The sequence below is a fragment of the Micromys minutus genome (genome assembly GCF_963924665.1).
Source record: "Micromys minutus genome assembly, chromosome: 26".
Lineage (NCBI taxonomy): Eukaryota > Metazoa > Chordata > Mammalia > Rodentia > Muridae > Micromys > Micromys minutus.
Genome location: NC_137961.1, coordinates 23,025,694 through 23,152,668, shown reverse-complemented (window position 1 = coordinate 23,152,668; position 126,975 = coordinate 23,025,694). Strand labels below are relative to the sequence as shown.

Sequence of the window (126,975 nt, the reverse complement as noted above, 5' to 3'; positions counted from 1 at the left end):
GGCTTGTGGGAGGAGTATTGTCTCCTCTCTCTCTCTCTCTCTCTCTCTCTCTCTCTCTCTCTCTCTCTCTCTCTCTCTCTCTCTCTCTGTCTTTCTCCTCTCTCCCCCTCTCCCTCTGTCTTTACCTGTGTTTCTCTGTCTCTCTCTCTCTCTCACACACAGACACAGACACACAGAGACACACACACACACCAAATAAGATTATAAAATAGTAGATTTCCATAAAACTTAAAAAAAAAAAAAACATGTTATTCCTCCCCCATACCTTCCACCCTACCCACTCCATTCCCCTACCTATTAACCCCCCCCCCACATAATTCCCTTTCACTCCTTTGTTCTGCATATATTCTACTACCCCTCCCCCCATTAGGATTAAATCCTAGGACCCACATAGGAGAACAGAAAGCATTTGTCTTCCTGAATCTGGGTAGCCTCATTCAGAGTGACTTTTCCACTTCTAGCCATTGACCTGAAAATGTCATTTTCCTTCATAGCGGAATAAATTCCATTGTGCTTACATGCAACATTTTCATTATCTGTTCAACAGCTGATGGACTTCAAAGTTGTTTCCATTTTCTGGTTACTGTGAATACAGCAGCAATGAACATGGATTTTCATGTGTATAGTAGCAGATAAAGTCCTTCTGGAGTTGTGTCTCAGAATAGTACAGCTGGGTTAAATAACAGTTCTATCTGTAGCTTTTGAGAACCTTCTACAGTTTTCTTTGGTAGCTCACCAGTTTGCCATCTCACCAACAGTGAATAAAGACCCCCCCTTTCCCTACATCCTCATTAGCATTTGTCATCATTTGTGTTTGGCTGGGGTAAGCTGATGTTTTAATTTCATTTCCCAAATGGCTAAGGATATCTGAACACTTAAAAAATGGTAGTTACCCCCCTACAAAACCGAGGAGGGACAGAGAGGCTGGCAGTAGCCCTGGTATGGGTGGGCAGAAGTCTACACAATTCTCGTCCATTGACCAATGACTGACTAGAGCCAAGGTCCAGAGGAGTGAGTGTGGCAGTCATCAGAACACAGATCTCCTCTATCTGTCCTTGAGCACAGCTCCCACAAGCTGCCATGGGTGAGTGCCTCTGCCCCCAGGAAAAAGAAGAAGAAGTGACAACATGGAGATTACTATCTCCCCTCAGACCAACAGGAGCAGAAACCCTGTCTTTCAGGATTTGTGGGTATAGAGTCATTGAGAAGTGCTGGGAATCACAGGCAGCATCTCCTGGACAGGACCAGTAGACTCGAGACTGAGTGGTTCGGACCAGCTCATCCTTGGATCCTGGTTCAGTGCGCCCCAGTAATAGCCTGAGCTGTCAACACGATACCAAGTCTTTGCTTCACATCATACCATGAAGGCTGCCCATTCTCACAGCCTACAGAGCTGGCCTCTGATGGGCTGGGGTAGTTTGTCTTCTGTGAAAGGACAGCCCTGTGTAGATATTTCTATTTCTACTTCGGATTCCTTTTTAAATAGTGCACACAGGAAGATGGCTTTCTCTCTGTACTTGAATTAACAGGTGGATAGGCATTTGTGAGTTTGCTGCAATACTGCAATTTCAAGGGGCCTTGGGAGCAATTCTTTATAGGATTGTTTGGAGGGAGCAAATCAAATCCGTGTCAGGACATTGTATGAGAAGTCTCACATGTGCTGCATGCACAGTGTGTCTAATTTTGACTGATATCCAAATTTGCTATTTAGTCATTCTACTTTACATAAAGTAACATTTTAAAAATATAGGATTTTCACTTTTTAAGGATTCAGTATAGTAGTGAAAATAAATACAGCATTTCCCAGCCACTTATATTTCTCCTTCTGAGACATCCATTTAGTTTCAAAACATAAGTGGATAGGAAATGTATTTCTTTTCACTACTGTACTGAATTTTATGTGGGTTATGTTTTCTTGGTGTCTAGAGGTTTTAATTTTTGAATATTCTAGACACTCATCCTGTCAGCTCTATAGCTGACAGACTGTTCCCCTTTATAGTTTTTTTCTCCTTTTATTCTTTTTCTTTTTTTGTTTTTTGTTTGTTTGTGGGTTGACTCTTCTATCACTAGCTTTGTTTGCAATACATGTTTTTTTTTTTTTAATCTCATGGGGTCCCACTTGTTGACTATCACTTCTACTTCCTGCATGATCCTATTGAGAAAGTGCACACCCAAACCTATATTGTGGTTAGTCCCTAATTTTTCTTGTTTGTCCCTATTTTTCCTTTTAAAGTTTCAGGTTTAACACCAAGGAATTAGATATATTCAAAAACATTTTTTATGTGTTGAGTGGAACATACGGATCACATTTCATTCTGCTCCAAGCATGTATCCCATCTTGCAGGACCATTTGTTGAAGATGCTCTCTTCTCCACTGTGGATTTTGGCCCCTGTCAAATATTGTGTAGCAATAGTTCTATGGACGTGTATTTGAGACCTGAATTCTATTCTACTGACCACCATGCTTTGTGTGTGTGTGTGTGTGTGTGTGTGTGTGTGTGTGTGTGTGTGTGTGTGTGTGCGCACGCGCACACCATGGTGGTTTCTACTGTGCTCTGTAGGATAATTTGAAACCATGAATGGAGATATCTCCAGCACTGTTTTCATTGCTCAGGGTTGGGCTTTGTGCTTCTATATAAATTTTAAACTTTTTGATGTTTGCTTGTATTTTTTTTTTTTCAATTCTGTGAGGAATTGGAATTTTGATGGGGAGTACATCGAATCTTAAGATTGCTTTTCCAAGAATGGCCACTGTCACAGTATTAATCCTATCAATCCACACCCATGGGAAGTCTCTCTACCCTTTGATTTCTGATTCAATTTCTTTTTGTGTTTTAAATTTTCCATTTTGTACGAAATGGCCTTAATTCTCCTCCTAAGAGAAATTTCTCTGGGGGCGTATAGAACACAGTTCTAGTGTGCATTCTTGTTGCTGTGAGAAATCTAATGACCAGAATTCAGGCTTCAGCCACTGTCTTTACAAGTCTGATGCTCTCATGCCTTTGGAAATAGTGCCATGCGGGCACCCCTTCGCCATTTCCAGCTTCAGTTGCTAGCTTGAGATAAGGGCTGAGATTCGTTGGACCAAGCTCTTGTATGCTAACCCTGAACAAAGCACTTTCCCAGGCTCAGGTTTCACCTGTGATGCTGGTATTTTATTAATCACCGCTGAGTTTAACCTGCATCAAATAATAATTGAGATAGTTCCCCACAGACAGGGCCACAGGACAATCTGATGTAACAAATTCTCATTTGGTGTTCTCCTTTAAGATAATTCTAAGCTGTGTCCAATTGAAATTTCAAGCTAACTTTAGCAGGGATTTATAAGTGCTCTACTCTGCGCCAGGCTCCAGGCTGCTATACTTGTAAGTAAGTAATCTCTGTGCTTTTGGAAGTCACATAACCATCCTAACCATGGAACTTTGGCCTAGAGACAACGATAGGAAATTTCCCTACTCTGGGGTATGGCACAGGGAGATACTCAACATCCCCCGTGAAACATCTTGAGCCAGGCCTCAAATCCAATGCAGTGGGCCTAACGATTCCAGATGATTAGAAATGACTATAGAAATAGCTTCTTAAAAACACCCTCATCAGTGCATTTATGTAACTTTATATATGTGAGAGGAGGGGGAATGCAAGAGGAAGAGATACAGACAGCATCCTCAAAACAGCCTTCAGAGAGGCAATCAGCTATGTGCCAAGAGAACATTGCTTATGGCCTGCAGACAGACCCAGGCTCCCCGCTTCCTTTTTCCTTCCCCATGTTGCTTTCCACAGTCCACAAACACCCCCTCACTGTTGTTTTCATCTGTGTCTCAGGCCCCTCCACAGCAGTGCCACGCACAGCCCTGCCCCTCATGTTTCATGGCATGTTTCCTGCAGGCTACTAGGAGTAGGGTCCCATCTTCCAGCATCATGGTTCTGCAGTAGCGTCAAGCTCTTCGAACCAAAGTGCTGCCTCTTGTTCCCATGATGGAGGAACATCTGAACTCTTAAGACATCCTGCCCTTCACACACTCTGTCAAGGCCTTGCCTGCCCTTTTGTTTTGTAGTAAGAAAGGCAAGGGCCAGTCATTTTGAAGGAGATCCAATTTTTGGAATGAGTAGATTTTAATGTGAAGATTTAAACACACAGTTGAGAAGCTAGCAAATTGAACATGAACAGAAAAATGATCATTCAACTGTTCACACATTTTTTTAGTCACCATCAATAAGCCAGTTTTAGAGCAAACAAAAGCCAGCAGTCAGAGGCTATGTTAGATCCTTAAAACGAGGACCCCCACGCTCCGTCCTAAGAAAGGCGACACCCCAAATCACTCACGAGAAGCGGTCTTGATGCAAACTGCAAGAGGATTTTTATTCCAAGCATGTCGGGGCCCACAGTCATACACCACGCAGGGGTAGAGGACTGCGGAACCCCCAGTGCAGGATGAGGACCGCTTTTATAGGGATCACAAGGCCCTCGAAATCTAAACCAATCATGGCAAAGCCTGCGAATCACAAACCAATTATTTTAAATTATCTAAGCCTGTGCTTTCTAGGCCAATCATTGTAGACCATCTAAGCCCGAGCTCCGTGGACCAATCAGTTCCCTATAGTCTTGGAGGTCTGTATTGGCACGGCCTCCTGGGTGGGGGTGACGTCAGTCAGAAGTCACTAGGGTGGGGGCTTTCTACAGTGCAGTTTGCAGAAGCCAGGTAAGTGGTTAGTCAGCTTATCTCCTGTTAACTTCCTAGGCCCGGCTCAAGTATCCAAGGGCCTGTCCTACACCCTTTTACCCAGTTTCATACTGAAAGCAGGCTCCGGAACAGCAAGGAGTGTGACCTTATATCTGCTTACTGGCAGAGAGTAGGGTCTGAAATTTGAGTTATTTAGGGGTTCTTAGGCGCGGGGGTTAAGGTTCCTTTAGCTTGGGGTCCTTGGAGGGGTTAGGCTATATTTTTTATCCTTTCAGCTACCAGGGCTTTGCAAAGGCAAGCAGACCTGTAAAGTTCTAATCCACACTGCTGAAGAATACCCCAGTGCTGAGTCATAAATGTCTCTCCTCTAGTAGCAAGAGACATGAAATTGGCTGAGAATGAGATATTTAACATTCAGTAAAGAAAGCAATTTTAACACACAGCTACAAAAGCTCTGTCTTGGCCAATCGATACTGTAACCCCTTCTGATTTCTGCATTCTGTCCTGACTGCCCAGAGAGTATGGTTTCTCATAGTACATATTCGTACCTTTTTGCACATAAAATCATTCCATCTCATCTTCAGCAACAGTGGAGAAACAACTATAAGCACAATTTATCAGACTCAGATCAAATACTCTATTTCTGGGGGCTGAAGCAATACAGTGGCTGCTAAGAACGTGTACTGCTCTTTCAGACAGAGGGCCCAAGTTCAGTTTCAAGCACCTATGTCACCAGCTTCCAACAGTCTGTAACTTTAGCTCCAGAGAAACCAATACCTCTGGCTTCATAGGCACCTGCACTCACATATACATAACCACAGACCACAGAGACCCACAAAAATATGTGTTGGAATAACCATGTCAACCCCCCCCCCCAATCCGCTTAGAGTTAGCTACACTGCCCGCTTGCATGCCTCAACTCTGGGAGAGATACACGCCCCCTTTTGTTATGCTAATTGGCCCTGTTCCAAGCCACTCCACATCTGGCCTTCCTGTTCCCAGTTGCCCAAGGTTACAGACTTCACCCTAGGAGGTGACTTTTCCACTCAGCAGCTAGGGAATTTGCATACCTCCCATGTAATTACCTGAGTTTATATTACTGAGACTGACTGCAGTTCAAGATGGAGAAAACTTTCTGGTAACATGAATAATGGACTTCTGTCTTTCTTTCATTCTCTTAGGCCTTCGCCGGGTTCTGGGGAGCTGTTCGTGGTGCGGGCACAACAATGGAGGCCCCATGCGGCCTCCAAAAATATGTATAACTATATCTTAAAAACAACACTGAAAAAAAAACCTGGCTGAATACAGGTCCCCAAGGAACACCTCTGTGCCAGACTTTTGAGGAATTACATGGAATGGGAAGTGGCCAAAGGACGTAGAGCAAACAAAGAAATATTCTGGAATATACCAGAAATACGTATATAAATGCTTTTCAATTCATTTACATGGGGGACATGACAGTTTATTAGCAGCTACTGGGATTTCTTAAAAGTCTAGTTACATGTGACAGATAAAAGTGAAGTAAACAGACTTTGATTTCAGTATATTAACCATGAACAGAAACAAAGCACACGCATGCATGCACAAACACATACACACAGGCATACACACTTAACACCCAAATGAAGACGACATGATAGGTACCTGGATGTATAACTCAAAAGGAATTTTGCAAAAATAAGCTGGGTAGATTTGGGGATAGCTTTTTTTTCCTGGAGCCAATAATCACAGAAGACGTATATTTGCAAAAAAATTGTATTTTAGAATCTTCAGACATAAGTCATTTTCATGAGAAACTGATTTTTAAAAAATCTTTTTCATTGTCAGGTTATCAAACCTGATAAAAAATAATCATATATGAAGCCATGAATCAGAATCAGGCACACAGCAAAGGCATCTGTGTGGCTTTCTCATACTGCCCTGAGCAGAGCTAACAATCCAAATCACAGAATTCCTCCAAGTTGCTCTGTTACCATATTGAAGACTTTCAGTCAAACACATAAGATTGCTGAAATGAAGAAATATTTCCAGTGTAAACTGGAAAGAAATTGTAAATCAAGGATTTAGTCTCCTCAGCTTCGTTCTCAAAGTGGTGATTGTTTTTCCGAGCTGTAAGACAAAACAACGTTCATTTGTAAAGACTGGTGGACAAGCTCTCAAGAGACTATTTCTTCTTCCTGAGATTGGAATTACTCATTGGGGAAGCACGGGCAAGAAGAGAAACGGCTCAGAGAAATACCTCCCCATATAACAGTGCCAATGTGAGCACAGTCGCTATTGTCATAGTAGCTAATTCACCCCTAATTTAGGCTAACCGTGCACAAAACTTGTCACAGGCCTGGGATGAAAGTAGAGTCAGGACACGGACCCATCGGAGAAGAAGCACAGCCTAGCAGACGTGGAGAATTACATGGTGGACCATCTTCACAGTACATCTGCACTGAGGTGGTAGATGAGTTCAGGGGCAGAGAAACTAAAGGGGATGCCAGGGGAGGAAACAAGGCAGGAGTTTTCAACCTAGAAGGCCAATGAGAAGTCTGTCCATGGGTGAGAACTAATTTTTGAGACGCAAGTCAAAGTAAAGGCCTCTGCTCTTCTGATGAAGAAGGTTGGGGCATACAGACCCAACTATCACAAAATGAGCAAAAGCTCTTCTGCCTTCTGCCACTAACTCATTCCACCCATAGGGCAAATGTTGTTCAGGACCAACACTGCGTATGGGATGGCTTTGAGGTTTAAACCTCATTTTGATTTTTTTTTCAGGAATTCCTCCATTCAACTATTCATAATTTTAAACACAAATATAACAGGAGGAGGGTGGCTTCCTGATATGGGCAAGAAGGTAGACCAGAAACATAAGGCGAGGTGAAGCTAAGATATACTCTAGGCTCATCATGTCTTCAACTAGCCACAGCTCACCTAAATGATGCTCTGTCCCTTGCATACTGTTTCTTCCACTCACGCCCAGTTCCCTCAGCTACGAGTACCTACACTCAAACTCTCTACTCAACCACAGGAATAAACAGCATGGAGTTCTGTTGTCAGTAGCAGACAGGCAACAGTCAGTAACTTTTCCCCGGTATCTCAGTGCTACAGACCAATAATCATAAACACGCTGTGGTAGAACATAATTCAATTTATGTCATTGTCTTGAGAAATATAATGATCAGAGGTTGTTATAATTGCATCACTGTTCCTGAAAATCAAAACTGAAAGTACTCAAGGAGAAAGAAGAAAGACTTCCACATCCACATTTTTTTTTCAAGACAGGGTTTCTCTTTGAAATAGCCTTAGCTGTCCTGACTCTCTTCATAGACCAAGCTGGCCTGAAACTCATAGAGATCTGCCTGCCTCTGCTTTCTGAGTGTTAGGATTAAAAGCATGTGCCACCACACTTGACTAGGAACTACACATTCTTTATATCACTGTTCAAGAACTCAGCCCAGCGGCTCATGGATAACTCTGTTAAATACTTGTTCTGATTTTTCTTGAATATCTATCTCAATTTCAAGGTTTTACCACTGTCTAGTAATTTTCAGTTAAATCTAACGACCTTATAGAATATTTATAGAATAAAAAAAGTAGACAGGAGCCAAGGCAAGGATATACACTTTCCCACAAAAGTCGTAACGGAGTGATGAATTAATCATATGCCCATATATTACCTTCAGAAACAAAAAATTCTGCTAAGTAAAATGAAGTCTTCACAGCATTTGGTGCATGAGAAATGCCATCCAGTCTCTTCCACTCAAATGGTGGTTTCTCAGGATGCCACTGGACAGCATATATTGGATACTTATATCCTGGATGGAGAATATAGATTAGTAAACAAAAAGAATGTTTAATGACAACACGGTCCATTGTTTCATGCCATGCATGTGTTACATAAAACATGTTACAACTCATCAAAATTGAAAAACATAAAGGTTGTAAATATTCTCTCACACAAAGAACTGCTCATAGGTTTAAAATACCCAATAATGGATCTCATCCACATGACTCTTAAAATTTGAATTTGACCTACACTTCCCAGAAATCAGAGTAAAGTCTGTCCTGGGAATACATTCCAGAACAACAGCCAAGTGAGTAGTTTCTGTTGTGTGGATCAAACTAGGAACACACCCAGACCAACTTCTTCCACTGATCTATAGCTTCAGGCCTTAGGACATACTCAGTTGGTGACACACATTTCTGCCTCTTTTCATACACGCTTTCCTCCATAATGACTTCTGAACAATGAAAACTAATCATCCAGGCCCCAGCCTACTGAATGAATGATTTGTGATTTATTTGTTAAAATAAATGTTAATACTTTAAAAACATTTGTACTCTTTGTGATTATAATTTAGTTACTTTTAGAAATCAGTATATATACTGACTGGCTAGAACTTAGAAAGTTGAATATATTACTCCCTTATTTTTCTCACATCCTATAAAAGTTGTGCAATGATTTAGAGAAGTGGATATATACGCCTCTGAAAATGAACAAGTCTATTCTCATTCACATGTGTTTCTCCTCATCTTAATAGAAAGCACCCCACCCATCCATGTTTTAGAATGGAGACCACGAATGCTCCCAGAAAGTGCTGGGAGAACACAGGGAGAGAGTTCTCTTCACACCCCACTCAGTAGCTTTTCCACTTGCACACCAGCTTGCCAGAAGCAAACACTTCATCCTGGTCTTATTGGAGCCCACAGGATGCAAAGTCACCCAGCCAGCAGCTCCTCTCCTCCCTCTGCCTCCCTCTCCCTCCCATGCTACAGCATTGTCTTTCTGCAGCCTGGGATGGCCCACAGGCAAAAGCATGGCAGAGGATAAAAAGGCCGAAGTGAGGATTTATCTGACAATCACACACACACAGGCATACAGATGCTAATGTTCAGAAGCAAGTAAGGCTTACTCTTCAGAAAACTGTTCTTAAAAGACCAATGGCATTTCTTTACAGCTCAAGAAATTATAATCTGAATCACTGGTTTAGAACAAGATCACCAGGAGTGAAAAGAAAATATACAAGTAGCAGAGCATCAAGGGTTTCTAATGCACATAAATTATATGTGCCCCCAACATGTAAGTATTTTGTGTGTGTATATGTGTGTGTGTATATATATATGTGTGTGTGTGTGTGTGTGTGTGTACACATGTATAAAATTATCATGCTTTCAAATTTTTACATGATAACATAGTCAGAAAAACCAACAAAGAACCAAAATCTCCAGCTTCCACCCCATACAGTTGCTTGAGGAGTCATTCCTCCATCACCTCCAGTTTCCCCCAAGCCCTATAAAAAGGAGAGTGAGACAAAACTCCAGCTCTCAACAGGCTCCAGCCGAGAGAGACAGCTGGAGCTTGAACAAATTCAGGCAAAAAGCAACATCCCCAAGAAACATGAAGCAAACATACAAAGACAGATGAAGGCTTCTCAGAGATGACACATGTAGCTTGAGTCTTTCAATGCAGTTGAGAGCTCACCAGAACACATGAGGGACATGAGAGAAGAGAGAGGTGACAAGCACTGCTCTGTGGAGGTCAGCAATGAGCTGCACACATCTCAAAGGAACAGTCTGCAGGGGAAGCGGCAGAGAGCACAGATTATAATGATCAGGTAACTGTAGCCGTTCCCTCCACTGCTGAAGAGCTACTGAGTTTTGTTTGGGCAGCACAATCAGATTGGTTTCTATGTGAGAGTCTGTCTGGAGGGTGGCTGTATGGGCAGGTAGGAGGGAACTAGGTGGCGAGAAGAAAGCATGCACAAGTTAGACCTGGGACAAAAGAATTGGTATAAGGCTTTTAGAAGTAGATAATAAGGCAGGAAAGCCAACTAGATTGCAGGTTTCTACTGCAGGGTATTCTGGAGGTGGTGCCTAGCAACTTGGTACAAAGATAACTTTACTTCATCCTGGGTTGACCAGCATCTCTCAGAATTTCCTGCATAAATATTTCTTCCCACCTCACTAATTTGACCAGTGCACTGTGGTTTAGGAGTGTTTCCCAGATTCGATTGTTGGAAAGTTAATTCCAAAATCATGTTAGTGATACATCGAGGTGAGACCTCTAGAAATTCAGATTAGAAGAAGCTGGAGGGTGAGGTCATGACGATATCAGTACCTCTGTAAGAAGGAAAACTGACCAAGCATCCCTTTTCTGCTTTGTCATGTGACACTCAGTGATGCTATATATAGCCAGAAGGTACGCATAAGATGCTAACACCATGTTCAAGGACCCATCAACCCCCAGAACACTTAGATAGTTGAATCTTTATTTTTGAATGATCAAGCCTCAGAGACTCAGTTACAGCAACATAAAAAAAACTAGGTCACAGTCTCCAAATACCAATCACTATTCCCACTTTATGACGGTTTACTCCTCTCTAGGTCTGACCTCTCAGGTTGCTCTCTCCAGCTTCATCAAATCCAAGAGTCTAACTGACAAAGGAGCAGAGAAAGTATCTTCTGTCTCTGGGTCCCTTCCTGCATCCAGCTCCTCCTCCTCCATCACCCTTTACTCCTAGATGATCCCATCTAAGTTTACAGCCATCCAGTTATGGATGTTCTGAGAGACAGAACACAAAGTCTGTAAAAGGACCTCTCTTGGGGATCCTGAGGGAATCATTTATTTGAATAAATGTGAAAACAATATGTTTTCTTATCATCCATCACAAGCACTGAAACATCAAGTGGGGCTGATACTTGCAAATCCCCTCTTCTGTGCAGTAATTACTGTAATAACTTTTCCCCTCCTTAATGTTCCCTTCAAATTACCTGCAAGAGATAGAGAGCTGCCTTTGCATCATTCTGAGAGATCATAGAAATGAAAACTTCATGGAACTATGACATGAAGCACACTGACACACGCCTGTGATCAGAGACCAGCAAGCCCAAACAGGATGACTGCTACAGGCTATGGGAAATGAGTTTCTAGGCTTGTACTGCAGAAGGAAACTGTCTCAAAACACAAACAAAATGTGAGATATATTTCATTGTGCTTTTTTTGTTTGTTTTTTACCTCAAAATGGATTTGAAAGGCCACTCAGAATGAGGGGCCTAGGCGCATGCAGTGATTGGAATGACTGCATAGCATTCCGTTACGACTCCTTCCTTGGACTGTGAGGCACATGGCTTCATAGGAGCAATTATATGTACATTTCTGGGTTCACGGAAAGGTTTCCTTGAAGTGGTTTTACTGGTATTGTTTTCAGTTTTACTTTGCTTTGGGATTTTGAGACAGTCTTATTATGCAGTCCTGGCCTAATTTGTCTCAGCCTCCCAAGTGTTAAAATTAAGGGTGTGTGCCACCACATGCAGCTTTGCCATGGCAGTTTTAAATATTTGGACTGCGGGTTAGCTTTACTAAGAAAATGCAAAGTGCTACAAGGCGCTCTCACCGTGACTTGGCTGCATGAATGTGCCCAGTGCCATTTGTCCTCAGTCTTAACTCGGCCAGTCCTGATGTAAAGTGGGTCCCTTGTGTGTTTCCACTGCGTTCCACTAGTTAGTGATCACACTGACAACTCCCCCTTCCTGCCATAAATGGACAACACACAGGTGTCCGTTCTCCAGGGCATCGAGTCGGAGCTCCTAGCTATCTATAAAAAGTCACTATTTAAATCTTTACTAATATAAAGGCTATTATTTAAATCTTTATTAATTCTTCTGAGATAAACATGGACTGTTTGGCAACTATATGCATTATAAATATATATTTTCACACCCCCCTTCTTAATATAACTTACTAATTCGGCTGAATTCCTCATAACTTTTCAGCTATGAATTATGCTTTAATGTTTTGAAAACTTTCCTTACCCAAGATCACAGACTTTCTCCTTTATTTCTCTAAGGCCTTTCTTTACCTTCCCAGTTAGGTCTTTTATCCACTTGAGTGTCTCCTTTAAAATGGAAAAAGATAGTCTCTGCCCCTCCCCCTCCTCCCAGAGCTCACACTGAGGCTGGAATACCTGTCCCCTGGGCTGCCACATTGTCAGCCACCTAGGATTCGGAACGTTTCTTTTACCTCTCCCTTCTATGCCAGTCTATTCTTGCTGTGTGTTAGGATTAACCTCTCTTCTGAGATGCCATTTGAACTTCTTCCATTGGCACTAAGAAAATGTAGCTCCTTTGAAGCCTCTTTTATGCTTCCCCAGCCTCCAAAGACAGGGTTTCTTTGTGTAGCTCTGTCTGTCCTGGAACTCAGGAGAGTTCAGTCTGCCTGGTTCTACCTCCATCCTATCTAGCCATAAACATTTATTTTCAAATATTCCTTATTTTTTATAGCTTAAGATATTCTATTAAGTGTCATAACTCTCAGCAGCTAACTGCTGTTCCTCCACATTCGCAGTGGGGATACCTTGCTTCCTTATGTGTCACCTGAGACCTGAGCCACTCAAATCATCACGCGTCACCCAAAGAAATGCCCTGAAGCAGAGAAAGCGGGATGCCTGCCCTTTCCTCCACAGGCACTCTGATTTGCTACCGCCTTTTCATGTACGTAGCAAACACAGGTAAATGTTCAACCTGCCCTCTGTCTACACCCTCAGCTAGGAACATGTAGACACCAGGCCACTCTGTCACTATGAGGGCTTAAGGCTCGCTCACGCCACCATCCTCGCCCTATGTCCTTAGCATGCTCAGGCAAGCAATTCTTCTCCAAGTTCCACGGTCAGGATCCCACGTGGCTTTGAGCTTCGCCTTGCGTGGCAAGTCCAACCTGCAGACCCGTTCCATGGTGTCCTTCCCACATGTGGGCTTTCTCTCTCACAGGGAACCAACAATAACATAGAATACCTCAGAACTTCAGGCTTCAATGTGCTGACTTTTTTGTCTCCTAGCTAACCTACTTAGTTAGAAAGACATTTTCCTTCATCAACCCCACTTTCAGAATGTCTCACCAAAAAGTATTCAAGGCGCTTAGTCTGTGATAACTCTAGAAAGGGAGTGGTTTTATCACTTGTTCCTCAGATTTCTTATTCACTATCACACCAGTTCACACAACTACCCAAGTAAGCCTGCACTGATTTAGAATGTGAACAGAATGTCTTCTGTTTGCAAAAATAACCCTGCTTCTGTGAGCTCCAAAATGACATGACACCACTAACAAGAAAAGAGGTCTATAAGGTTAAAATGAGAAAAACCAAGTTTAGTTGCTCCATGGCTGCACGTACCTTCCATGGTTGAAATGAACGAAATATGGCCATCTGTATTGACTGTTAGTATCTTGAAAAAATTCTTCAACTTTTTGTTTTCTGTAAAGTTCTAAAAGATAAAGATAAAGCAGAGGGTTTGACTCTGTAGTTATGCTAATTGGATTGATCTCATTAGGAGATACTGTATGAGTAGTCTTGTGGTACCTTCACAGAGAGGCTCCATTTGTGAAAATTCGCCGTCAGATCTTCTGATGCTAATGCTTTTAATAACTCAGGAGGAAAATTTCGGAACATTCTGCTCTGACTTGCATCTAAAATAATTTAAGCACACACACAAAAAAAAAAAAATGACTTCAGCACACGAGAAAATGAATAAAAATTAAAGTCCACTAAGTCACTTACCTTTGGGCAAACAGCAGCCATTATTAAGATAAGCATTATGGGTAAATGGGGAGCAGAGCATGTTTCCACAGTTTCTACATGTTGCCTGTAGTCAGGCAAAGGCATGTCTGAGATGGAGGCAAATAAGATACTCTCCGGATGTAATTACCTCCTTTAGATTTTTTAATAGAATGATCAAACCTCATTCTAAATATGTGTTTATACCCAAACGCTAGCTCCTCCTAGTCAGAAAATTTGTTCTTTGCAATGAATGACAGTGACTGTCGACTCATGAGTTATGAAAGTGATAAGACAGACATTTGAATGCTCAGTCCTAAAGAGAACATTCATATCACTTTAACTGAAGCTCAAGGAACGCAGAGGAAAGAGGGAAAGGATGTAAAAATCGAAAAACAGGAAATGTGAAATGCTTTTCAAAACCCATGGTCACACAGAGAGACCCGGTTAAGATCACTGAGTCACAAATCACAAATAAAAAAGACATAGATGAAAAGAGGTACGTGTTGGGGGGATGTCAATGAGGAAGAGGGAGAAAATGGAGATAGGAGAGGGTGTGAGTGAGAACTAACGTTCGTTATATCCATGTATGAGACTGACAAAGAATACATTTAATCAAGTGAAGCAAGATTAACTATGCCAACAAAGAAGAAAGGAACATTAACTAAGTTAAAGGACGGATCTATGCTGCAACAGATGAAGGGAGCAGTGTCTCATGGATCACCTCAGAATGGGTTCTTATTACCATAAAGATTAGCCACGTGACCAGAGGGTTTGAAGCAGCTCAACCTCTGGGAATAGAAGTGGCCCAGGAGTACTGTAGTCAGGTACACAACCTGGAATATCAACAGAGGAAGGAAAACCCAATCCTGATGTTTCCAAGGCTCAGGTGCTAAGTCAGGCCTCTCAATCTCGCTAACAAGTGAGCACCTTGAATAACTGCCTTGTTGTAGAAACTGCAACCCCAAAAGCCTGACCTCAAATAAGTACTTCCCATAAGGTTCTCTCAGTGACTGGGAAAACAAGGCTTCTGAAGGTCTGGACTATCCTACCAATTCTATAATGATCACTATTCTTCCCTCCCAGAATCCTTAATGAGAGCATCAACACTTGGCAACACTTAATTATGATGATCCAGACTTTATACGGAACTTAGTTTAGATGTCTAAGACCTTCTTAAGCTATTGAAATTTCCTGAGTGAGAGAACTGTATTATGATAATGAGGTGATTCACTGTTAACCCTTACATTACCTCAGAACGAGCTGACTACCAGAAAGACTAATCATGTGATTAGAGGACTTTGAAGCAGCCCAGCCTCAGGAAGAGGAAGAGCCACAGAAGACGGAGTTCAGCCAAATGAGCAAAGACTCAATCGTGCGTTGCAAGAAAATGCCAATCAAAACTCTGAAACTCTAGGAACCCAACTTCATGGAATCTCGAAGATGGTGGGCAAACACAAGGTTTTGCTTGCTTGCTTGCTTGCTTGCTTGCTTTTGAGCTCTCAGAACTTTTCTAGTGAATTATAAAACATGACAGCCATGTCACGGGTATCCGAAAAGGTGCTACAGCTAGCAAAAAAGTTGGTGGGACCAGGTGACTTGCCTTCAGTTATACACAAATACAGTAGTCTCATTGAGCATCAAGCCCTTTAATTTGTGAAGCCTTATTAGTTCCAAGTGTTTAGTGCGAGAATAAAACTGTAATATAAAACACTCAAGAGAGAAACAACATGTGTAGACAGAGAAAATACTGGGTTGGTAGCAATAACACCTGATATTTACAAGATCTGTATTTAAAGTACTACGCATACAAACTGAAAATCATCTTGATTAATTCCCAGAAAGCATTCCCAGAGGTAAAAACTTTTATAATGAAAAACTAAGAGACAGAATGATTCTCCAAGACAAAAGTGAGAGAGCTAGAACTCAAAGCCTAAACTGGTTTCTGAATTCTTATCACATGATCCTGAGACCAGGATAACACAAATCAAACACAGATATTAACAAACACTAGATCAAACACAAATACTCTTATCCTCGCAAATGAATAACAAGTTCACTCGTAGTTTAGGTCTTCGAATAACTCTAAGACTAAGGCTGCTCCTGTCTTGATATGCAGTATTTACTAATGCTGTTGAGGAATATTTTGGAAAGAGTTGGTGCTTTTTCTTACGTGTAGTGAAGTTCAGGGGCAATTTCTTTGACTTTGTGTTTGTATTCGTTAGTAAGTATTCTTCGCTAACCAGGACAGAAAGTTCCTCCAGTCCAAGGCATGTTCCCCACACAGGAAAATAGTCTCCATTACTATAAGCCTTTGGGAGAATGAAAGAGAAAAGTATGTTGATTCAAACTTTAAATAACACACACACACACACACACACACACACACACACACACACACACACACAAAATATTTGCCATTTCTGCTACACAGTTTTCTCCAGAATTTTCTGGGATTCATTAGTAGGCTACCACTTAATCTGTATTCAGAAAAACTCCCAGGCAGGATGGGAAAAGGAGAGTTGTGGGTATACTATGTCTTGACCCAAAGACCTAGGAATTATTTAATTTAACTATTAAAAGTTATTAAGCAAGTGTATTCAAAATAAGTAGTTATTGAGGAAAAAAAAAATAAAAGGGAGACTGGCAAGATCTGAGTGCCAGCAACAATAAATGCAAACTGCTGGCAAGATTGCAGGGGTGAAACAGGGACCGAAAAAGCTATGGTGGGCCGAGGTAAAGCATGGCATAGTAGCTAGGCACTGGGCATGGTAAACAGACAAGACCTCATGTGAGCTTAAGTGTCCTGAAGAAGCCACACCTGTCTGAAAGCGTCTATGGCAGACTAGAACTTTGTACCCATGAAGTGACATCATGCTATACAGTCAGAGCCTGAATTATCTCGAAATATCTTTAGTCTGTTTAATAGCCCTTCACTACCGACCTCTGTGTCTGACCTGACATGTTTATCACGATTCGATACAACTTTCGAGATGTATTGCTGGGCTTAGCAAATTTCTGGCTTCCCTCAACCCCAAAACTCAGTATTTTGTACAGAAGCACTTGAAAGTCACATAAGAAATCTGTCCACAGTACTGTAGTGTGTCAGATGGTGTTCTCATCCACCTGTTAAAGTGGTTTTTGAGACTTCCTTTTGTTCTGTGACGCCTGTCTCTCACTTGGATTTGGCTCGGAATAAAAGCTCACTGGGAATACCTGTTGTCTGGTGTCGGTGGGCAGCTGGGAGGATGAGGCTAGACGGGGAACTGAAAAGAGGGGACTTAGTATCGTAGGAATGATGTCCACGCAGAACAGGCCAGAGGGAGGCACTAGCTTTTCTCAGCTATGAGGGTAAAATCCCCAAATCACACTGACACACAAAACCGCACTGGGTAAACATCTGACTCCCGGACAGCAGGGTTCTGGCTATTACTAAGGCTGGAGTAACTACAAAGAAATCAATACTGAACACTTGAAAAGAGAGAGCTGTCCCTGTGGAGACAGACAAACCCATCTGGACTGATGAGCAATAAGGAGACATTTACCTTTAGAGACTTGTTGAAAAATATTTTGGCCACACGGGCATAACCTGAATGTGTTAGGTTGGCACCTCCTCCAGGAAAGAGGACTCTGAAACAAGATCAGATAAGATGTACTTTCCCCCACTCACCAAGTAAATAACATTCCTCACTTAAAGAAATTTTTATTATATAACTGGTAGATATATATACACACACTCATGTATACATACATAATATTCTTAATTCCAGTCATTCAAAAACTACTGTGGTTAAGAATCTTGCACATATTCCCTCTTCAATAAAACATTTTTTTACAAGTTCATTGAAGGAAATATAACATAAACAAATCAAAGGCCAAAAGGGGGAGGGGGAGAAGGACCAAAGAGTATGAAGAGACAAAACTTGCAAGTGTAGCTGGCTTTTTAAGGTGATCAGTTTGGCCAATTGTAAATAAACACCCATTTTAACTCCAAAATAATGTATGAAATGAAAAAGCAGATAATAATCATAATTATTTCTATTAGAATTAAGTATCTACACAGTCCTGATATTTCTTAAGTAATAAACACAATATTAGAAATCCTGAAAAATCAACAGAATTATCATTCTAGAAAACTCTAGAAAATGTCACAAATCGTGTGTGTGTGTGTGTGTGTGTGTGTGTGTGTGTGTGTGTAGGCACACATGATCTCCCTTCCCTTTTCATAGGCACGTGACAAGCACATCTTAAGCTATCTTACCAGCCAGAGGCTATTTTTCATTAAGAAAATACACCATGATTCTTCTATGAATCAGGCTTTGTGCAAGCCTGAGACAAGGTTAGTTTCCATTAGCAGGAAATTCAGTCTAATGGAAAAGGTTTAAACGTCTGTCTGCTAGAACAGTTGTCACAGGCCACAGCAGAAAACCATGTGTGACTGAAGGAGACCAATTAACAGGTCTTTCGCCAATTAACTCAGTATTTTAAACGCTTGTTTCTTCTCCCCTATGAACAGAGCATTAGCAAGTGTCCTCACTTCTGCCAACTTGATTCTTGATTTCTATAGTTAATTGTATTTTAAGTTAAGAGCAATAAAGGGTGTTTTCTTTTTCATGTGATTTCCAGTCTTGTTCTGTGTTCTAACTACTCAAATATTTTACGGGAAAGCAGAGAAGAAATTATTTTCTAAGTTTGATTTGAATGGCCTCTGAAAGATAAGCAATCTGTAACTTCAGACCTAGGACTTGAAAATTTCAAAGTATTTAAACAAATATTAAATATTTAATTTCAAACTTTTTTAAACAAAGATTAGGTTAAAAATAGTGATCCTATCGTATAGCAATTACATATTTCCTATCTTGCTTCCTATTCCGTACCTGGACTGAACCAAAAAGAGCCTCACACAAATGAGGCTCTACCACTGCGCTACACTCTCGGCTCTCTTTCTTCTTGTCTTTCTCAGGCTGGTGAACTGTCTGCTCTCTTCCCTCCACCTCATAAGGACCTGGAATTGTAGTACATGCTTGAACACCCAGATTTTGCCTGGCCTCTCATTGTGGGGTTTTACATCTGCCCTCAAAACATTTCAACAAACACACTTGGAAAATGATCATCAGACAACTTTTAAGAAAACTCTATAGAAACACAGAATACTTATATGTAAATTTTGCAAAACTTTGTTATGAACACACAAACACATTGTATTAAGACTTGATGCAAGACGAAGCCTACTTACCCATTAATAGATTTAAAAATTGATTCATAGTTTTCATCATTAAGATCGGTTCTGAAAACAAGAAAAAAAATTTTTTACAAAAAAAATTATCTCTGAAGCTTAATGAAAAGGTTAACATTCAATAGAAGCAACCACAATATTTTTAAACATTAAATGAAAAATAAGTTGTTTGTGGTACTGCATATTGAACCCAAGACTTTGTATACACAGGGCAAATGGTACAACACTTCCGCCTAAATATCAGACAGTATTACATCTCTACCTTAGAGGTATTCTTGGTAAACTATGAAAATCACAAAACTCTACCATGTTTGGCTAATCAGAATTCCCCTCCCATAGATCACACCATTTCTACAGGGCCACATGATTCCAATTTCAAGCAGTAAGTGCCAAAATGAACGTTGAAGTCAAAGCTGGAGTTTAGCCTACAGGCTGTCAGTCAGGGTTTCAGCATCTTGTCATGGTTGCTAATATCCCACATGTCTTTTGGTTTCAAAACTCCCCAGGTTTCCAACTGCCCATCACTCCCACTCAGTGTGTCCTCAGCAACCCCGATGTGATGAGTGATTCTCTTCACTGATTTTTAAGGACAACTCACAACGGTGGCTCAGGGTCACTCTCTGTTTCACACCCAGAACTTTCCAGTAGCCTCTGATCTGGGCTGCCCACTGGTGGCTCTGCAGTGTCTCACCCCCATTCACACTACAAACTTAAAAAAGCTTGCATCATCATAACTCTGAGACACTGTGCGACATACTCTCACGATCTCTTCCTTGGGTCTAAAACTTGTGTATATGTTTTCACATGAGATTAGATTACTACTAACAAATTAAATACTAATTGTACAGGTGTACAGCATTCATCAAATGTGAAAGGTGAACGAAGGCAGTCCTTATGAATCTCAACATGAAGACAACCTTTCATCTCTAAATTGTATTTACATTTGATTATACATCTCATACAGAGTACAAGAAAGTCCGCAGTTATTTGCAGAATAGGTTATAATAGTTGTGTTTTGTTCTGAAATTTTCATAATTGATTATATGAGAGTTCTGGGAGATTCTTGTGCACTAATTTTAGCTGACAATGTAAGTGCTTAAATGATTCTTGTTTATTATCTCTTTTCAGGTGAAAACGTGTGGTGAAATCAATCCCTCCCAACTAAAAATATGAGACTAATCATATCATTGTTACTGAGCCATATAATTATAAAATAAATGAAGCACCTTTATAAAGGTTTTATTAAATTTAGTGTGTGTGTGTGTGTGTGTGTGTGTGTGTGTGTGTGTGTGTGTGTTGTGTCCCAAAGAGCTAAAATTACAAGTGGTTGTGAGCTGCTCTTCAGGGGTTGCAGGGAGTCAAACTTTGGTCCTGTCAAAGAACATCCAGTGCACCTAACCACTGAGCCATGTCTCTGACCCCAAATGTAACACATTTAAACCTGCAACAACCTATCATGTACACTGTAGCAACACACAGTCATTACTGACAAGCTTTTCCTAGATGTGAAATTACATTTACAGCAATCTTCTAAAATGTCTCTCTCATTCCTTGAAGGTTCCCCTATGCTAATAGTAGGTGAAAAGCTGGCGAAATTGGAGACTGTGTTAGGACTTGTATGGTATCCATGAGAAATGCCTTTTCTGGGGTAAAGGAAGCTATCGTATTTTTCTCAATAATAGACACATAGAATACTACCAATGACATTCCAGACACAGACAGCTTTATAAACAAGTTAGTGGGAGGCTGCAGGCTAACATCAGATGTAACAACACTCCTATTAATGATACAATCACAGGAAAGAAGAAGGCATTCATTTTAGAGACAAGAGACCAATTTTTACATCGCTGGTGCAAATCACTCAAGCATACCTTATAGGCATGACTCTTGCACCTGCAGACTCTATAAACTTCACATAGGATGCAGCAATGTAGTAGTTTCCCAACTCTGACAAGTTCCCCTTAGTGTCTTGCATTAAAACACCTAAATTTAAAACAACAAAAAAAGTGCTTTAGTTTGAAGCAAATTCTTTTATTTCTTACTCAGAAGTGAGTCACGGCACAGTACAAACGTCACTCTTTTGTCCATCCATGTATAGACAGACCTACAGTCCTGCATGTCTACACACAGAGGTTGGGAAAGAAGTGGCGAAGGATGACCTGAGTGACCTCCTACCATGCCATTAGTGTGGGATATACTCCATCTCAATCAGGGGCTTCTACCCCGCCTTTGATCAGTTCCAAGATAAAAGACATATTTGACCTTCCATTTATAATAAGCCTTTATCAGCACTAATGTTGGGAAAATATGTACCCTTTATGCTATTAGGATCCATTTTCCTATTGATTAACCCCAAGTTATAACTTACTATGTTTCATCTGGGTTGCTCTTAACTCTGTGGCTCTAATGAATTCTACCACCTGGAGTCTTCTCTCCACTTTCCTCTCCTCGTCCCCTCAAGTTTCTTCCCAGACCCCAAGTCCAGGAACCCCAAGCCTCATCCATTCCAATTCTGCCCAGGTATAGCCTATAGGCATCTTTATCAAGAATAACTTAGAGCGCAAGGCCACTTAGTGTCACTGAGGTCTACATGGGAGCTCTCTGTCTCTGGATGCAACCAGGCTTTAGGGGCCAGTATTTTAACATTACAATATCAGTATCAGACCAACCCACTATACACAATGAATATCTAAGAAGCTCCCACAGTAAGTTTATAATAGCCCCAATGTTTTTCATTCAACCTTAACCCTATTCATACACAACTCACTAAACGTATAAGGGTCAAATCCCTTTCCACACAAAGGCACAGTTGTATCCTCATCAGCAAAGCCACAGTATAAAACAAGTTTCATCCCCATCATTTTTATAACATCATAATATAAGCAACCAGTATTCTCCAAACCCATCCCAGACAATTAAAAAGGTCTCTTTCCTTGTTAAAGGAAGCCTGCTACTCCAGTGTTTCTGCAGAAATAAAGCTGACCCCACCATCATTCTCTCATTCAAAATTGTCTGCATTGCACACCAGACACTGAACTAGGTGTTGAGGACACGGTAATAAAGAAAGAGCTCTCCACCTGATAGGCTTTAATGCTAATGTATGGGAGAGGAAAGAGGTAAAGAGAAATAACAGAAATGTATTTTCAGGGATTATGATGGCTCATGCTGTGTTGAGACATCAAAGAAATACATGTTCCATACACAATGCCTGTCAAACAGGGTGGCGACTCTCTCTGGGAAAGCAGAACAAGACTTCAGAGAGGTGAGACAAGTTTTCCCTAGGAAGGTGAAGCGTGACAGGTAATCAAAGGTATCAGTGAGCTTAGGCAGTGAACCACACACCCGTATCTGAAAGCAGAGCAATTCAGAGCAAAGGGAACAGTACCAGCAAAGTTCGTGAACCAGCCTGTCACTCTGCAGGAAGTCTATCAGACTGAGAACGTGTAAGAGGAAACGGGAAGGCAACAGCTAATGAAACAAAGAATTACAGACACGCAGGGACCACCATGTCCCTTCCATACCTCAGTGTTTCTACCTTGTCTCTGTGACTTCGTGTCTCTGACCACTCATCTCTGATCTCCTCTTACCAGTGAAACCCAAATCTAGCACACTACTGACACATAACATTCATCAAAGCATGTCAGCATACACTTAGCATGTGCAAAGCCTGAGGTCCATCCCTAGCCTCCAAAAATAAAACAAGCAACAAACTTATCACGTCTGCTCATTGACTGTCTGCGCCTCTGCGAGTTAGGGTGTTACTTCAACTGTCTCAGTAGGACAGAACTCCTGTCATCCATATTAATCACATCTGTGTTCTGGGCTTCTTACAATAGTTGACATGAGTCACTACTGAGCATCAAGTGTCACAATGTATCTAGTAAGAATGTTTCTCTCCTATCAGATAAGATGATCTTCACAATGGAAAATGAAATTTGACCAAGAATAGAATACAAGCGTTATCATGGGGAAGAGTGATGAAAGTCAGGAGAAGAGGTGCCGCAAGGACGGCATGCAGAATCATGTGAACGTTCCACAACCACACCCCAGCCCATTCATCTTTCTTCTTGTTATTTTTTTTTTCTCATTCCTAGGCAAAGAGCTCAGATTGTATGCCCTGGTCTCAACATGTGTTCCCACCATATGGCGTTTACACTTTAGGGCATTTCACTTCTGTGGCTTCCTTGTCTTTGAATACTTTGTGTTTCTTACAATAATAACTTACCTATATTATGTGCTCAATTGACTATATTATATTAATTGATTGGGGAGGGGGTTTCGCTATGGCTTAGCAGAAGGTAAAGGCACTTGCTGCTGAGTCTGAGGACCTGAATTAGATCTCCAGGACCCATGTGGAGAAAGAGAACTGACTTCTGACGTTGTCTTTTGACCTCCATAGCTGTATGTGAAAAGCATGTACATGCATGTGTACACACACACACACACACACACACACACACACATACACACACACACACAAACTATAAATATAAAAGAAAAACATAACTGATCAGGTTAACCAAAAGCATACTTTTACTCTACTATCACATGAAATAACTTAGAGTTGCCTAAATTCTAAGAAACAAAATCTTGTAATCTTTTAATATTTTCCTATTCCCTAGATGGAAAAATGCAATTCACTACAAATGTTACACTGTTCAACTTGAAAACTCTAACCATCAATGGAAATAGCTTTGGAAGAAGGGTTCCAAATATTAATAAGCCAGCCATTTGAAAACCGGGCCACTCCTGATCACATAAAACAAGTTACTAGTTTCTGTTTAGTGTTCAACTTCAAGGAAGAAAAAAAAAAGACAAATGTCATATTTCTACATATGTCTAACCATAAATTTCTTTTGTCAAACCTTAACTACAGGCTGATCTCTCCTTGGTAGCTTTCAAATGTCTGACATGAATACAAACCAGTTTTAGCCTGGTTGAAAAATAAATATGACAGAAACAATCTCACGATTTGGTTGACATAAAATGGATATTTAAGTGTGTGTGTGTGTGTGTGTGTGTGTGTAGTATCTTCAAGTATGTCCTCGGGCAGGGAAACGTGCAGAATTTCTGACACTGCAAAGGCAGGGAAAACGGTAGTACCCATCACATTGAAGTCTGACTGACTCCTGTCACCAGTTAACACTCATTTTTCTCGGTTCTCTGCAATTTTCTTACTAACCCCCTTGAGCAACACTAGCAGTTCCTGGTTTTCATCGTATCCAAGGCACCTCTGCAGCCTCCCTATAATCTTAATTATCATTATGGAGTAAGAGAACAGGAATAGAGAGTGAGATCCTCTGGAAACTTCTTGAACTATGAAATTGACCGTTAGGTCAACCGAAGTGGAGTCTTCCCCGAGAAGCCCACAGCATGCTTTCTCCACTGCTTCATTTTTTAACTTGATCTCTTCTCTTCCTACTTTTGATAAATCCCAGCTCGGTTTCACACTCGCTGTCCTTAAAATTCTTTTCCACATGGAAACCTGAAATCCTAGGTTTGCCCCAACTGTGGTTCCTAAAAAATTACGGGACTGCCTCTAGCTGCTTCAAGTGCCAGGTAGTAGCGGGGAGCTGAGCCTTCATCCCGATCCCGATCCTGCAGACGCAGAGGTCTCAAGAAGGAAACCAGCACAAGGTCCCTCTGATGAGAAGCGCACGGACATTCTGGGTCTGCAAAAAGAGCGCCTTCCGGGCCACCGGTCCTCAACACCTGCCCCAAGCCTCCTTACCGATGATGGGCCTCTGGTTGGGTCTGGGCAGCTCGAGGTTTGCAAGCCCGCACAGCAGCAAACCCAACAGGCACAGCAGGCTGCCTAGGCTCGTCATCGCGATCGCCAGCGCGATCCGGCCTCAGGCGGCCACTTAAGAAGGTTGTGCCGCGCGGCGCGCGCACACGACGGGCCGGAGAGCGGCGCGGTCCCGCGGCCTGGGCAGTGCTCCGGGATCGAGGGCGCGCACAGCCGCGCCGCTCAGGCTTCTGGGAAGTGTAGGCCGGGCGCTCTCGCGGCGGCTCGGAGGCGAGGACCCGAGCGGAGATGGGCGGGGACGGGGCGGGGGGCGGGGCTGGCTGGGGGCGGGGCTCAAGGATCGTGGTGGTCGCAGCCTCATCGCCCTGCGCGCGACCCGCAACTCGCCGCCCCTTAAGTGGCACGCGCCCGAAAGCCGCTGGGGAGACTGGAGACACGGTTAGTTGATTCCCCGCAGCCCTTCGAACGCTCTCTGTGAACGCTTTTTTTACCTGGGGAGGTCACCTACACCGAGTTATAGACGACCAGCCCAGTACCTAATGGCGAGCTCTGGTCCCCACCTGGCCCTGTGTGGTAACCAAGCAGCAAGGCCTGCGAGGTTCTAGAAGTTACCAGAGAACTGTGCTGCATAAAAGCATAGGTTTTCTGATAATCCTGACCGCATTCGATGTTAGAACAGGGGGTGACTTCTGAAAAGCATACCACTGCCATGTATTTATTTGGGCACGTGAATGTCTGGAGGGAGTACAGGCACAGAGGACACCTTTAAAGTATTGTGTCCCTTTCCTTTAGAACCCTGTCAAGGGAAGGAGCTGATTCCTGTCACCTAGCCCAAAAAGGCAAGACCAGGTCACACTCAAACGATAGGAGGACCTTGATTAGCTTCGCTATAAACACCAACCACTCGTATCTCATAAAATGGTGACAAGAGCAATAGCTAAACAGTTAAAAACTCGGGTTGATTAACGTGTTTTGAATGTTCAATGCATGCTTTCATAGCCAGCAGCGCAAGGTAAGTTTCTTCCTACCAGGGACCAACTAAACTCCAGGTTAAAATAGAAATCTATTGAAGATAAAAGGGTATTTTGAATGGTGTTATTTATGTAAGAGGTATACAATTTAGGGAGAAAAAAAAAACTCAGACTGTGACTCTTGGCAAAACAATGACAAGCTTCTGGCATTCCTCAGGAAATGTAACATATTGCTTAGTTTAGTAACACTACAGTAGATGGGTGTGGTGAAAGGTATTGAGAAAATGCCAAGCAGGACTGAGCCTGAGTTGATAAGGATCTATCACAAATATGCATCTGTGTCACTGGAACAATTGGCTCTTCACAAAGGAGGAAGATGATTTGCTTTTATTCACAAAAATAAACTCCAGACTGAGAAAAGATGTAAATGGGCAAGGGGAAATGCTAGACATTGGTAGGAAAATACAAATGTATATATGTATTCCTAACTTTGATGATCAGATGTTTTCATAAGATACTGTGATTTATGAACATCATAAAACATTTTTAAAAATCAAGTATTAAAGAAAACAATGGATTGGGCTCTGTTAAATTGTAATAGTTCTGGTAGGTTGTCAATTCTTTTTAACTGTTTTAGGAAGCTGTTGGGTGATGTCTGCTAGAGGTGGAAAGACATATTCTGTAGTCTACCACTTCTCAGGGTGTAAATACGTGCCTATTGTGGTCTCCCCAAACTAGGTCATGAAGACTCCACCTTCATAAACAGATTGATGCTATCTCCCGGGTATGGCTCAGGTCTGACAGGAGTGCATTGTTTCCTTAGAAGGGGGTTGTGAACATGGAACAAAACTAGCCCCTGTTGGTTCTCTTGCTTCCTTTTGTACCATAGGAACCCCCGATTCTCCTACTTCCATGTGTGATGGCATTGGCTATGAGAGACCAGTAAATGCTAGCACCTGTTAGAACGGAATCCTAAGAAGCCTGATCCTACAGCCTAAAGAAACCATAGCATGCACCCTGGGACGGAAAGTCAAGCATCTATTCTATGCTGTGTACTACCAGTAATCACTAATCTGTGCTGCGGACCACTCGCTGGCTCTTCCATGCTCTTTGTCACTTAACCCAAACTAAATCAAGTGATGTAAAACTTCTTACCATTCATCAAAATTTATTCAAAACAAAACAAAAAAACCAACCAGGTATCTTGGTGTACACCTCTACTCTGGAACTGAAGAGGCAGAGTCAGGTGGATCTCTGTGAATTTAAGACTAACGGAAGTTACACAATCAAATGTGGGCACTTGCAAGTGTGTGTAAGTGTGTATATGTGTGTGTATATGTATGTATATGTATGTGTGTATGTGTATGTGTGTATATGTCTGTGTATGTGTGTATATGTATGTATGTGTGTATGTGTATGTGTGTATGTGTGTGTGTGTATATGTGTGTATATGTATGTGTGTGTATATGTATGTGTGTATGTGTGTATGTGTGTATATGTGTGTATATGTATGTGTGTGTATATGTATGTGTGTATGTATGTGTGTATGTGTGTGTACGAGTACACACATGTGCATTTCAGTATAAAGGGCACATACTTTCCTTTTCTCAGTGGATTTCTCTGAAAGGTCCTCTGGCCTCCCTATCATCATATCTTAACACCCCCACCCCACCTTTTAAGCTATCACTCCTGAATCACTTGCCCAGGAATTAAAGGGAATCTTCACTTGGTGGCCCTGTTATACTGTCACTTGGTGACTTGCTTGGAACTTGTAGAGTTCTATCTGCCTCCCAAGTGCCAGGTTTAAAAGCATGTGCCACCATTTCTGGCTCCGTGGTTGCTGGAGGCCAGGTCCAGCAGTGAGTTCAGGGTTCCAAGGAGATGTGGGCTCGACTACTAATGTAAAACAGGAACACCCCCACACGCTGGGTGGATGGAGCAAGGCTCTGCCAACTTTACTTTTCCTCCCATAGCTTGTGTCCTCCAGCAAAATCTTGCAAGCAGTATAAAAATTGCAAAGGTTGCACTGCATTTTTCTTTAAGTGGGTGATTACAGTGAATATAAGGAAGAAAACATCATGCTTCCCATTGCCCTTACACAATTAAACATTTTGCATATTACAAGTGAAAAAACAATTATTCCCAAGGACCCATATAGATTCACATCTAAGCAATTTGTTACAGATTAACAAAATGTAAGCAAGCAAGGTCTTTTTCTCAGCCAGTTTTCTTACTGGCAGGCTGCCTTTTGCAGTTACAAAGAAAGTATCAATCATTTTGTTATCTCAAAAGGTAGTCTTAAAAAAATCTTAAGAGTTACAAATCTAAGCTTTTCTATACACAAAAAAATTAACTGTTCCTACACTACACTCAGAGTGCACGCCTGCTTACTAACAATTCTCTATTAAATCATATTGGGAAGCCAAGGGCAAATTTGATACAAGATATTACTCATCATCTCTGATCATCAACCCATCTTAAGCAAGAAAGGCACGTCACCTAGTAACAATCTAGTCATAACCAGGCTGCCATTGTTTGTCATTGTCTCTGTCTTCAAGGAGTCCCTTGCTCAACTCTCGGGAATATGCTTTCACCCCGTCCTCCTTTTTTTTTTAATATACCTTCAGTCTTAAAGCTGATAGTCCTCTAACTCATACTCTTGATTTTCCCACTTCCAGACGTATATATTGTTACCTTAAAATCATTAACTGGACTGTATTTATTTATTCTTTTATAAAAGCTACTAGGAAGTTTCAAATTCAGGGGCCAAAGTCAGAAGTAAAAATAAGATTATCAAGGGTCCAGTTAGGGTACCTTCATAACGGGGCATATAAGACACACAGTACATATAGTTATCAGGAACAATAGACTCAGGACTGAGACTGAGTTAACTCTAACTTTAGGGTGTTGGTGTCCTTTTGAACCCTCTATTTTGGTACAGCTGGATCCAAGTAGTCTTCTCTGGTGGAGAAGCTGGTCTGGAATGAGTGTAGCTTACCCAGGTGGTGATTTCATCCACTTTGATGACAGGTGGCATGGTCAGCAGATTGATGAAATGTCCTTTTCACCTGGGTTTAGGCACACTTTGGTGAAATCTCTTTATATAGAACCAGTCTCCCTGACTTGTGTGGTTCTGGAACCGGGCCTGCTTCATAGAGGGCACATAATTTTGGCCAAACATATTTATGAGCCTTTTGGGTAGCTCTGACCCTAAATATTAAATTATATTTCAGTTCTGTGATAGCTGCCAACTGCAGACCGGGTACAGTGGGGGTTGGGGTACCATACATATTTAATATAGGGCAAAGGTAAGGAGCATCGTTCAGTTCCCACCAGTCTCCAAGGCTAATTTTATCAAGGTCTCTTTTAGAGTTCTATTCATCCTCTTTACCTGTCCTGGTCTCTGGGGACAGTACGCACAATAGAGTTTCCAATTAATCTTCAAGAACCTTAGCAAGTCCCTGACTTACCTTGGACACAAATATCTGTCCACTGTCTGACTCTATCATATGAGGAACTCTATACGTGGGTAAGATTCTGTCTAGTAATCTCTTGGCTGTTTCAGCCTTGGTTAGGTCTGTCCCATCTATCTGGACAAAATTCCCCAAATACCAGCAGATACTTAGAGCCATAATTTTCTTGCTGGATCTCTATAAAATCAATTTTTTCCAATAGACCCCCAGTCTCTTAACTCCAAGTCAGGAATTTGGATGTTTGGGGTTTCTGGGAGTGTTGGTCAGCTGACAAGCTTTAAGTTTGTCATTGCACCCTCAAGAATGTTCTGTATACCCTTAAAAGTCACCTTAGATTGTCTCACTGTGTCTGTCATTTATCTTACCCCCATGGGAGTGACTGTGGATCTTTCTGAGAACAGTTCTTGTTTAAAGCAGTGGGTGATATTAGCTCACCTTCAGTCCAGCTACAGCGGCCCATTTAATTTCTTCTTCGGCATACATTAGTTGCTCTAGGTGGTTCAGGTAGGATGGTGGCCAATCTAGAGATGGCTGTTTCCTTTAAGGCTATCTCCTTAGTAGCCTTGTCCACCAGGCTGTTATCTCTACCCATTGGTTCCTTTTTGGTGCCCTGTAGAATTTTATCTTCATTTTTGACAGCTCTTCCTTCTGCTGTTAGGAGCCCTTGTTCCTGATAAATGGCTCCATGCATATGAGCAGTTATACATGCATATCAGGCTGTCCCTGCAGCTGCTAACAGCCAGTCCTTTTCCCATGATGAGGGCCTGTGTTAATGTTATTAGCTTGGCCCTTTGAGTCTAAGTATCTATAAGAGACTGAGTCCAGATTACTTCCATTTCTGTTGTCATTACTGCTCCTGCTTTCCTCTGACCCTCATGGATGAAGCTGCTTCTGTCCAGAAACCAGATCTGCTCTGTCTCTGACAGAGGAGAGTCCCTCAAGTCAGGTCGGGTATTGTGTGCCTGGGCCCAAACCTCACTATATTGACGGAGTGGACAGTCTAAGTCAGGGTTCAGGCTTTGTTGCTAGAAGAGCTCTAATTAATTTTTCCTGTCTTAGTCTGCACTCTTCTTCACAGTTCCTGCAAATTTCATTAGATCTTTTAATGGTTTCTCTCTTAGTCTTTCTTGAATCTGTAATTTTTTTTTCTAATGTCTGGCACTAATTGATGAAAGGCAGGGCTACCATTCTAGAATTCTGTTTTCTCAGGGTCTATATATATAGCCTTACATATATAATCTTTATTACCTGTTCAAGAAATGCTGCTTTTATTAATTTCATATCAGATATTATATCTAAACCTTGGCCAAATTATTGTTGAGACCTGCTTAAAGAGTCTGGTGGTAAATCTGGCGATGTTCCCTACCTTCTACCTCATTGAAGCCCCAATCTGGGTGGGTTCTGTGCGGGGCCAGGAACCAGTTTCTTGGTCTCTGTCTGTGGTGAAGAGAACCTATAAGAGCTTTGTTGGGACGGGGTGGGGGGTTAGGTGTCATGCCCTTAATAAACTTTATTCTACATTATACTATCTTGTGGCTGGTCCCTCATGAGCCCACCAGTGGCACCACCTTTTTCAATATTTCATTGTTTTCTATAAAATAAATATATTTTATCTTAACAACTCAGAGACCATATTGTTCAGACAAGGAGCGATCACTTCTCTTGGCAAGAAGGATAGCCATTTACTGAACAAAAATGAGTAGCCAGGAGTCAGTTGCAAGTTCTGTTGAGGGACTTGGGGCCTCACCTGTCCTGTCTATCCAGGCATGGAGCCCTGCTCTCTGAGAACTTATCTCCTAACTAAGGGAAAGCCTTGTTAGGGCCACAGGAGACTCCAGCCTTAGATCTTCTAGGGACCCTGAATGCTAATGTGCACCATGCCTGAACAATGCCTGAACTCTGCAGAGGGGGAGGGAAAGAGGGGATAAGCCAGTGTGAGCTGTAAACCCCCCTCCCCAACCCCACCCTCCACCCCACCTGAGCTGCTCCACTGAGCCATATCTCCAGCCCTAAAGCTGATGCTGTCAACCAGGATGGAGCTGGCTGCTGAGTCAGCTTTTGTTGCTCTTGTTGACAAAGAACTGTTAGCAGCTAACACCCTGGGGAGATAAAGGTCTCCCTCCATCTAACATCAAAAGCGTGCTACTTCCAGTTTCATTAAGTGGTCCTTAGTCCTAACTTTTTAAAAAAAAAAATGAGTCAGAATAAGATTAAGGTGAGAAACGTCTGCCCCATGTCCAAAAATAACGTCAATCCAAGTTCAGTGACACAAAGAGACACAAGAACACAAAAAAGAACAACTACCACATAGACCAATTGCCCCTTCTGCAAGCTGCATACACAGGCTAATCAGCCCCTGCCACAGACAGAACAACTCAGACAATCTGTCCCTGCCAAGGATGGAATAACTTAGACCTGGTGACTCTGCCAGCTATGACTCCACTGGTTCATGCCAGAACCAGAGTCAGTGAGGCTGGAGCATCCTCCAAGACCCTCCCTGGTTACTGTGGCTCTCCGAGCCTTCCTGATGCTCGAAAGCAAAACACAACAGAAAAAGCATGATAGTACCTGCTGGAGCCATTCCTCTGATCCATCATCCTCCTGTAGGTCCCCCACAGGAGGTGAGCTTCCTGGCCAATGCATCAAAAGTGAGGTTTGATAGACCTTTTCTGGGACCTCTTGAATGAGACTCACAGAGGTGGTGACCAATGCAAAATCAAAAGGAGTTTTATTATTCCAACGAGTTGGGGTCACCTTGCTTCAGGTGGGAGACAACCCTGAGCAGATTCTAAATAGGATTATATATCTTGCAAACAATTGGGGGCAGATTTCAAACAATTGGGACAGAATTTGAACAGTACTAATGTATTGTTGGTAGAACAAAGCAGCCTTCAAACTGACTCACTGTACCAGTCAGGACTTCAAATCAGATGAGAGTCACAGGTGGCTTTGACAGTTTGGCTTGTAGGTGTTCCAGAACTAAACTGGCTCTATTCTTCCTGGAAGGGAGGGGCACTTGTGCTTGGAGGTTTCTGCTGGAATTTTCCCACTGACCTTAGATTGACCCCAACTCTTGCTCTTTCAGTTGAACCTGATAGCAGTACTTGAAAAACGTCACCACTATTATAACTGCTAGTAACAATCCCTAGAGAAGGGCTAGAAACCCCTTTAGAGTTTTCATACAACTTATGAGAGATTTGGTGACCCCAAGGTTGGTACTCTGTAACAGCATGAAGTCCTCAGCACACGTAGTCCTAGTCCTCAAGGCTCTGCCTCTCCCATGTCACACACATCATGGTTATGCCAGCAGGTGGACTGTCCTCCATGAGTTCTAAAGCTATTTGCTGTCCCTTTCATATGGCCTCTGACAAGTGATGATTTTAAATCCCATCAAATTGGCAATTCATATAAACCATTAGAAGACTTCATGAAAGTAAGAAACTTCTGAGAGACGAGAAACTGCTACTCAAGTGAAGAGATAGCCTACAGAGTGGGATAAAATCTCAACCAGCTATATCTGTCAAAGGTCTAATATCTAAAATATACTAAAACCCTCAAACAATATAAAAAGTCAAGTAACCTAATCAATAATGTGTAGTTCTCAAAAGATGAAACAGATAGCTAATAAATATATGAAAAAATTAAACACAACTAGCTATTAGAGAGATGTGAATTAAAACGCCATTGACATGCCATCTCACCCCAGTGTGAATGACAGTCTTTAAGAAATAAGTACTAGTGAGATATAGGAAAAAGGAACTCCCAGACAGTTGATTGGACTGTAAATGAGTCCATCTGCTACACAGATGACTATGAAAGTGTTTCCAAAAACCAAAACAAGGGTTAGTAAGACAACTCAGTAAGTAAAGGTGTCTGTTGGCAAGTGTGATGACCCGAGTTTTATTTCTAGTACCCACTTGATGACAGGAGAGAATCAACTCACACAACGTATCTTCTGACTACGTGTGCTCTGTAGCATAGGCATGCTCATTCGTCACACAGAGAATAAAGTATAATAAGAAATTAATGGGAAACTGGTCTAAAGATAGATCTGCCTTACAATCCAGCTGCAGCACCCCTGGGTGTTTACCCAAGAGACTCCAAGTCCAAATATCCAATGTACAACAGATTCTTGTACATGTTTTATTGCAACACTATTCATAGTAGGTACATGGTATAAACAACCTAGAGATGTGGTAATAATAGTTTGATTATGAAAAATGTGGTATATATCTACACAGTGGAACTTTTTCATCCATAAAGAACAAAATTATGTCATTTTCAGGAAAATGAATCAACGAAAAATAATCATATTAAGTGAATTGAGCCAGCCAGAAAAACAAATATTGTATAATTTCTCTTATGTATGATTGTTAATCTTTATAAAGATACACAAAATCATATCTGTATATATGACCTGAAGTAGAAGTGCAATTTTCTAGAGGAATAAAGAGAACTTAAAAGACATGGAGAGGGAATGGGAAAGGGTTGGGAGTAGGGAGGAGGATACATTCACTATGCACTGTGTAGTCATATGAAAATGTCCTCATGTAACCCAGAGCCATGAACAGCCACTGTCCAAGACAGAAAATACCCAAATGTAAATTTAGTAAATGTCACTGAAAAAAAGAAGGAAGACAATGGAATTAAAACAACACAAAGATGTAAAAACAAGCATGAGAAGTGTAGAATATGGTGAAAGGACAAGAAGGCATGGCATGTGGATTATTACAGTACAGGAAAAAATAAGAGAAAACTTGGAGCCAGAAGAGCTCCACGCTCCCATAACACCTGCAAGACAGAGCACTGGAAAAAAACTGACCTAGAATAACCAGTTCTGAACACCTACACAAGTTGCGAGACACTCAGGAAAAAAGACACTTAGTAGACACTCTTGTCTACTAAGCCACCAGACAAATTCCTCTTAATTATGAGGTACCCTTTTTAGATAACCTCAAACTTCATGAACAATATAAATATTCAAGGCAGGGTTGACAAGATACCTCAATGGGTAAAAGTAATTGTGGCAGAAGCCTTGTGGCTGGAGGTCAGTCTCTGGAACCCACAATTAAGAAAGAAAGAAAAGAAAGAAAGAAAGAAAGAAAGAAAGAAAGAAAGAAAGAAAGAAAGAAAGAAAGAAAAGAAAGAAGAAAGGAAAGAAAGAAAAGAAAGGAAGGAAGGAAGAAAGGAAGGAAGGAAGAAAAACAAAGAAAGAAACAAAGAAACAAAAAAAGAGAAAGAAAGCTAAATATAGCAGCATCTATCTGTAATCCCAGCACTCCCATGCTTAGATGAGAAGTAGGGACCTGCACAGGAAGTTCATGAGCTAGTTAGTTTCGGGTAAACAGCATAAAAGGAAAAGGAAAACAAAAACAAAACAAAATCAAAAAACAAAACAAAAATCAGAGAAACAAAGTCCCTGACACTCAGCAATGTAGAAGAGAAGCAAAGTTGTCTTCCTACATGTGTACTGTTACTTGCATGCATCTCATCACATACACCAACACTCACACACACACACACACACATGAAGAGCAGCAACTATTGATGTCTTTGACCATATATGCACTGTCTTGCACACAAACACACACACACACACACACACACACACAAGCATGAATGCATGCATTCACCTACTTAAGAAAATCAAGACAACAGAATTTTTTAAAACTCAAGTTCATTTGTAGTCCTAAGTATGGCTGAGCTTTCAAGTGACAGGGCTAGACTGTGAGTTCTCACCCTTTGCTACATACTAGCTGGATACTGGCTCTCAGAGTAAGGAACTGATCAATGTAACTTACAGCAGGGTCTTTATTCTATTTGGGCTAGCCCCTGTCTGTTTTGGGGGATCACTAACACTTCCCTGGCACTATAGTGGTGTTTTATAAGACACCCTAAGACAGCCTCCAACTTCCTCTAAGTTCTCATTGCTGCCTACAAAAGTTAATTTTCCTTTAAGCCTGCCTTTGATCATACTTCATTAAGAGTGCCTCAGTTACCTAAGGTGGACACTTTCTTTCTTTTATTTAAATCTCAAAGTTCTTTAGTGGAATTACTCAAATTTCTTTTATTATATAATGAACTGTTACCTGACAATTTTTGATATGCTATTTCCTTTCTCCTCGGTAGTATCTATGTAATGCTTGTAGTAGTTTGAATGAAAATGGTCCCCATAGTCATGTATCTTCCAGAAGTGAAACTATTTAGAAGATCAGAAGGATTAGGAGATGTGGATTTGTTAGAGGAAATGTACCACTGGGTGTGGACTTTGAGGCCTCTCTTCCTCGTCCTCTTCCCCCTCCTCCTCTTCTTCTTCCTCTGGCTCCTGCTTTTGCTCAGGCCCATGCTTTCTCTATATGCTACTTGTGGATCCAGATGTAGCTTTCAGCTATTTCTTCAGCATCAAGTCTGCCTACCTGCCACCATATCCCCAACCACAATGGTAACAGGCTTGTCTCTGAAACCTGCCCCCAATAGCCTGCTTTATAAGAGTTGTCTTGGTCATGAAGTCTCTTGACAGCAATTAAACAGTGACTAAGACAGGAGTTGGTCCCAGGGAGTGGCACATTGCTGTGAAAGGCCTGATCGTATTTGTTGACGAAATATGAAAGATTTGGTAACAGTGGACTAGAAAATCAGTTTAACACTTTAAGCAGGATGTCATGAGCCATATTAGTAAAAGCATGGGAAAAAGTGGTTGCTGTGGGCAATGTGAACTGTGGGGATCCAGCTCAAAAGGCTTCAGAGGAGGATAGTATCAGCTGGCATTGAAACCATTCTTGTGCTGTGTTGGCAAAGAATGTGGTTGCTTTCTGCCCTTGCCCTAAAAGTCTGTCTCAGGCTAAACTGAAGAACTTTGTATGACTGAGGAGATTTCAAGACAGCCTCGCATTGACTGTGTAATATCGTTATTAGTGATTATACTTATGCAGATCTACAATGTGTGATGGCTAAGAAAATTCCGTTCTGTACCAGGAACTCTTAGTAGCTGTTGATCTTTGCCCTGCATCCCCAAGGATGAGCTCCTAGCAGCCTGAACAATTCTCCAGAATGTTGTTAAGGCTGTGAAGTAACTAACCATGTACTCTAGCTTATCGCTATATAAAAGCCTGAGTAAACCTGTTTATCTCTGTGTAACTAGGCCTGAGACAGCTCTTATTTCACTGTGTAATAGGAAATGAGAGGAACAGCCCCTCACAGCTGAGGGAGGTGAAGCAGTTTCTCATGCACCAGCACATTTCACCTTTAAAAACCCTTCACCTTGCCCCTTCTAGATGGCATACTTTCAATTTGGCTTAAAGGCTGTCGCCCAACTAACAGAAATAATAAAATCACTTAAAGATTGGATTGAGTCTGTGTGTGGTCTTTTCCCAGTAGTCTCCAAAATTTGTAACAAATGGAAAAGAACAATCAGGCCAAAAAGAAACAAAATGTTCAATTTGAGGGGGGAAAAAGTGATAGCAAGAAATGTTTTGTTGGAGTCAAGTGCAATGCTCAAGCACATGAACTTTTACAGAAAAGCCTGATGCTAAATGAAATAAAGAGAGTAGTAACCTCAGGGCAAAACCCCATCCAGATTAAGCGTCCAACTTCTGAAAAGAAATTGAAGAAAAGTTTAAGCAGCAAAGAAATCATCAACAACAGAAAACTGATGCAAATGTAATTGCAGAAGAAGGCCAAGTTTCAGCCCCAGCAATCAGCAAAATATAGAAGCTCTGACCATACAATTCTGGCTTTAGAGTTAGGGATACAAGAAATGGGCTGTTGACTCTCCCTCTGCAGCTAAGGAAATCTACGGAGACCATGTGTGTCTCAGGAGTTTACCTGTATTATTGAAGGCTCGGAGGAACCATTTTGTGAAGCTGTTATGGTATAGCCTGGATTACATTGTAGACTCTAAGATGTTGCAGCGACATAGGATGCTTGCCAAAGAGAGCTGCAGGGGGTGGGTTTTGAGGGTTCAAGCCCATATGAAGCCCAAGGCAAGCCCAATCTTTTTCCCCTCTGCCAGATTTCTGTGGATCAGGATGTAGCTCTTAGCTACTTCTTCAGCACCATCCTATGATGATGATAATGGCGGTCTTCTGAAACTGTAAGCCAGTTCTAATTAAATGTTTTACACTGTAAGAGTTGACTCGGTCGTGGTGTCTCTTCACAGCAATAAATCGGTGACTAAGATAATGTTTTGTAACACAGAATTTAACCCATGGTGTTGTCAGAAACAGAAACTTGAGGCTGGAGAGATGGCTCATTGGTTAAGGGCACTTTCCAGAGACCTATTTAACTCCCAGCAGATGGTGAATTTCAATCATCTGTAATTCTAGTTTCAGGGGATTTGGCACCCTCTTCTGGCCTTCCCAGGCAGCAGGCACACGTGAGGTACACAAAAATACATGGAACTAAACCACCATACAAATAAAAGTAATAATTAAAAATTAAACTATCTTAATTGACTTGAATAGATAAAAGCGATTAGTCAAGTGTTAAGGATAGGGTGGACATAGGAGGATGTGCATCTTGGCTGATCAGAGTTCTCTGTCAGTCTTAATTTTATTGGCTTCATTTCTGGTTCCACCTTTGTGACTTTGAGTTCCTCCAGTTTTGCCATCTAACAAAAGTTATATTCAGCCTAAGCAGAGTGGAATGTTCCAGAAAGTACAGTGTCATTCATTGGCTTGGTTGACTTCTTTCTACAGCTTAGTTCTTGATCTGTAATTTTAATATAAGTTAGTGGTAATGACAATGTTTCAAAGTACCTTAATCCTATTTCCATAAGTAAAATCTGGTTTTACAAATAAAATCACAATCTAGGTTGGTAGAAAACTGTTCTAAAATTGGATTATCTACCTTTGACTTTGTTTTATGAAATGTTCTGAGTAGAAGCCCTGGATTGGGCAAGTACATATAAGGGGTCTCAAAGGTACGTGTATAAAGGTAACCCATGCACACTTAAGTTAAAAGTCTAGGCAAAATGAAAATAAAGTAAGATCACAATGTGCTACTTAATTAGATAATTTATTTTTCTTTTTTTTTTTCTTGAACTTCATGCAGTCTGTGAGTTGTTTCTGGGGTGTTCAGGGCTTTCTGGGGTTAGTATCCCACTATCAGTGACTGCATATTATGTCTGTTCTTTTGTGACTGGGTTATCTCACTCAGAATGATATTCTCTAGATGCATCCATTTGTTTTTCTTTGATAAAATTTAAATTTTGGGATGTTTTACTATCCATGTAAAACTGAACATGAGTTCCAAAGCTGGAACTAGAGGTATGGTGTCCTAACTTGATCTAGCCAAAAAAAAAAAAAAAAAATCACTGAAGGAAGAAAAGCAACAAAAGCTACCTGAACCCAAAACTTATAGACAAAAGAATCGACATTCAGATAATGGATAATACATTTTTGCTTCATCTTTTCTAAAAGAAAAAGCATTTTTCTTTTGTAAAAAGAATGCCTCCTTTACATTTTGGGAAAACATCAACACCACGGTTTATAAGAAAGATGTTTAGTTTTAACGACAGTCCAGTAAATGATTGTGAAGTTCAGCAGCACAATGAGCACCTATGGAGCCCACTTTCAGAATGTTTCCGGTGCAAGTGAGACCACCTGGAGGACTCCAGTTATTTGCTCCAGCGCCTTCCGGTTTACTCCCATCGCTCATCGATGTTCTTTCTAGAATCCCTTCACTGTATAAACATTTTTAAAACCCCACCACAGAAAGTACTTACATTGATTAACATTTTAAAATCCAGCTTATTGTTAATTACTTCATACTGTACACATTTAAAACATTAGCTTTTATTGTAATGTATTGTTCCTTCATGGCAAGAATCATGGCAAGTGACTTAATACCCATATGTAAATAAAGTGACACTAGAGTTTCCTTCGGTGATTAAAACTTTGATAAGCCAGAGGTGTCTTGTTATTGTTTATTTCTTTAACTTATTTTCTGTCATTCTTATTTATACAATTTTAATTTTATAATTTAGTAAAGAATACTATTTTTTTAAGAAAAAGGCAAGATTTTTTAGTAAAATCAAATAGTAAACTTAGTGTTTAGTTGCTAAATCAAAATTAAACACGTTCTCTAAAGAACATCTTCACCTCTTTTCAGTTTTGTCAGAGGTATATGTACAGAGAATCATAAGTATCAGCTTATCTGATTAGACTTATTTTCTTATAAAGAAAAACACCCTTGTGCAATGAAAAATATCCTTGTACAAAGATACTCTTATGTAATTAATGTAGAAGTCTAACTACTTGAACATAAATTCATTGAGTTCTCTACCTTCTGTTCTTTCCAGTTCAAAATAAAATTAATTAGAAACATTGGGTATAAACATTATGTCTGAAATTGAAGGCTGTGATGGATAAGATTACATCTTTCTCAATGAATGAAAGTCATAGAAATGAACTGCACTCTGATAGAAACAACATATCCCAGCTACTGACTGTTTAGACTAAACATGAACCTTGGTACTCAGACTATTTGAGATAGTAGTAAATTATCTCAGAATAAAATCAAATTATTTTATGAATAATCTGAAAAATACTGGTTATACTGCTGATGGTCTGAAATGTAAACACCTCCTTTCATTTAAGTAGTTCTGTTAAATTTTCAAGTATAAGCAGTCTATGTAAAATATATATACCTCTACTTCCCCGAATATAAACAAAGCCATAATTATATTCTTTACTTATTTGAAAATACAAGACAGTATGAAAAACCAACTGTGCCCAGAATTTTTTCTTAAGTTTTAAATCATTTTTGTCAGTGATTTCATTGACTACAATATTATACTGCGTAGACTTACATTCAAAGGCTTCTATTGTGCATATTCTAAAGTAGGATTTACCTGAGATGAACTATTCTAATTTAACTATATTCAGATTCCAATCTGATGACACCAATCTCACCTGAGCCCTTTTCTTTCACCATCAGTTGACACACACAGTACTTCTTTCCAGTAGATATCCATCAGTCTAGTATTAAACAATGTGATCATAAAGTTTTGTTTAAGAAAATATTTCTTGGACCATACAAAGATACACAGGAACAACTAATTTAGATGAAGCTATGTTTGCTCTTCAAGGGCAAACAGGAGTATCTTCTTTCCTAACATTTAATTTAAAAGGAACAAAGCATTGTATAAATTAAAACATTCCCCCAGATATTCATGTTGCATGTTTAAAAATTAGATAAGCATCAATTCATTTATAAGGTTTGGTCTTGAGTTTAGTAACCAGATAGAATCCCATCCTTGAATTTTAAATGAAGAAGTCATTCACAGGAAATAACTTCTCATTGGATGGTCTCAGAAATGCTGCTGAGATAATCTTCAGACTTCATTATAAAATTTGTCCACTCCTGACAAATATCCTCCATGGAGAACTCGCTACCACCATATTCCAGAGGAAGAATGTCCGGGAAGTGCTGAAGTAGACTTGACTTATAATTGTTCCCGTGCAGATGAATCTGAAATAGACACAGTGCTAGATGCATTTCTAGTGAAAAAAAAATAACCTCAAAAATCAAGATTCACAGGGACAAGCAGGTAATATAAATACTGCACTCTTTATTTTTTCTGCCCTAGAATTCAAAAATGTTACTTACTTTTAGATTATGCTTCTGTGAATCATAATTTTATTGCTTCATTAGATTCATGTTCTTGTAATTGTATATTTATAAAATCATGAAAATTGTACTATATGATATTAACTCATAGTAAATGAAAGCATATAGGTTGTACCCACAATTAGGCTCATGAGGAGTAATTTCTATTTGCTTGGTTTCAGACCCTGCAACAAGGGGCTGAGGAGCTTATTGTACATATGAAAGCAGACCTGGCCTCCAGGTTCTCCCAGCATCCTTCACTTCCTACCTGGCATGTCCAGCCCCAAACCCTGAACTTTCCAACCCAGGGCTGGGCTGCCCTTACCCCGAATGCTATTTCCTATAGAATCCAAACACGTTTGTCTCCCCTTTCTCTTTCTCTCTCTTTCCTTTTCTCCTCTCTGCTTGCATGTTCTTTCTCTCTCTTCCCCTTCTCCTCTTTCTCCCTCCTCATAGCAATAAACCAGCGTTTATATGTTTTAATCTGGCTTGAATTGGCTCATGTCATGGGCAGAGAAGGATCAGAGGACAGAAGCAGTCCTCATGTGGCCAGGAAAAACCTGGGCTGACACTCTCCCCCTACCTATTCAACATAGCACGGGAAGTTCTGGCCAGAGCAATTAGACAGCAAAAGGACATCAAAGGGATACAAATTGGAAAGAAATAAAAATATTACTGTTTGCAGATGACATGATAGTGTACTTAAGTGACCCCAAAAATTCCACCAGAGAACTCCTACAGCTGATAAACAACTTCAGCAAAGTGGCTGGATATAAAATAAACTCAAACAAATCAGTAGCCTTCCTATATTCAAAAGACAAACATGTGGAGAAAGAAATTAGGGAAAAGATACCCTTCAAAATAGTTGCAAACAGTATAAAATACGTTGGTGTGATTCTAACTAAGCAAGTGAAGGACCTATATGACAGGAACTTCAAAACTCTGAGGAAGGAAATTGAGGAAGATCTCAGAAAATGGAAAGATCTCCCATGCTCATGGATTGGAAGGATCAACATTGTAAAAATGGCCATCCTACCAAAAGCAATACACAGATTCAATGCAATCCCCATCAAAATTACAACCCAATTCTTCATAGAGTTGGGAAGAGCAATGTGCACGTTCATCTGGAATAACAAAAAACCTAGAACCTCGAAATCCATCCTCAATAAAAAGAAAACATCTGCGGGAATCACTATCCCTGACCTCAAGCAATACTACAAGGCAATTGTGTTAAAAAATGCATGGTGCTGGTACAGAAATAGGCACGTGGATCAATGGAATAGAATAGAAGATCCAGAAATGAGCCCTCACATATATGGTCACTTGATTTTTGACAAAGGAGCTGTAAACACTCAGTGGAAAAAGGACAGCCTCGTCAACAAATGGTGTTGGTTCAACTGGCACTCAGCATGCAGAAGAATGAAAATAGACTCTTTTTAATATTCTTGTACAAAGCTCAAGTGCAAGTGGATCAAAGATCTCCACATTAAACCAGGTACACTGAAACTTTTAGAAGAGAAAGTAGGAAAAACCTTAGAATACCTAGGCACAGTAGAAAATTTCATGAACAGAACACCAATGGCTTGAGCTCTAAGGTCAAAGATCAACAAATGGGACTTAATGAGATTGCAAAGTTTCTGTAAGGCTAAGGACACTGTCAAGAAAACAAAACAGCAGCCAACAGATTGGGAAAAGATCTTTACCAACCTCACATCTGATACAGGCGTAATATCCAAAGTATACAAAGAACTCAAGAAGTTAGACAGCAGAGAATCAAACAACCCTATTAAAAATGGGGTACAGAGCTAAACAAAAAGTTGTCAATTGAGGAATATTGAATCGCTGAGAAGCATTTAAGGAAGTGCTCAACATCCTTAGCCATCAGGGAAATGCAAATCAAAACAACCCTGAGATTCCACCTCACACCAGTCAGATTGGCCAAGATCAAAAATTCAGATGACAGCAGATGCTGGCGAGGATTTGGAGAAAGAGGAACACTTCTCCACTGTTGTTGGGGTTACAAACTGGTACAACCACTCTGGAAATCAGTCTTGCGGTTCCTCAGAAAATTGGACATAGTCCTACCTGAAGACCCAGTTATTCCACTTCTGGGCATTTACCCCAGAGAAGCTCCAGCATACAACAAAGACACATGCACCACAATGTTCATAGCACCCCTATTTATAATAGCCAGAAGCTGAAAAGAACCCAGATGTCTTTCAGTAGATGAATGGATACAAAAATTGTGGTACATTTACACAATGGAGTACTACTCAGCTATCAGAAACAATGACTTTATAAAATTCCTTAGAAAACGGATGCATCTAGAGAATATAATCCTGAGTGAGGTAATCCAGCCACAAAATAACAGACATAATATGCAGTCACTGATAATTGGATACTAACCCCAGAAAGCTCTGAACACCCCAGAAACAACTCACAGACTATATGACGCTCAAGAAAAACAAAGGCCAAAAAAAAAAAAAAAAAAAAAAGTAGAAGAAGAAGAAAGAAAAAAGAAAGCCCCAGTCCTTCTTGGGGGAAAAAATGTATAGCACCCTCTCAGAGTGTGGTACACCTGGACCTTAAATCATTAATAATCCAAGAGCTAAAACAATACCCTTATGACAATTTTGGTATTCACAGATCATTATGCTTAATCTATTCCCAATAAGAAATCTGTTTCCATGTTATGTTCTGTTCTACATGTACTTCATGCTTATCATAACTAGTGGGGTTTCTATGCGTGCTATCAAACCTCTAAAAGAATTAAGTACTGACAAAATTATTCATATTATGGTATGCCAAAATGCCTTTAAAAATCTGTAAATGTATCCCTCTTTTTTAAAATAATAAAGCGGTAAGGAATAATTTTAGAAAAAAAGAAAAATAAAAAAGAAAAACCTGGGCTGAACTCCTCCTGAACCTATAGAGCTCATATCTAGAGGTTAGGCTAGAACCCCCTTTGAGGGATGGGATCACCCACTCATCTCCAAATTCTTAACCAAGAAAGTCTCCTGTCTAAAGGAAATACAGTGACAGAGTGGAGCAGAGACTGAAGGAAAGGCCATCCAGAGACCACCACTCATTGCGATCTCTCCCATGTACAAACACCAAACCCTGACACTGCTGAGGATGCCAAGAAGTGCATGCTGAGAGGAGCCTGTTATAACTGTCTCCTGAGAGGCTCTGCCAGAGCCTGAAAAATACAGATTTGGAGGCTCACAGCCGACCGTTGGACTGAGCACAGGGACCCCAATGGAGAAGTTAGAGAAATGACTGAAGGATCTGAACAGGTTTACAACCCCATAGGAAGAACAACAATATCAACCAACCAGACTCCCCAGAGATCCCAGGGACTAAAACCACCAACCAAAGAGTACACATGGAAGAACCCTTGGCTCCAGCCACATATGTAGCAGATAATGGCATTGTCTGGCATCAATAGGAGGAGAAGCCCTTGGTCTTGTGAAAGCTTGATTTTCTAGTGTGCCAGGGCAGTGAGGTGGGAGTGGGTGGGTGGGAGGGGGAGCACCCTCATAGATGTAGGTAGAGGGGGGTTAGGAGGAAAGCTCAAAAGGGGAAACCAGAAAAGGATATGACATTTGAAATGTAAATACATAAAGTTTTCAATAAAAAGTCCTGATAAATTATAAAGTATTTAAAAATTAAAAGACTAAATCTAACAACACAGACTTTTACAAACTCCACCCTGCCCTACCACCACTGTATCGTTTTTCAATCATCCAGGTCTGTGTCTATCCTGACAAAATACATTATTGTACAATATAATTTTGTGCTCTGATTCTCCCCTTTTACAGAAACAAAAGTAGCTTACCATCAACATTGATCTATATTGGCATGCATTTCTCCTTTAAAACTAACCCTGCGGTCCTGTGTGGACCTATCATAGTTTTTCCTCCACCCCTTATGGTGAATGTTTGATGGTTTTAGTGATTTTCTGTATGTGTGCCTTTGTTGGTACACAATGACCTCTATTATGAATTTCTAGAAAATGCTGACAGTTTGTCATAACTGGTACCATACTGCCCTCTAGAGGGGATATATTTTACACTTCAGTGATACCTGAGAGTCGGTTTCCCAAGAGTCTCACAGTAATGCTAGATTTTTCAAAAGTAAAAGTAAATTTTAATTTATAAGAGTAGTATTAGCCTTGTGGCAATTTTTGGTATTCACAGATCATTGTGCTTAATCTATACTCAACAAGAAATCTGTTTCCATGTTACGTTCCATCCTGCATGTACTTCATGCTTATGGTATCTAGTGGGATTTCAATGCATGCTATCAAACCTCTAAAAGAATTAAGTACTGACAAAAATATTCATATAATCTTATGCCAAAATGCCTTTAAAATCTGTATATGTATCCCTCTTTTTAAAAAAAAATAAAGTTGTAAGAAAAAAAGAGTAGTATTTGCAATATTAGTCTAATGGTTAAGGGTCAAGGAATATGGAAATAGAGTAATAATGTCGTTAAGCAGAAAGAGGTATGGTGTAATCACTTGAATATAGTTTACTCACCCGGCCCTTTATCTTTTCAGTCAGAAATGGTTTTATCATGGAAAAGACAGCCTGGAAAATGACTGGTTCCTTTATAAGATGGATCCCACGAACTTTCAATGGAAAGGAATCCTTTTGGAAGGAAAGAAAAAAAAAAGACCTAAATAATGCAACATAAACACCGCAGTTCCATTCCTAAGGACAAGTCTCTTCCAGGAACACATTATACATTTTTGGCAAGGGTCTTGAGGATGGTTCCTTGGGCAAAGTACTTGATCCAGAAGCATGGAGAGCCGAGTTCAGACCACAAGCGCCCATACATGGCCACCATGGCTGTGCCTGTCCCCAGTGAGAAGAAGCAGAGGAGCAAAGGCAGACTAGCAGAAAGGATGAGCGGGAGGTTTGAGTTCAAGGCCCTATTTCAAAATATAAGATGGAGAACCATAAAAGACACCACACATTAACCTCTGTCCTCCAATGCATATATGGGTGAGCACGCATGTGTGCACATGCACACACACAGCAGAATGTAAAGTGTGACTTAATTTTCAAAACGATGTATTCCATCAACACAAAAACCTTGTTTATATATTATGCCAGTGCACTCAGAAAGGATCTACAGAAAGGCTGGGTTTTTTCTTAGATTAGGCTAAGTATTTTAACAGCCATACTCCACTTTCAGCAGAAAATCCACTCCCCAGTCACACAGAAAGTGGATTCCAAGAAAACAATGACAATGTGGGATATTTTGATTTAGTGTTTTTTTTTTTACAAAAATATACCTTTAAAGAAAAAAAATTAAACAGCCAAGAAATTTGAAAGAATATACCAACTGAAAAAATATATAACAATAGACACACTTTTTAAACTGTTGACATTGGTACATATCTTTATATCTTTAGTATCAAAGTCCTGTGGACTTCATAAAAGGTTAAGACCCGGAAGACAAAAAAATTTATCGATAGTTTTCTAATCCAAAAGTTCAATCAACACTGTTTGTGAAGACTCTTTCTTCCTCTTTTATGAGGAATTTCCCATCTTGTCATTAGAGATTATTAATTTTTACAGAGTCTGTGTGTGATTTTATTTCAATGTAATCTCCAACACACTCTGCAGTCACTTGTTTCCTATTCTGTCCTATTGGCAAGACGATTTATGGAGAGCATTATGAGTTTTAACATTGTGGAGATGGTCCATCAAATGGATATGTTATCATTTAAGTGATCACATTCCTGTTTGTGGGCAACTAAGCTGTATCTAATCTTCTTTTATTAAAAGTTATGCTGCAGGCACTGTGTATAGAGAGGTTACTGCAGAACAGCATTTACGTTCAGCCAACCTAAACTAGGATCCTTCAGTCATTGCTGTTTGAAAGTCATTGTATGCCATCACCGAGGAGAGCCATTAGATACAAATACATTTGAAAGACTTAGGAAGGAGCTAGCACATAGTAAGTGATCATTATCACCACCCACAAAGTCCTTACAATATTTATGTTTATCTTGTATTTAGCTCCCAGAAGTAGAATTACTACATTAAAGATAGTGGCTATTTTTAAAGACTTTGGGACCTAGAAAGATGGTTGAGTTAGTCATTTGCTTGCTATGCAAACACTAGTACTTGGGATTGGTCCTCAGATTCATAAGATGGGGCGAGCTAAACATCATGGCATATGCTTATAATCCTAGCACTAGTACGGTAAAGGCAGACTCGTAGGGTTGACTGGCCACTCAGCATAGCTTAATCAGTGAAAGCCAATGACAGACTGAGCCTCAAAATAGAGTAAATGCTACCTGAGCAATGACCCATAAGGTCATTACTGGTTTCCTTACATATACTTACACGTGTGCAGCTATATACACAAGAACAAAGTCATGTACACAAAGACTTGATTTTTGAAGAAGGGAATATCAATTTATAGCTGGCAGAAATGTGATATCATGTTGTATTATTATATACAAAAATATAAATATTTTTGAGTCAGTTTTCTTGCTTTCTGTTATTATAACATTAGGTCTCACGTAGCCCAGGCTAGCCTCCTGATCTCCCTGCTTGCAGCAGCCAAATACTGGGATTACAGATGTGTTCTACCATGCCTGGCTTGACAAAAAGAAAATAAAGTCAGTTTATTATTAAAATGTATAAATTCTATGTTTTTTTATTTTGAACATACTTATTTTTGAAGTTTGTTACATTTTATATAGTAGTTCTATTTACAGTTAATATTGTTCAAATATTTATTCACCATTTCTAATGTTAAAGTTTCTAAAATGGATGGAACTAGAAAATATCATCCTGAGTGAAGTAACCCAGACACAAAAGAACACATATGGTATGCACTCACTGATAAGTGGATATTAGCCCAAAAGCTCGAAACACCCAAGATATCATTCACACACCATAGGAAGCTCAAGAAGAAGGATGACCAAAATGTAGATGCTTCATTCCTTCTTAGAACAAGGAACAAAATATTCATGGGAAGAAATACAGGGACAAAGAGTGGAGCGGAGACTGAAGGAAAGGCCATCCAGTGACTGCCCCACACCTGGGGAATCTATCCCATATGCAGCCACCAAACTCAGTCACTATTGCTGATACCAAGAAGTGCTTGCTGACAGGAGCCTTATATGGATGTCTCCTAAGAAGCTCTGCCAGAGCCTTACTAATACAAATTAAGATGCTTGCAGCTAACCATCAGACTGATCATGGGGACCCCAATGAAGGAGCCAGAGAATGGGCTGAAAGAACTGAAGGGGTTTGCAACCTGATAGGAAGAACAGTATCAACTAACCAGACCCACCAGAGCTCCCAATGACTAAACCATCAACCAAAGAACCATGGGAGGACCCATGGCTCTAGCCCCATATGTAGCCGAGGATGGCAGTGTCTGGCATCAGTAGGAGAAGAAGCCCTTGGTCCTGTGAAGGCTCGTTTCCCCAGTGTAGGAAAATTTCAGGGTGTTGAGGAGGGAGTGGATGGGTGGGAGGGGAGCATCCTCATAGAAGCAGGGGGAGGGGGATGGGAGAGAGGGGAACCAGGAAAGGGGATAACGTTAAATGTAAATACATAAAGTATCCAATAAAATAAATAAATAATAAAATGACAGACACTATAAAATATAGTTCAAACACAGACACTATAAAATATAGCTATCCCTTACCAATTGAGATATATACTCACAGTAACAACAGCAGCAATCTTCTTGGCTACAGATGGGGTAATTTGGAAAGCATGAGAAATCTGCCAGCCTTCCAGGTCAAATATAGCCTTGACTCCATTCCGCTGAGTTTCTGCCTCCTGTACAATGAGCTCCGATGTGATGAGACTTACACGAAATACATCATAGACCGTAAAGACTTTTGGGTCCCAATAGGCTACAACACATAAATAAAAAGACATCACATCTTAGTATGAAGAATCTTTCACATCCTTGGGTGAAGAATCATAAATATTCTTTAAGGGAACCGATTATTTAAAGCCTAAAGAAAGCTTAGAAATAAAATCATGAACCAAGGATCATAAATTAAGCAACAGATCGAATTGAGCTCTAAATATCTGCCTGATTCTCCCTCCTCTCTTAAATTTTTGGAAGTTAATAGATTTTTTAAGAGGATGGGATGGGGATGAATGCAGATCAAACTTGATTGATAAGTGAAGTCACATCATCACTTCAAGAGAAGGTTGTGCCTAGAAATGGAAATGTTTAGCACCATGGGCTGTGCTTCAGGCTCAGAAATAGAAAAGTATGAGTCTGGGCTGCAATCAGCAGCGCATATCATAGTAACCTGTGGTTTGGATCTGACACGCATCAGTGTTCAGCAGTGCTTTCTGCAGGGAACCAGCTCAGGAGAGCACTAAGCTCCTCAGTGGGTTAAGGTATCTATGGGCTCATGACATAGTGGATTGTATAGTACTGAGAACTTTGGAGGCAGAGCCCAGTTGGAGGACAAGGGTCATTAGAGGTGTGTACTTGAAGAGAATACTTTTTTCTCTTATTCTTACTTGTTGCCTTCTGAACACCATAATCTTGTGAGCGTTCCTCCATCCTGATCTCCCTGTTATGGTCTGTTGTGTCAACACACGCCTACAGTAAGGAAGTCAAACAAGGATGGGCTCGGACCTCTAGAACAAATCTTTCCTCCTTTTGTATTGGTTTCCTCAGGAACCCTGCCCCAATGATAGACATAGACCAACATAGCAACTGAAGAGGTTTCCAAGGGAAAGGCCTGTTGAGCAGATAGAGAACCTGGTCATGTGGCAGATATCAGGGACCAATAGTACAGAGCAGACATGTCCCTACAGATTTGAGCAGGAAGCCGGTCCTGGGAATGCAGCTATATGTGCCCAGAGAAAGCAGAGTTCCTGTGGTGAGAAAAGATAGATATTCTTGTCCATACAACCTGACACTCCCCACTATTCAAAAGACAAGACTGTGACAGGCAGAAATGATAATAGTGGTAAACAGGCAAGCAAGTAGTCTTTAGAAAGAATCCAGATTTATTAAAAATTGTCATATAATACACACCCAGAGAAGACAGGAACCAAACTGCATAGACAAAGCAAGAAAAATAAAGGAAACAGTTAAGAGAGAAAACTGAATTAAAAGAAGCAATTATTTCCAACAGATGTAAGGAGACTGAAAGCTATTTTTAAGAAGCCTGACCCCATGAGCTCAATATGAAGACCCAGCATGGTAGAAGCACTTGTAAGGTAGAAGCCGGAGAATGAGGAGTTCAAGGTCATCTTCAGCTATACAGTGAGTTCAAAGTCAGCCTGTGCTCTATGAGCTCCTGTCAAAAGAAAGGAGGAAGGGAAGAATGGAGGAAAGGAGAAAAGAACAAAATGATTAATAACTAAGAAGTCATAAAAGCTTACTCAATGATCCTTCCAAGTAAGTAGGAGGTGTTATTTATTGAGATAGTCTTTGGGGGTATAAAGAGCATTTATACACAATTTACAGTATTGACCAAGTGATTACCAAGTGGATGCAGGTAGAAAAAAAAACCAGTTGTATTGATCTGAATCTCCAAAGCATAAAACATGGTAAAGACGCAGTTCTGGTAGTTATTCGTGTTTATATGGCCCCTAGGATAGGGACTGTCTAGAATAGATCTGCTTTTCTCTGTTATAGGAGAGATATAATGATCCATAGGAGAAGCTGATAGGCTGGACACTTGGCTCAGCCATCAAGACTATTCTGTTCTTGCAGAGGAGCTGCATTTCATTCCCAGCACCCAAGTCGCTCACAAACAGTTCACAGCATTCGTTAGCTCAGCTCTAAGGGAAATTATACTGTCTCTGGCTTCTGTGGACATCTTCACTCGTGTACATATACCCCTTTGCTAATGCACTTTTTAAAAAAGGTTTTACAAACAAGATACAAATAAAATGAAGGCTGAGGCCAGTGTCCCGTCCAATTTCAGAACTTAAAGGCAGATGGAAACAGGTCATTTCTGTGGTAGAAAAAAAAAAAAAAAAAAAAAAAAAAACCTCTATAAAAAAGATTCTCTTTGAAGTATTCTTCACACAGTTTAGTTGAAGGAAAAACTCTTGGAGTACCTGGCAAGGAAGACACCGAACAAGAGAGTTCATAAGAGAAGTGCTGGCTCCCTACTGAAGCCAAAGAAATCTTGGCTGCTTTATCGGATTTGCTGCAGAATTGCTCACCACCATTGCCTAAGATTCATTCAGGAGAGCTGGAGTGAAACCAGAGCCCTACACAGATTAGAGTCTCAGAATGCTGCAGAGCTGCAGGAACTTGAGAAGTCAGCTGAGAACAGAAAGGGAGGGACCGGAAGTGGCCAGGTGGAGGCAGGGGTGGAGCTGAGGAGGAGTTTTTGTTTTCAGAGGCTGAAACTTAACCGTTCTAAATGTTATTATCCAGCCTCAAGGAAAAAGATAAAGATCTAGAAAGGGAAAAGATGGCCTTGGGGTTTATAGGAAGTCACGGTGGGATTTCTCTTTGCTTTACCGAAACTCAGATTCTTGGTAAGAATATTGGAAATATGAATTCAGTCCAAAAATGTGACACTACTCCCGATGAATGAATGAAATGATGATGAAATATGAGCTCAGCAAAGAACCTTCCAGATCATAAAATAGTTTCTGAGTACTGAGCCAACTCACTTGTCTGACCTGTTTGGCCCTCTTTTCACTTTCTGTGAGTATAAGTTAGAAGTTCAGTTTCTCATTCCAGTAGCTACAGATCAAACTCTCAATAGTTCTGTGTAGGCTAGTGGCTACTGTAGAACAGGATCATTACAGAAGGTTCATTGCGCTGTACTGTCTGTCTATGAAAGCCTGATAAAGACATGAGAAATTAGAATTCTCATTTCTTCCCTACCATCTACCTAGAATTTGTTATTCCTTGTGTGCCAGATAATTTATTATAATATAATCTTGTTATATTATATGTGTGTTACGTACTATATAAAACAAATGTAACTCTCACAGCAACTCTGTGTTAGCTGCAGTGGGCTTCTGTGGAAACAGTCTATCACAGATACATCTGCGTCATTAAAAGTTTACTCTGTGTTTTTGTTTTATCCATAAAATTCTGTTTCCTCTTTGTATTCTAGAATAAAATACACATAGGAGACTTGCAACCTACCTTTCAGTTCTGACCTTCCTTAAAGTGTACATATCTTTGATGTTAGTTAAATATCTTTGAGTAAAAGAACCCATCCCTCCCTCCCCCTCCCCCTCTCTGTTTGTGTGTGTGTAACATATACACTCAACTATACTTAGAAGTCAGAGATCAATGATGGGTGTCTTTATCATTTATACCTTGTTTTTTGAGCCTGGAGCTCACTGACTTAGCTAGACTAAGAGGCCAGCAAGCCCTGGGGATCTACCATTCCCTATCATTAGAATTACAGACAAGCTCTGGAGCATGCATTATTAGTTTTTTACCTGAGTTCTGGGATCTGAGCTCAGGTCTTCATACGTACATAGCTGCTTTTTGCCAGCTGAGCTCCCAAATAACAAATGTTTAGATAACTATATTTCCAGAAGCCCAAACCATAAACTGGACCTGTTAGTTTGCTGCCAAGGTATTTATGATTAAAAAACCACATTGGCTTTGCTACAATAAAAGTGTTGTTTCATTGGCTTTCTCACTATAAAAATGTCATTTTCACTTATTTTGTCTTAGTTTCTATATTAAAAACACAAAGCAGGCAGTAACCAGCCAGGTACTCCAAGCCCAGATACATAAAAAAGCTGAGGGAGATGAGCAGAAAGAAATAAAACGAAACATCTATATGTTTCAATGTTATGCTCTTGGAACATAAGCGCGGTTTTCATGAACAAAATAAGCACCACTTAAGGGTGAATTCCAGATAAACTAATGTAAGATTTAGCATAAGTATGTCCCAAGGTTACTAGAAACTTATTTGTCATTTATCTGAAATTTAAATTCAACTGGTAAACCAAGTTTTTATACTATGTTGGTTTCTTTGCTGATTTAAACATATATTCTGGCTAGCCCATTCCGAAGGAGTTTCCTTTGACATGGGTGAAGCAGCTGAAAAGAAAAGCCACACTCAGTGCTCTGTGTCTGAGGGCTTCATGATTAGTTCTTTTTTATTTGATATATAATCGAGGGGCAAGAAATAGACTCCAATCATAAGTACTCATTTGATACTTTTAACATAGTATCTCTGACCTGGGGCACAGGCCTGGTGAGGCTGTGCTGTGAGTGTCCAGAGCACAGACAGTGCTTGACAGCAGTGCTTGTAGCAAAAGTTCCTTTCCGGCCCACATTAAGAGCGTATGGGATCTGCCCTGAAAAGCTGTGTTTGCGGACCAGACCCCCAGGCATCTTCCATGTGGACCAGAAGATAACCTGGGGCACAGGCCTGGGGAGGCTGCACAGTGAGTACCCAGAGCACAGAAAGTGCTTTGCAGTGGTGCCCAGGCCTGTGTCAGAGAGAATCCTGATCTGCCTGGGAAAGGCTGTGCCAGAAGATCAGCCTCACAGGTGCTTTCACACCTGGACCAGAGGTGAGCCTGACACGCCAGGGAGGGCACACTGTGAGTTCTCAGCCGGCAGAGAGTACTGTGCTTGCTAGAAAAGGGTCCTTTTGGCCTAGAGAAAGAGCCAGCTCGCCACCAATAGTACTCAGAACCAGTGGGCAAAGGACTGAGCTCCCAAAACAGCCCCACAAGAGCTCCCACACCTGAGCCCACAAAGACAACTGAGTCACTGCCACCCACTGCTTGCCCACAAAAAGCCGAACACTCAGAAGTAATTTTCTTCTAGAACCCACAAGCCCTGGGATCCATGGAAGACACAGGTGCCAGTCACTGAAAACAAGACCACATATAACCACAGGTGACAAGGTTGCAAGAGGAAAGCAAAAGAACTTAAGCAAAGGAAACCAAGATAACCTGGCAACATCAGAACCTAGCTCTCCCACCACAGCAAATAGCGAGCTGCCAAACACTCCAGAAATACAAGACTAAGACTTGAAATCATACTTCAAGGTGATGATGGAGAGCTTGGAGAAGACCATGAATAACTCTCTTAAATAATTACAGGAGAACACACATAAAAAATAGAGGCTCTTAAAGAGGAAACAAAAATCACTCAAAGAACTACAGGAAAACACAACTAAAATAGGGAAGGAAATGAAAGTATAAATAGAAACAATAAAGAAAACACAAAAAGAGACAACTCTGGAGATTAAAAAGCCTAAAAAGGAAATCAGGAGTCACAGATGCAAGCATCACCAACAGACCACAAGAGATGGAAGAGAGAATCTCAGGGGTTAAAGACAACATTGAAAACATAGACAAAACAATCAGAGAAGATGCAAAAACCAGAAAGCTCCTAATCCAAAATGTCTAGGAGATCCAGGACACAATGAGAAGACCAAACCTAAGCCTAATAGGAATAGAATATGGCACAGTATATAAACTAAGAGGTACAGTAAATATCTTAAACAAAATTGTAGAAGAAAACTTCCCTTAAAAATGAGGTGGCCATGAGCATAAAAGAAGCCTACAGAATTCCAAATAGATTAGACCAAAAAAGAAATTCTTCCCATTACATAATAGTCAAAACACCAAGTGTTCAAAACAAAGAAAGAATACTAAAAGCAATAAGGGAAAAAGAACATGTAGCATATAAAGGCAGACCAATCAGAATTACACCCAAGTTCACAACAGGGATTATGAAACCTAGAAGAACCTGGACAGACATCATGCAGACCCTATGAGACCACAAGTGTCAGCCCAAGCTGTTATACCCAGCAAAACTATCAATCACCGTAGATGGAGAGACGAAGATATTCCAGGACAAAACTAAATGTACACAATATCTGAACATATATATCCAGCCCTACAAAGAATAATAGATGGACAACCCAACACAAGGAGAGAAACTACACCCTAGAAAAAGCAAGAAACTAACTAAGCAAGAAAACCAAAAAAAAGAAAGACACACAGACATAATTCTACCTCTAACAGCAAAAATAGCAGGAAACAACAATCACTATTCCTTAGTATCTGTTAACATCAATGGACATAATTCCCCAATAAAGAGACATATACTGTCAGACTGGATACATAAACAGAATCCAGCATTTTTCTGCATTCAGAAAACTCATCTCAGAGACAAAGACAGACACTACCTCAGAGTTAAAGGCTGGGAAAAAACATTCCAAGCAAATGACTCCAAGAAACAAGCTGGAGTTGCCGTTCTAATATTGAATAAAATAGACTTTCAACCAAAAGTTATCAAAAAAGATAAGGAAGGACACTTTTTACTCATTATAGGTAAAATTTATCAGGACGAATTCTCAATCCTACACATATATGCTTCAAATTTAAGATCACCCATATTCATAAAAGAAACCCTACAAAAACTCAAAACATACATTGCAACACACAATAATAGTGGGAGACTTCAACACTCCACTCTCATCAGTGGACAGATTATGAAAGCAGAAACTGAAGAGAGATGCAGTGAAAGTAGCGGAGGTCTTGAAACAATTGGAATTAATAGACATCTATAGAACACTTCATCCTAAAACAAAAGAATACTCCTTCTTCTTAGCACCTCATAGCACCTTTTCAAAAATTGACCATATAGTCAGTCAAAAAACAAGCCTCAATAGATATAAGAAGATTGAAATACTCCCATGCATCCTATCAGATCACCATGAACACTGGTCTTTAATAACAACAAAGACAAATAAAAAGCCCACGTACACATGGAAGGTGAACAATTTTCTACTCAACGATAACATTGTCAAAGAAGAAATAAAAAAAAAAAAAGGATTTTCTAGAATTTAATGAAAATGAAAGTACAACATACCCAAACATATGGGATGCAATGAAAGCAGTACTGAGAGGAAAACTCATAGCTCTGAGTGCCTCCAAAATGAAACTGGAGAGAGCATACACTAGCAACTTGGCAGCATAGTTGAAAACTCTAGAGCAAAAGGAAGCAGATACAGCCAAGAGGAGTAGATGGCAAGAAATAATCAAACTCAGAGCAGAACTTGACCGAATAGAAACAAAAAGAAACAATCAAAGAATCAACAAAATCGAGAGCAGGTTCTTTGAGAAAATTACCAAGATTGATAAACCCTTAGCCAGACTAACTAGAGGGCAAAGAGAGAGTATCCAAATTAACAAAATAAAAGGAAAGTGGGGACATTCAAGAAACCAACAGATCCTACTACAAAATCCTATACTCAACAAAACTGGAAAATCTGGAGGAAATGGATAAATTTCTATACAGATACCAGATACCAAAGTCAAATCAGGACCAAATAAACCATATGAACAGTCCCAAAAGACCTAAAGAAATAGAAGCAGTCATCAGAAACCTCCCAACAAAAAGCCCAGGACCAGATGGATAAGTGCAGAATTCTACCAGACATTTATTGACAACCTAAGACCAATACTCTATAAACTATTCCACAAAATAGAGTCATATGGAACACTATCCAACTCATTCTTTGAAGCCACAATGACTCTCATTCCTAAACCACACAAAGGCCCTACAAGGAAAGAGAACTTCAGACCAATCTCCTTTATGAACACTGATGCAAAAATACTCAATAAAATCCTTGCAAACCCAATCTAAGAACCCAATCAAAACGATCATTCACCATCAAGTAGGCTTCATCCTAGGGATGCAAGGATAGTTCAATATACAGAAATCCATTAAAGTAATTCACCATATAAACAAACTCAAAGGAAAAAAAAAAAACCACATGATAATCTCACTAGATGCTGAGAAAGCATTTGACAAAATTCAACACCCCTTCATGTTAAAAGTTTTAGAAAGCACAGGAATCCAAGGCCCATACTTAAACATAGTAAAAGCAATATACAGCAATCCAATAGCCAACATCAAACTAAACAGTGAGAAACTTGAAGCAATGCCACTAAAGTCAGAGACTAGACAAGGCTGCCCACTCTCCCCCTACCTATTATTCAACATAGTACTGGATGTCCTGGCCAGAGAAATTAGAAAGCAAAAGGAAATCAAAGGAATTCAAATTGGAAAGGAAGAAGTAAAAATATCACTGTTGCAGATGACATGATAGTATACTTAAGTGACCCCAAAAATTCTACCAGAGAACTTTTACAGCTGATAAACAACTTCAGCAAACTGGTTGGTTATAAAATTAACTGAAACAAATCAGTAGCCTTCCTCTACTCAAAGGACAAGCATGCTGAGAAAGAAATTAAGGAAAAGATACCCTTCACAATAGTCACAAATAACATGAAATATCTTGGTGTGACCCTAACTAAGCAAGTGAAGGACATGTATGACAAGAACTTCAAATCTCTGAAGAAGGAAACTGAAGAAGATCTCAAAAGATGGAAAGATCTCTCATGCACATAAATTCAGAGGATCAACATTGTAAAAATGGTCATCTTTCCAAAAGCAATCTACAGATTCATTGCAATCCCCATCAAAATTTCAACACAATTCTTTATAGAGTTTGAAAGAGCATTATGCAAATTCATCTGGAATAACAAAAAAAACCTAGAATAGAGAAATCTATTCCTAACAACAAGTAATCTTCTTCGGGAATTACCATTCCTTACATGAAACTATACTACAAAGCAGTTGTGTTAAAAATGCATGGTACTGGTACAGAGATAGGCAGGTCGATCAATGGAATAGAATAGAAGATCCAGAAACGAACTGTCACACATATGGTCACATGATTTTTGACAACAGAGCTGAAAACATTCAATGGAAAAAGGCTCAACTGGCAATCAGCATGCAGAAGAATGCAAATCAATTCTTTCTTATCTCCTTAACCATATGATGCTCAAAAAAAAAAAAAAAAGAAAGAGAGAGAGAGAGAGAGAGAGGGAGGGAGGGAGGGAGGGAGGGAAGAAGGAAGGAAGGAAGGAAGGAAGGAAGGAAGGAAGGAAGGAAGGAAAGAAGGTCAAAAAGTGGAAACCTTAGTCCTTCTTAGAGAAAAAAAATAACAATAATAAGTGTATAGCACCCTCTCAGAATGGGGTATACCTAGACCTTAAATCATTAATAACTCAAGAGCTAAGAAGATAGCCTTGTGGCAATTTTTGGTAGTTAAAAAACATTATGTTTAATCTTTACACACCAAGAAAACTTTGACTATTTCCATGTTACGTTTTGTTTTACATATACTTTATGATCTTTGTAAATAGTAAGATTTCAATGCATCCTATCAAACCTTAAAAAAATCAAGTACTGACAAAAATATACTCATATATATTTACGCTAAAATGCTTTTAATAATCTGTACATGTATCTGTTTTTTAAAAATAAAGCAAGAAAAAAAAACAGAAATAAGGAAAAAGACACTCTCTCCTTAGGAAAACACAAAGCAGGTGAGGTAAAGGCACAGATCTTATACAGAGGTAAGCAGTGAACATTAATAAACAAACATTTTATGTCCTTAAATAAGAAGAAATGAGCTGCGCATGGTGGCACATGCCTATGATTGCACTGATCAGGAGCTGAGGCAGGTGGAGCCCTTGAGCTCAGAAGTTCGAAGCCACTAGAGCTGGAAGTTAAAAGTCCTCATGAGCATTATTTTGGGTCTCCATTGAGAGAGACAGAGACAGGCAGATAACGGTAAATATAATTCGAAGAAAATCTGTTCCTGATATAATGATTAACTGTGTTACTCTTTTGGACTGAGATGGTGCTGGGAAAATGACATTCTCTTCTGTCACATGGAAGGTTTTATTTTATGATTGTGTTGGTTTTGTTACTGTTGTTTGTTTTATCCAATGCAACACCTTTACTGATTGGGAATTTTATATCATGCGCCCTGTTCACATTCACCTTACAGTCCTCCTTAGTAACCTCTCACCCCTGTGGCAGCCCTTCCAAAGAAAAAGGAGGAAGAGGAAGAGGAGGAAGAGAAAGAGAAAGAGGGAGGGAAAGGAGAAGAGGGAGGAGAAGAAGATGAGGAAGAGGAAGAACAAAAAGCAACAACAACAGCTGCCACAATCTTAAACAATGTCCGTGGCCCATGTTACAGCAGAAGGCCATAAAATGCCTATGGTCTGCCCCGTCATCTGAAAGTTTTAACCACACAATACTAAACATGTAGCAGAAATTATGGTTCGCCAGTCATCTATCTGAATGTCTATATCTCTCCCAAGTTCACATGCTAGAATTTTACCTACAAGTTTATGGTCTTACTCTGTATGTGCCTATGCCCAACACAGAAGTTCATGCTGTGGCACACATGTAGGAATCTGAGGATAATTTCTGGGAGTTGTGTCTTCCCTTTTACTATCGGTTCCAAAGTTTGAACTCAGACCGTTAGGCTTTTTAGCAACTACTTCTATACACTGAGCCTAGTTCATGGTTCTAGGAAGTACATTTGGGAAGGTTATTAGGTTATAAGGGTAGAATTCTCATGAGTGAGATTAGTGCCATTTTAAGATGTCCCAAGGGGTACGATACTGCTTATATTATGTGAGGTCAGGGTGAGAAGACCTCTTTGAACCAAAACACAGGCCCTCATCAGAACAAAATCACTGGTGCTTCGATGTTGGACTTCACAGCCTTCAGCACTAAGAACTGAATTTCAGGTTTTCTATGCAAGCAGTGTAGGGGCTGCGCTAGAGCAGCCAGATCAGGTAAGACACTGATCAAAGGAAACACCAGAACTCCTAATAAAGAATGTGGACGCCACGGGAGAATGAGTTTGAGGAGACCCGCTGTCTACCACTCACCAATCCGGTAAATGAGAACTCTGCTGCCCGTAGGATCCCTGGATCTCAGCGCTCCATGGTAGCCAGCCTTCAGAAGTCCAAGGATACTTCTAGGGTGTAGATCTGCACTTAATTCTGGACACTCTGCTCGCCATTTGTAATAGTTTTTCATTAACTGAAAAATAAAAGGTGAGTGTCTCCATAAAAGGTGTGCACAGTAAGCATCTTGTAAAACAGTTCAAAAGACTTGACCCTGTGCCTAAACTTGGCCATCTATCCGGTCAGAATCTGCCAGGGCTTTTTAGGTGTAAAAGCCGAAGCTCCTTTCATCACGAAGCTGAGATCTTTATCTGACTTGAAATAGGAGTTGGTCCTGAATTCCAGACTCTGTCATTTTTAATTGCCATCCATTATAGTCTCTTAAAATAGTTGCAAACAAGTCCAGACCTTCTGATATGCGCCCTCCAGAAAGCGGTGGGATTGGCTTTGGATGTAAGCCTTACATCTTACTTTGACAAACTGTGAAGATGTGGGAATGACACTACACTGGACTGAAAAAGCCTGGTGCCTTCTGAGTTTGCTTTCTGAGATCCAGACACGTGTAAGATTACTGGAAGGTAATAGCCCATATGGAGAGAAGCCCAGGAGATAAAGAGGTCATCCTAAATAGACTAACTCTAGCCAAGTTACCCCGGATACCATGAGGAGTTTCCTCCTCATGCTTCCTATTGCCGAACCTCAGCTAAGCCAGAGAGCACAGGCAAACAGAGAGCTATGCTGTATGTAGATCAAAAAGCTTATATGATATTTCCTCCTTAACAGTAGGAATCCTACCCCTAGCACTTTTTAAGCAAGTCAATCAAATAAATTAGAAGCAAAGAAATCATATAGATAAACAATAGATCTTGGCAAAATGTGGTTTAGAGGAAACCCATTGTCCCCAGCTCCATAGAAGTTCCACCATAAAAGGACAATAGGACAGCCAACAAAAAGTTATTAGCATTTAATTGTCTTTGTGATTTTTTTATCTGATTTTTTTTAAGCCAGGGTGATCCTCAGTCAGGTGAAAGGCAAAGCTTCACCTTTGGTAATGGTAAGCATTTTGTGGAAACACTAGAAAGACAGGGTGAGTGGAATTCATTCTTCATTGACATAGGGTCTTAATATGGTGAAGGTTCGTCAAAGCAACCTCATATTCGAAATCCATTATGATAAACATGGTAACTGTAGCCACAAAACAGTAAGAATCCAGAGGAGACCCTACAAATAGCTTATGCAGAGAATGAATGCTGAGCTGTGCAGGAAGTTCCTGGCTAGGACTGGTTAGGAGAAGAGCCAGTTGGACTGTGAGAGACATGTCACCATGGAGTCCTCTAGGACACAGGCTCTGTGGTCCTCCCTTCTCTCTCCCTCCTCCTCTGCCTATTCTCATGCTGTCATCTTTCAGTCAGTCTCTCTCATTCCTGCATCTAATAAAGTCTCCCTAGCTAAAAAGAGTTACAAGAGCAGCAAAGTAAAAAGGAAGAGAGTCAGTCGGTTTGCCAGCAAAAGATAATTGGTGACCTAAATAGACATTTCCAAAGGCAGCAAGAACAAGAGGCTCATTGTAGTTCTGATACACTTATTCTGTCCCATACTATGAATTTCCCTTCTTCCACGTGCCCTAGATGTCCTAGTGTCAATGACATTTTGTGAGACTCACTTACTTTTCTGACAGTTCCTGCAGATTAAAGCAAGCCTTTAAATCCTGATTCAGTGTAAATGTGGAAAGCAGATTCCTGCTGACTATATAGAATATTGGTTTTATTGTCCTGAGGATGTCAAAGTGTATTACAGAATAGAGGATCATGGCACTAAAGGAATCAATGCATGAATCCATGGGTTGTGCCCACACTTGCACCGAATCACTTCTGTAAATATGAACAGTTGCTGTCATGAATCTTGGCACTTCCATCGCCCAAAGGTTCAAAATCCAAATCTTTGTTCATTTATTCTACACTGATAAACAAATTTACAAATCCAATGACGTAAATGTTAATGGTCAAAATAAATTGCTCCTAAGCAATTCTCAAGCCAAACTCCAAGTGCAGAACAGTAACTGGAAAACTGGCTACAAATGAATAGGTGTTACTGACAGCTCCCTATTTCAGTCAAAAATTAGAAGTTCCTACTAAAATGTCCTATTTAGGGTTGGTTCCTTCTTGCATTTTCTGATGTGTTTTCAAACCACCACCACCACAAGCCTTATTTGTGCTACTTTTATAAAGTACAATAGCACCATCTCAGTTCCACCTGACAATGACCCTGAGGGGTAACTACTGTCATCCCGTGGGTAAATAACAAAGCTTCGAGAAATTATGTTTATTCACTAGGCAGTGTGAACGTTGAAATTCATACATGTTATGAAAAATTTTACAAATATAAGATATCGATTGATGTTAATTGTCAGGAAGGAGCCATAGAATTTCAAAAGCTTTGAAATTCTGATAGAAATCATAAAGTACTGAAACACTATATATGTGTTGGATTTTGTATATGTGTTGCTAATTGTATAGTAATGCAAATGACACAAATCTTAAAGAGATGAAGTCTATTTAACCCAAGGTCTAGTAAACCAATTATGTTATTGGCCTTCTTGCTAGTAAAGTCCTCAGAAAACACCAGGCATTATATGATGTGTGGTGTGTGTGTGTGTGTGTGTGTGTGTGTGTGTGTGTGTGTGTGTTCTCTTATAAAAACTATCAGTATTTCATTATGAATAGTTCACACTAATTCTTCCAAAAAAGCTCAGTTCACACAGTAGTTGGATTACATTTCTGTTCTCTTTCTGGTGATGGTGGGGTAGTTCAAAACAGTATTTTAATGTGTAGACCTGGCTATCCTGGAACTTACTCTGTATACCAGGCTGGCCTTGAACACAGAGGGATCTGTCTGTCTGGGCCTCCCTAGCACTGGGATTAAATGTGTGTGTCACCACCTGGCCTTTTATTTCTGCCCCGTTAATACTTTACTGTATGAACCAAACTTCAATATAAGTCTTGAGGGAACAAACCACATGCAAACCATCACAGCTTATATACAGAAATGTAAGAAACTAGAAGTCTGCTTGTTGAGCAAATGGTAGCTATTTTTCATGCTTGGTGTTCTGACCTGAAGGAGCCAGTAGACTCTTCCAGAGGCACAGGTTCTCTCCTAAGCTCCAAGTTCAAAGCCCTATACTACAGCTTAACAGCCATGTGAGTGCTGAAGACACTATATCTCAATTCCTTGAAGAAAAAAAGACAGTCTGTACAAATACTTCAACAAAGTGCCTGTTATTAATAAGCATATTGGGTATTAATACTAGAAAATATTAATTGATCACATGCTCAAAAAGCAGGATAATGACAAATTTTTTTTATAACCGGGGGACTTGTCAGAGTTTTTTCCTACAAGACTTTAAAGTTTATATACCATGATCAAGAGAGTTTGTACTAAGTACCACTGCAGAAGAAACTAGAAAGAAGGTTGCACAGTTTTGCCCTTTCCCCTTCCCTTTCCAGTTGGCAGACAAGTCAGAGAGGTCATAAACAGAAACTTGGGTTCTATCCAATGGACACAGTCCTACTAGGCAATCCATCAAGGGTCTGTGCAAAGAAAACTATTCAGCCATAGAAAGAAAACAGGAAATGCAAACATTCTCACAGTGGCCATAGTTTCTGCATCTTCATCTGCTTGCTCGTGTCTGTTTTAAAAAGCAGTTAAGAGCAACAACTTACAGATTTTATCACCGGGCATTTCTATGGATTTTTTAAGGACTCGTTTTCATAGCCTGTAGCTGGAAAATGCACACTAGTGCACACATGGCTTACAGTGTTCAGATACTTCATACCCAGCATACATAGAGAAAGAAGTGGTGCTGTACTGTTATTTGTTTTCTTATATCAAAATAATATCAAAAAATTAAGATCTACATTTAAAAAGATAAGCAACCCATTTGTAAAGAAAATGTTGTATGGAAGCATTTCTAAAAGGGCCGAGGATGTAGCTAGGACACAGAGTACTGGTCTACCTGGCTCTGTGTTCAGTCTCTAGCTCAGAAAAAGAAAGAAAGGAAGGAAGAAGAGAGAGAGAGAGAAAGAGAGAGAGAGAGAGAGAGAGAGAGAGAGAGAGAGAGAGAGAGGGAGAGAGAATTCTATAGTACCCCAAAACAAAGGATTCTCAGTAGTATAGTGAATGTTTATCCTGCAAAACTTGGGTTCAAAATTCCAGAAAAGAAAACTGCTGGTCCTATGAAAGGCAAATCACCTGAGGAGTTGCAGCATCTGTCCGAGATCATGAGGCTCTACAGAAATAGAAATAAGAAACAGTGAACGGATGGGAAAAGCTCACTTGGCCAGCCTTATGGCTGTGGTACACATGGCAAGAGTTGGTCTTGACAAAGACACAGTTACCCTACGAGCCTCCTGAGGCAGTGCTGTCACTAGCAACCAACATTCTGATTCTTTCAGAAAGGAAATGATTTAGATATCTGATAGGCTATAATGTAGAACAAAGACCTCATTTCTTTGATGGAAATAGGTGGTGTTTGTTTGTTTGTTTGTTTGTTTGTTTGAAGAAAAAACGAGTGGCAAACACAAAAACAATAGCTGGAAAATTAGTTTTAGATATCTAAAATATGGTTAATCTCACTTTTAACGAGATTCATGTATATAATAATAAAAAACACAAAACAATTCCTCATCTAGCAGGCATAAATCTTATTTGATAAGGCGGTGTACATAATGATAGGAAAAAGCTCTTCATTGCGCAGTGTGCCTGCCTTTCATCAGAGCAGTGACCACCGAGAAAACTCCCCGCAAAGGTTCCTCATTCCTCAACAATAAAACTTCAGCAACGGATGAATCGACTCAATAGGGTACATAAGGGTGTGCTTCCATTTCTGTGTAGAGATAAAGTATAAAGACAAACTAAGACGCAGTCAGCGAGAGAAGAAAATACCCACCTGCTGATGGCGGTTTTTTTTTTTTTTTTTTTTTTTAATACTGCTAGGCAGAATGCGGATGTACAAAGAAGAAAAAGAAAGAGAAACACTAAATGAAGAGATGAACAGTGAGTGTGGCAGCGCCGGGGTCCCCGTCGCTGAATGTGGAGATAACGGTGACCACAGAGCCCAACAGCCCCTGGTAACAATCTCTACAGCCATGAACAGGGAACTGGTTAGATACCCTTCCATGTACTATCTAGTCTTAATGGGATAACAGCGATCCCAAAAAGAAGATGTGTGCGCACATGTTCACAAGACCTGATTCAGTACAGCAAGCAATGGAGAAAAGGCAAATAAAAAATAAAACCGCAAGCGTTTGTATGAGCAAAGAACACAGGCTGAAAGCAGCGGGTAATGCCACACTTCTGGGTACTCACGGTCTAGCTAAAGATTGTGTTGGGAATTTCTTTTCTTTGAGGATATACCTTTGAACATCTTGACTGTTTTGTATTGTTTGTGTTGTTTTTGCCATACGTGGTGCTTAGCCAATAAAATTCGTTTCCTAAAAGCCAGGCATGTTGGAATTCTCCAGCCTAAGTAAGTATTCTCCCTTGAAGAAAGGTCTAGGTCAGTCCCTCCCGCTGACCACTGACTAGTTATTTCGTGCCAAGCACAGGGCTTGGCACATCTTGTTCTAACCTTCCAGGGTAATGTGCAATTCTCGAAACCACTGTCATGTCCTCACAGGCACTGAACGGATAAGGGTGATGACCCCAAGAGGGACAAAGTCAAGGTCGCCTCTCTCTGACCCCAAGGCTTCTTCTGAGTGTGCTGTGAATAGCTGAAACACAAAAGAATCGCCTGTCCTGTCCTGGGTTTCGAACATGCCAAACTGACTGTGCTGGCATTTAGCTCTATTAACATAGTCTTTCTTCAAGATGCCTTCAGATATCCACATCGTCCTCCTTTTTCCTGGAGGAGTTATTTTCTCAGATGTGTGACACAGTTGAGCACCCCGTGGGACCCTAATAGTCCACGGGAGGTCCTCCGCGGCAGCGCGGACTAGAGCATCGGCTGGGCGGAATCATCGGGGGTCTGGACACGCCTGCAGCCACGCTCGGCGCGCGTGGATCCCGCCCTCGCCGAGGTCTGCCCACCCCCCTGTGCACACTCACGCGCCAGGCCAGGTCCAGGTCGAAATCCCGGGCGCGCAGGAAGCGCAGCAAGAAAGCGTCTGTGAGCGGCTGCGGGGTCTCCGGGACGCCCGCCTCCTGCGCCCGGCGCCTCAGCTCGGCCAGGCCGGGCTGGACCAGCGGCGAGTGGTCGGGCAGCTCGTTGAGCTGTTTCCCAACCGCCGGCCCCGGCCGCATCTCTGCCATGCCCGCCGCTGTCCCGGCGGCAGGGGGAAAAAGTGTGGGCCCAGAGCCATCCTCCGCCCCCCGCCGGGGCCGCCGCCCCGCGCACACTCACCCGAGCTGCCCGGATCTCCCGTGCCCCGCCGGTGCAAACGTCCTCTTAAAGGAACCCACGTGGTGCCCTCTGGTGCCAGTCCCAGTGAAGGTGGGCCTCTAGAGTTGAGCCTAAGGAATGTGAAGTCCCAAAGTTACTTGGAATGTTTATAATCAGGCTGCCAGAGAACTTTTCTCACTCTTTCCTCCTTGCCCTTCCCCCTCTGTTCTTTTTGGAGCCAGGAAGACCATAAAGCGCTTTAAAGGGCTCTTTAATTAGCCTGGGTGACAGACACTCAAGAGCTCTCCTCTGAACTCTGTCCTTTAAGACTGAGCTCAACCATCTCCGGTATTCTAACTAGTTTCAAAAAAAAACAAAAAACAAAAAACAAAACAATTCGAGGAAGCCACCTTCAGCTCCTCCCCCTCCTTGCTTCTATTCAGAAAAATGCTTTCCAGATCTTGGCATCTGGCTCTACTAGAGTCATATACAAACAAAAGGACAGGGGGTGGAAGGAGGGCACTTTTTTAAACACCAATGATGTATGCCTTTAGATGTCACCGGTCTCTCAGCCAAAACGTTTAAGTGATGGAATCTAAAGGACATCTGGTGAAGAAGAAACAGATGACCCAGAAATCTGAACACGTGGAAATACTTTTTCCTTCCCTTCCATCCATTAAAATTACCCTACACTTGAACTGCCACCTAGACCGAAAAGAGTCCATAAAACCAATTGCCGTTAAATATCCAGTTCGTGTTCACAAAACGCTGATCTTCCGAGTGAAACCAGCATTAAAGAAACTCAGCACGAATGTCTGATGGAGTGGTTCCTGGGTAGAGACCCTTTTCCGATTGTTGCGGAGAACAAAACTCTTGCCTTGGAGAGGTTTTCATTTTTACGTGGTCTGGTGGTAAAAACAGCAGAGACAAGTGTCCCACAAGGAGTAGGAGAACATTGTGCTAACAACAGGAAACAAAGCAAAGCAGGCAGAGAATCTGCGGTACTTGGGGTTAAGGGCCTGTGAGCTTCCACTTCTGTACTGAGGGAGGAGAGGAAACTATTAAATGACCAGAATCCAATCACAAAACTGTTAAGTCTCAAACCCTTGGACAAATGCCTAAGGTACCTTTTAACATACCCAAGGGGAACTGTCCCCTAGATTGTCCCAGCATCTCTCAGTCCCTACTTGTTACAGGGTGTGGCAGGCATTCTCCATACCACCCCCCACCCCATCTCTCCAGGTCTGGGCTACCCTTCCTGAGAAGCTCACACACACACACACACACACACACACACACACACACACTCAGTTTTATGACCACTTTAGACTCTTCCAAATGTGTCTACCTCTGTCTATTTTCTCTCTGTTTAGAACATCTGAATTTTTAAATCCTTCTTTACAAGTTACCTAGACCACTTTTGATTAAGAAAACTGTAGAAAGTTAGGAACTGCCACAAGCAGACACCAGTTGGTGGCATGTGTCAATCTGCACAGAGCCCTGCTCTGCCGCATGTCTGAATGCACTGCCTGGGGGGGGGGGAGGGGTCTCTGCTCAAATTTGCTGAAACCACTCAGGGCAGATCGTAATCCACAGGTCGTTTTCCCCTTTATTTCTTTGTAAACTCTTCAGCATTCTTACAGAACTTTTTACAGTCCCTAGAGTATTCTTCAGCTAGGTGAGCCCGGAGTGGGTGCTCAGGCTGGGGGTCCTTCACCAGTGCTATGAGGGGATGGATTACTTGGTCAGTCTTGCTGGCTGGCTTCCAGTTTTCAGCACTAATTACTGGCAGACAGACCCGCCCCTTCTCATCGTTGTTAGGGTGGTAGATCTTTGTTTTAAATGTGACCTTGGGTGGTTTGAATGGATACTCTACTGGAAAGTTGATTTTAATTCTGAAGGCTCCTTTACCATATGGACGGTTGTCAGGAACAATAAGCCCTTGCCAAGTCAATAGATTAGCTTCATCAGCCTGGAGGTTACAGAAGTCTTTCAGTCCACATTTGCGGATCCCTTCACTCTCCTTCATCAGCCTCCTGCTGGCCGCCATCTTGGATCGGCTGCTCCTCTTTTCCCCTATCTTCTCCCCTTTTATCTACAAGAAACTTGCTCTTCCACCATACCTAGGAACAGTCGTATCATTTCCGTTTTATTTCTTTTATTTTAATTTTTCATTTCAATTCCTTTCATTCAGAGACCAGAATAACTGAGGACTGGAGAGTGTAAACTTTACCTGCTACTTGTAGTGAAATGGAAAAGTCCTGGAATAAAAGTGACACATCAGCATGACAAGAGTGTGACAGAAGCCAGGGAGACAGGCCACTGGCCACCAAGCCTGGGAAGGCCTGACAGAGTAGCACATTGTGGCTGCATAGGGAGTACTTCCCAGGCAAGGGAGAAAAGGGTGGGGCAGGAAGAACGGAACCCATCAGTAGAATAAATTGAAAGTCTTCAAGCTCTGAGATTAAAAGACAAAGGAAACTGGTCTTCTGTGGCAGTGCTAGATATTTGAAACTATATTCACTAGGGCACTGGCTAGTTTCTCTGTCAACAGGACACACACTAAGGTTTAGACCTGGGCAATTGAGAAATTGCCTTCATCACTCTTGTGGGAAATATCTATGAGACATTTTCTCGGTGGATGATGTATGAAACAGGGCCCAGTGTTTTGTGGTATGTGCCATCCTGGGCACGATGCATACCAACAAACAGCTGGCCTCGGTGGCTTCCTGCTTTAGCTCCTGCCTTGAGTTTCTGCCCTGACTCCTCCCAGGAACAGACTCTTACCTGGCAGTGTAAGATGAAGGAAACTCTTTCCCAAACCAATTTTCTTCTGGTCATTATTTTCCCACAGCAACATAAAAAGCACATTAGAAAAAGATAGTCACCCTCAGGGACTAGGCTAGAGTCATATAGATCAGATGAACATGTCTGCAGCTAACCATCAGTCTGAACTCGGGGACCCCAATGAGGTTGCTAAAGAAAGGACCTAAAGAGCTGAAAGGTTTGGCAGCCTCATGGGAAGATAACATTATCAACCAAACAAACCCTCCAAAACTCCCACGGAGTAAAACACCAACCTTTGTGCACACTTTGAGAGACCTATTGTTCCAGTTGTGTATGTAGCTGAAGATAGCAGTGTCTGGTATCAACATGAGAAGAGGCTTTTGTTCCAGAAAGCGCATGTTGTCCCAATGTAGGGTAATGACAAGGCAATGGGGTGGAGAGGGGGATTAGGAGGGAGTGCACCTTTGTGAAGGCAACTGGAGGGGGAGAGGGGATGGGAGCAGGGTGGGGTAAAGGAATAACATCTCAAATGTAAATACAGAGTATCTAATAAAAAAGAAAAAGATAGTCTTCACAGGGCATGTTTCCTTCTCTTTCAAAAAATATGAGGGGGGGGGCTGGAGAGATGATTCTGAGATAAGAGCAGCCAGGACCCACGTTCGATTCCCAGCACCCACACCATAGTTCATGGCTGCTTGTAACTCCTGATCCAGGGGATCTGATGCCCTCCTCTTATGACTCTCCCTGCTAATATTGTTATAGTTAATGGTGCTTAGATTGCCAGTTAATATTGGTCCATGAGGGCACCGGGAGCAGAGAGGACAGATTGGGGGCAGTGATGGTTCGAAAGCTCTGTGAGGACACACGGAGACCAGCTGCAGGGAGGCAGATCAACTTCCCTCTGGGCTGATTCAAGGCTCCCATAATTAGGAGGAGGGAGGTAGAAACATTCAGGATGGGCAAAGGTACCTGAATGCCTCATTAGCATGAGCAAGCATTTCAAGAGACTGTCACTGGCTGAACTGGTTCTTATCTGGAGAAAGAAAGTTGAACCTGTAATTTGACATTCTTTAGGAAGAAGGAATTGTGGACTCTCTAAACAAGATCTGGGAAGGAAAAGCCCTGCCAATGAAGATCCTGCATATTGCACTGAGCCCCAGAAGGCTCTCCAGGCAGTGGTAGACTTTAACCTTAATTAGCAGAGTTTTCCTACACTTCTGACCTCCACAAGGACCAGGGACAACCACATTGAACAGACAGACCTGGGGGTAAAACCGTTTATATGATAAAAATGAAGATGGAAAATCATTTTAAACTTAACAAAGTATTTATTTCAAAACTACCCTCTAAATAGTTCCTAGTAAGAGCATTAGCTTCTTGGAATTGGGTAGAAAGATCAGTAAGGAGTTGTTGACTATTAAAGCCTTTTTGGAAAGCTCAGTATATGTTTGTTGTTCCTGCATCTGTGAAACTCATAAGCACAAAATTATTTCTATTTCTCTCATCAAATTCATTAGCAGAAATAACCTGCAGCCCGTGGCCACAAAGGGACCAGGATGAACAAGTAGCCTGAGGAGTGTTGTTAAGGGAAAGAGAGGAGTCAGAGAAATAGCAGAGTAGATAGACAAGGAAGGACTCCTCCAGTAAAAACTGATTACTTTGGGGGAAAATGCAGGCTTACTGTATTTTTCAATGTATCTTAAATTTTTATAAATAAAAAGCTTCAGCATTCTCATCTGTTTTTCAGGATGTTTTGGTGTGGTAGTGGTAGTTCCTGTGGTTCTTTCTTATTGGATAGTTTATGCATTTACATTTCAAATGTTTTTTTCTTTCCTAGTTCTCCCTCTCCCCCTGCTTCTATGATGATGCTCCCCCTCCCACCCACACACTCCCACCTCACCACCCTGACATTTCCCGACACTGGACCAAAGGCTTCTCAGGACCAAAGGCTTCTACTGATGCCAGAAAATGCCATCCTCTGCTACATATGTGGCTAGAGCCATGGGTTCCCCCATGTGTACCCTTTGGTTGGTGGTTTAGTCCCTGGGAGCTCTGGTGGGTCTGGTTGGTTGATATTGCTGTTCTTCCTATAAGGTTGTGAACCCCTTTAGCTCCTTTATTCCTTTCTCTAACTCCTTCATTCGGGACCCCATTTTGTACTCCAGACTGGCCTGAAACGTGACATTCTTCTGCCTCAGCATCCCTTCCTTCCAACTTCTGGCATTATAGATATGAGATACCAGGCCCAGCTCAAAACACAGAATTTCCTGGCATATGCTTTTCAATAACATTCTTCAATTTTTGTTTGAATTATTTCTAAATGTGCTGTACTCATCGTTCTTAAACCACTAAAAGGTTTTCAATATTACTGGAATGCATTCAGGCCTCTGCCATAAATATTCCAAAGAAGTTTCTGGAGCCAGTGGTATATTACATGGCTTCTGTAAGGGAATAGAACCAATCAAATGCTCCTATCACTGTGAGGGCACTATCAGATTGGCTCAAATTGTCAAAAGTTGCATGGGCCCACAATGGCTGTCTATAATTTAGAGACTGAGAGAAATTAGTACCTCTTTTGTGAAAACAACTGAGAACTGCCAAACAACAATACTGTCCTTGACCCAAATCTGAAAGTCTGGAAGCTCCCTACAGAGTGGCTGGTGAGTCTGCTTTTCAAAAACGGAGAACCTACAGTGACAATGTATGTGACAGCAACCCTCACACCTGGTGAAGATATGCTGTGCTTCTACACATGTGTAAACCTGCCCTTTTTCTAGTCTGTCACCATTTAGACCTCTAGTGTACCAAATAGCACCACCCACAATCAGGGCTAGTCTTTTCTTCTCAGTTCCTGAATGCACATGCCAATCATCTCTGGAAAAATCCTCATAGGTTTCCCAATTTTCTAGCAAGTCTCTCAATCCAAGTTAAACAACCAAGAAAGAGTGTTAAAAACTGTATGATGAAATAAAAAGGGTAAAGGAAAAAATTAATACCTATATAACTAATATTGTATTATTAAAATTATTTCCTAGTTAGGGGTTGGCAAGGTGGCTCAACAGATAAGAACACTTGCTGCACTTTCCCAGAAGACCTAAGTTCAATTCACTCCTATTTTTATTTTATTATCAATAGTTATCTGTAGGGCCAGGGCTAAGAGCAGAGAGAAATAGATCTTAGGGACCTGCAGGCCAGCCTGTCTAGCTAAAACAGGCATTTCCCAGGTTCAGTGATGTGATGGTTTGTAAATGCTTGGCCCAGGGAGTGGCACTATTAGAAGGTGTGGCCCTGTTGGAGTGGGTATGTCACTATGGATGTGGGCTTTAAGACCCTTATCCTGGCTGCCTGGTATTGAGTATTCCACTAGTAGCCTTCAGATGAAGATGTAGAACTCTCAGTTCTACCTGCACCAAGCCTACCTGGATGCTGCCCTGTTCCCACCTTGATGATGATGGGATTGAATCTCTGAACCTATAAGCCAGCCCCAATTAAATGTTGTCCTTTACAAGACTTGCCTTGGTCATGGAGTCTCTTCACAACAATAAAACCCTAACTAAGACAGAAGTGATATACCATCTCAAGAAAAATAAAAACAAAGATTTAGTTGTTTGAGAAAAAGAGATAGACAAAGACTTATCCAAACTTACTAAAAAGACACAAAGAAAATATCAGATTAAAAAAAATAAAAAATAAATCAGGGCATCACAATAGACTTGTAGGAGATTCAGTAAATCATTTGGTCATCGTTAAAAACATGTTCTTCAAGAATTGGACAATCTAAAAGAAGTAGATAATTTTCTTTATAGATACCATTTACCAAAGTTAAAATGAGATCACATAAACTATTTAAACAGCCCTATAACCACTAAGAAAACAGAAGTAGTCATTAAAAATCTGTCAAACAAAAAAGCCTAGGGCCAGATGGCTTTAGTGCAGAATTCTACTAGACTTTCAAAGAAGACATTACATCAATATTCCTCAAATTATTCTACAAAATAGAAGTGGAACATTGCCAAATTCACATTAAGAGGCAATAGTCACCCTGACACCCTAATCACACAAAGATTCAACCAACAGAGAGAATTACAGACCAATTTCTTTTATGAACCCAGAAGCAATTATACTCAACAAAGTACTTGCAAACTGAATCCAAGAGCACATCAAAAAGATCATCCACTTTGAAAAATTAGGCTTAGTCCCAGACATGCAGAGATGGTACAATATATGAAAATCTACCAAATAAACAAACTGAAAGAAAAAAAATCACATGATCCTCTAATATGCTGAGAAAGGCTTTGACAAAGTCTAAAGCCCCTTCATAATAAAAGTTTGAGAGAGACCAGGGATACAAAGAGCATACTTAGACATAATAAAGGGTTATTCTAAAAAGCTTATAGCCAACATCAAATGAAATGGAGAAAAACTGAAATAAATTCCACTAAAAACCAGAACAAGACAAGGCTGTTCACTCTCTCCATATCTATTCAATATAGTACTTTAAGTTCTAGCTAAATCAATAAAGGACAACTAAAGGACAGCAAGGAAATACAAGTTGGAAAGGAAAAAAAAAATCAAAGTGTTATTTGGAGATAATATAATAGAATGCATAATCTATTCCAAAAATTCTACCAGGGATCTCCTACAGTTGGTAAAAATGTGTCTGGGTACAAGATTAACTCAAAAAATTAAAATTCAGTAGTCCTCCTATATACAAATTTCAAATGGGCTGCGACTGACATCACAGAAATGACAGCCTTTCCAGTAGCCACAAATAATATAAAATATCTTGTCATAACTCTAACCAAGATAATGAAAGACTTGTTTGATTAAAAACTTCAAATCATTGAAAAAAAGTTGAAGAAAATATTAGAACATGGAAATATCTTTCATGCTCATGGATCAGGGGGATTAACATAGTAAAAATGGGCATCCTACCTAAAACAATCTAGATATTAACTGTAATACCCTTCAAAATTCCAACACAATTCTTTACAGAACTTGAAAAAACAATACTCAACTTCATATGTAAAACCAAAACCCCCAGGATATATAAAATAATCCTAAACAATAAAAGAACTTCTGGAGGTATCACCATCTCTGTACTACAGAGCTATAGTAATAAAAGCTGTATGGTATTAGCATAAAAACAGACAGGTTAATCAGTGAAATAAAATCAAAGACCCAGATGGAAATCCATACATGTATAGATACCCAATTGTTGATAAAGAATCGAGAAATAGACAATGGAAAAAAAAGTATCTTTAGCTGGTAACTGGTAACTGGTAACTTTCCAGCTTGTATTTCCTTCTCGTCCTTTAGTTGTCCTTTATTGATTTAGCTAGAACTTAAAGTACTATATTGAATAGATATGGAGAGAGTGAACAGCCGTGTCTTGTTCTTGTTTTTAGTAAAATTTATTTCAGTTTCTCTCCATTTCATTTTATGTTGGCTATAAGCTTATAACCCTGCACAAAACTCAAGACCAAGTAGGTAAAAGCCATCAACATAAAACCAGATACAATGAACCCGACAGAAGAGAAGGTGGGACAATAGCCTTTAACCCACAGGCAGGAGACAACCTCAACAGGGCACCAATAGTTCAGGTGCTAAGATTAACATCAATACATGTAACCTCATGAAACTGAAAAGCTTTTGTCAGGCAAAGGACACTGCCAACAGGACAAAACAGCAGCCTACAAATGAAAAGAGATTTTCACCAACTCTACATCTGACAGAGGACCAATATCCAAAATACATAAAGAACTCAAGAAACTAGACATAACTAAACCAAAGAATTCAATTAAAATTAAGGCACATATATAAACATATAAGGCATCTATAAATTTAAATCCAGTTATAAATGGCTTTTCTCTATGAGTTTATTGAGCCAATAAGATGCACATGTTTATTCATGTTTGATAAGTTTGTATAGATTACATCTCCATTGGGGGGATTAATTTTAGCTTCGGCTATATAAAAAAAACAAAAAACAAACAAACAAAAAAACCCCCACAAGAATGGAAAGACAGGGATGGTGGTACATACTATCAGCCCTAGTAGTCAAGAGGCAGAAGCAAGACCAGTCTGGTCTTTATAGCCAGTTCCAGGGACTCATAGTGAGACTTTGTTTAAAAAAAAAAAAAAAATGAATAAAGATTATGTTCAGAAAGGAGTTGCTTTATTTTTTGCTTTGATTTGTTTTTCTTTTTAATTTTTTTGGTTTTAGTGAAAAGTTTTATAATTTCTATTGAAAAGATTAGTTTTTTACATACTACATTCTGTTTAAGGATTATCTTCCCTCTGCTCCTCCATGGTCCTCCCCATAACCACTTCAGTATGGACCTACCCTTTCTATTACTTGTCGCGCGCCCCACGTCCCGCCGGCAGGAATAGGCGTGCAACAACAGGATTCTTCTGCGAACAACCTTTATTGTACAATACTCTGAGCAGGGGATCTCCCTGAGCAGGGGACTACTCCTTTGAGCAGGGGACTTCTCCACGTGGGAGAGAAAAGCATTGCTTATATATGCCCAGGAGACTCGTGTCACTACCTGATTGGTGCGCCCTCCAGTAGTAACTCAATAGTATGCCCCGAGAGCGGGCTATGACATATGTGGCGCATGCACATTAAGTCTCTTGGCTGGGCAACAGCTCTGTTTGCTGAGTTCTCGGTGGGAAGCCGGCATCATGTTTGGGTGCGGCACAAACGGCTCCCTACATCTCCCCCTACTTTCTTAAATAAAAACATGGCCGATCAACCATCAGGCTCTTGTTGGACCTTTAGGGTTCAAGACCATGATCAGCAATAAATTTTGTGTAAGGCACCTTCCTGCGTGCAATGGGAACAAGCCCTGCAGGGTGCAAAGGCTGCCTACATGTAGGACACCCGTTCCTGGTGCAATGCCTTGTAAAGCTCAGGGTGCAGGGGCTATCCAGACACAGACCCATCACTTTTCCTAAGCATACTAAGCCAAACAGAGGGAGAGGTGCCCATTTCGAGTGCAGCAAGAGCTTGTGCTATGACCACTTTGTCACGTTATTGTTGAGTATGGAGTTTGCACACCATCTAGAGCAGAAACACAGTCTCTCTGCACAAAAGCATGTCAAAAATTACTTGATAAGGCAAGAGTTCTATAATCCCCAAACCCTGCTATCTCCGTGTCTAAGGGCAAGTACGGTACATCAAAGGTTTTAATGGTGTCAAACAAACATGAAAATAGTTTTGCATTAAGGCAAAAAGGCATCGGTTTTGGAAACACCGACAGAATCGCCCATCTCGCCTCTCCTCTGACTCTCTGGTTCCAAAGCATCAGGAGCAGGGCTGTCATCACCCCAAACTATGTAGCCCATCCCCTTATATAGGAATCTGTCCTCGCCTTGGACGTGGAGCCCCCTGATTGGTTGAAACTCATCAGGCCCTATGACCACGGGAGAGGCAGAGCTCAAGGAGTGGAAAGTTTCCCAGCACGTGCGCACATGACTTGTTTACTGCTAACTCCAGCCGGATGTCAGTGCCATCTTGTAATGGAGAATGTACAGGCAGCGCCCCACATCTCCCCCTATCTTTTATTCTTTAAGCAAAGTAGGACACCCAAATTAGGAGGGCGGAGATAGAAGTCAAATCCTCATTAAGGTGTATAAAGACCATGTACAGAAGTAACCGCTAGGCTTTTTGTAGCCCGTAGTACTCTTGACCTGTCACTCTGCCATTTTTCTGAGGGAGGGACACTGGGGCAGGCAACCCTCATGCAAAATGACATACCTCCCAGAGATACCCCGCGACAAGGGGCTCTCAGTGCAATGCTTTGCTCGGCATCCCTCATGGGCTGCTCAAACCAGACACTCTAATCCTGTGCAATGAACCGAAGTTCTAGGAGTGCAAGAGCTGTCTGGCCGGCGACCTACTGCTTAAGCATAGACAACCAGATATCGGCTGATGCTCTATGTTCTAGAGCAACAAGCGCTTGGGCAATAACCACCTTGTCTCTTTTTGTTTGGGCCTTGAGCTTACAAACCAGCCAGAGAAGCAACGCAAGTCCGCAGCAAAGGATTGCTCCAAAGAGTCCCACCCCCACCCAAGTTGATATCAGTGGTGAAAAACTTAGGGAAGACTGTAGCATCATGTTCCACTGGAATTGGTTTTGGAAACACCAGGTAGCACTCGACGTGTTAGACGTTCTGGGATCTAAATCGGGCTTTTTTCTTCCTGTGGAAAAACACAAATAGCTCCCCTGGATCGTATTAAGATAGGATCCGGGCCTTTCCAATTATCAGTGAGGACATCTTTTCATTTTACTAACTCTGTAGGTGGCACAGGCCATTGTCTATGGCGCTCGGCAGCTGAATGGCCATGAGCATCCAAATTTAAAAAATTTAAGGTAAGAAGTATAGTAGAAATTTTGAGTGTGGGGGGAACCTCTTCAATTCCCCCTTTGTTTGTTTAAATAAACAGCAAGAAATAATCAAACTCAAAGCAAAACTTGACCAAATAGAAACAAAAAAAACCATTTAAAGAATCAACAAAACCAAAATCTGGTTCTTTGAGAAAATTAACAAGATTGATAAACCCCTAGCTAGACTAACTAGAGGGCAAAGAGAGAGTATCCAAATTAACAAAATCAGAAAGGAAAGTGGAGACATAACAACTGAAACTGAGGAAATTCAAGAAATCATCAGATCCTACTATAGAGGCCTATACTCAACAAAGCTGGAAAATCTGGAGGAAATGAATGAATTTCTATAAAAATACCAAATATTAAAGTTAAACTAGGACCAGTTAAACCATCTAATTAATCCCATAACACCTAAAAAAATAGAAGCAGTCATCAAAAGCCTCACACAAAAAAAAAAAAAAAAAAAAAAAAAAAAAAAAACAGAAAACAAAAAACAAAAAACATAAAAACAAAAACACCAGGTCTAGATGGGTTCAGTGCAGAATTCTATCCGACATTTATTGACGACCTAATACCAATACTCTCCAAACTACTTCACAAAATAGAGTCAGATGGAACACTACCTAACTCACTTTTCGAGGTCACAATAACCTTCTTTTCTAAACCACACAAAGACTCTACAAGGAAAGAGAACTTCAGACCAATCTCACTTATGAACATTGATGCAAAAATACTCAACAAAATCCTTGCAAACCGAATCCAAGAGCACATCAAAACAATCATACACCATGATCAAGTAGGCTTCATCCCTGGGATGCTGGAATGGTTTAATGTACAGAAATCCATCAACATAATCCACCATAAAAACAAACTCAAAGAAAAAATATCACATGATCATCTCAATAGATGTTAAGAAAGCATTTGAGAAAATTCAACACCTCTTCATGTTAAAAGTCTTGGAAAAAATAGGAATCCAAGGCCCATACATAAATATAATAAAAGCAATATACAGCAAACCAACAGCCAACATCAAACTAAACGGTGAGAAACTTGAAACAATCCCACTAAAATCAGGGACTAGACTAGGCTGCCCAATCTCCCCCTACCTATTCAACATAGTACTGGAAATCCTAGCCAGAGCAATTATACAGCAAAAGGATATCAATGGGATACAAATTGGAAAGGAAGAAGTAAAAACATCACTGTTGGCAGATGACATGATAGTGTACTTAAGTGACCCCACAAATTCCACCAGAGAACTCCTACAGCTGATAAACAAGTTCACCAAAGTGGCTGGATACAAAATTAACTCAAACAAATCAGTAGCCTTCCTTTATTCAAAGAACAACCATGCAGAGAAAGAAATTAGGGAATAGATACCCTTCACAATAGTCACAAACAATATGAAATACTTTGTTGTGACTCTAACTAAGCAAGTGAAGGACCTGTATGACAAGAACTTCAAATCTCTGGAGAAGGAAATCGAGGAAGAACTCAGAAAATGGAAAGATATCCCATGCTCATGGATTGGAAGGATCAACATTGGAAAAATGGTCATCTTACCAAAAGCAATCTACAGATTCAATGCAATCCCCATCAAAATTCCAACCCAATTCTTCATCAAGTTGGAAAGAGCAATGTGCAATTTCATCTGGAATAACAAAAGATATAGAATAGCTAAATCCATCTTCAAGAAAACATCTGTGGTAATTACCATCCCTGACTTCAAGCTATATTAAAATGCAATTGTGTTAAAAACTGCATGGTACTGGTACGGAGATAGGCACATGGATCAATGGAATAGAATAGAAATCCAGAAATGAGCCCTCACATATATGGTCACCTGATTTTTGATAAAGGAGCTATAAACATTCAATGGAAAAAGGACAGCCTCTTCAACAAATGGTGATGGTCCTACTGGTACTCAGCATGCAGAAGAATGAAAATAGAGCCTTTCTTATCTCCTTGTACAAAGCTCAAGTGCAAGTGGATCAAAGATCTTCACATTAAACCAGGTATACTGAAAGTATTAGAAGCAAAAGTAGGGAAAACCTTAGAACACATAGGCACAGGGGAATATTTCCTTAACCGAACAACAATGGCTTGTGCTCTAAGGCCAAATATCGACAATTGGGACTTAATGAGATTGCAGTTTCTGTAACACTAAGGACACTGTCCAGAAAACAAATCTCTGTCCAACAGATTTGGAAAAGATCTTTACCATCCCCGCATCAGACAGAGGCCTAATATCCAAGGTATACATAGAACTCAAGAAGTTAGACAGCAGAGAATTAAACAACCCTATTAAAAATTGGGTACAGAGCTAAACAAAAAGTTCTTAATTGAGGAATATCAAATGGCTGAGAAGCATCTAAGGAAGTGCTTGACATCCTTAGTCATCAGCAAAATGCAAATCAAAACAACCCTGAGATTCCACCTTCATACCAGTCAGAATGGCTAAGATCAAAAACTCAGATGACAGCAGATGCTGACGAGGATGTGGAGAAATGGGAATACCTCACTGTTGGTGAAGTTGTAAACTAGTACAACCACTCTGGAAATCAGTCTGGCAGTTCCTCCGAAAATTGGACATAGTACTACCTGAAACTCAGTTATTCCACTTCTGGGCATATACCCCAGAGAAGCTCCAACATACAACAAAGATACATACTCCACAATGTTCATAGCAGCCCTATTTATAATAGCCAGAAGCTGGAAAGAACCCAGATGTCCTTCAGTAGATGAATGGATACAAAACTTGTGGTACATTTACACAATGGAGTACTACTCAGCTATCAGAAACAATGACTTTATAAAATTCTTAAGAAAATGGATGCATCTAGAGAATATCATCCTGAGTGAGGTATCCCAGTCACAAAAGAACAGACATAATCTGCAGTTACTGATAATTGGATACTAACCCCAGAAAGCTCTGAACACCCCAGAAACAACTCACAGACTATATGAAGTTGAAGAAAAACAAAGGCCAAAAAAAAAAAGTTGAAAAATCATTATGCTTAATCTTTACACACCAAAAAATCTTTGACTATTTCCAGGTTACATCTTATTTTACATGTACTTTAAGCTCGTTGTAACTAGTAAGATTTTAAGGCATACTATCCAGCCTTTAAAAAAAATCAAGTACTGACAAAAATGTATTCATATACTTTTATGCGAAAATGCTTTTAAAATCTGTACATTTATTTTTGTTTTTTAAAATAAAGTTGTCCAATAAAAAAAGAGCAAAAAAAAAAAAAAAGACATGAATGATATACAGTTCTTAAAAGGTCTCTGTAGTACATCAAGGGTAGCTGGAATTATAGTGTACATCCAGAAAAAAATACAAAATAAAAAAAAGAAGGAAAGGGGACAAGAAACAGAGACCCACTCATCCACACACTCACGAATCCTATACAAATGCTACACTTGAAGCCATAATATATTCACAAAGGACCTATAGGATGAAAGAGAGAAGAAAAAATGTCAACAAAATAAGTAAGATAATTGTTTGTAAAAAGGGAAATGCCCAGATGTGATGTGACAGGAAACCTCCAAAGATGCTTTTGAGTTCATCAACTGCTGGCCATCTTCTGCTGGGCACACGCCTACCCTTAAGAGTAGTAGTTTATTTCTCCAGTGAGACTCCCTTTGGGAAAACTTAATCTTCCTTTTCAGGTGTTTATAATTTGGAGATAGATTTTTGCTCTAGGGATGCGGGTTATGTGTCCTCTTCTTTCCTCTCTAGGACTCCAGGGCTCCAACTGATGTAGACATTCGAAAGCCCTAGGCACTGCCTTAGTCTCTGTGAGTTTGCATGCTCATTGATACTGTTGGCTTAGTTTTCTTGGTGTCCTTTATCCCTCTGGCTCTTGCACTTTTTCTGCCTCCTCTTATATAGGATTATCTTATCTCTGAAGGGATGGATTTGATGGAGACTTCCCATTTAGAGCTAAAGGTTCCAATCTCTCACTCACTACATTATATCTGACTGTGAGTTTCTTTATTTGCCATCCTTTGCTTTGGGAGGAAGCTTCCGAGAAGGGATTTTTCTCATAGATGCTACATTCACATTGTTCTTTCCTGTGTTTTGTTTTTGTTTTGTTGTTGTCATTGTTTTTAGAATCAGTTAATAGTTTTATCTTTTCTTTTGTAGAATAAAAGCAATTACAGTCCGAACTTGCAAAGCATAGATTTAAACTATATGGTTTCCTAGGTTGGCAACAATTCATTAAATAAAAAAAATTCAAAATAAACCACATAGCCTAGATTCATAGACAAAACTAAAGGAAACAGTAAGGGACATGAGCAGCCGCTGCAAGCCAGATGGAAGCATTGCTTTTGGGGCCCTCCTTGTACACTGTCAAGACCACCGATTTTCTGGACAATGATGGAGACAGACTCTTTGTCAAGTAGTATGACAACACCCAGTGTCAAGGCTTTTGAGAGGACCATTTTCAACAAGACCCATTGGACTGATGGTGAAATTGTCCTGTTGGAAGGGATACCAGTGGCCTATAAAAGTAGCATCACATCGATCTCCATTTCTATGAGATTGTCAGTTCCTATGAAAGTGAGTTAATTGATACTTATGGCTGTTCTCACTGCCTCTTCATCTCTCTGAGCCAGATGCTGAATACAGATGTAGAAAAGCTAGCTCTGCTGGAGAACATGAAGGAGCTCTTTTGGGTTGTGGATGAAACTATAGATGGAGGTGTGACCCTGGAGAGTCGCCATCCTGCTAACCATCTCTCTACGTCCAATATGGATGCTTCTAACATCTTACTCTTATTTGACAGTTTTAAAGATAGTGCATCAATTAGGATCCTACCAGAAAGTAGACCACACATCCAAAGGGACCAGTTGACCAGAGTTTTCAGGTTATTTAGCAAATATTTAGACAGAGAGCCTTGGAAAGGTGAGATACAATAGAGTCAACTACAACAGAAATTACTACTGCCCTTCACTCAACAAGAAAGGAATGATGGTGCAACCCAATGAAACCCAAAGCATTCAAAGAGCACCACTTGCAGCCCATACTGTCCATCTCATTCTGAGCCTATCCCTTTCATTATATTGGCTCTCCTTTTTCATCTCTGAAGTCATTATGAGAATGTCCCCATGTAGCCCATTGCAGGGTGGCATCTGCAGCAAAGCTGCATTTCCTGCCTGATGCAATTCCAGTTGAGTCGGGTGGTTGTTAGTCATGTGAATGAGCCAGACCAAATTGGCAGAGCCATTTAGCCAAACCCAGATGAGCAAGCAGCAAACCTATTGAAGTTGCCTGTTTTGCAACATCATGTCAGTAATAGGTAATGATTAATTTCATCTAAGTTAATATGGATAAGCACCTTCCTCTGTTATCTATCCCACGGTCTCTATTCCCTTTCAGTGGCACAAAATTCTTTATCTGATGAGACACTTTAAACTTTTGTTTCTATGGGGTCCAGGCCTGGGGTAGTCCTGATGTTCCTGGGTGAAGCTGCAGCTGACTGCTACCTCAAATCACAGGACTCCTGAGTGAACATCTAGGTCACAAACATAGCCTCTTGACCTTATTGTGAAACAGAAAGTCCTTTTCTTTGGTAATTTCAAACAATCACTCCCCTCTTCTGATGGTAGATTTAGTAACTTGAACTGGGTACTGCAAGTTTTGGGTTATTTACTGGAATATAACATTCCTTAGTGAAATCCGCCCCCCTCCAGGGAGTTAAGATCTCTGTGTCTGCCTTTGAGGGCTTATTAAACTAGGTTAGCTCCCAAGCATGTCTTCTCAATTGCATTCATTGAGGTTAGAAATTCCTCTGTGACTGCTGGACCAAAGAAAAAGGAGAGACAAGCTGAGCTGCCACGGTCATCATTCTCTGTTTTTTGACAGCCACTTCAAGCTCCCACTACCTGACTTCTTCACTATGATGGACCACATCCTTGAACCGAGAGACTCAATAAGCTTTTCCTTCCTCAAGTTTCTTTGGTTGGCTGTCAAGAGTCAAGGAAAAGCTAAAAACTAGCAGGTGGTCTTCCTGAGATGGTCTGCCTTGGATTAAAAATCCACGACAGCGTCAATAGGCAAGGCCCAGGAAGAATCCATCTTAGGAAAGATGCCTGTTATTAATATGCTTTTCCTGTTATTATTAACTATCACTAGGTATTAGATTAGTTTTTTGAGCAGATCTCTGCTCCCGGCAGCTGGCTATTTTGTCACAGTGGTGAGAAAGAAACGAAGACACTAGTAGAGACTGAGAAAGATCAACTTAAGGCTCAGGTAGAGGTCAACCTGAACGGACATACTGCTGATTGGTCAATAGTCCAAGAGGGCTAAACATGGTCAATGCACACTGCCTCCGCAAATACCATTTACCCAGGAGGCTGCAGTGACCACATCCCTCTCACTGTGACATCTATCAACCTACTGAAGAAATGTTTTCACATACTAAACTCAAAAGTGTTGTGTTAGAAAGCTTGGAGATCTTAACTCCCTGGAGGGGGGGCGAATTTCACTAAGGAATGTTATATCCCAGTAAATAACCCAAAACTTGCATCTAGAACCTGTCAAGCTGACTCACTATTACGCATAGCACTTGCTTTCTAGGTCAGCAGCTATTGTGACGACGGGGATAGAAATAGGGCTGCAGAGAGATTCTGTGGGCATGAACCATTGTTATACTTTCTGTGCCATAGGACAAATCTTGTAGTCAGAGGTAATGTATATGGGAAACAACTCTGGGGTCAAAGCATCTGTGGGCTCATAGTGGTTTCTCTGAAGCTACTCTAGTAAGAATAGGAGACACATATTAAAAATGTTTCAGTAAAGATCTATCACTGGTCTTCCTCCATGGAAGCTACTCAGAGCAACCAAAGGGCCAGGGTTCAGTTCTAGGAAACAGTGTCATATTAGGGCTGAAAGCTGCTTTATACTAAGGGCAAGTTGGAAAAGAGAAATATGAGAGTTGGAATAAGAAGGCCATGGTTTTGAGTTGTGAGTCCATGTGTTATGGTAACATAATTCACAATTATGTCACCTACCATAATTCACACCTTGTAATTGGATGCATTAAGTAGGTCCAGATAAAGAGGAATAATCACTTTTAGAACGGAATGTTTCACTCTCTTGAAAACAACAGCATTTTCTGAGTGAAGACCCTGATGGACTTTTAACTTCACCTATCCACTACAAATATATACACAATTTATGCTCCATCTCTGCCCATTTAAGAGCTACAGCTGGGTGTGTTTTCACACATTGGCCTGATTGTCAAACCTCCAGGACTGTTACTTCCAAATACCTTATTTGACCATTTCCTAAATGTCTGAGTAAATACGTCTTTCAGGCCTGATGTTCTCCAGCATGAAACGGACACATAGCTAAGATCTGCCTTCTGAACATCTGCCCAGTGGAAGAACTTCCCTCACTCTGTCAGGACTAACCTGAAGCAGAACAGTCATTCAACCATTGTGCACACCCAAATGGTCTCATTGTAATATATCTATACTCCGAAACTCAGCCACGGGATTCCTTCCTCCATTTGATTAGTTAAAGGGAATCTCCATGATGCTGCAGATATGAGTTATGGGAGGGATAGCAAAGCAGCAGGAGCAAATGCTTTGGGAATTTAGGCTCCATTCATGCAAAGTGCTTGTGTTTTGCAACATGCTAGAACAGTGGTTCTCATCCTTCCTAATACTGTGACCCATAAACACAGTTTCTCGTGTTGTGGTGCCTTCAACCGTGAAATTGTTTTGGTTGCTACTTCATAGCTGTAATTTTGCTACTGTTATAAATTATAATGTAAATATCTGTGTTTTCCCATAGTCTTAGGGAACCCCTAGCAAAGGGTTGCTTGACTCCCCAAAGGAGTTACAACACACAGATTGAGAAGTACTGCTCTAGAGTCTAACATTTGGCTACTATAGCAAACAGTATATGTTGATGGGTCAGAGAAGCTGATAATAGTCCACACAATACTACATTTTCTTCTTGTTCTGTGGCCAAAAATTCAGACTCTAACAAAGCCCAATGACAAAGGAGGAGGATGTGTGTGTGTGTGTGTGTGTGTGTGTCTGTGTGTGTGTATGTGGGTGTGTGTGTGTGTGTGTGTGTGTGTGTGTGTGTGTGTGTCTTGGTTTTGTTATTGTTGTTTGGGGTTTATTAGGGGTGGCCTCAAACTTGAGACAATCTTCCTGTTCTGTCTCCCATACTTATATTATAAGCATGTACCACTATGTCCAGCTTTTTTGATTGTTTAGTTTTGCTTGTTTTGAGATGGGTCTTACTGTGCTACCTAGGCTAGTCTCACATTCATGAACTCAAGTTATAATCTTGCCTTAGTTTCCCACATAGCTGGTGTTACAGGTGTCCATCTGGCATGCCTCACTTCTTTTTCTTATTTGTTTTTCTTATTGGTTATTTTATTTATTTACATTTTAAATGTTATACCCCTGCCAGGTTTCCCTTCTGCAAACCCCCTCTGCTATCCCCCATCCCCTGCCTCTGTGAGGATGCTCCCCTACCTACTCCTGCTTCACTACCTTAGCATTCCCCTATCCTGGGTCATCGAGCATCACAGGACCAAGGACCTCCCCTCCTATCAATGCCAATAAGGCCATCCTCTGCTACATGTGCAGCTGGAGACATGAGTCTTTCCATGTGTACTCTTTGGTTGGGAGTTTAGTCCCTGGGACCCATGGGAGAGTCTGGTTGGTTGATATTGTTCTTCGTATGGGGTTGCAAACTTCTTCAGCTCCTCCAGTTCTTCCCCCAACTCTTCCAGTGGGGCCCCTGTGCTCAGTCTGATGGTTGGAGGTGGGCATCTGCATCTGTAATGGTCAGGCTCAAGTAGAGCCTCTCAGGAGACAGCTATATCAGGATCCTGTCAGCAAGCAGTTTTTGGCATCAGAAATAGTATCTGGGTTTGGTGTCTGCAAATGGGATGGGTCCCTAGGTGGGGCATTTTCTTCTGGATGGCCTTTCCTTCAGTCTCTTCTCTACTCTTGTATTTTCTTTAGACAGGAGAAATTCTGGGTTAATTTTTTTTGAGATGAGTGTGTGGCCCCATCCCTCAACCAGGGGCCTTGCCTAACCTCTGGTCATGGTCTCTACAGGTTCTCTCTCCCCTTTGTTGGGTATTTCAGCTGATGTCATCCCTATTGGATTCTGAGAGCCTCTTGCTTTCCTGGCATCTAAAGCAACATTTATAAATGAAATGTCATAAATTGGATGGGATTTATCTAACTTTAGATGTATGGGGAGTCGTCGGGGAGGGGGAGGCCTAGAAGGGGATAAAGTCTGGACTCTAAAAAAGAATTAAAAAAAACTTTTTTAAAATACTGATTACTTAACTCAGTTTTGGAGTACTAAAGTGTAAGTATAGGCAATCCCCTAACCACTGACACTTACTGGGCTTCAGCAGGGGACAGTGGATGATACCAGCAAGAGAAGGAATTTACACACAAACCAGGCTTTGTGATTTAGATAGGAACAGAAAGGAAGAAGAGCTGCTTAGGGCAGACTTGATCATTCCCTAGTACTACTCTCCTGAGAACCCAATGGATTGCCAAAGAGTTGCCCCTCATCCCTGGTAACCCAAAGATCTCTTTTGAAACTCTTCCACCTTCCACAGTGCCAGCCTACCACAGAGTCCCTGGCAGAGAAAGGGCATTCCTAAAACACTCAAACATCTGAGATATTTTATGGATGAAATCCAAATGTAAACATGAAATTCATGTCCCTTTTTTCCTGTGCCCGTGGAGGCCAGAGGCACTCGATCCCCTAGAACTGGGGTTACTACATTTAGTTATCAGCTGCTCGGTGTGGCTCCTGGTACCTAAATGTGGACCCTCTGTGAGAGCAACATCTACTCTAACTTCCCGTGAAACTAACATTTTTTATACAACTGGCAATGCAAATCAGTAATATCTCACCAGGTGACAGAATGGGGTTGTCACTAGTATGGCAAGCATCTGAGCTAACTGAAATTGACCTATATTCTGCTGTGTTGTGTTTCCGTGTAGACTTGCTTATATGTGCACATATGAAGCCCAGAGGCAAACATCCCATATCTCCATCTCCCTCTGCTTCTCCTACCTCTCCTTGTCCCTCTCTTTTCTCCTGCCCCCTCCCTCTCCCTCTACCCCTCCCTCTCCCTCTACCCCCTCCCTCTCCCTCTACCCCTTCCTCTCCTTCTACCCCTTCCTCTCCCTCTACCCCTCCCTCTCTCTCTTTATGGCAAGGTATTTCACCACCTGCAGCTCATGATTTGCTGGTGATGAGACCTTTTGGATCTCTCTCCTTACCTCCTACCACTGTGGTTACAGGTATGTGCCTGACATTTTATATGAGTGCAGCATCTAAATTCAGGTTTGCATAGTAAATATTCTACCCACTAGCCAACTCATCAAGGCATAGAGATGACCTTTATTGATCGTTTCAGTGTGTTCTCCTGCTCCCTGTCTCCTACCTATGTTTGGTTGAACAGAAGGTACTGGCTAGATAATTTAAGATCAGTCATTCATTTGGCTTTCTACCAAAGGAACACAGATTGGATATACTCCACTGCTGATTGCTGTAATAATTCTCAGCCATGGTCATATTCTCTAGGTGTTCATAACTACCTACTTGTTATCTCTTCAAGTCTCTATTAGTTTATGTGAAGTGCATTTAAAATATGCCACCATTATGTGGTTAAATGTCAGAGATTCACCCATGCAATTCTGGAGAGAGAGTCTCAAATCCAAGGGTTTCGGGGCCTTGCCCCTTCTTCTTTTGGCTCTGGGTCAGATATGTTACATGCTCCTTCGTGGCTTCTGCTCTTTGATCTACAGCTAGCTATTACCACACCAGTTTTTGTGAGCACTGTGATACGGTGTTTTCTATGTATGTTTCTACCTGCCTGCTCTTGTAAGTACACCAGCCATGTTGAATTAAGGCCTATCTAACAAAGTATGATTTCAGCTTAATTTGCTCATATTTACAAAGGAACTATTTCCAAAGAAGGTCACATTTTCAGGTTCTAGGAAAGAAAAATACCTTAGAAGGACATTATTTGACTTAGCACAAAGTTTCCAGCTACTCATGATGTTGGATTCCACATTCTTTTTAGTGCTATATACCATTCTTTTATTAAACCACCTTAATTATCTAACTTGATCACCATCTGTTTCTGTCCAGAACTAATATAGAGCTATTACGCTTATCAAGGTCACAAGCTTCTAAGGGAAGGAAGCAATTCTACCCATCTATAATACTAAGAACCATGACAATTACCAGCATGACTAGACATGTATGAAGGTGTAAAAAGTGTCACTCACATGTCCCTGGCAAGCAACAGCTGTCTAATTAGACTTAGATCCCACCCAAAAGGAGAAAAATCATGCCTGGTACTGGAAACATAGCCAGCTCCCTGGGGCTAGTACAGTCAGAGACTAGAAAAAAATCTATTATTGATAAATCACTATAATTCCTAACTACATTCTGTATTTTATCTTACCACCTAAATGTAGCTACCATAGCTAATCAAAGAATCCTCTTTTTACAGCAGATAAAAGCCATCAGAGAAAACTACAAATATTAACAGACCGTGAAAAGCCAAGCCCCAAGGGATATATATACATCACAGTTTCTTCATCTGTGGCTCATGGGACATTGCAGAAGAGTGGACTGGAAAGATTATAAAAGCCAGAGTATCGCAAGGCTTGTCCAAGAGTCTTTTCTAGAAATGACTACAGAAACAAGACTGGAACAATGCCAATGGTAATGAACAAGTTCACATAGAAGGGAGATTTCCCAGGGTTTCACCTCCAAACAAGGAACTCCAGGCAACTAATGACAGCTAGGAGAAGAATTTAGCTTCTATCATGCATTAGCCCTCTGATTGGTTGTCTAACGCAGAAAGATGATCCACAAAACCATGTAATCACCAACAACAAAAATGGACTCAGCAGACTTTATTTATATATGTGTGCTCATATAAACATGTATTATGTAACCATGCTAAAGAAGAGGCTATCAACAAAAGGTTTGGGTATGTGACATGAGGGATTGGAAAGAGGATGGGAGTTGTGAGAAAGAGATGTAATTCTGTGTCAATTTAAAACATTAGAAATGATATAAAACATATTTGGACATTAAAAAAGATTATCAAGGTCTCAGAGCTGAAGGAATAGCTCAGAAAAATGTTTGCTCCACAGGTGTGAGGACATGAGTTTAAAACTGGGCACAGCAATACAAACATGTAGTTTCAGATCTGGGTCGACAGAGAGAAGAGAGTTACTGGGGCTTGCTGACCAATGGAACAGAATGAGTAAGGTCCAGGTTTAGTAAGAGACTGAGGGAGGGAGGAAAGAGCAAGAGAGAGAGAGGAAGGGGGGAAGGGAGGGAGAGAGGGAGGGGGAAGAGAGGGAGAGAGGGAGGGAGGGAGGGAGAGAGAGAGGGAGGGGAAGGGAGGGAGAGAGAGAGGGAGGGAGAGAGAGAGAGAGAAAGAGAGAGGAGGGGAGGAGGGAGAGGGAGAAGGAGAGGTAGAGGGAGAGGGAGAGGGAGAGAGAGAGAGAGAAAGAGAGAGGGGGGAGGGAAAGGGAGAGGGAGAGGGAGAGAGAGAAGGAGAGGGAGAGAGGGAAAGAGAGGGGATTTGCATGCATATGAGAGAAAGCCTGTGCTGGCCAGTTCACAGGATGGTTAAAGCAGGCTCCTGGTACTGAATACCTGCATGGGTGAGCCACTCTTACTTGACAACATTTCAGTGGTCTGAGCACTGCCTCTCTGTGGTAAACATTTGACCCTGATTACATCAAACTGTGGAGCCAAAATTGCATCCTAGAATGCCTCTACTTGGCTCATTCTTGGCTCATCTGACACAGAACCCAAACTCCAATGGCCTCATATATGTTAGAAAAACAGGCAATGCTAATTTTCCTGTGGTGAAGTGCAAAAGGTCTTTGTTTAGAATCTAAAGACCCTGGCCAGAGCCAGTGACAGCTTCTCATAGATGAGAGACTGAAGAAGCACTGTGGAGTCTTGCTGTCTGCTCTGCATGGGATTCTGCTTGTTCTCTCATGACGATGCATTAGTCAAATAAATAAAATAATAATCTAGATTTATTTGAAGGCAAATACAAATTTACTGCATGACGACAGTTGTCTGTTCAAGAAGTTTTTCTTGTTAAATGTATGCGTACTATATTTTACTTCAACACACCAGAATGTTCATTCACTCTCAACCTGTGACTCATGATGGCTTGACTATTAATTTAAATTTTCTATTTCACGTCTTCTGCTTTGTTATGAATGTCTGTATATGAAATTTGCTCATTATTTATCTGGGAAATCTACCTTTATTTCTGTTTTTGCTTATAAGAACATCCACGTCTATCCCAGGTCCTTGGACTTCATTGCTTCTGAGAAACACGGTGCCCACATTTTACATCTTTCCAATCCAGATATCAGTGGATACCATAAACAGCAACATAAAAAGGAAAACAAAGAAAGGAAGGAACAAAGGAAGAAAATAGGCAAGTGGACAAAAAAGTTGATGGAGGAAATATAATATGAACGGTGTAGAAGCAAAGCCAGAGATAAAGTCGCTGAATAAGCTTTCATATATTTATGTTTGGTAGTAAAATATACACAACATAATATTTATCATTTTAATTGCTCATAAATATATAAAGAAAATTAAAAGCCATTATGCTTAATCTTTACACAGCAAAAAAAACTTTGACTCTTTCCAGGTTACATATTGTTTTACATGTACTTTATGCTCATTGTAACTAGTATTATTTTAAAGCATATCATCAAGCCTTTAAAATAATCAAGTACTGACAAAAATGTACTCATATACTTTAATTCAAAAGTGCTTAAAATCAATACATTTATCTTTATTTTTTTTAAATAACGTTGTTCAATTAAAAAAAAAAGAAAATCGAAAAATAGCTGAATGCAAGCCAGAAAGCAAGCTAATTAACAGCATTATTTTGTGGTTCCTTAACTTTAAGTTCCTGCCTTGGGTTTTCATCTTGATTTCTCTCAATGATGGGCTAAAATAAAACTCCCAGTTTCTTTTTGTTAGTGTTTTATGACAGTAACAAAGACACTAACTAGGGAGGTTGCTAAGCTTTTTATTATTTGCACATACAATATTTTATAATCCACATTTTATCTATCTGTTCATCTCTCTGTGGACAATTGTTTCTTCCTCTTAGCTAATGTTGGCAATGTTATTATAAGCATAGGTGTATAAATCATTAATAATCCAAGAGCTAAGAGCTAAATTGCCTTGTGGCAATTTTGGTGTTCAAAGATAATTATGCTTAATCTATACTCACCAAGAAAACTGACTGCTTCCATGTTACATTCTGTCCTACATGTACTTCTTGCTAATGGTAACTAGTGGGATTTCAATGTATGCTATCAAACCTCTAAGAGAATTAAGTACTGACAAAAATATATTCATGTAGTGTCATGCCAAAATGCCTTTCAAAATATGTATAAGTATCCCTCTTTTTTAAAAATAAAGTTGTAGGAGAGAAAAAAATAAGCATTGGTATACAAATACCTATTTGATAACAAGACTACTGACTTGTTAACCTTTACCTAAGTGTGGACTTCACAAGGTCTTAAGACCTATTCGTGTAACCTTTTGAGTAGATGACAGACTGCAGTCCCACGGAGTCTTCATACCAGGGCAATCACCAAACCCAAGCAAACTGAAAGGTTGAACGTATAACCCCCAAGGTCATGGGAAAGAAGGATGAGAGTAAATGATATCCATCAGTTGATCAACAAACCAAATTTCAAAATAAGGTAAATTTACTAGTTGCAAAGACAGCTTGGAGTCCGGGACTGATGAAGTTTAATCGCTTTGTGGACTACTTTAACAAATGGTTCACCTTTATGCTCCATAGAACGATAGTTACATGGAAGGTATGCGTAGGGGTGCAGAATTGAAGGGTGACCCAAAAGAAATGGCATCTGGGTATGAAAACATTAGAAAGGGGTTGAGTGAAACAATAACTATCACTTGCCACACATTGGAAGAATAGTTTATGTGTGTCATGAAAATAAAATCTTGACCCACTGAGCTATGATGTCATACTTTGACAATGCTCACTACATAAAACATCATGCTTTCACTATGAATTAAAAGAAATGTATGCTAGAATTCAAAAAGCAGTCTTGCTTTGTGTTTTTGAGAGTTACTGAGTTGTGCATGATAAAAATCCAAATATAATTAAGGTTATTTTTTTAAAAAAAACTCTTTGTATGCGGATAAAAATTCAAGACATGTGAAAGAACAGTGTCTTCCCTTTTTTCTGTCTGGAACATAAAAGGATGATATAGTTTTCTGTGGATAACGTCTCAGTTTTGTTGAAACCAGCTTCACCTGTACTGGGAATTCTGTCCACTTCCAAGTGTGCTCTTAAATTATATTATTAAGCCTGTTTCTTTGTACCCTATTGTTCTTCTGTTGAGGAGTCGAGGCATCAAGTTCTGACTGGTGAAACTAACTCCTGTTTTAATTTATTTATTTTTTTAATTTTAGGTGTAGGAATGTTTGCTCACAACTACATGTGCCGTCTCTGTGTATAGCACCTTTGCAGGACAGAAGATGGCATCAGTCCTGTAAAGCTGAAATTACGGATAATTGTGCACCCCCAAGTGGGTGCTGAGGAGTACACCTACATCATCTGCAAGAGCAGTAAACACTTTTAACTGCTAAGCATCTCTCTGATCCTGGAACTAAGCCTTTTTTTTTTTCAACGTTGTTGGGATGTGTAGCAATGGAAGTTCTGTGCTTTGCTTTTGAGTTTCAGATATGAGCTAGATTTTTCAAGTCCAGATGATTTCTAATCAGTTCAAGAGAATTTGTCCAGCTTTTATTTTAACTTAGAGAATAATGTTAATAATAATATATCCCAGTCATTGCCGAATAGCAAACTAATTTACCTGGTGTTTTATTAAAGACAGAGATTTTCAGCTCCATTCAGATCTCTGTGGAACAAATCTAGACATGGATTTTTAAAACATATCTGTCATGTGTCTTACAGATGAGCATTCTAATTTAGGGGAAGTCAAACTTCTCAATTATTGATCATACAACAAATGAAACACTACATGTCTGTTGTGATCATTAATTTATTTCACATCAAATTGTTAAAATCAACTAAATGTGAGAACTTTCAACTGGATAAAATCTAGTTTAGTTCCCTCAGGTGCAAACTTGGAGCCGATAGGATTGGAATGTTATGGGGGGATGAATGCTGACCAAAGAGATACTATGGCACTTTGAAAACAGTGTATTTTATCCATATATTTCCCCAAATATTATATATTTAATAAAAATAAATGTTAGGCTGGGCAGTGGTGTTGCATGCTTTCCCTCCTGGCACTCAAGAGGCAGAGATAGGTTGATCTGAGTTTGAGGCCAGCCTGGTCTACAAAGTGAGTTCCATGACAGCTTGGGCTACAGAAAGAAATCCTGTTTTGAAAAAAATTAAAAGCAAAAATTTTTAAAATATATGTTTTCTGAAATCCACTTAGCTGAGATCTGGAAATTCCTATGCTCAGTGAGGAGTTAAAGAAATGATTAAAGATATGTCATGGCCATATCTCTTAATGGACTGTCTGGTGGCCTCAACGTGGTTCACACGGGCACGTATATTTGTTTTATAAGATTTTATATATATACAAGTTGCACTAAAACTTCATCAAAGATATCAACAAGCAAGTATTTCTTTAATCACAACAGATTGAAGAAAATAGCAAAATTTCTTGGGAATAGTTATTCATAACATGGGCCCATTATTTAAGTTACTATATTACAGTCATTATAAATCATATGCATTATGAGTTACTAACCTTCAGAGCCTACATTCAATCAGTGCAAGGTTTTGGGAAATCATTTTCAGTACAGCTCAATACCACTGCATGACAGAACAGAGGAGAGCCATGCAGCTCAAGGACCAGTGAAATTTCAACCAGAGTTTTACACTTACACTACATGTGTAGACCTATTATGTGCCAAGAAGGGTACTGAGAACTTTACCATCAGACAAGTTGGCAGTCTAATTTAGGGAAAGTCAAACATCTCAATTATTGATCACACAACAAATGAAGCATTAAATGTCGGTAGTGATCATTAATGTATTTTACAAATATTTGTGAAGTACAATTTCTTTGCTAGGCACTGTGCAGGACTTCCTGGAACTTTATTTTGTAATATTAAACCAAAACAGGTGTTCTCAGGACTTAAATGACTATTTTCAGGTACAGTGGCACTCAGCATGCCAAGAAAGGAGGATTCTAAGTTTAAAGGCATTTGGGTAATATCCTCAGAACCTGTGTGAAAAGCAAGCAAACCACAGTAAAATAATGCATAGCTTTTCCCCTCCTACATGGACGTCATTTACTGTCATATTTCAGAAATAGCAAAAGTGCCTTGCACAGTTTTGGGGACAAACATGACAGCTGCAGTCTGTTGATTCAGCAGTGGCCTTTCATACACATCCTGGTGTTGTAAATATCCAAAGACCAACTCCGGTATGTGTTTACTCAGCCTTGCCCTTTCAGTTACTGCTGGAGAGCAGTTATGAAAATTAACTTCTGTCCTCTCAGCCAAGTTTAAATAACCCTTCAAAAAAAGCCGTTATGTGCATTTATACCACATAAAATCGGATTGAGTCTTTTAAATGTTTCAAAAAAGTCACTGTATGCCATTTCATATTTGTGTGCCTTTAAGAAGGTCGCAGACCCTCTAACAGAAGAAACACAATGACATGCCATTTGTAGAACATCGAATTACAGTTGGTCAAAAGAGATACATCAACAGGTTTGCCGGCAAAAGCATTACCAAACCAACACTTTCACGGAATTAAGTCAGCAGAGCCAGTCTAACTTGTTTGGTAATATGAATCCAAGTGCTCCAAGAAGGATATGCGGTGCTCCCAGAGGCTTAAGCAGAGGAAGTGATCATACCTGAACAGAGAGGTCTGCATTCATGGAAGCTCACTGCTCAACTCATTAAGTATTTGAAGGCCAAATAAAGCCTGTGGGAACCCCCTAAGAGAGTATGTCAAGAGCTGCCTAAGCTGTATCAACATGAGTCAGATAGGACTGTGGTTGCGGAGAAAACCCAGTGTGGAACACCTCTTCAGGGGTCTCCCAAGCAGGATAGCTGCTGAGTCCAGCAGTTGGCATCTCTGCTGAAGTAACCACAGCAACAAGTACAATCTGCCGTGATTGGCGGAATGGGGGGAGGGGGGGTGATACACAGCGGCCACTCCAGGGACTGTATCAGGGTGGGAGGCTCTTTTCCAGGATTTAAAGTTTTAAGTAGTGTACGGTGCAATGTGGATTTCCAAACAAGGAAATCTAGAGACATGGGACATTAATATAAACATGAATTGACATGAATGTGACAAGCTTTGTACCATGTGGCTGTCAATCTATCATGGTTAAAATAGTTTTGTTTTGTTTTTTTTAATTCAACTATTTCATTCATCAAACATAATGAGTTTCTTTGTAAGGTGTCAGAAACTGAGCTAGAATATAGTATCGCACATATTAGTTTCTATTAGTTTATTGTGGCACATAAGTCTTAACAATCATTTTAAGTTGAAATAATTTTTAAGAAGTATTTAAACTAACAGAAATCTCAGAAATTTCTAGTTTTGAAAAATATGTAAATAGAATATTATATAATCAAGTTTATCAAAGTTTATTGGCACACACCAAAACCTTTAAACTTTAGAGAATTGAAGAATGCAAATTTATTGTCTAAACTATTAAAGCTTTTATAAACTGATTTTGAAAAGAGAAGTCTATGAACATGTGATCAGTTTCAAGTTACTATTTGTATGACTCTGATCATTGCCAAATGATGATCAATATGACACATAATGCTTGAGTTTAATTGTGGTTTTCTTGTTTTGTTTTTTTTGTTTTTGTTTTTTTTTTTTTTTTTTTTTTTTTTTTGCTGTTGTTTTGGTTTTGGTTTTGTTTTGTTTTGATTTGATTTGATTTGATTTCCGGGTTTTGTTGTTGGTTTGATTTGGTTTGGTTTGGTTTGATTTGGTTTGGTTTGATTTTGAGGACTGGGCAGCCCATCAGGATTAGTAACTTCAGAAAGCACATAACACTTACATTGACTGAGAGAAAAATGCAAAGGAGTAATCAGACACCGGAACTGTAGACCAAGTGTCCCTAGGCTGTTGCTATGATACTGAATCTACTGAAAGACCAAGAAGTTCTCACAAAGTGCCTCAGGGATTCTGGGAAAGAGACAGCAGGTGCTAGCACTCTCCATATACTGTGAGTTCTGTTGTTAGCACTGAAAATTGATGAAGCCCAGTGGTAACCCGATTTTATTTTTTTTTATTTATTTATTTTTTCAATAGGCTAGAAGAGTGTTTTTATTTCCAGAAATCAAGAAGCCTGCTTTCAGGTGAACACCACGGTAACCCGGTTTTAAAAACACTCCTCTGGGTTAGTGTCGTCAGTCACATGTGCCTGTCATCTCAGTACAGAGGCACAAGGGTCAGAAATCGGTGAGTTTTGGCAATGCAGTATGTTGAGTAGCAGTTTGAGCCTCATAGAAGCCGCTGCCTCAAAAATTCCTAAGGGCTGCAGATGCAGCTCAGGGGTAGAGTCCTTTCCTAACAGGCAACACCCGAGGTCTGACCTCAACGTGTAAAACAAAAGAAGCATTCTTCCTTCGGGAATAGTGTTGCAGAAGAAATACCCAGGGTAGAGAGACTAAGTGCATCTTTCTCCTTTCTTAATCCCTGACTTGAAATCAGCTGGTAAGGAATTGTGGGAAATGAAGTTTACAAGGTTCCCACTCCAGGGACACATATGGAAAATACAGAGGGATATGAGGGAGAGGGCATGTGACAGTGGGCAAAGAGGGAGGCAACTTGTAGAAGGCTGACCGATAGGAGGTGGAGACACCCTGATGAAAGGTTTGGACTTCAACCATGAAACACAGAGAATCCTTCTAAAGAAAAAATAGCTAAAAATTCCTGGCAGTCTACTGAACTTAGGTTTTTAAAAGAAACATGGGAATATGACCACAGTTCATTGTATTTTCATGTATTTCCATTTTATGTTCTATTTGCAACTTACACATATGCTATGTAATGTAGAGAAAACACTTTTTTAAGATAAGTGTCACACCTTCAGTTATTTATTGGGTGTGCCAGTCTATGCATGGCCCTCAAACTGTAGGACGTCAGAGGAAAGCAGGTGAGGCTTATTCTGTTGTAGCATAATGTTAGTCCCAAGAACAGACTCAGGACCTTGGGGTTTTCCTTGTTAAGGCATCACACCAACCTAGGAAATCTTTTCTTCTTTGTTTGATTGGTTGGTTTCAGGAACAAACCCAGGGATTCATAGGCTCTACCACCGAACTTCTCCCTAGCTCCCAAACACAAAATTATGAAAAGGAAAATAATTCCAGGTCGGGGAGCTAGCTGAGTGGGTAAAAGTGCTTACCACACACATGGAAAAACAGAAACCAAGACAAAAAGCTCATCATAATTCAGAACATACACCAAACAGGACTCAGTGGTGGGTGCCTGTAATCCCCAAACTCCCACAGGGAGCTGGGAGAGAGATAACCCAAAATCTAGACTAGCTAGTCTGACAGAAACAGTAGTAATGAACAAGAAGAGACCTATGTCAATGTAGAAGTCAAGGAATGAGCACCCAGAGTTTCCCTCTAACCTCCACACACAGACCAGGCTACTTGCAAGTTCACAGGCACTCAAACATGCAAATATGCATACAAACATATACAGATATTTAGAAACAAAGAACAAGTTCTATCTATGAATTGTCACAAATATTATCTAAATATATCTTCCTTTGGTCTTTTGTATAGAAATGTCTATTTTAAAATTTTCCTCCCCCTTTTGTGGGTGGCGAGGGGGACATCTTACTGTTTATCCCCAGCTAGGCTAGAACTCACCATCTAGACAAAGATGGACTTGAATTCACAGATAGTCACCTGGTTCTGCCACCCAAGATTTTAGATTAAAGGTATGTATCAAACATGCCTGGGCGTAAAAACATATTCTTAACATTAAAATTTCCAAGAAAATGTTGTGCCTTATTCATCCACCAGCATATTCTGGTAACATTTCTGTATAGACTAGTGTTTAATGGTTGCATAGTAGCAAATGATTTTCACTATAAATAACTGAACCCTTTGAAGGGCTGAGAGTTAAGAAAGCTCCCTGCCAGTTAGACAGACAGGTAGAGGGACCGTGACCAAATTTACAGATAGCTGGTCTTCCTCACCCTTCTGATCTCCAACAAATGCCTGGCAGCTTCATATAAAGGCCTTATGAGGTTTTTCTTCCATAAGAAGGGCCATCTGTTGGTGGATGAGCCCAAGTTCAAGGCCAGACCAGAATGTGTTTACCACAAACTTGTGGACTTAGCAGCCTCCTTTGTTCAAATTCACCAACCATAAATTGGGGGAGGAAGACCATTTCAAAGGCCTTCAAAACCTTCATCTCTCATGGAGGGACTAGAGTTTGGGGTTCCCCAATTTCCTCTCTGTTTTGCAGAAGTTCCCATTCTGTGTGCTTTTTCTATGTGCTTTTTTTCATCCCTAATAAAATACTTTCTTTGCTGGTGGATTCTGTCTGCTATGTCAAAAGTTTTCCCTAATGTATTTGAGAGCTTTCTTGCCTTTTAATTCTTAAATTGATGAAGGTAAATAAACCTATCAAGACCTACAGGATAATAAAAATGGAATACTCTGAAGTATTTAAATATCAGACTATCAAAGTAAACTATAAGAAAATTATCCTTAGAGATATCAGTGATTTTCTGACAACTTATTTCTGAATAGCATCTATGATATAGTCAGTTCAAAACACATAGCTCTCATATTAAAGGAAATATGAGATAGTTTATTCTGGAACATTTTGAGTGGCTATGGCCCAGAAACAAAAATCTAGGTTACTACAAATTCCATGTTCCAACATGAGAGTAGTTTCATAGTTTTATAGAACAGCAACCGTAACAACAGTAACAAAACCATAAGGCAAGTATAAAATACATTGATGAGTATGTCAGAGAGGTGGTAACGACAGGAGGATAGGAGCTCATCTAGAGGCCTCATGCTATCTAGTGTTCTTCTAAACTAATCACAGGATGTTAATAATGTGATGAGCCTCTGACCCTGTAATGTTCCCACTTCTCCACATCACTACAGTTTTAATCAGCCAATCAATCTCTGCAAAAAAACAGTTTCTTTTCATAAAATATCACTCGCAGTATATTTTAGAAGTATAAAATAGAAGACCAAAAGTTAAGAAGAAGGGAAGGCTATATAATGAGGAGGCTTTTGAAAAATTCAAACAGAGTCTCAGTGGGACTCAGGAAAAGCTTCCCTTGTTGGCCAATGAAGGGGTCACTAAAGAATTGATTAAATAATATGAGTCCTCTGTCATAAAGCAGATCTAGCAGACTGGTATCTGATTTTTGGTTAGAAAATAGCAGTAAAGTGCCCTGAACATAGATCCTGTAGAGGCAGGAGCCAGCTGCCAGGACTTGTTGTCCTCACAGCTTGTGAAGGCAAAGAACCAGCTTGCTTCCTGGGATGGTTCAAATCTGTCCATGAGGTATTCTAGGACAGACCAAGTTCCAAAGAAGTTGGCCATGTTTCAGGCTGAAGAGCATCTAATATTTGACTATGTTATGTGTTGAGTGGGGTCTAATACATACCAGAGAAAGCAAGAGTGAAAATAGTGGGCTGAAGACATGGCTCTAGGATTAAGAGCACTAAGTGCTCTTCAAAAGGTCCTGAGTTCGATTCCCAGAAACCACATGGTGGCTCACAACCATCTTTAATGGGATCTGATGCCCTCTTCTGGTGTGTCTGAGGAAATCAACAGTATACTTGTATACATAAAATAAGTAATTCTTTTTTAAAAATGAGTGAAAGAAGTAGAGGCAGAGCTGGAAATTAATCCTTCTCAGAGCTTTCCCCACATGGGATGATTTCACACTTCTGAGGACATTTCTAGATGTGTTCAGATATTCTTTGTTTTCATTCATTGCTCAAGTGCTGCTGGTATAGTAAGGCCAGGTATGAGTCAAACATCCTTCAATGAATGGACACACAAAAAAATTACCACCTGTCTAGAAATACAAAGGAAGATGATTAAAAGATAATGATCCACATCATGAAGAAACGGAATGAATCATTATTAAATTCGGCCAGAGAACAGACTAGGGATTGTACAGTTGGGCAAAAACATGGCAATACTAAATCAACATAACCCTGCAATATAAATGGGTGATTAGAATATATGTAAATTATCCCTCAATAGGCTTCTCCAAATCATTGCAATATATAACAAGAAATTTATCACAAAAACGTCATATATGTAACCCACACATTGAGTAAAAGGACTTAGAAGTTAATCAATCAGAATCAAACTTAATTTTATGTTCCACCAAGACTTCAAACTGACCAATAAAATATGCTTTCCATAAGTTTCTGTAACACAAAGGACACCAATTCTAGGACAAAACAACAGCCTATAGGATGGGAAAAGATCTTTACCACCTACATCAAACAGAGGGCTGATATCCAAAAATAATAGAGAACATAAGAAAATAAGCATTAGCAAACCAAAAACCACAATTAAAAATGGGGTACAGAGCTAAACAGATAATTCTCAACAAAGAATTCTCTAATGGCTGTTAAGCACATAAAGAATATCTCTTAACATCAATGAACTCAATTCCCCAATAAAAAGACTTAGACTAACAGACTGAGTACAAAAACCGGACCCAGCATTTGGCTGCATACAGGAAATGCACCTCAGTGAAAAAGACAGACACTACCTCAGAGTAAAAGACTGGAAAATAATTTTCCAAGCAAATAGTCCCGAGAAACAAGCTAGAGTAGCCAGTCTAATATCCAATAAAATAGATTTTTAACCAAAAGTTATCAAAAAAAGTAAGGAAGAATACTTCATATCCGTCAAAGGAAAAATTTTACCAAGATAAACTCTCGGTTCTGAACATCTATACTCCAAATGTAAGGATACCCACATTTGCAAAAGAAATGTTACTAAAGCTCAAAGCACACATTGAACCTCACAAAATAATAGGGGAGACTTCAACACCCTACTCTTAACAATGGATAGATCGTAGAAACACAAACTAAACAGAGACACATTGAAACTAACAGAAGATATGAGCTAAATGGATTTAACAAATATCTATAAAACATCTTACCCTAAAACAAAAGAATAGGCCTTCTTCTCAGTGCCTCATGGTACCTTCTCCAAAAGTGACCATACAATTCATCACAAAACAGGCCTCGACAGATACAAAAAGACTGAAATAATCCCATTCATCCTCAGATCACCATGAACTAAGGCTGGTTTTCAATAAGAACAAAGACAACAGAAAGCCCACACACACATGGAAGCTGAACAATGCTCTACCCCGTGATAACTGGATCATGAAAAAAAATGAAGAAAGAAATCAAAGACTTTTTAGAATTTAATAAAAATAATAAAAGCACAACATACCAAAATGTATGAGACACAGTGAAAGCAGTGCTAAGAAGAAAACTCCTAGCTCTGAGTACCTCCACAAAGAAACTGAAGACCTCAGAAAGTTGTCTCCTGTACCAACAAGTTCAAGGTTATTCCATGCTTTTTGGTCTATTAGAATAAGTGGTTCTGGTTTTATGTTGAGGTCTTTGATCCCCTTAGACTTGAGTTTTGTCCAGGGTGATAAATATAGGTTTATTTGCATTCTTCCTCATGTAGATATCCAGTTAGACCAACACCATTTGTTGAAGATGTTCCCTATTTTCCATTGTAAGGTTTTGGCTTCTTTGTCAAAAATCAAGTGTCTGTACATTTCTGGGTTTATTTCTAGGTCTTCAATTAGATTTTAGTGAACCACCTGTCTGTTTCAATACCAATGCTATTGCTCTGTAGTACAGCTTGAAGTCAGGGATAGTGATATCTCCAGAAGTTCTGTTATTGTTCAGGATCATTATAGCTATCCCGGGTCTTTTGTTTTTCCATATGAAGTTTAGAGGGTTTGTTTTCAAGATCTGTGAAGACTCATGTTGTAATTTTGATGAGGATTGTATTGAATTCACAGATTGTTTATGGAACAAAAGGAACATTCCTCCACTGCTGCTGGGAGTGCAAACTTAAACAACCATTCTGGAAATCAATTTGGCAGTTTCTCAAAAGATTGGGAATAGTTTTACCTCAGGACCTAGCTATACCATTTTTGTGCATATACCCAAAAGATATTCTATCACACCACAAGGACATTTGCTCAACTATGTTCATAGCAGCTTTAGCCAGAATCTAGGAACAACCTAGATGCTTCTCAACTAAAGAATAGATACAGAAAATCTGCTATATCTACACAATGGAATACTACTCAGCAATTAAAAACAAGGACATTATGAATTTCACAGGCTAATGGATGGAACTAAAAAATACCATCCTGAGTGAAGTAAGCCAGATCCAAAAGGCATGCATAGCATGTACTCACTCATAAGTAGATATTAGCCATAAAGTGCAGGTTAACCATACTATCTATAATCAATAGACCCAGAAAAGCCAAATGACATGGAGGGCACAAGGGGGACTGGTTGAATTTGTCTCAGAAGGGGAAACATAATAGACACTGGAGGTTGAAGGGAGGAGGGTACTAGGTGGAAACAGGAATGGTGAGCATTGTCAAGTGTGAGGATCATATGTAGAGAAAGTGGGGGAGAAAGTAGGGAGATCAGCAGGGTTGGGGATACAATCTCTCAGACATGCCAGAGACCTGGGATGGGAAAAGACTCTAGAGGACTGAAAAGAGTGAGTCTAGCTGGGATTTTTAGCAAGTAAGGATATAGATCCTGAAATGGCCACTTTCTGTAACCAGGCAGAACTATCAGAGGAAGGATAAGGACAGCATCCCACCCACAATGCCTTCAACCCGAAATATGTCCTGACTACAAGATGTACAGGGACAAAGATAGAAGAGTGAGAGAAATGAATGACCAACCAATGACTTTCCCAAACTGAGACCCATCTCATAGGCAAGAACCAATACCTGACACTGTTAATGATACTTCGTTATGCTTGCAGACAGAAACCTAGTATAACTGTCCTCTGAGAAGCTCCATGTAACAGGCAATGAAAAGAGATACAAAAACTCACATCCAAACATTAGATGGAGTTTAGGGACACATACGGAAAAGTTGAGAGAAGAATTGAGGGACCTGAAGATAACAGGAACTCCACAGGAAGACCATAAGAGTGAGTGAACTAACCTAGACCCTTGGGCACTCACAGAGACTAAAATCAAAAAGTGAGCACTGTCTAGACATAAGCCCCAATGCATGTATGGAACAGATGAGCAGTTTAGTCTTCATGTGATGCCCTCAAACAACTGGAGCAGGGACTGTCCCTGAGCCTGTTGGCCCCTGCCTGCCTGTGAATCCTGCACCCTTAAATGGACAGCTATGTCTGGCCTCAATGAGAGAGGATGTTCCAGTCTTAACGTGACTTGATTTTGGAGGAGGTGATACCCAGAGGGGGACTTCTCCTTCTAAAGAGAACTCAGGGAGGACTTGCATGAAGAAGTACTGAGAGGAGAGGAAGGGAAGGTATTGGGTTGTAAAGTGAATAAATAAATTTAATAAATAAAACAAATTACAAAGCTAATGATGTAATGTAAATCCAGCCATTTGATTCCTGCATTAATTCGGATGAAAAATGGATCATTAATTAAGAGTATGTCTGGTAGAATTGTAAACAGAGGAAGGAATTCACAGTTAACTTATTGTGTTACTTATGTCTAATATTTTGAAGGATGTTCAGGCTGTTTCCTAAGGTGGAGGACCATTGTATATTCCCACAGGAAATATAGGGGAGATTTCATGTAGCCTCAACAATTTTGATCATGTTTTTATTAATTCTTTGAGAATTTCATGCAATGTGTTTTAATCATTTTTGTCCTCCTCCAAATCCTCATAGATCATCCCATGCCTTCCTTCCTGCCCAAATCATGTTCTCTCTTGTTGTAACCTGCCATTGGAGCCGGACTTTATTTTTCCTTCCCCCGATTGTTTTGCTAAGAACCCCTTCCTTAGTATCTGCTGTGGTTCTTAACCACACCCCAGAACATTCTGTCAGAGCTATCTCTACCCTGAAAATATCTTGTTTTGCACACTCTTAACTGCACCTGGCCTCCCCAGGCTTCCTTGTTTATCCCTTATAAAAACAATCCCTATTAAAGCCTTGGTGGCATTCACCCATTACTGAATGACCCGTGTGTGTGTGTGTGTGTGTGTGTGTGTGTGTGTTTGTGTGTGTGTGTGTGTGTGTGTGTGTGTGTGTGTGTGTGTGTGTGTTTCATTTTCAATCTCCTTGGTGACAGTGGCTGTGGAGGCGTCATCACTCTCTCTCTTTCCCTCACTCCCCATGAGTCCAGTTCATGTTGCCCAATGATTCCTGGGCATGAAACCTACACTGGCATGTGGTCAATATGCCAAGTGCATTAAATGCCATTATAGAAAAGTGACTTTTCTTTCTTCCAGCAGCAGTGAAGTATCAACAGCTCCTCAGCTTGGTGGGAACGTTGTGACTCTCTTCTTTCTTACATGATAAAATTTTGTCTGGCTTGATCTTGTACAGTCCTTGTCATGTTGTCACAATGACTTCGAGTCCGTGTGTATATCTGCCCTGGTGTTATCACTGTTTCCTTGGAGTCATCTAGCATCTCTGGCTATTATATTTCCACCACTTCTTCTGCATAGATCCCTAAGCTTTGAGAGGGGAAGCAGAGATAGACATTCGCTTTAGGGATGAGCACTATGATGTCTCTTACTTGCTATACATTGACCTGTTGAGTTTCTGTGCTCATTGCCATCTACTGCAAGAAGCTTCTTTGGTGGGGTCTGAGTGACACGCTGACTTATTATGTGTATAGCAAAAGTCATTAGACTTCATTTTACCACTCTGTTGGTTTTTTAGAAGAACATCTGTTCCTCTGGAACCTATGGCCTATTTAAACACAGATCTTGGCCCCATTGGAAATGTCTGGCATGGGTTCCATCTCATGTAGAAGCCCTAAAATCGATCTAAAGCAGCAATTAACTTACTGTATTTTTCAGATTGGTTCATTAGTTTAGCAAAGTTCATACTCCTCTAAAAGTATTACAGTTTTCCCTCTAGTCTTAATAAGTCAACTTTGTAAAATCTATGCACTCAAGCAAGATATATGCACATTGCTTTTCTGATGCAAGCAACTTCAGACTTTTAGGAGTAAAATTGACCACGTTGTTATAATCAAAAGAGAGTTTCATTGCAGAAGTACACTGGTTTTGAAGATTTACCACCTTGTGATGTTTTAGTCAAGTGTGTGAGTGGATGAGTGTGTGTGTGTGTGTGTGTGTGTGTGTGTGTGTATGTGTGTGTGTGTATGTGTGTGTGTGTGTGTGTGTGTGTGTGTGTGTTCTAAAGATCAACTGTGTGCTGATCATGTTACAGGTACTCTAGCATTTCATTCTTATGTAAAGCTAAACCCTAACCAAGTCCTCCTACAATCAGTGCTACAATAAAAGAATTCACTTTCCCTACTTTCTTGTAACCAATCATAAATTCCCTTAAGTAATTTCAGTTCAGTGAATTGGTTCAGCAGAGTACTTGTCATTGTAATAGTAGTTCGTTCTTCAATGAATTCTTAAGCAACCCGATTTACTGAGTGAGGAATGTGCCCACTGCTCTTCTGACCCAACTTCAGAGATTGTGGAACAAGGCTGACCATGTAATTTTAATCAGGACTTAAGTTTTTACTACAGTCATAGTGCACTGGGTTTTGCAACTATTCTATTGTGTAATGTTTTGCTCACTTGGGCATACGTTTTCCAGGGATGATATTCTATATTGTCAACATTCCAGACACCCCTATTCTGTTCTTCCATTCTTTTCTTGTTCTATTGTCTATCATAACTAACTCAGATGTCCTCGTGAGCTGCTACAATAATAAACTCATGTGCCCTGCTCTCTTACTCTAAAGCACCACCCCCTTTACTGTGTTTTCACAGTGCTGCATAGATCTAACATTGTTTTTGCTCTTGTAACAGTCCTACAGTTTGCCCTCTATTCTTAACAAACTCCCATAACTTAGGAATGTATTCTGCTCTTCCGATTAAGCAATGCACAGTTTTAAGAGGAATACCCCACACCTTGTTGAAAGGGAATTGAGTTTTTGCCTTAGTGGTACACTGATTTTATGCAAATGCACTACCTTCTAGGTGTTTTAGTCGATTTGCTTGTAGTTCTTAAAGATATTGCTCTGTTGTTAAAATTATATATGCTTATATGCTTCCTTGATATGACTTTCTACTCTTAACTATCACACTCACTCTAACCCCAATATTGTGTAACCCCTATACTCCTGTATAGGCCTAGATTTTTCAAAGTTATCTCTATTGAGTGTTCTTGAACGCTTCATCCTCCCTCATAGTCCATCGACCAAAGGTAGGGGAGAAAGATGGTTAATAGGAAAAGGGGGTTGTGGACCTGTTTAGAAGTAGTTCTTCAGGGCAATTCTAATCTTCATTGTCAGGATACCAGCAGTCCAGTAGGAAGCAGCAAACATAAATAAGTAGCAGTGGCTCAATCCAGCAGAAACTGTGAGAATCCATTGGCACCAAATCATCAGGAGTCAGTGGAAACAGTAAGAAGTAGCTGGAATACCAGGAGACAACCCTAGGCACATTTCTCTATGAAGTCACAACAAGCAAAGATCAGTGAGGACCAGCAAAGCATTGCAAGGCATAGCAAACATCACACATACTCTCAGCAAACATCACACATACTCTCATGTATTGGCTTCAGAAAAACACCCCCTAAAAGACAGCTTTTGAAAACATCACATGACACAACTGAGCTTCCAAAAAACCCAGAAATTCTTTCATTCCTTTTCTGTGCTTTCTTGTAAATAATCACCAATACCTTTATAGTGCTTTTCTGTTAGGTGCATTGCTACCACAGATTTCTTTCTCTGTGGTAAAAGCAATACCATTTTCCGTCTGTTTTTTTTTTTTTTTTAATTCTCTTTACTTAGCAATAGATGCTCTACGCTTCTGATGACCAAAACACCAGAGATGTATGAGAATAAACTTTTGTAAATGGGGCTTAGTTTTTGTGACACAGGAAGGACAATGGTTTTACTATACTAGACTTTAGGATCTTTTAGTCACTCATATGCTTCTAAAGATGACTCAGATACTTATAACAGTCTACCATATTTCTCTTTTGTCCTGACACAATCTGAACACTACCCCTAAATCTATGTGCTTATGCAATGCAATAGTAAATTCATGTGCTCTTTTTTGCTGTAAATATTCACCCCTTCCTTTAAAGTACTTTTCTGTAAAGTGAATTGCTATAACAGCATGCTTGCCGTCCTAAAACTATGACCATTTGTACCTTATTTTTTAAAAGCTCACATTACTTAGACATTTGAGACCTGATGTTGCATCTGTTGTGATGCTAGTAACCTCAGAGATGTGTGAGCAAAGTTTTTCAAACCAATGGAAATAGGGTTTAGTTTTCTCTATAGTAGAAGTACATTGTTTTTTTTTTTTTTTTTTTTTTTTTGTTTTTTTGGGTTTTTTTTTTTTTTTTTGTTTTTGTTTTTGTTTTTGTTTTTGTTTTTCCAACACAGCACTGTGCAGTGTTTTAAGCCTGTGTTTGCTGTTTCCTCATTCTGCTCTGCTAAAATGCCAAGGGCTCTTGTGCAATGCTACAATTCTAAACCCAGGTGCCCTGCTTTCTCATGCTAAATGACCGATTCTCTTGCTGTAATTTTCCATGTGATGCATACCTTAGTAATCGTTTGTGAGTGTAAAAGTACTTACTGTTTTCAGTCCGTTTTCTAAAAACCCACCTCAAATAGGAATGCATCGTCTGCTTCTCTGATACAAACAAGCTCAGAGACGTAAAAAAACACCTTGTCAGGCTTTGTAAACAGGAGTCAAGTTTTACTATAATACAGGTGCATAGAAATACATAAGAATAAATTCACCACTGTGCAATGCTTTGGTCACCTGTGCCTCTGTCTTCTAAAGTCTTACTGTATATGACCCCTAATCTTACAGACTCAGACTTTCTACCCCTTTCGTTTTTGTGATACAATGTCCCTGTACAGTACTACAATAATAAACTCATATGCTCTGCTTTCTCATACCAAAATACCACTTGGCTTGCTGTAATTTTCACTGTGGTGCATTTTTAAATTAGATTTTGCAGTTGTAATAGTTCTTGGTTTCACTCTTTTCTTGAAAAACCCACTTTATAAGCCAAGCTGCTTTGAGCAGCCTGCTATCCCAGGGGGACTTCTGCTTTCCTGCCACCTCCTCTTCACTTTTTTTTAATGCATATTTTCTTTACTTATTTATTTACTTTTCAAATGTTATCCTCTTTCCTAGTTTTCCCTCTGGAATCCCCCTATCCCATCGCCCTGCTTCTATGAGAGTGTTCACCCACCCACCCACTCCCTCCCATCGCCCTGCCCTGGCATTCCTCTACACTAGCACATTGAGCCTTCACAGAGATAAGAGCCTCTTCTCTCCTTGATGCGCAATAAGGCAATCCTCTGCTTCATATGTAGCTAAAGCAATGGGTCCCTCCATGTGTACACATTGGTTTGTGGTTTAGTCTCCAGGAGCTCTGGGGGTTAGGTTGGTTGATACTGCTGTTCCTCCTATGGGGTTGAAAACCCCTTCAGCTTCTTCAGTCCTTTTTCTTACTCTTTCATTGGGGGTCTCGTTCTCAGTCCAATGGTTACTTAAGAGCACATAACTCTGCATGTCTCAGGCTCTAGCAGAGCCTCTCAGGAGACAGCTATGGTAGGCTCCTATCAGCATGCACTTTTTGGCATCCAAAATATTGTCTGGGTTTGGTGACTGTATATGGGATGGATCCCCCGGGTGACGGCGTCTCTGGATGACCTTTCCTTCAGTCTCTGCTCCATATTTTGCCTCTGTATTTCCTTCTGCGAATATTTTGTTCCTCCTTCTAAGAAGGAATGAAGCATTCATTTCATTCCAACTTCTTGAGCTTCATGTGGTTTGTGGTATGTATCTTGGGTATTCTGAGCTTTGGGGCTAATATCCACTTATTAGTGAGTATATACCATCTGTGTTCTTTTGTGATTGGGTTACCTCACTCAGATTTCTAGTTCCATCCATTTGCCTAAAAATTTCATGAAGTCTTTATTTTTAATAGCGGAGTAGTACTCCATTGTGTAAATGTGCCACATTTTCTGTATGCATTTCTCTGTTGAGGGACATCTGGGTTCTTTTCAGCTTCTGAACATTATAAATAAGGCTGCTAGGAACATAGTGGAACATGAGTTCTTGTTATATTTTGGAGCATCTTTTGGGTTTATGCCCAAAAGTTCTATAGCTGGGTCCTCAGGTGTAATGTCCAATTTTCTGATACACTACCAGACTGATTTCCAGAGAGGTTATACCAGCTTGCAATTCCACCAACAGATTGGGAAAATATCTTTACCAATTCTATATCCAATAGAGGGGTAACATCCAATATATACAAAGAACTCAAGAAGTTAGACTCCAGACAGAGCTAAACAAAGAATTCCCAACTGAAGAATACTGAATGGCTGAGAAGCACCTAAACAAATGTTCAACATCCTTAGTCATCAAGGAACTGCAACTCAAAACAACCCTGACATTTCACCTCACACCAGTCGAAATAGCTAAGATCAAAAACTCAGGTGACAACAGATTCTGGCAAGGATGTGGAGAAAGAGAAACACTCCTCTTCTCTACTTCTATGAGGTTCCTGAACTATACAAGTAAGCTTCCCTTCTCCCGCCCATCTTCCCTGATCTATGAGCCCTTAGGGCCATGGCAAGCTGCTCGGGATAGCATCCCAGGAGGAAATCCATTCTACTGTCACCTCTCTGCCCACCTTCATCAGACCAAGGCTCACCCCAGTGTAGGGGAATGTCAGGGCAGGAGGGGGAGAGAGGGCAGGTGTGTGGGTAAGAGAGCTCCTTCATAGAAGCAGGGGCAGGGGGATGGGATGGGGATTTATGGAGGGTAAACTGGGAAAGGGGATAATATTTGAAATGTAAACAAAACATATCCAATAAAAGAAAAAATGAATTTCTCTGAAAAAGAAGAAGAAGAAGAAGAGGAGGAGGAGGAGGAGGAGGAGGAGGAGGAGGAGGAGGAGGAGGAAGATGAAGAGGAAGAGAAAGAGGAAGAGGAAGAAGAAGAAGAATTCCCTACAGGCTTGCCTGCATCCTGATCTATGGAGGCATTTTCTTAATTGAGGTTCCCTCCTCTCAGATAACTTTAGCTTGTGTCCAGTTGACATAAAAGTATCCAGCACAATCAGTTCTTTAGCCAGAACTCCCTTTAGCCTGATGCTTCCTCTCAGTAATGTCTTATCCACTGTCCTCACTACTTCTTATTTATAAATATCTACTCTTCCTTCTTGTATTAACATTTGTGCCCAATCTTTTTCCCCTACTAAAAAATTAATTACATTAGTCTATGTGTGCTACAGTTTTAAGTCAACTCGACACAAGATGGGTTCATTTGGTAAGGTTCTCAAGAGAGAACATGCTGCCACCAGATTGGCCTATGGACAAGCCTTTGGTACATTTTCTAGATTGATAACTCATGTGGAACAGTCCAGATAGCTTTGGGCAGTGCCACTGTGGGATAGTAGCCCTGTGTACTATAAAAAAAAAAAAAAAATAGCCATGAGAAGTAAGCCTGTGAACACATGTCCTCCATGACCTCTGCTTCAACTTCTGCCTCCTTGAGTTTCTGCCTGGGCTTCCCTCAGTGATCAAATGTGATTTGAAACTGTAAGTTGAAATAAATTATTTCTACCCAGAAAAAAAAAATACTACCAGAGAACTCCTACAGCTGATAAAGACCTTCAACAAAGTTGTTGGATACAAAATTATCTCAAAGAAACCAGTAGCCCTCTTTTATACAATAGATAAATGGGCTTGAAAAGAAATTAAGGAAAAAAACACCATTTACATGTATAACTACAAATAATATATAATGTAGAGAGCCATTTGTGCCGCACCCAAATATGGCGCCAGCTTCCCGCCAAGGACTCAGCAAACAGAGCCCAAGAGACATAGCGCGCATGTGCCACAGACGTCACAGCCCGCTCTCTGGGCATGCTAATGAGTTACTGGAGGGCGCACCAATCAGGTAGTGACACAAGTCTCCTGGGCATATATAAGCAGTGCATTTTTCTTCCACGTGGGGTCCCCTGCTCAGAGTGTTGTACAATAAAGGTTGTTCGCAGAAGAATCCTGTTGTTGCACGCCTATTCCTGCCGGTGGGAAGTGGGGCGCGTGACAATATAATATCTTAATGTAACTCTAACCAAGCAAGGGAAAGATCTGTATAACTAGAACTTCAAGTCCTTGAAGAAAGAAGTTGAAGAAGATATCATAAAATGGTAAGATCTCCCATGCTTATGGATAGGTAGAATTAACAGTGAAAATGGGCATCTTACCAAAAGTAATCTCCAGGTATTCAATGCAATACCATCAAAATTCCAACACATTTTTTTTAGTCCTTAAAAGAGCAATTTTCAACTTCATGTGGAAAAACAAAGACCCAGGATAGCCAAAACAGTCCCAAATAATAAAACAACTTCTGGAGGAATCACTATCCCAGAACTCAAGCTGTACTATCGAACAATGGTGATAAAAACTACATGGCATTGGTACAGGAACAGACAATTTGATCAGTGGAACTTATTCAAAGAACCACAAATAAATCAACACACCTATAGACATGATTTTTGATAAAGAAGCCAAAACCATACAATGGAATAATGGAAGCATCTTCAACAAATGGTGCTGGTCCAAATGGATGTCTACATGTAGAAGAATCAAATAGATCCATATTTATCACTTTGCACAAAATTCAAATCCCAGTGGGTCAAGGACCTCAACATAAAACTGGATACACTAAATCTCATAGAAAAGAAAGTGGGAAATACCCTTAAATGCAATGGTATAGGAGACCAATTTCCTGAATAGAACAACAACGGCTCAGGCTCTAAGATTAACAGTGAATAAGTAAGACCTCATGAAACTTCAAAGCTTCTGTAAGGAAAAGCACAGTGTCAATAAGACAAAACAGTAGCCTACAGATTGGAAAAGAATCTTCACCAATCCTACATCTGACAGAGGACTAATATCCCACATATAAGGAACTCAAGAAGTTAAACACCAACAACCCAAATAACCCGATTAAAAAACGAGGCACAGAGCTAAATGGAAAATTTTCAATAGAGAAATCTTCAATTGTCTGAGAAGCATTTAAAGAAATGTTCAACATTATTAGTCAATAGGGAACTGCAAATCAAAACAACTCTGAGGTTCTACCTTATACCAAGTAGAATGGGTAAGGTCAAAAACTTAAAGATATAGCACATTCTGATGAGGGTGTGGAGCAAGGGGAACACTTCCCCATTGCTGGTGGGAGTGTAAACTTGTGCAACCTCTATGAAATCACTTTGGTGGCTTCTCAGAAAATTGGGAATAGTTCTACCTCAGGACCTACTTATACCACTCCTGGGCATATACCCAAAAGATACTTCACCATCTCACAAAGACACTTGCTTAAGTATGCTCATATAAGCTTTATTCATAATAGCTAGAATTTGGAAACAACCTAGATATCCCTTAACTGAAGAATGAGTAAATAAAATGTGGTACATCTAACAATGAATACTATTCATCTATAAAAATCAAAGACATCATGAATTTTGTAAGCAAACAGACAAGTCTTGAGAATATCATTCTGGGTAATGCAATCCAGTCCCAAAAGAACATGAGCAATATGTATTAACCTATAAGTGGATATTAGTTATATAATGCAGGATGCCCATGTTACAATCCACAGACCCAAGGAGGCAGGACGAGAAGAAGTGCATAAGTAAGGATGCTTGAGCCTCACTTGGAAGGTGGAATGGGATGATCATGGAAGGCAAGAGGGAGGAAACTGGGTATGCGAAAGGATTAGGAAAGGAGTGGGGGGTTATTGGGGGGGAGGTATTGGGTGGGGCTGGGTGGGGCCCAGTGGCCATGTGAATTAATAAAAATCTGCAAATGTCGGGTGCAGGAAGGGGAGAATCTTCAAAGAGAGACAAAGACCTGGGATAGAGAAGGCATCAAAGAATCAGTGAAGGTGTTCTTACCTGTGACTCACAGCATTGGAGATATAGAGTCTGAAAAGGCTGCCTCCTGTGGCCAGTGGAGTGAAAACATTCAATTCAAAACTTACCCTGTCTTTAAGAAATGCAAGGATTGTGGATGGAGCAGAGACTGGGGGAATGGCCAACCAATAGCTGACCCTACTTGAGACCTATCTCATGATCAAGCACCAATCCATGATACTGTCAATGATACTCTGTTATGCTTGCAGATTGGAGTCTAACTTGGCTGTTCTCTGAGACACACCACTCACCAGTTGACTCAGACATGCAGACGACACCCATAGCCAAACAGCGGATGGATCTTGGGGACTCTTATGGAAGAATAGGGCAAAAGGAATTTCACAGGAAGACCAACAGAATCAACTAACATGGACCCTTGGGGCTCTTAGAGTTTGAACCACCAACCAAAGAACATACACAGGCTGGATCTAGGCTTCCCCACACATATGTACCAGAAGTGTAGTTTGATCCTTGAATGGGTCCTGGACGACTAAAATGGGGGCTATCCCACAAGCTGTTGCCTGTCTGTAGTATACATTCATTCTTCTAGCTGCCTTGTCTGGCCTTAGTGAGAGAGTAAGTGCCTAGCCTGGCAGAGAGTTGCATTGCCAGTGTGAGGGGAAATACAGGGGAAGAGCTCTACCACTCAGAGGAGAAGGGGAGGAGAACTGGAAGAAGGATTGTGGGGGGGGGGTAACCAAGAAGGGGGAAGTGAGTGGGATGTAAAGTGAATAAGTAAAAAATATATGCATCAAAGTGCTGTGTCCTATTTACGTATCTAGTCTGTTGGTCTATGTCCTTTTATTGAGTCCATTGATGTTATTAAGAACCAGTGATTGTTGCTTCCTGTTATTTTTATTGTTAGATGTACAATTATGCTTGTGTTGCTATCTTCTTTTGAGTTTGATTTTAAAAAAAAAGATTACTTTCTTGCTTGGTCTAGAATGTAGTTTCCGTCCTCATGTTGGTGTTTTCCATCTGTCATTCTTTGAAAGGCTGGATTTGTGAAAATATATTATGTAAATTTGGTTTTGTCATGAAATATCATGGTTTATCTATCTATGGTAATTGAGAGTTTTGTTATATATAGTATCCTGGGCTGGTATTTGTGTTCTCTTAGTGTCTGTATGACATCTTCCCAAGATCATCTGGCTTTTAGAGTCTCTGTTGAGAAGTATGGTGTAATTCTGATAGGTCTGCCTTTATGTGTAGCTCGATCCTTTTCCCTTCATACTTTTAATATTCTTTGTTTTGTGAATTTGGTATTTTGACTATTATGTGATGAGAAGAAATTTTTTTCTGGCCAATATATTTGGGGTTCTGTAGGCTTCTTGTTTGTTTATGGGCATCTCTTTCTTTAGGTTAGGAAAGTTTTCTTCTATAATCTTGTTGAAGATATTTTCTGACCCTTTAAGTTGTAAATCTTTACTCTCTTCTATGCCTATTATCCTTAGGTTTGGTCTTCTCAATGTGTCCTGTATTTCCTGGATGTTTTGGGTTAGGAGCTTTTTGCATTTTGCATTTTCTTTGACTGTTGTGTCAATATGACATTTTCTACACTTGAGATTCTCTCCTTTCTTTCTTGTATTCTGCTGTTGATGCATCTATGACTCCTGATCTCTTTCCTAGATTTTCTATCTCAGGGGTTGTCTCCCTTTGTGATTATTTTATTCATCATTCTATTCATTTATATCTTAAATGATATCCCACTTCCCAGTCCCCCCTCTACCATTCCCCCATCCTAAAATTCCCCCCTTCACCCTACCACTTCAGCATCCTTCTATGTTGGGGCATCAAGCCTCCCTGGGACCAAGAGCCTCCCCTTCCATTGCTGTCAGTCAAGGCCATCCTTTGCTATCTGATCCCTCCAGGTGCACTCCTTGGTTGGTTGTTTAGACTCTGGGAGAACTGTGTGGTCAGGCCAGCCCATGTTGTTCTTCCAATGGGGTTGCAATCCTCCTCTACTCCTCCAGTCCTTCTGCCAGTTCCCCCACCAGGGTCCCTGAGCTTAGTCTGATGGTTTGCTTTAAGCATCCACATCTGCACTGGTCAATTCCTGGCATGACTTCTTCAGTCACTAGATTCCTGTCAGCAAGTGCCTCTTGACCACACAACAATGTTAAGTTTGGTGTCTGCAGACATGATAAATCCCCAGGTGGTAGTCTCTAGATGGCCCTTTCTTCAGTCTCTGTTCCATTTTTTGTTTCTTTATTGTTTCTGTTTCTGTTTTTAGATCCTAGATGGTTTTGTTCAGTTCCTTCACCTGTTTACCTGTGTTCTTCAATATTTCTTTAAGGGAGTTATTTATGTCCTTCTTAAAGTCCTCTATCTTCATCATGAGATGTGAGTTTAAATCTAAATCTTGCTTTTCCAGTGTGTTAGGGTATCCAGGGCTTGATGTGGTAGGAGAACTAGGTTCTGATGATGCCTAGTAGTCTTGGTTTCTGTTACTTAGGTTCTTGTGCTTGCCTCTCACCATCTGGTTATCTCTAGTGTTAGCTGATCTTGCTATGTCTGACTTGAGCTTCTCCCCCCCCCCCCCCCCCCCCGTGAGCCTGTGAGCCTTTGATCTTAGATGCTCCACCACTCCTGGGAGACCATCTGTCTCCACACAGGATTTGCATAAATAGAGCTGTGGCACAGGGTTATCTCCAGGGCATAGATGGAAACCAGAAGGCTTTACTGACTTTTAAAATGTCTGCTATGGAGTTGCTCAGAATGTCCTTTTATTGTTCTTAATTTCTAGTGATTATGGTGATTCTTCTTTCTCATTTTAGACATAGAAAGTGTGAAGTTCCTCTTATACTTTTTCCTAAGGATTTCTGATACTTTTCAAAGACACACTTGTCTCCTTTTTCTTATCTATACTGTCCTGTTTTCTGATTCTTTACTGTTTTCTCTTTGAAAATATTTAATTCATTATGTTGCTCTCAGTTTATTTTGGTTTTGCTTATTTTCCTGGTGTGGTAGGAAACTCATTTCAATGTCTGATGCTAATAAGTTACATTCCTACCCAATTCTTGCTACCAATTTCATTTAAACAATTATACCCCATCACAAACCAGTTCCTGTACTGAGACCAGTGACCATTAGTGCCAAGGTCTTAATAGTCAGACAGCTTAGCAATCAGGTTTCGAATTCTCATTTTAGATTCTGCTCACAGGACTATTTTCTCAGACCAGTCTATCCAGGAAGCACGTTCAAGAATAAAGGATGCAGGGTCTTTCTGTAAGGCTGCCAGTATCCATAACAGCCAAGCAGCAGGCCTGCAAGAAAGAGCTGTGACCACAGTTAGGATCAGCAAAAGACATACTACCTGTTCAAAAAGGTGAAACATGGAATAGCCATTCAGACTGAGGAGTGAGGTGTTGTGGGAAAGGATAGAATTTATACTCCTAACTCAGCCACAACACAGTTTCCATTTCTTCCTAAAGAACTGTCAACACTATTCTGTTTCTATTTGTTTGCTTGGTTAGTTTTTGAGACCATAGCACATGAAGCCCTGGTTGATCTTAAACTTAACTAATTACTACATGGAATTAGTGGGTAAAAGGTACACTAAAGATGACCTTGAAGGTCTGATCCTTTTCTTCTAGCCCCTAAGTATTAGGATTACTTCCATGGACTACAAAACCTGTTTAGATGGTTCTGGGGCTGAATCCCAGGGCCGCCTGTGTGTTAGTCAAACCCCCCACTAAAACGAGTTGCATTGGTAGCTCATGTTTATATTCTTAAAGACAAAGTTTAACCCTTCTTTAATTTAAACAGATAATAATAGCTTTTTATAAAACTACAATGGCCAAATGCCCTTTTCACAAATCTGGCTGTTAGTAGCCAAAGATTTCTTGTGGCGTTCATACTGCAGCAAAATTAGCACTGGTAAGCAAAATGTTGTGTGAGACTTTCTAGAGCATGGCACCTCTCTCTTGATTTACCTGGAGGTTTGTAGCAAGATGTATCAAGCTGTCCACCAATCACAAGATTCTCCCAGTACCTGAAAATCAGGGTCTATCTAAGATGCTTTTATCCTTGTAGGGTAGCCTGTATCTACCTTTTCACTAATTGTCCTGACTCATGGTCATAGTCCCAACTGTCCCCTTGGTCCCTGAGAGGCAGAATATTTCTAATGGACCCAATCTCATGGATGATCCCAAAAGACAATAATGGATCTTCCTAATCTGTGACCCTTAGACTAATTTTCCTTCATTTCAGCCTCCCAAGTGCTGGGGTTATATTTATATACAATATATATCTTGAGGCTAGCATGCACATTGGGATTTTATTTTACTTTTGACAATATCTTGCTTATTTCTGGATACATTTTTCTGATCACAGGACTAAGCAACAATTTAGTGGTTGGATTTCAGTTGTCACTCATCTCAGAGATGTGATCCACTCTAGTTGGTCTGATTTAATCACGCTAGAGGGATAAATGGCAGGTGCCAAGGAGACAATGCTAATAACACCATTTTTGGTGAGTCAGTAGGTAGAATCAGTCAATGGTGACTGATCACCAGCTTTACTGGTTATGGTGTCTCCTATATCCCTCGTCCCTAAGTGGGAGAAGCTTGCAGTGCTATTTTGCCTCATGTTGTTGGTGGTATTTATATATATAATTAGCTCATGTTGGAAAGATGAATATGTAGACTCTGGAATGAAGACAAACCAGGGCTTAGGGTGTTCTCTAGTGTTCAAGTAATGTGAACAAGGAACTTTAGATAACCTAGAGATGCTATTTCATGATGAAGTTAGAGACATAAACAAACACAAGATGAGAAATAAGCAGCCATTTCTGGTAATGTGGACATTCTAAACATCTTAAGAAGAAGCATAATATGAATACATAAGTATCTCAACATCCAATGTACAATGCTGCAAATCAACAAGACTTAAGAATGTTAGAAAACTGTAATCTTATCTATTGAACAAATATGTGCCAGAAACTGACCATATAGTAATAAATATGAGTAAGAAAGCTCTCAGAAAAAATATTTCCTCTTATTTTATTATTTTTTTTCATATGTTCTGAATATTATTTCTACTCTCTCATCTTCTCCCAGACCTACTCAACTTCCCTACTTTTCTACCCATCTAATTTTAGAATGGTCTTGAATGTGATGAATGTGGTGAATCATGTATCTAGACTGCTCTCTCTCTCTCTCTCTCTCTCTCTCTCTCTCTCTCTCTCTCTCTCTCTCTCTGTGTGTGTGTGTGTGTGTGTGTGTGTGTGTGTGTGTCTCATTCTCTCTAACTCTTTAGAAAACAAACACATCAATTTTAAAAAGCATAAGAAAACAAACACAAACAGAAGGGGGAAATAGAAAGAAAACCACAAGAAAAACATCCACATGTGAGGACACAAAACCCATTTAAAAATCATAATAATCCACACCAAGAAAACTGTTACGTTCTGTCCTATATGTACTTTAATATGGTAAATAGTGGGATTTCAATGCATGCTATCAAACCTCCAAACAAATTGCCAAAATGCTTTTAAAAATCTGTACACATATCTCTCCTCCTTAAATAAAGTTGCAAGAAAAAAAGAAAGAAAAAAAACCCAAAAATCATAATAATCAAGACAAATAAAAGGGAAAAAAAAAAAAAAGCTCAAACAAAGCATTGTAAGACAAAATATTTTTAAAACTACTGCTAAGTTTTCTTTGAGTTGCCTTTCTACTGCAGGTATGAGAACTATCATTAGGGTGGTTTGTATAACTAGTGAGACTCTATTTTTAAATCTATGTTTTTCTTTGTGAGCAGTCAACTGGAGGTAGTGTCAGAAAAATATTTTTTAAATATCTGTTCTAAAATTTAATGATCAATATGACAACACAAATCATCAGTATTTTATAAGATATATTTAAGACAGAGATAAAAGAAAGTTTAAAAACTCAAACTCTTATAAATGCATTAAGTGAAACATGATAAAGTGTGATAGAAGACATTGGTAACAAATCAAAGAGAAGAATTCTATAGTTCAAAGGCAGACCACCACAGAGTAGATGGAGAAGAAAAATGATATCCAAAAGGGTTTGTACAAACTTTGGCGTAGCATAAAAAGAGCACAGATCTGTTTTTTGGGGGGGATCAAAGAGGAACCTGAAAATGCCAAAGAGATACAGAGAACTGTTCAAAGAGATAAGAACAGAACATTTCTTAAATCTAGAGAAAATTACAAATATCCAGGTAGACGTTGCTTCAACTCACCAAGTCTCTCTCAAGACATGCTCAGGCTTTCAAGAGTAATTACTAGGGAGGATTCTCAAGCTACAAGATAAAGCAAAATATATGAGTTCTCCCTGCCTGACAACAGATTTTCTAGTGGAAACCTCACAAACAAGGAGAAAGTATGACGAGCAGAGACAAAAATGGAGAAGAGACTGAAGAAAAAGGTCCAGTGACTGGCCCAACTTGGGATCCATCTCATGGGGTAGGGGTGGAGAGCAGTGTACCAAGTCCTGAGATTACTATGCTATGACATGCTTACAGACAGGAGCCTAGCATGTCTGTCCCCAGAGAAGCCCTACCAGCAGCTGACTGAGACAGAAGCAGATGCTTACAGCCAACCATTGGACTGAAGTCTGGGACCCATATGCTTGAATTAGGGGAAGGATTGAAGAAGTTGAAAGGGAGAGCGACCCCCATAAGAAAACCAGCAGTCTCCACTCACCCAGATCTCCAGGGAGCTCCCAGAGACTGAGCCACCAGCCAGGAGCAAACATGGGCTGGTTTGAGGCCCCTGGCACATATGTAGCAGAGGTCTATCTGATCTGTCCTCAGTGGGAGAAGATGCATTTAATCCTTGAGAGTCTTGAGATTCGGGGAAGGAGGTCTGGGGGAGAGCACTCTCTCAGAGGTGAGGTAGAGGAGGAATAGGGTAAGGAACTGTGAAGGGGGGGGGGCGACAAGGGCAAGTTCTGGGATGTAAATAAATATAATAATTTAAAGGTTAAAAAAAGAGAGATTTTCATAGCTGATATAATAATTTAAAGGTTAAAAAAAGAGAGATTTTCATAGCTGACAAAAAATTTGGTTATTAAACAAATGTAACCCAAGCCTGACCCAAAAATATGTGGTAACAGGCAATGAAGCCAAGATGGAAGCTACTGAAAGAAGCCTAAAAGTAAAAAAGAAGAGAGGAACAGGAGGAGGACAGGGAGGATGAGGAGGATGAGGAAGGCAAGGAAGACAAGAAGGGGGAAAGAAGGAGGAGGAAAAAGAATCCATGAAGTTGGTGTAAATTTAAAAATAAGTTCATGCAGTGCATATTTTTACTAAGAAAAAAATTGTGACATATTTTACACATTATGATACTTAACCACTTCATGCCCATATTTAGAACAATGATCTAGGACTTAAATCACCAGCTATACCCAAAGTCTTTTTACCCAAGGTAGCAGCTCAATTTCTCACCACACCAAAGGTGAGTAGACTGTTTTCTAACTTTGACCATCTGCCTGTGTGGCTATCTTTACCAGCAAGGTGTATTTTTCTTTTTCTTTCTTTCTTTCTTTTTTTTTTTTTTTTGAGAGCAATAAATGACTAGACCTGGGTTTTTACACCTTGACCTATTCCACATGCCTTTATTGGTAAATTGGGGTCATTTTTATGTAAGATTATTATTAAAAGATGTTTATTAATTCCTATAATTGTGTTGTTTCTTTTTGATCTATTTACTGAGCCACTATTTTCTTTACATTTTTTTCAGTATTGTGGTTTTCTGGTTTATGTTACATAGGATGGATTATCTCTTAGTGTACACACACACACACACACACACACACACACACGTTTCTCAGGACATTTCTTCTTTTCTTTTGCTCACATGATTGAGACTTTCTCTATGAATAATATTCCTTTACGTATCTTCAGCTCTGGCTCTTTGGCCATGAGCTGTCTTCCCTTGTACTTACCTTGAAAGGTTCTTATTTTCCTGTTAAGTTTTAAATACGGGTTTTCTGGATATACCATTTTTGATTGGTGGTTATAGAAATTTAGGGATTGAAACATATCATTCCATGCTTTCCTTAATTTTAGGGTTTCTGATGAGAGGCCCGGTGTTGCTGTGACATTTTAGCCTTTGTATGGAAGTTGGGATTTTTACATTGCAGCTTTTAATATTGTGTCTGTGTTCTGAATTTTTGAAAACTTGACGAAAGTATGTCATGGAGAGATTCTTGTCTGATCATGTCTATTTGTAATTTCAGATGCCTCTTGTGTTTGGGTATCTTTACTTTCTCTACCTTTGAATTTTTTTCTTCTAGAATTTTGTAAGATAGAAACATGAGAAAGTTCTATTACTCATGTGTTTATGTAAGCTATTTCTATTTCTTATATCTTAGGTTTTCTCTTTTGATTGTTCTCAGATCACTTACATTTCAATATACACATATTCATTTATATTTTTCTTTATTGATACTTACCAACAATGCCTTATATTCTATTTAAAATTGTGCTTTTAATCTCTCAACCTGGCTTGGAGAAGCTTCTTTTTATAGTATATGACAATTAATACAGAGACCCACAACAGATCAACATTCTGAGATCATGACACTATGGGGTTTTTTGCTCTAAATGGAACATCTGTATCATACTTTCTTCCTAAAAGGCTCAGAGATCAGCAAGGAACATGATAAGGTAGAAATTTTAGGAGTTAGAATAATATACATTTGCAAGTCAGAACTGAACCATTACATACAGCAGGTGAATTACAGGGGATGAAAGAGGGATGGCTTGATCAAAATTTATTATATGCATGCATGAACTCTGAAACAGCAACTATGATCTTATTAAAGTTTCCCCTTTTATTTCAGAAATCTCTTAAGCTTCTGAGAGCCATGCTATTGAATTGAGCTGTGCATTTATATCCTCCAACGCCTCTAAATTGTTATAATATACCACCTATGATGCCTTTAAAATAATTATTTCCATTGACTGACATCATAATGTGGGGGTTGAAATATCAATCTTTGGTTGTTTTAATTTGAGTCACTGCTTAACATTTGAAATCTAGGCCAATATGCACTCACACAAATGACAAATCTGTCACCAAATATGTCAGGTGTTCAGCAGTAGAACCACCTACTACATGGCTTTCCAAGTATGATTTCAGTTAATACTCCAAGCCTGGTCTAATAATAATAAATATATGATACTATAAATTACATTGTATAAATAAAAGAAAAAATGAATTTATTAATGTTTTTGTATGCAGGATCATGATATGGTACATGTGGCCAAAAGATAAGTTGCCGGAGCCAGGTCCCTCAAGCATGTGGGTCACAGGTAATCAGGCTTGACAGCGTTAAAATTTAGTGGCAAAGGTTCTGAAACCTAAAGTGTGGACTCAGGTAGTGTTACATGAGATCCAGGGAGCACATCGACTCAGAGCTTGTGCCGTAAGAAATGTCACAAACTGGTCACTAAGTACAGCAGAATCTGATTCAATCACTCCAGTTCAGTTGGGACTACGCGTCATCTGTTTGGAAGGTCCTGATCGAGAGTCTACCTGCTCCAAACTTCAATCCGTGCTTCCAGATCTTGCTGACAAACTGGCATCCTTTGGCTTCTGGCCTCAGATTTCTGCCTCAGTCTTCAGTTTACCTTCCTTTCTGTGTTCCTGTGCCCCCCCCCCCCATTTGTTCTCAAGATTAGAGATCAAATTCAGGTCCCTGTGCATGCTTTAGGCAATTGCTCTGTTGCTGAACAACATGCCCAGCATTTTTTTCTATCTTTTATAAGAATTCTGCCTTTGAACTTAAGGATGACCCTAATTCAAAACAATCTGTACATCTGGCTGGGGGGGGGGGGGGTTTCCAGGGGACACCTTACCGCAAGTAAGGACACAGGCTCTGCTTAGACATATTATTCAGAGATCGTAATGCAAGCGTTTTCCTGTGACTGAAGAACAGACAAGCAGAGCTGGAGGCAGGAAGGGCTGAGTGTGTCTCAGTCCACCTTGGCCGGAAGCTTAGATCATGGCGGCATGTGAAAGGGACAAGGAGTGTTCACATGATTGTAAACAGTGAAGCAGAGAGCCATGCTAGATCCTGGGTCCCCACTGTGAGGTTAGAAGCTTAGCTTTAGCTACCTACTTCTTCCAGCTAGACTCATCTACTAATGACCTACAGTCTTCCAAGATGCTATCTGATGAAAAACATTCAAGCTATAAGCCACCTGGGGACTCTGGATTCAAAACATAATAGCAACTTGTGGCTGGTGGAAATTGATACCTGCGTTTTTTAGATCTGGAGAGAATAACGGATACCTCGTCTGAGAACTGGCTTCTCAAATTATTGTTGTCCTTGTCTTTCTTTTCTCTTTGGTATTAGCTTTAGGAATCCCATTTCAATATTCCATGATGTAATTTTATTATTAACGAGTGGATTTGTCTTACATTATTGTACAAAGCAATCCAATTTTAGTCATTCCCTGGCTTAGTTACTTTTCTAATGCTGCGGTTAGACACCGTGGACATGGTAACTGATCGACAAACATTGATTTGTTGATTACAGTTTCAGAGTTAGTCCACGACCATCATAGTTGGTAGCACGGTGGGCAACAGGCACGTAACCTTGGCTCTGGGGCATCATCTGAGAGCACACATCTGACCCACAAGCAGGAGGCAGTGAAATCTAAGTGGCTATGATGGTGTAGGCCTCTGAAACCTCAAAGGCCACCCTAAGGCTTCCCAAACACCAAACACATTCTATTTCTTACACCAATTCAGTAAAAAAATTAATTCGCCTCATAAATGCTTTAAGGGACTTGATATTTCTGTCTTTCTGTCTTCTTTCTTTTCCTTTCTTCCTTTTCCTTCCTTCCTCCCTTTCTTATTATAAATATTTTAAGCATTTTATATAAATAAGAGTAAAGCAAAACCTATTTGAATTCAGTAGGAGAAATGGAAAGAGAAGGGCTAAGAAGGAGCCAAAGATAAGGGTTAGTTTATAAAACTTCGAAGTAAGAATCATATTATTTAAAAACAAAACTTTTTATAATAACTAAAGATACAGTTCATACTCTAGTCTCCGTTTCCTAGCAGCTCATTAAAAAAGTAAACAGGGGCATGACTCAAAGTATCCAAAACTGAGAGCGCCACGCTCTCTCCGCACACACTCTTCATGCGCCCTTCTTGCTCATTCCCTTTTGAAATCACTAGTCCTTTGGTTCCTTAAGGCAGCTTCACAGTTTTTCTTCCAGAGAAATGGTACTGTTATTAACAAGAAGCCTGCGTATGCACTGGAAGACATGGATGCATGCTGAATGGGAACATGCTTTTTAAAAAAAAAATTCAGGATTGATAATCAAACATGACAAACTCTAAATGACTTTAGTGATGAACTATCATTCAGGAGAATCCTTTCTTTTTCTCTATTAGAAATGAATAGGAATTATTGCACACAATTTTTAATAAAAGAAACTCATGAACGGAATACGATGTTTGACAGGCTTATTGATCTGGGTGTTGGTTTCACTAAGTCTGCAAACCTCTTTACATAAAGAAATCCAGTTTAGAAATTGATTTGCAATCTGAAGTTTCACCAGCAGATGGCAGAGTGGTGTCAAAATTCCAGTGTGAGCTACTTTGTTCGCCAGGGTTCCCAGGAATGCTAGCAGGTATGTCTAATTAACTGTTAGAACTGTTGTGGCTCCCAATTTTCCTAATGCTGCAACCGTTTAGTACAGTTCCTCATGTGACGGGTGACCTTCAATGAAACAATTATATCATTGCTACTTAAAAATTGTAATATAAATATTTGATATGCAAGATATCTCATATGATGGGGTATCAACTCACAGGTTGAGAACTGCCAAACTCTCTTAATTAAAAAAAAAAAAATCTGGAGATGGAGAGATGATTCATCAGTTAAGACTGAGCGCTGATGTTTGATTACAAAGACTGGAATTCAGATTCCAGTATCCATAGTAGGTGGCACCAAAATTCACTCTCTCCCACACACATACTCTCTCTCTCTCTCTCTCTCTCTCTCTCTCCCCCTCTCCCTCTCACAGACTCTCTCTCTCTCACTCTCTCTCTCTCTCTCTCTCTCTCTCTCACTCTTTCTCTTTCTCTCTCTCTCTACACACACATTCTTTTTCTTTCTCTCTCTCTCTCTACACACACTCTCTTTCTCTTTTTCTCTCTCTCTCTCTCACACACACACTCTTTCTCTCTCTTTCTCTCTCTCTCTTACACACACGCTCTCACACACACACACTCTTTCTCTCACACACACACATACACACTCTCACACACACACACACACTCTCTCTCTCACATACACACTCTCTCACACACACACTCTCTTTCTCTCTCTCTCTCTCACACACACACACACACACACACTCTCTCTCTCACACACACACACACACACACACACACACTGATGAAATCAGAACATCTTAGCATTACAAACTTTGGCTGTACTTTGTGCTCCGGTTACCTCTAGTGACAGATGATTCCTGTCTGTCAGGATCCTGGATGCGTCTCCGTTGCAACCTCTTCCTTGCTGGCACTCACATTTCTGAGGTGCATTTCCTTTTTACTGTAAATTTAGAGCAAATATGTCAATTAAATTTTTTCTAAACCTTTCCCTCCCAGCCCAAATATCCTACTTCTCTCCAGAAGCAACCATTGTTTCTTCCAGTCAGATCAAGCTTCTGAGCACATGTTTGTCACACTGAGAATGTCATAACGCAGGACCCCTCTCCATCTCCTTTCTTTTATAATTTAGAACAATGATCTATCACACACTATAACATGCAGATTTACTCTATTACTATATCTGCCTAAACAGTAGCCGTTTTCCTGGATGTAGCATTTTTTAAAGCCTGTTTCAATCTATTAAGTTATGATTCCTGTGACCTAGGTAATGGCGTTGTGTAGATTTTTCCACATTTGGCAAGAAGACCTAGGAGTGATTTCTAGAAATGCCGCTGTGAATTTAAGAGTCAAGACATTGCTCTTAGTTTAGTGGACACGGACATTAAAGTGACCCCATTCCTATGAGGTAGTTCAATCAAGTATCTACTAGTCCACCACCTGCACTGACCAAGACATAGTACTTTTCTGTCTGGAGGGTTAAGAAATATTATCACAGCCAAGCGAGGTGGCGAGGTGACTAAAGAT

At 40.2% G+C, this 126,975-nt stretch overlaps 3 protein-coding genes across 6 annotated transcripts; all 3 read right to left on the bottom strand.

The window, feature by feature from the left end:
• Window positions 1-6,492: 6,492 nt before the first annotated feature.
• Window positions 6,493-25,300, bottom strand: GGH (gamma-glutamyl hydrolase). The gene is made up of 9 exons (XM_080938745.1): window positions 25,186-25,300; window positions 21,326-21,437; window positions 19,455-19,505; window positions 17,764-17,848; window positions 16,392-16,530; window positions 14,024-14,130; window positions 13,838-13,928; window positions 8,348-8,485; window positions 6,493-6,791 (listed from the first exon to the last, which is right to left on the bottom strand). The coding sequence occupies exons 1-9, from the start codon at window positions 25,280-25,282 to the stop codon at window positions 6,670-6,672; spliced, it is 942 nt and encodes a 313-aa protein (XP_080794871.1). The 5' UTR covers window positions 25,283-25,300; the 3' UTR covers window positions 6,493-6,669.
• A 15,645-nt stretch (window positions 25,301-40,945) lies between these two features.
• Window positions 40,946-66,312, bottom strand: LOC308437639 (alpha-tocopherol transfer protein; the record flags this gene model as incomplete). Of its 4 annotated transcripts, XM_080938746.1 has the most annotated exons (5): window positions 40,946-41,119; window positions 45,799-45,909; window positions 48,958-49,151; window positions 59,989-60,142; window positions 66,109-66,312. In XM_080938746.1, 5 exons carry the CDS (start codon window positions 66,310-66,312, stop codon window positions 40,946-40,948), a joined length of 837 nt encoding a protein of 278 aa, XP_080794872.1. The 4 variants fall into 4 exon arrangements, with proteins under 4 accessions (XP_080794872.1, XP_080794873.1, XP_080794874.1 ...); XM_080938747.1 differs by lacking the exons at window positions 48,958-49,151; window positions 59,989-60,142; XM_080938749.1 differs by lacking the exons at window positions 45,799-45,909; window positions 48,958-49,151 and having other exon boundaries at window positions 41,094-41,119.
• A 1,679-nt stretch (window positions 66,313-67,991) lies between these two features.
• Window positions 67,992-68,432, bottom strand: LOC308437641 (ubiquitin-conjugating enzyme E2 L3-like; the record flags this gene model as incomplete). Its single annotated transcript, XM_080938750.1, has 1 exon — window positions 67,992-68,432. The coding sequence occupies one exon, from the start codon at window positions 68,430-68,432 to the stop codon at window positions 67,992-67,994; it is 441 nt and encodes a 146-aa protein (XP_080794876.1).
• Between the last annotated feature and the right edge of the window lie 58,543 nt (window positions 68,433-126,975).

Coding starts and splice junctions, on each gene's coding strand:
- GGH (XM_080938745.1), bottom strand. CDS start 25,282: ATGACGAGCCTAGGCAGCCTGCTGTGCCTGTTGGGTTTGCTGCTGTGC. Junction 21,438..25,185: donor CAACCAGAGGCCCATCATCG/GTAAGGAGGCTT, acceptor TTTTAAATTTAG/GTGTTTTAATGCAAGACACT. Junction 19,506..21,325: donor GCAAGAGTCATGCCTATAAG/GTATGCTTGAGT, acceptor TCTTGTTTTCAG/AACCGATCTTAATGATGAAA.